Source organism: Phascolarctos cinereus, unplaced genomic scaffold, assembly GCF_003287225.1.
Source record: "Phascolarctos cinereus isolate Bilbo 61053 unplaced genomic scaffold, phaCin_HiC Scaffold_2;HRSCAF=192, whole genome shotgun sequence".
NCBI classification, from domain to species: Eukaryota; Metazoa; Chordata; class Mammalia; order Diprotodontia; family Phascolarctidae; genus Phascolarctos; species Phascolarctos cinereus.
The window spans coordinates 119,776,221-119,920,399 of NW_027555625.1; the positions used below are offsets into that span (position 1 = coordinate 119,776,221).

General features: G+C 38.7%; 2 protein-coding genes, 1 long non-coding RNA gene and 1 pseudogene across 4 annotated transcripts in view; all 4 read right to left on the reverse strand.

The window, feature by feature from the left end:
* Nucleotides 1-1,112: 1,112 nt before the first annotated feature.
* Nucleotides 1,113-31,273, reverse strand: GMCL1 (germ cell-less 1, spermatogenesis associated). Of its 2 annotated transcripts, none has more exons than XM_020985392.2 (14): nucleotides 30,921-31,273; nucleotides 27,656-27,779; nucleotides 24,825-24,921; nucleotides 23,591-23,688; nucleotides 21,895-22,007; nucleotides 21,120-21,185; nucleotides 18,818-18,902; nucleotides 15,964-16,054; nucleotides 12,316-12,453; nucleotides 7,862-7,931; nucleotides 7,039-7,114; nucleotides 5,972-6,117; nucleotides 5,011-5,098; nucleotides 1,113-2,827 (listed from the first exon to the last, which is right to left on the reverse strand). In XM_020985392.2, exons 1-14 carry the CDS (start codon nucleotides 31,178-31,180, stop codon nucleotides 2,699-2,701), a joined length of 1,581 nt encoding a protein of 526 aa, XP_020841051.1. In that variant the 5' UTR covers nucleotides 31,181-31,273; the 3' UTR covers nucleotides 1,113-2,698. The 2 variants fall into 2 exon arrangements, with proteins under 2 accessions (XP_020841051.1, XP_078005680.1); XM_078149554.1 differs by lacking the exon at nucleotides 1,113-2,827 and adding an exon at nucleotides 2,859-4,610.
* Nucleotides 31,274-39,105: 7,832 nt separating this feature from the next.
* ANXA4 (annexin A4) lies at nucleotides 39,106-110,616 on the reverse strand. The gene is made up of 13 exons (XM_020985389.2): nucleotides 110,508-110,616; nucleotides 83,376-83,432; nucleotides 74,448-74,535; nucleotides 67,407-67,501; nucleotides 64,749-64,862; nucleotides 61,012-61,102; nucleotides 57,918-57,997; nucleotides 55,185-55,241; nucleotides 51,147-51,240; nucleotides 48,050-48,145; nucleotides 46,940-46,998; nucleotides 45,372-45,494; nucleotides 39,106-40,889 (listed from the first exon to the last, which is right to left on the reverse strand). The coding sequence occupies exons 2-13, from the start codon at nucleotides 83,376-83,378 to the stop codon at nucleotides 40,830-40,832; spliced, it is 960 nt and encodes a 319-aa protein (XP_020841048.1). The 5' UTR covers nucleotides 83,379-83,432; nucleotides 110,508-110,616; the 3' UTR covers nucleotides 39,106-40,829.
* Nucleotides 58,004-60,999, reverse strand: LOC110207530 (putative monooxygenase p33MONOX pseudogene; annotated as a pseudogene).
* Nucleotides 110,617-139,108: 28,492 nt separating the features above from the next.
* LOC110207652 (uncharacterized) overlaps nucleotides 139,109-144,179 on the reverse strand; it is a 13,601-nt gene continuing 8,530 nt past the window's right edge. Inside the window, exons 2-3 of the long non-coding RNA XR_002324262.2 lie at nucleotides 142,542-142,618; nucleotides 139,109-141,568 (exon numbers count right to left, since the gene is read on the reverse strand). This is a non-coding gene — a long non-coding RNA (uncharacterized LOC110207652). The remainder of the gene's footprint in view (nucleotides 141,569-142,541; nucleotides 142,619-144,179) is intronic.

Sequence of the window (144,179 nt, forward strand, 5' to 3'; positions counted from 1 at the left end):
GGCAACTTCAGGCTTGGTACTGGGAAAAAAAAAGTGAACAGGCTACCCTGGGAAGTAGTACAATCCTTTCTCAATGGAGGGCAAGCAAAAGCTGAGTGACCACTTGTGTATGTTATGGGGAAGATTCCTTTTCTGGGTATGAAACTGACTAGATGGCTGAGGTCCTGTCCAACAAATCGTGTAATGTTTTATCAACCACTTGTTAATGTACAAAATCCTATGCTAGGCATGAGGAGGGAAAACAGACAAAAATGAAATCATCCCTGTTCTCAAGGATCATACTTATACTGGAAGACACATACGCACGTAAATAATTTTTAAAAAATAAGGTACCTGGAAGGAGTAAACAAATAGAGGGTAGAGAAGACTTCACAGAGATTTTGTTATCTGAACTGAGCCTTAAAACAAGGGATTTTGAGAGGCAAAAATGAAAAAAGGATGCGAGATGGAGACGAGAAAAGTAACTGTCAAGTCTGGGTAGCAGTAATTCAGCTTAGCTAGAACACAATAAAAAGTTTTTCACAACTAGTAGGCTTCATTCACACAACAAATCGCCACTGAATATACAGTTATATATATTTATATATAGTTATATATATAGAGAGAATATATATAGTAGCAAACTTCAATACATTCATGACAATTCATAGGCTGGCACTTCTGCTGACTCTAGTAGCACCTTATTGAAAAATCTTTATTATAAAAAACAAAGTTGTATGGGGTGATAAAAACAAAATCATATCTTTACAGTCAATGTTCAGAATAAATTCTCAACCTCTCAAGAGAATCTATTCTTATTAGAAACTAGTCTAATTATATACATATATAATTTTATATCAAGAACAAATTTACTGGGAACCTATTCTATTAAATAAATACTATACACAATTCATATAATGAAATGGAATGTTAAAGAAGCTTATTCTTAATTCATTCCCTCCTCTAACCTTTTTTCATCCTAAGTTTAGTACTTTTTGCTTATTATTCAATAAACTAAATTAGGAAGTAGCTGGGAACTCACTGGATTTAACTGCACAAAATCAGAGGAATCTTGGAAATTAAATTAAAGTTATAGGAAGAGTAGGCAGAATCTCTTTTCAGACATCCTGTGATCAAGCTTGAAACTAGGAAACTTCTTAGTTTTATTTTATTAAACGAGAAGTATTAAACAATGAAAAAATAAAGAACTTTCAAAATGACTTAAGAAATTTACACCAAGTAAGAGAATATTTTAAGGGTAAAAATAAATTTCTAAACCTACCAAAGAACTGGCTAACAAATGTTAAGTTTTTTCCTGAAGAATGCCCAGATGGATCATCAAATTACTTCTAGCTGGAAGGGAAAAAAACTCTGGTTTCATTAAGTGAAACAATTTATTCCTTTGAAAGGATTTATCCACTGTGTCAGCTTGTTTAATTTCTTACTAAATAGGTATTTCTTATTTATACATCACACAGGATACAAATAAGCGTTTGCTAATTTATCAACATATTAAAAATATAGATTGATCAAAGTATTTGCTCTGCCTGAAAAAAAAAAACCAAAAATAAACCAGAATATTTTTCAAGATACCAATAAACACAGAAAACCAACATATACACTTATTGACAGTATACATCTTATTTTTGACTAAAAACAGTCTTCTATTTTTACAATGACCCTTAGTTAACAATTCTTATTTTGGATCCTGTGAATCCATCAGGATTTACTAACAAATTTGTATTCGAAAGTGTAACTCAAAGGCACTCAACTCAGTGGTCACAAGTTCCTGAGCTTAAGTAGGAAATAGGATCCTTTAAAAAACTGTTTAAAAAAAAATATAGATAGATGAGCACAGAATAAAAAAAATGCTTAATAAGTAATACTTAGTAGACAAATAACATGAATAATAATTTAAGACTATACAGGATACTAAAGAGAGACTATGGAAGGAAAAGGAACTGCCTTGTTGAAGCAAAATAAGATGCATAAAAATTCCTTTTCCTCCCAAAATAAGCTTCTTTGAAAGTGAGACTGATGATTTTAAATCCTAGACGAATTAAAAGGCAAAACAACATGAAAAAATGATTTTAAGCTGAAAAATATAAATACAGTCCTCAGGTTTGTCTTTCAACTCCCCAAAGCATATATGGGATGTGAAACCATTCAAATCAAGTATAAACTAAAGGGATACCGAATAAGAGGAGGAAAGCAAAATCATTAGAGAATGAGTGATAAAACTGAAGGGCAACTTTAAAGACACATCATCAAATCTATAGCCAGATGCTCGAATAACTTCCTAGCTATTTTTCATTCAAACAATAGAAAATTTGCAGATATGTAACCAAAGTTCACAAACATTAGGTTAGGGTCAAACTTTATCCAAAAAAGTATACATGTATTTAGTTTGATAGAAAAATGTGGAATGTCCTATTAATCTTCAATTCTTGTCTGCTAACACTAAACAGAAAACACAAATTGACATTTTCATAGCATAATTGGGTTTGGCAGGAATTTTCTTGGCTTCAAAATTCACTTTCTTCATATATGCATAGAATTATACTGAGGATAAAAAGTAAATTATATGTATCATCTGCTACAGTTCATAAGGCCTTTCTCATTATTAGTCACCTTATTTGTATATATCAGTAGGGCCATAACATTAAAGTAGAAACACAACATTTTCAAAGTGCAACTGTGTTCCATTTGACCAGACTGCTTAGTTTTCTGTATTTTCTAGTTGACCACCATTTTCAGTTTTTTTTTCTGGTGATATATACAGGAAGTTACAGCAGATAAACAAAGGAAAGATGAGAAGTCTGCTATCCAAATTCATCACCACTTGTTCCTATACAAAACAAGTTTGAAAACATGTTACAAAGTAAACTGGACAGAAAACAGTTTTAACATTTTTAAATTTTAAAGGTCAACAACAGAGTGAAGTTGGAGACACAGAGATGAAAATGCTAAATGTCTAGTCTTTGAAATGAAAAAGCAATAGGAAATAACTGGAATGTTAAAGCAGTATGATGGAGCTAATGTGATCTTGGGCTTTAATAGAGTTTAGTTGAGGTGGAGTGCTGGGGAAAGGTCAACAATTTCACTACATTCTGGGTTGGTGAGACTACATCTCAAATATCAGGTCTAGTTTCAAGAAACATGCTTTGAGATACGCAAGTAAAAATAGAGCTTCCAAAAGAGAATTTTTATGAAGAGGTTATCTGGCAATCATGTCAATATGAATGAAATTAAAACATTTATTAATCACCAAATACATGCAAGATACTGTACTAAAGCCATAAAGGAAAAAAAAGAGCTTCCTCAATGAGCTTAACATTATATTGAAGACACAACATGTACTCAGATTAGGTACAGTATTTTGGAGGAAAGAAAGAGAACTAAAAAATTATGAGAATGTGTATGTACATGTAAATACATCATGTACATACTCTGGGACTTATATTCACACACATGCAAATCCGGAAAAATTTCATAGGAATGGCCCCAGCGTTGAACCCTAAACAAAGAAGATTCCAAGAGTACATGCATTTCAGGCCCAGGGAAAGCAGCCATCATTGCGATGGGAGAAGGACTGCTGAGTTTAGATGTTAGGTCTGTGCATCTGAAAGGAAGAATGTATTCATGAAAAGCAGTATAAGATAAGATGGGAAGCACAGACTGTAAGTGCTGGGCTGTGAAATTTATACTTTCTCTCAAAGGTAGGAGGAAGTCCTGAAGGATTTCTGACTAGTGAAGTGATAAGGTCAGACCTGGGCCTTAGAAACATTATACCTAACTATATGGAAGATGGTTTTGAGAGGGGGAGACCTTAAAAGCAGAGAGATCAATTAGGAAGCTTCAACAGCCTTGGCCAAAGAGTTTATGAGGGCCTAAACTGGCGTGGCGGCAAGTGATAGTAATGAGTATGGAAGGTGAACAAGAGGCTGGAAAGATAGTGATGCTCTCCAAAGAAACACGGATAAATTTAAGGAGGAAGACAGCTTATGTTTTGGATTTGTTGAGTTTGAGAAGCTAATAGGACAACCAAGTGACAACACTCAGCAGGCAACTGGTGATACAAGAGAGTTCAGCAGAGAGTTTAGCGCTGGACATACAGATCTGGGAGTCATCTGTATAGACATAATAACTGAATTCGTGGGAGTAGATGAGCTCACTAAAGGGAAAGTCTAGAGACAGATGAGCAGAGGGCCCACTCAGAACAGCAGGGAGTCAACAACTGTAATACTTCTATTAAAACAGAAGTAGCCCCAGGGCTTTCCCATCCACCCTGCTACTGCTTCTGAGCTCTTCCAGACCTCACCATTACATTAGCCTGCTGGGACTTCTGGGACTTTCTATCTGTCCTAAAGCTGAGCCTTCCAATATATGTGGTCTCTTCAGATTAGAATGTGAACTCAAGAGCAATGGGACTGTCTTCACTCCAACACTTCAATATCTATCACTTAGAACACTGCAAGCACAAATGCTTTTTCATTCAATCTTTTATTTATTCATTCTAGTTGCTACATTTTAGGATAAATACTATTAAGCTGGAGTGTCTAAAGGAGGGCAAACCAGGGTGATGAAAATCTTCAAGATCGTGATATATGAGGAAACTTGGAATGTTTGGCCTGAAAGAGAAAAAAACTCAAGAAGAGACATGATAGCTGTGTTCAAGTATTTGAAGGACTGTCATAAGGAGTACTAGACTTTTCTCCTTCGTTTTAAAGAACAGAGCCTGGAAAAATTGGTAGAAGTTACAAAGACAAAGATTTAAGTTTGAGATAAGTAAAAATACCTAGAAATAATTTAATGATTTTGAGCTACCTTCCCCCTCCACAGACCTAGTTTTTAAAGTTCAGTTCCTATAGGACATATTTTAATTTCTAACTACCTTTTAAAACCTGCACATTGATCATGACAAAAAACAATACTTAAGTAATATACTTTCTGCACAACTGTAAGAACCAACTTTCTATTAATGTAAAGCATTAAACAGAAGATTTTCAAAAGGCTACGAAGTCAACCTACCTGATCCTTTTCAAGAGTAAGTATTTGGTATCCAGTTGTTCTACTACAAATCAATTTCCCGCTACTATCAAGAGAGGCCAGACGGAGTCTAGGATTATAAAGAAAACATCCTTATCAAACAGATTGAAAATTGAGTCCATTAATGAATTTTAATTTCATTCTTTTTGAAACCTCAATTTTACTGCTTTTACCTTTACATCTTTCAAACAATGATGCTATAAGCCTTCCCAATGAGACTTTACAGAACAAATATTAATCTGACTTCAAAGTACAATCTGTTTTTTTTAGCCTTATGAACCCTTGCTATCATACAATTCTTGAGATGTAAGCAAATAATTTGTGATGTCCATACATCTTACTTTTTAGAACTCACTTGGCAGACTGTCTCAGTTTGTCTACCTACATACTTCTTCATCAAATACATACTACAAGAAAAGACTAGTAATAAAAATTGGAATTAACAGCATTGTACAAAGTTGTGGACACAGCTTGCATATTTACTTGCTGTCATATTGCCATATTTATGACTCTCACACCTATGTATCATAAGTACAGAAGAAAGCCTAATATTAATGCTACTGATGATGAAACTACAATATCCTACAGCACTACTTTCTATTCATCCCTTAGATTCTGGATTATTCCTCACTAATGCTGAGGTCTCTAGCATATAATGGAAACACCAAACATCATTAACTAGTTCCACAGAAAATAATTTAGGCAAAACAATATTCCAAGAGGCAGTCAATTACACAGGGAAAAAGCTCAGCAGAGCTACAGCTTCTTGGGTGGACTACCTTCGGGGAAGCCCCTGGTAACTTGACAGCACAGCTGGGGAGCCTGTGGCCATTTGGCTGCACGTGATGCTCACTGGAGGAGTGCTACAAAGGGTGAACTTGTATTATGTCCCACTGGTGCTCTGTCAGTTCTAATGATCAGCCCCCTCTTCCTCTTATCCTACCTGAACGCTATATTTCTTCGAGGCTGTAAACTGACAGATCCACTGCACGGCTGATTCAGAGTGTTTCGTTTGAAAATAATATAGCGATTGGTGTAAGTTACAAGTAAGTCAAAGCCAAAGTTAAACCCTGTCCACCGCCAGCAGTACTAAAAAAATACAAAAAAGAAAAAAGGCTGTGATTTCAATTCAAGATATTGGTAAGTCAACAATAACTCAAAATGCAGTAAGACTGGGGTTGCTGCTATTCCTTTCCTATGTCTCTTATACTCCTCTTTTCTTTGTGCCACTGTTCATCACTGCCTTCCTATATACCCCACCTCCAAGTCTGTTACCTCAACATATCTATTAACTCTCCACAGATATTGGTGAGATTCATCTTTGCCAGGCTGCTGTAAAATCAAAAAGCGACTTCTAACCAGAATCCCAAGATATGACAGCTCAGGAAGTCAACAAGCTAGGAGGAAATAACCACCATAGCCATCAGATATTCCTTGACTGGTGTCTAAGCTCTTTGAACCTCAAATACCAGAAGACTGATTAATCAACAAGCACACAGGTGGATAAAGGTCTAGTGGGTCAAATAAATTAGAACATGTTACCATTAAATTCTGATGTCTCTTCTTGACATGTATGACAAGGTCCTATCAAGACTGAAATACTTCTAGTATAGACCCAGTGACATGTGTTTACTGTTCATGGTCTACCCCTTGCTAAATCTGGAAAGGCTCACTAACATAGGTTCTAACATAGAAACTTTCAAAGACCATTCACTAAGTTAATGAAATGAACAAACCAATGAAATGACAGATTCTTAATGTACATTCTATTCATTTGAGATCTCAAGTATAGAGGTAGGAAGCCTGAATTATGGTACAAATGCTCACAATTATAAATTTGAAAACAGTGTAAGTATCATCAAACATAGAGGACAATAGCTGTTCCATCTCCAAGTGCAGCAAGCGCTATGTGTCAGCAAAATTTTTTTGAAGTACAAGAAATATCATGTTTCCTATTTTACTGTTAAATAACTGGAATAAGAATGTAAACAAACCACAACTGGTACTTACTTCACCATCCTTGGCAAGTTTTCTACCACACCTCATGCTATTTCCTTCAAGTTCCTCTTTATTAATTTCCTGAGGTCTAGAAATATATATAACAAATGATTTTGATGATGACAGATAATAGCTCACTGTGAATTCTGAAGTAAAAGAACAGAGAAACATATGCTACTAGATTTAAAGTAGGAATTTTCTCACCGGTGGTACATAAGAGTGACAGGGATATTATGATTTAATTATCTGATTTGATATCTTTGTTAAATAAACAGCTTCAGATTTTACATTGTGTTTCTCACTGCCTCCGTTTCTATTCTGCACCTACTAGGACTTTTATAAATCAGAGAAGGTAAAAAACTTCAAACACAGAAATATTACTAACAACACTATCTTGCATTGATGAGATTAAGAAAACAAAAACGTAATTTTACTCTCAAATGACAGCAGTCCTTTTAAAATCTAGATCATTTAAAATATAATAATTATGATTGGCATTTATATAGCATCTGCTATGTGCCAAGCAGTGTACTAAGCACTTTACACACAATCTCATTTGATCAATAAAACTCTCACAAGTTTTGGTTCTGTTAATCTAGATCTACTTAAGGAAAGGAAGCATTAGTTTAATTTTCCAGCAAATTCGAAAATTATGCATTAGGGAAACAAAACAGTAACTCAAATTATTGTTACATTCAGAACTTACTACTGTGGCTTTAGCTTTATTATGTGTTTCAGTTTCATAATCTAGACTCTTTAGTGTAATCAGTGTAAATTACAATTTAAACAGCAAAGAAAGAGTAGATTAAAAAAAAGTCTAATAGCTTATACCTACCCTGTGTCACTATCTTGTTCTGCCCTGAGCATGGCAAACCACTGCTGTTTGTAAACAGAGGCCAACCATTCTAAAATTCAAAGATAAAAATGGATAAAGAAAAGTTTAGAGGATTTATACATTTTAAAAACATGAAAAAACCAAAGCACAATAATCAATAAATCATCCAGTAGGTTTGCTTCAGAGAAGCTTCTCATGAGCCATGGGAGAGAAGTCCCTCATAGTGAGCTATTCACATAAATGAAATAAAAAGCAGAGTCCAAATAAAAGGGCTATGACTTTGTTTCAATGTTTATTTTATTTAAATTATTACTCAGGAACAAATGACTTAATTACATTTTTTCGACAAAACACATACTCTTTACTGTTTGATTAGCCTTAATTCTTCAGACTTCAAAGGCAGGCTAGACTTCATTTTATTTAATTTATTTAAATATTTATTTTTAGTTTTCAATATTCACCTCCTCAAGATTTTGAGTTCCAAATTTTCTCCCCATCTCACCCCTCTCCCTACCCAAAACGGTATGTATTCTGAATATTCTTTCACCTAATATGCCTTCCCTTCTATCACCCCCCTCCCGCTTCTCTTATCCCCTTCCCCTTCTATTTTCCTGTAGGGCAGGACAGATTTCTATACCCCATTGCCTGTATTAGACCTCATTTTGGAAGACATATTATTCTAAAAGCAAGAAAGATTACATACACACATATAGCTATAATTCACATATTTTTTATCTTAGGTATCTTAGGATAACATCATTGAATAATGATTTGGTTACTTTATTTACCACATCTAGATGAAGACAACTGAGTAACCACTTGCTAAGATGAACCAGTTCCAATTCAGCAAGGTTATTCATGAATACTTGAGTGATAATTTTGTCATACTATATTAGGTAAAGCGAAAGCATCAAAAGAAAACACACTATATATTTTAATTAAACTAAATTTATGTTTTGGATGCTTTCCTTTAACAATATGAGCACAAAACTATCTAAATAAGCAAAAACCCTCTCTGCGCTTAAATCTTTAGTTAAAAACAAAATGCAGTTAGTTTGGTCTTTGTTTTCTTGATTCATTTTTTATTCATTGTCAGAAAACAATTTTCTGCTCTTTCATGGTCATATGATTTCTTTTAAAATAAATCAGTCCAAATAAAATATTCATTCTGTAACTTGAGAAAAAATATTATTTTGATTCTATATAATTTCAGGAATATCATATCAATCCTGGTGGTTGACTACTCCTTCTCTGAACTGATGATCAGACTTATCCAACTCTACTCATGTGCTCCTTTGATGCCTCAATGTGGCATGAAAATGACCTTGTTTTCTCAAAAGGCTAGGATAATGGAATGTACTATGCTTTCTCAGGTTGTAACAAGCTGAAAAAAATTTAAATATGGGCCTGTCACTGACTGGACTCTTATCTATTGTACAAGCCTGGTCTAGCTATATTCAGAGAGGTTCATCACCAGATTGCCTGTAGGATGTCGAATTTCTTAACCACAGCAACTGTTAAAAATCATCCACTAAGTATATGTAAGGTGGCAGAAAATAAAGAATTTTCAGAGTAAGATATGTTGAGACAGAATTTTTTAAAGTACATAGTTAAAATTATATAGAAGTATCTATCTCTCATTAAGTATAAGTGAAGTCTCCATAAATATTATTTGAAAAAATAATGTATTTAGACAGATTTACTAACTTGTAAAAAAAAAACTAAATTTTTCTTTAACCAATAAGAAATATTTATCTCTAGGTCAAAACAAGAGGGTCAATATTTCTCATACTGAAAATAATCTGGTTTCTCCTCAACGGGTCTTACCATTACACTTTAAACCTTCAGATCAAATGTTATTGAACTAAGCATATAATTTTCCATTGTGCTTAGTCACTACCATTAGGATCTTAACATGAGTTCTCAATAGCTAGACTAAGAGATAATCCAAAGTGAATGAAAAGGTCTTACAGATATTGCATCTAATATTAAGCCCTCAAGAGATCTATCTTAACTTTATATATTGTCTTTAGTGGAATAACTTTTAATAAATGATTCATAGCTATTATCAGGTTAAAATAGATTATTTATATGTACTTTGGATAATAATTTCAAATAAAATACTTTAATACTTAAAGTATAAGTCTAAATAATGTATTTAACTTGACAGATACAAATTTTTACTGTGAGTAAATGATTCATATTATGTTTAAATTTTTATGGCTTCTTTCCTTCAAAAAAAATTCCTTTAACATGTAACATGTATCATCTCATTTAAAATCACAGTAATTCTCAATATTACATCAATAGGGCTAGGGATTACAAAATAAATGATAAATCCAGATACGGTAAATGGTATATTTATTCATCATTTGGGGTACTTAAAAAAAAAAGTACAATGTGCCACATTGTGACTATTGCATGTCAGGTACAAAAAAATGGCAGCACATTCCATAACACTGAGCAGAAATTAAGTCACTGCTACATCTACAATTAAGTACACAAACACAGCTAAGCATATAAAATAATTTCCTTATAATGTTAGTGCTGAGGGTAGTAGTAATATTCAGCTTAACTGCAGTTTCAGGTTTCTCTTATTATAAAATTAATGTGCATCTGAAAAAAGAACTTGTGGTATATCTAAAATCATGTAACAATGAATTATGTTATAATGAAGTCTAGAATATTTTACACATACTAGAGAATCCCAGTACAGCAATGTATATTGTACAAAATTTAAGAATAAAACTTTGGATATGGGCTGAAATAGTATGTACAGGGGTGAGGGAAGACAGGGTAAGAAGTGGCAGTTAGGAATGGCAAAAGGGATAGGCTTAAATCCCCAAGCTGGTAGGTACATATACCCTCTAATGGGCCAGTAACACCTAAGTATTAAGTAATCATAATGACAAATGTTAGGTGAGTAACCAAAAACTTTTTTTTTCCTGGCTCATGATAGTGAAATCCTCTACTATGTATTAAGAATGTAAAGTAGGTTTTTGTTGGTTTGTGGGACTGGGGAGTATGACACAAGGGGTGGGAAATAATCTGCATCCATCCCTCCTGATTTGTGAAGAGATCCCATTGTATAGGGTGCCCTAAGCTCACATGCTAAGATGTGCAACTTTATTTTCCAGTTGAGAAAATAAAGCTGAAATATGGCCAGTTACTTTTCAACTTTTGTACCACCTTAATCCTTTTATCCATTCCTTTATCTTCCTGAATGTGGAAATCCCACAGACTAATGTGGATTGGTATCTATTCTGCAAGATAGTCTCAGAGAGTTGTCTGGGGCAGGGAGGGGTCTAAGAGACTTGCTCAAGGTCACAGACCCAGTATATGTCAGAGGTAGGACTTGAACCCAGATGTTTCTGATTCTGAGGCCTGCTATCTCCCCATCAAACAACACTGCATCCTTTATTATACTAAAAAATAAAAATCAAACTTTGGATTCAACATGATATAAACATTTACCATTTTCTAAAACATATGCATAAGATGGCATAATTTACATTTAAGAATATATTACAATTGTGACTTTCAAACTATGCATCATAAAAGACCTCTCAATGGTTCCTCAAAACAGGAAGGTCACATAATTAGCATCTGTTTATCATCTCCAACAGAACCATGGCCAAATGTCTAGATAGAGCACAATATTCTCCCCAACAATTGCACAACCCATGAACCAAAAGCAATACTTTCTTCTCAGTTCTTTTGAGAACTTACTCAATAAACAAAAGCAAAATCTTACAATAATATAGGCACCACTCTATTCTCTGAAGATGTCTCCAAATGGGTCCTATTAGAAACTCTTAACATTTTAAAAAATTTACAAATTAAACATTTTCTAAAAGAATGTTCAAAGAAATCTTCTAAACAGGATTCTTTTCAAATATTAAAATTATTTTTCCACGCTATATTTCTATAAATATCATTCTAGAAGACTATTTATGTCTTAGATATAGATAAATGGATCTTCAAAAAAAAATCTGGAGTGCCAAAATTAGATATTTTTAGATCTACAATTTCAAACATTTTGTCTTTTTTTACATAAATTTGAGCACTTTAGATCATAAGTCTACTTTGTGTATATATATATATATATATATATATATATATATATATGACTTATATACATATATATACACCATAAGTCTACTTCATATATATATATGACTTAATATTGAATAGAATTTTAGATCAAAAGATATGACCCAGAAAAGTAATTTTAAAATTTCAAAATATTTAAAATTCTAATTTCCAAAGACAATATATATATTTTTTATATGAAGTTTTACAATGTTCAAAAAGAAAGAAAAAAGGTTCTTTCATGAAACAACTTTTTAGGACAATCAATTTTAAAGAATTTAAGGTACTCTATAAATTAGCTAGCACACTGAAACAATGCTGAATTCAATGTTGCTTAAAATAATTATTTTGTATTCTCTTACCTGAAGGTATTAGAGCATCTCGTTCAATGATTCTTGCAGAAGCTAAATCACTGATAATATACTGCAACCTCAAGTGTCTGAATACTGGTATAAAAGCTTTTCCCTGATCAATTTCAAGGAAGGCAATATCTTCGAAATCTGCACAAATAGAAAATAAATGTTTTTTTGCTTTCTCCCAAATGTTAATTTGGTTTTCTAAGAAGCAGTATATATCCCATGTATGACTACATATAGATATAGAGCTCCTCTAGAAGGCTCTACTCCAATGTGTCATCAAGACATAGAAATGACCTTGGACTCTCAATGGCCACGCCAATGGCGCACAAGCTCTGGCTAGTTCTACTGAAACATAAAAGCATGAGTGCAGGTACAACAAACAAGTCTGTAACCAAAGATCAAGCGAAATTTAGACTGCTGTCATCAGAAGGTTGCCAGGTGATTCATTTTAAGGCCAGAGCAACTCAACTATGATGAGGGGAAGGATGTGATCTGCATAGACATAGGTACTACCAAAGCTGAAGAAATCACATTTTTTTGGAAACAGATGATATATTGCATAAGCATACAAGTTATATGTTACTTCTGTACCAGGGGTGGGAAACCTGTGGCCTTGAGGATACATGTGGCCCTCTAGGTCCTCAAGTGTAGCCCTTTGACTGAATCCAAACTTCACAGAACAAATCCCTTTAATAAAAAGAATTTGTTCTGTAAAACTTGGACTCAATCAAAAGGACAGAAAACCACATGTGGCCTTGAGGCCTTAGGTTCCCCACCCCTGTTCTAGAGCTTTCAAAGACCCCAATACATCACAAATAAAGAAAATCTGAAGAGGCCCTAGAAGACAATTCAGTTCTAGAGCTTTTCTGGGTTTGGGCCCATTTGCATGAGTCTGAAAGGCAGGGAATAATTACTTGTTTCTGACCAGTTCTGTTTGACCAGATCAAACAGAAGTCCACAGGGACTCAGAAACCAACCATACCTCTAAACAAACTCAGATGAAAAATGTTATCTAACTTCAGAGAGAGAAATGATGAAGTCTGAGTGCAGACTGAAGTATAATTTTTTCACTTTATTTTTCCTGCCTTTTTTTTGCAACATGGTTAATATAGAAACATGTTTTGCATAATTTCACACATATAATAGATATCATATTGCTTGGCTTCTCAATAGATGGGTAAAAGACAGGATTCGGAACTCAAAATTTAAAAAAAAAAATGAATGTAAAAACACATAATTTTAAAAAGAGTCCTCCAGACCCTGTAGGCTGGTCTTCTAAAGGAGGATGGCTGGACCTGAATGACACACTGATGGCTTGGCTCTATTTCCATATGATTGGGTCAAGTCAATGTTTCAACTTTAAACCAAATGCATTCAAATGTTTTGAGAAAAATCTGGTAATTTACTGAGTGAAGTGAGCAGAACCAAGAGAACATTGTACACAATAACAGCCACACTGTGTGATGACTAATATTGATAAACTTAACCCTTCTCAGCAATACAAGGATCTGACACATCCCCAGAGGTCTCGTGATGGAAAATGCTATCCACATCCAAAGAAAGAACTATAGAAGTTGAATCGCTATCATTTTTTTTCCTCTTCTGTTGAGTTTTGTTACCTCTTTCTAATGGTTCCTCCTATTGGTTTTAATTTTTACTTACAACTTCACTAATGTGAAAATATGTTTAATAAGAATGTAAATGCACAGCCTATATGAGATTGTGTGCTGTCTTGGGGAGGGTGGTAGGGAGGAAGGGGGAGAAAAATTTTAAACTCAAAAGCATATGGAAGTGATTGCTGATGAATCAAAATAAATTAATAAAAAAAATCTAGTAATGGCAGTTCTATCCTAATAAGAACAGGAAATAAAATGTTATTAAAGAAAAATAAAGTTAATAAAAGACAACTTTCAATAGCTTTAGATTTATCATGTAACATGTATCAGTATAAGAAAAAAATTCTAGTGATATACAATTTAGTTGAATAAATATTTACCCCCTGCTGCCTATAAATCATTGTACTGAGCATTGGGAGAAATACAGAGCTTAGAAAAGTTAGGATTCACCATCCTTATAGAGCATATTCAATTCAGCCAACATTTACTAAAAGTTGGTAAGCTTACAATTTAGTAGGCAGACAAGACAAACCAAGAGTTAACTATAAAACATAATAATACATAAATGCATTAAAGAGATGCAGAATAAACTATAATGTGAGGTCTGAATGGGAAAAAGTCCTGTGGTCCTAAGGGCTGGGGAAATGCCTCCCTCCTATTTTCTCATCTTAACTCCCAAACTTCCAATATTTCACCTAGTTGGCTACTCTGATATAAATGATTTTGATATTATAATGTTCTAGATCAGGGTGAATTCTTAACCATTTTTGTGTCATAGACCCCTACTATAGAAGTCTATGGACTCCTTCTAAGAATAATGTTTTCAAGTGCATGAAATAAATACACACAGTGACAAAGGAAAGTAATCCTACTGAAACAGTTATTAAAATATTTTTAAAAGCAAGTTTATAGATCCCAGGTTAGGAATCTTCTTTCTAGATTGTCACAAGGTAAACAGTAATTCCATCATGGTTGCCATTTTTCCTATCACCAAAAACAGGTTCTTATAATTTTGCAAGAATTTGTTTATTTTTATTTATCATTTTTTAAAAAGAATTTAAAGATTCCAAAAAACCTAAATTTTACCCTGTGGTAAAAGTGGTGATGTTTGAAACTGTGACAGCCAAGTTCAATATCTATAAAACTGGCCTTAAATCTGACAGATAGTTGACTTCACTGCTACATTTAATCATTTAGAAAAAGCCAAAATCTCAATTGTACAAAATACAATGGGTCACTGATTGGGAATAGTAACATTAAATAAAGACACTGAAGAAGCACTAACATTTGCTTTACTGTTGCACCCTAAGGACCATGGGACTTTTTCAACTGATTTGCAGGTGAAACCTTCCATATGTTCTTTCTCATCCCAGCAGAATGAGGGCAAGAACTCTTACTTCTCTGTGTGTATTCCTGGCACTTAGCACATTGCTTTGCACACAGTAAGCACTTAATAAATGCTTGCTTGATTCATTTACATTTGGAGAAACAAATATGGAAATTAAGAGGATGTATCAATACACCTTGCTTTATAAGATCTTTTTTTTTTTTTTGCTTTTTGGTGAGGCAATCAGGGTTAAGTGACTTGCCCAGGGTCACACAGCTAGTAACCGTCAAGTATCTGAGGCCAGATTTGAACTCAGGTCCTCCTGACTCCAACACCGGAGCTCTATGCCCTGCATCACCTAGCTACCTCACTTTATAAGATTCTTAAAAAGCAGTGTGTAAATTGCATCATATCTTAAAAATATTATTTGCCCTGTAAAATAATTCTAGAGTCAATCTTTCTATAAAAATGATTAACATTTCTGTAAATTTGAACTTTCATACTGTTTTTGCTCAAAGCAAGCTGATCCTTGTTTTCTCCTCCTATCATCACACCTCAGCTACGTAGAGCTTATTTTGGAGAAAAATTAAAATGGTTAAGTAATAAAAGGAAAAAGATATTGTCTTGTTCTAAAAATGAATGTACTGTTTTATCTTCAGTCTGGTATGCATGATAAAAGTAAATTCACACAAAACAGGATAAGCATACCTTTCCTACGCTTGGAAAACCAGGTATCTGCTTCAGATAAAAGTTGTTTTAACGATCCATTCCAAGAAGGCACTAACTGAAGAAACATCCACTAGATAAAAGAAAAATCACATGACAAACTCAGTCATAAGAATTCAACATATTTAGTGTTTTTATATTTCAAAGAGTACTTACCAATCATTAAACTAGTCAACAAAGTTAAAAGGAAGGCAAGACAAATTCTTGTTCCCCAATTCCATTCATTTTGTGATATGACTAGAAATTTCTAAAAAGATTTGACCTCATTAAGGTTATTCTGCATGTCTGCTAATGCACATGGGGGGGAGGGCATGTTGGAGATAATGTTAGGGCTTTGAGAAATAAGCCTTATTTCAAAATGGGAAAACAGGTAATGGATACCTAATTGGTAGAGTGGCTTCAGGTTAGACACAGAGATCACATTCACAAAGGCAAAACTTCGAGTGAGGTGTTCTAATTCATGGGAAAGACCTTGAATAATGGAGAGGGAGAAGGGAAAAATTGTGCAAGATATATTGAGCATGTGTATCCCAGAGATAAGGGCATGTAGTAAAGTTGTCACCCCAGGGAAATCCTGATTTGCTGTAACAGTTGTTGGGAAAGACTGAACTATTCAAAGCTACACAGTGTTTGGAAAATCAACATTAAAATCAGAAGTCACTGATTCTTAACCCTGCACTTCATCCAACAGAATTTATGATTTCCTAAAAGTTTTTGATTCTGGCATAAGTTTTTTAAAATTTTATAAATGATTTTAAAATTGGAAATCTCATTCATTTTAACAACTTCTTGTGGAGCCATTTCAGTCATGTCCAACTCTCTGTGACCCCATTTGGGATTTTTCTTGGCAAAGACACTGGAGTGGTTTGCCACTTCCTTTTCCAGATGAGGAAACAGGCAAACAGGGCTAAGAGACTTGCCCAGAGTCACACAGTTAGTAAGTGTCTGGGGCCAGATTTGAACTCAGGTCCTCCTGACTCCAGGCCCAGTGCCCCATCCACTGCTTTTTCATTTTTAACTACTCACCAATTAATTCAATTAGTGTTCTCTATACTGCATGAGAAATATTTGGACATGAGGGGAAAAAACCATGGGACTCTGGTCTGATGCCATTCTTAAAGCAGTCTTCTCTTTCATCACAGCACAGAAGTCTTCAATATTGACAGAAGATCTGATATAACTATTGTAGCAAGAGACCCAAGAACTCACTCCTCCTTAGATGAAAGATAGTAACAGAACCTTTCAAGAGCAGTAAAAACAATGCCAGTAATCTCCAAAGGATCTATATTTCACTCTTAGTGCATTTTGTAACATTTTAAATGCACTACACCTCCTTTCCAAGGGAAAGGTCCTGAAGAAAACCTGAAAGAAGAAAACTTGGGTTCTTATCGGAGTGCTACTGCTCAGTGGCCAAGTAGACACTTAAATTGATGGAATCTAAGCTCCCAGGGGCAGGGACACACAATACCTGACACAGTTGTTGTTCAGTCATATCTAACTCTTTATGACCGCATTTTGGGTTTTCATGGAAAAGATACTGGACTGGTTTACCATTTCCTTCTCCAGATCATTTTACAGATGAGGAAACTGAGGCAAAGAGAGTAATGTGACTTGCCCAGGGACAGCTAGTAAGTTTCTGAGGCCACTTGGAACTCAGGTCCTCCTGACCCCTGGACCAGCACTCTTATCTACTGCACCAACTTACCTGCCTGACACAGACTAGGTGCTTAATATATTCTTGCTGACTATTTTAGTTCTTAAACTAATTTCCGCATCAGTAAAATGAAAGTAATATACACCTTATATACCTCACAGGGTTAGTGTGAAGATAAAATGCATGCCAAGAGGAAAGTACTTTTCAAATTAATACAGCATACAAATGTAAGATGGTGATCACTATCAAGACATGCCTACAATTCAAAAAAGCACTTCATAGAAAATTACAATGAAGTTCTTAAAAGTTACATACACTATTTTAATGCTAGAATTACATAAAACATTGCACCCTACCTTTTAAGTACATATTATGTTGCACATATACAACCCATATCTGATTGCTTACCATCTCACGGACGGAGGAAGAGAGAAAGGAATAGAATTTGGAACTCAAAAATTTTAAATAAAAATGTTAAAAAATTGGAAAAAATAAATAAATACTAGTCTTACACTAAAGGTCCCCCTTTAAATGCTTCAATATGTCATGGAAATAACCCCAAACTCTCAAGAATGATGCCGGTGAAGCACCAGCACTATTACACTAAAAAGGCTTCAAATGTAAAACTGGTGATAGACTGTATATCTGATGTCTAAATTAGGCTCATCACCATGTTGGATAAAGGGTGATCAATTTTTCGGGCACAGTAACTTGAGAGAGGCAGTGTAGTGGATAAAGAGCCAGTCTCATAGTCAGGAAAGCCTAAATTCAAATCTTGCTCCTGACACATGCTGTCTATATGATCTGGGCAAATCATTCAACCTTTCACTACCAAAGGCAACTCTGTAAGATGCAGAGCAGGTACTGACCTCCAAGAGCAGAAGAAATCACCCCTCCAACTCCCCACTCTACCCTCAGAAGTTCCTTATACCTGTGAGATAAAATCACAGAGCAGGTCCAAAAGAAAAATAACTCTTTAATGCCATTTAGATCATTATAACAATAGCTCATATTTAATAACAATTAATAATAGTTCATATTTATATAGCGCCTTAGGGTTTCCAAAGCACTTTACAAACATTACCTCAGTTTGATCTAAGTCATTTAAGGGGTTGTAATGTGTGGAGAAAGTACCTAAACTGACAAATTACAAATCCTTGAAATACTTAATTAGGCCAGTACCTTCTTGAGAGCAGTATATACATCCATTTCCACTTGCATTACAAATAGATTAGAAGAACAGATCAGCTGTTTCATGAGGCTTATACTGGAAAAGATAAAATACTGTATCAAACCACTCAAAAAATAAAGAGTTGCAAAAACAAGGTACATAAAAAGATAAGGAAAACTTTTTTCTATTTTTACTTCACAATAATGAAGTAATCAATGTAATAAAACCAATTTTCAACTAGCATTTAATATTATGATAGCTCTGACAGAACTGCTCTCCCACCAAATCTGAGGAAGAAGTTCTGATAGCATAGAATACCAGAGAGAGTGCTGGACTTGGAGTTAGGAAACTTGGGTTCAAATCTCAGCCTATTTAGAAACTTAGGCACAGTGAGAACTAGAGAAAGTCACTCCCTTCCCCCAAATGCAAGCTCCTAGAGGCCAAGACCAGTTTCATTTTTTCTTTGTGTTGCCTTGCACACAGCTGAGAAGCATTTCCCTGGGGCTCAGCTTCCTCATCTGTAAGACGAGGGGGCTGACGGTGACCTCCAAGCTCTTTTCACAGAATCACAACATGGGAAGGAACCTCAGAGACCATTCAGCATGACTCAAACCTGAATAATCTGCTCTTTTCCATATATGAGGAAAGGGGTCACTGCGCTTTTGCTAGAGGGCCTAAATCATGAGATGATATGTGTATAAAACACTTCGCAAGCCATAAATGCTATATGCAAATGCTAGCTAGATTATTATTAAAACTGGAATTACCTCAGAGTCTATCTATTCCAACTCTTTTATTTTACAGATTAGGAAACTGAGGCTCAGGGACATTAAATAACTTGCCCAAAGTCACTTAAATGGTGAGACTCAGGTGAGAATTGAATAAAGGTCTTCTGACACCAGAGCCAGTGCTCTTTCCACTGTATTATGCTACTTCCTGAGATACATCATTCAATTTCTGAACAGTTCTAATTGCTGGGAAATTTTCTTTATTCACCTCTATTCCACTTCCAATTTCTTACTTCAGGTTCTGCCTTCTAGTATAGGTGAGACAAATTTAATTCTTCTACCCTGTGATGGGCCTTGAAATACTTAACAACAAGATGTCCCCCAACTCTTCTCTCCTCCAAGCTGAACATTCTCAGTTCCTTTAATCAGCCCTCATGTGACATGATCTCCAGGCCCTTCACCATCCTGATCTTACTCCTCTAGATTAGGGATGAGGAACCTACAGCCTCGAGGCCACATGTGGCCCTCTAGGTCCTCAAGTGTGGCTCTTTGACTGAATCCAAACTTTACAGAAGAAATTCTTTTATTAAGGGAATTTGTCTGGAGTCTAGACCAGGACTGCACAACCTGTGGCCAGCCAAAGGATTTCCTTTACATTTTTTGTGGGCCACCCAAAATTCTTTGGTGTATTACAAGCAGCTCAAGGGCTGCAGGCTGTACAGGCCTCATCTAGACCCATCCTAGCTTATCAATGCTCTTTTTAGAATATGGCATGCAGAAGTAAACACAATTCTCTAGAAGTGGTCTCATTAGGGTACAGTACAGTAGTATTATCATAACTCCCTAATACTAGACATTATACCTCTTTTAATGCAGGCTAAGACTTCAATAGCTTTCTTAACAGACATCAACATGTACTGATGCATCTTAAGCTTCCAGTTTACTAAAATCCCAAATCTTCAAAATGCTACTTTGCTTCTCTTCTTCAATACATCTTGTATTTGTGAAGTTGATTTTTTTTTAACCAAAGTTAAAATTTTTACATTTATCTCTTTAGATTCAAACCAATATTCTTCTTTGTTGAAATCTTTTGAACGTTGTGATTCAGGTTATTATGTCATCCTTACCAGCTTTTAAAAACTGTTATGAATCTAAATCTTAAATTTTCCAATGTTTTTAATTTAGAAATTGTTCCATAGACACTAAAATAAATATAAAGTATTAAATTAAGCCCTCAAACTCTAACCTGTTAAAGAGTTTAACAAAAGTTTGCAGGTCATTCAACAAAACTTTCAATGGGAAAAGTTTCAAGAGATAGACTGAAAATACATACCAGAGCTGGGCAATGGAGGGGCGGGGATGAAGCATCCCTAAAGTTCTTTTGCAGCTTAGTGGGCTTACAAAGGTGAAAAAAGAATTTTCATGCCAATTACATGATTCAAGAAGGAAGTCAAGATTTGTTCCCTTAAAATATTATATTTGTTCACAAACAACATGTCTTTATGCCTAAATAAAAAAGCCTATATATTAATTTAAATTCATGCTTTAGGATCCTTAATCTTTAAGTTAATTAAAATTCAAATACCTGAGTTCTTTGAACAGATCAACACTCTGATGGGTCATCAAGTTATTTAGAAGCCATTCAAGGCACCTGAAATTATTTAAAATCTGTAATCAGTACACTGCTACATATTTCTTTTTATAGTAAATATCTCATCAAAGGCTATCAGTTTTGATAAGTATAATCTAAAGTTACACAACAGAAAATACTATTTTTTTATAATACATGATGCTATCATTTAGTCTAACAACTAGAAATTTAGTACTGTTACTCTCAGAAGTTTTTAAGGGAGTTTTCCTTAACTCAATTAATGGTAGCATTTTTCATTGAGTGAGAAAATTCCATTCCTAGCATTTTTTCTTTAGTTAAATTACTTAAAAGTAGATCAGTTATGACTCACACATTTCCACTGCTTCCATTAAAAACTGAATGTGAATATAGTATTTCAATTTTGAAGGGTTAAAAAGCACGGACTGTGAAAAGTTTCACAATGTACATTAGCTCCTTTATCTCATCATTTACAATTTTAGTAACTGTGTTTTAAAGAGCAACCATAACTTTGAACACACACAAATATTTTTACAAAAAGTAGGTCACTTTATTTCAAACTAAGAAAAATAAAAAGATGACACTTTTGAGGAGCATGTATTAAGCATCACTTTCTTAGGTATGATGCAATTCTATATTCCTGTCGTTTTGTCAATTCCTCATTCTTTTTCCAACTAAGCATCCTTTTAAGAGATCAAAGCAGCTGATATCCCAAAGGGGGTGGGGGATTGGAGGAGAGAAGACAACTCACTTTTTCTTTACAGAATCTAATCCATAGGTCCCTGCTGATGTGTAATAGCCACATACAGTTTTCACATTAATTGTTTCCTTCATTGTCTCACCACACTGTTGTATTAAACCATCCTGCAAATATAAATAAGCACTGGAAATGCCCATTTCACATGGGAAAACAAGCTTAAATATGTGCTGCTCTTAAATGTTAGCACACTTAAGCCACTAAAAGGAAAAAATCTATTATGAGCAACAGTAGGCATAAGATTAATGCAAATACTTCGTTATGCTACTTTTGAGCTACCTAAAATATCCAGCAAATATTCCTTTTAATACTTCAAGTATTAGAAGGGAAGCAAGGGAGGAAGGGAGAAGCAATAAGCATGAGATGACCACAGCGACTCTTAACTTTCACCTTTCTAAGTCTTCCAACTCCACAAATCTATTATCATAACTGTTCCCCATGTGACAGCTGATAATGTGGCAGGCTAGAGGCTGAAATTTAAAATTCTTATCAACATTTGAAAGACGTATGTTTATAAAGCCCCTAATACTAAAGTCCTCCTCTGATGCCTTAACTGGCATGAAAATAACTGATTCCTTGAAGCTATTCTAGCAAGGTGCAAGCTTGGCAAGTCTTAGAGCAGGCTGTCTCATGCTAAGAGTCGAATATGTTTTGCTGTATCAAGACAAACCTAAGAACCAGCTTAGTCAAGAAGTTTGGGAGAAGCTAATTTCAACAGCACTGGCTATTAAGTAATTTTTTTTTTTTTGCTTCACATAACCCATGAAATCCATCTACTAGGTTATAAAACATTTTTAATCCATGTTGATGGAAAGAGTGTGTACACTGACCTATCTTTTGAAGTATTTAAAGCCAGAGTGTTACTGTTTTAAGTAGTTTAAATATATTCTTTCTCAGCTAAAAATTAACATAAAAGTTTAAAATGAACTGCTTATTAACTTTCTTCAATATATCAAAATACTACTGTCACTTTTCACTCAAATTAAAAACTTCTGAAATAACCTTAAATGCATAGTGTAAGTAGTTAACAAATAATATTTTTTAAATGTAGAAAGCAAATTTAGAACAGATATAGCAGAAGGCCAGAAGCACAAAAAGTATACTTTTCTCTGAAATAAAGATCTGGATTACTAGGTACAAAACTTTTTTTCTAATGAAAGAACCTTTGTGTAAAGTACATTTTGAAAACAACTAATATTGAAGATAAGCTAACTGAATGTAAAAATTAATGTCATTTAAAACAATAACCTAAGACATTAAAGTTAAAAAACAAAATGCAGTACTAGAATTTCAAATTCAGTAGTAATTGTACAACTATCAGATGTGAAATATACATATAAAATTTTGATATAAATGATATATCAGCAGTTAAAAAAAGGTTTAGAATGAATAAATGACTTGTGGTTCTAAGTAGGTAACCACAAGTTTATGTGTTAGTCATCAGACAAACCAGGAATAAAAAATCTTTTGAATCTAGATAAACAAATTTTTCCACACTACAACTACCTATAGCTAGTGTTCATGCCAAACAAGCAATATGCTCGCTTCTGATATGAACAAGCTATTATTTATTTTTACTTGAACCACAAGAAAATTTAGACAGTGCATTCACACATTTTTATGTTAGAACATATATACTGAACCACAGAAGGATATTGTAACTGATCCTTCATTGGGGCAGGCCACTTACCAGCTGCAGCATACAGGCTGCTGCCAAAATGGCAATAACTCGGCTCGGCTTTATTAAGACATCATCTCGATACAAAGAGCCAAAAGCCACCTGCAGTGCTGAAAGTAAATGTACATATTAAAAACGCCAAAGAGCAACTATAAATTCTACAATCTGTTTTATAACATTGAAAACAACCAAAGACTAACTGTCACAAGCAAAGTCAAGACTTGAGAGTTAATCTTGACACGAGAGGATAGAATACTAGATTGGAACTAAGGAAGACCTGGATTCAAACTCCACTTCAGACACCTACTTGCTGTGTGACCCTGGGCAAGTAACTTAAACCCTCTCAGCTACAGTTTCCTTATCTGTAAAATACGGATAAAAATAGCATCTTCCTCTCAGGTTGGACAAGATCAAATGAAAACATACCAAAGCGGCTTTGTAAACTTTAAAATGTCAGCTATCATTATTCTACTAAAACAAAGCATCTAAAACAAGTGTAACTATCCAAAGTGCTAATAATTTGTCATCTTTAATGGTGATAATTTAAAAACAGAACAAACAAATTTGCAAGTTACTATCTGGCACAGATTAGCATAACCTCTCCAGCATAGGTCAAACTCAACCAGCTAAGATTAACTTATTAAGGAGTCTGGATTTAAGACATCCACAAAGAGCTAATGACACCTTGTCCGGACTCCTTTCACCAGTGAATAACTGGATTAGATGGTAGCAAGCAAGTGAGAGGGTAAGACAGAAGTGGATCGGGAGAAGACAGGGACCTAAACATAACAATCTGGAAAGGGTAAATAAGCATATAATTAAAGGATAAAAAGGAGGCAAACCAGCAAAGTAGCCATATAGTATTAATGTAATTATAATTCATCATAATAGATTTATTTTAAATTCTCTGTCCTTATGAGCTCTTTTATATCAATAAGATTGTCACAGACAGATGTAAGAAGTCAAACTGCCGACCTGTTCTCTTGGCATTGAGGAGAGAGAATCTGACAAGAAGTAGGAGAAAGATATAAGTTGGGGCATACCTTACACTAAGAAGATATGTTTGGGTTAATAAGCATCCCTTTTAAAATGGAAATATTCTTGCACAATGCTCAGATTTTAACAGAAGTTATTAAAACATTTATTAAATGCTTACCATGAGCTAGGCATACAAGAAAAAAGGTGTTAAAAACTACTTACTGGCTTCAAATAAATTGATCATATTGAGGGGAAAAAATTTCCTTACCTTCTACATCAATATTTTGGTCAGGAATCTCCAGTTCAATAGTGTTCATGCTTGATTCTTTCCAAGACCCACTAAACATACTGGAAAAGTAGCCAGACTAGAAAATATAAAGTGTTCAAATTAGATCTCAATGATAAACAAGGCACAGCTAGGTACAGGTATAAATAAACAAGGTATAGCATACTGAAAGAACACTGGACCAGCAACTGAATTCTGGGTTATAGTCCTAGCTCTCTATGACCTAGGGCAAATCATGTTATTTCTCTTGACTCTTAATTTCCTTATCTGCAAAAAAGGGTAGATAAATAATGCATCCAAATATGGAATGCATTTCACCCTTCAAATCTGGCTTATATGGAACTTAAATGCAACTTATAAGCACATTATCTTGTAGTACAAATTTTTCTTTTCATAAGATATCTCATTTTGGGGGCACCAGGTTCATATAATCCCTATAAACCTACAGCCATCGTTGAAGGGAGTGGGGGAGGGGAGAAGGCAAGGGAATGAGTATTTTTAAGTGCCTACTATGTGCCAGGCTGCTAAGTGCTTTCTAAATATTATCTCATTTAATCTTCACAACTATCCTAGGAGGGAGGTGCTGTTAACATCCTCGTTTTATAGTTGAGGAAACTGAGGTAGACAGAGGTTAAGAGACTTGCCCAGAATCACAGAACTCCTAAGTGTCTCAGGCTGAGTTTGAGTCAGGTCTTTCTGACCCTAGCTATCACTGGAGAGCTCGGTAACCCTAGATGCCCAGAGGGAGAGGTCACCATGGAAACAGGGTCCACTCCTTGTCACTAACACCACCATCAATTGCTAACTAACTGCCACCAATAGGCAGATAGACACAAGAGCTCTGAGAGTGGCATAACACCTCTTCCCTCCCCACCTACCGCCATATCACTGGGTCCTGCTTTCAGACCAATGCTTCCAGCTATCATTCGAGAAAGTAGCTCCTGTGTGGAAGGAACCAGCTATTCCTACCAACTGCCACCCACACAGCAAGCGAACATTCTAGTTCAATTAGCAAGGTGGCCTGAGGGATAGACGGGGGCACCATGTCCCAAACAAGTCAAACCACCATCACCCCCATCTTCCCTCAGACCCTGATGGAAACAGCCCAGAACTCTGAACCCTGGAAAGATCAATGCTTCCAGCCCAGTGCCCTCAGCCATTATCCTGCACAGTAACCCTCTGTGGAAATACAGTCTAGTGACTGCTCCTCCAGGTGCTACAGCCATAGCTACTTAAGACCCAGAAAAGAACAATTTTTGCCAGCAAAGTCCTTGGCACTGTCAAATTGCTCAACATCAGAAATGGACATGATTTTATCAGGGGAATGGTATTAAAGAAGAAACATCTGCTGTTGCATTCTAAGGCCCACGAGACCCTCCCATCTGACTGTCTTCTCTCTTCCATTAGATCATGGGCTTCTCCAGAGCTGGGACTATCTTTTCTATTTGTATCTGCAGCACTTAGCATGGAGCTTAAGAAATACTTTTTTCATTCATTCACTCATTCATTCAGGCTAATATGGTATTTTCATGCAGAACTGCTGTGAAGAGCACAGAATCAAAGGATTTGAAGACTGGAGGGAACCTCAAGGCCCATCTAGCACAACTCATACACAGAAAGAATCCCCTTTATAACATACTTGAGAAGTGACCATCCAACCTCTGCTTGAAGACCTGCAAAGAGGGGAAAGTAGCACCTCCTAGGGTGGCCCCAAGGCACTTCTGTATAGTTCTAATAGTTGGGAAATTTTTCCTAGTCTAAATTTGCCTCCTTGCATCCACTGTTTTTGCCTCTGGAGCCAAAAAGAACAAATCTAATTCCTTCTTCATGCAAGACCACTTCTAATATTCAAACCTCAGCTACTGGGTCCCACCTCCCGGGTCATCTCTGCTGCAAGTAAACATGGCCAGTTTCCCAAATCATTTTCACATATCAAGCACTTAAGGCAACCTTTACCATCCTAGCTGTTCTTTTCTCTGGATACTCTTCGGGATAAAGTGATCCATGAAAAGTACTATATAAATGTAAACTACTATCATGTAAAGCTAAGTAACTTAGATTATTAAAATGCCATGCACAAGCGCAGCTTGACTTAATGTAAATAATGTGTGGATTGAGAGTTGGGGAAGACTTGGGTTCAAATGTTTGCTCTGAACACTTAATGCTTATGGGAACCCTGGGCAAGCAATTTAACTTAAAGTTTGGTTTACTCACCTGTAAAATAGGGATAAGATTATTTACCTCACCACATTATTTTAAGAAGAGTACTTTGCTAACATTATTGCATTATATAAATTGAATATTATTGGTGTAGCTTCCTATATTTTATAATAAATTTACACTACAATACATTTTGGGAGGGAGGTAATATGCTGAGTCAACAATAATTCTAACAAACCAAATATACACATATTCAGCAACCCTAACTTTAGCTAGTTTTAACACTTTTCTTCCTACTCCTCTAATTCTAAACTTTCCCCTTCTTATTGAAGGAACTTCTAATAAATAAATTGTTGAGATAGCAATAGAGGCAGCACTAGTTTAACAATGAAGAAAATGTCCAAATCTTTTTTAGCTTATGAGTTAAGCTAAAACACATATTTTTTTTAAGGCTCTGAGTAAGTAACTAAATTACTGGAAGAACTATCTTTTTAATCACACAGCTTTTCAACCAGACTACTGGATTCGATGAATAATTATTATCCATGAAAAAAGATAATTACTATAAGGATCATTACAATGAGAAGTAACACCTTTAAAATAAAAACTAAATTTGATCAACTCTAGATCATTTGGATAAACAGAATACTTACCTGACATAGGTATATTTTGTGTAAGCTCCATTCTTCTCCTAGAGCACAAATCTTAATGTCACTATTTTCCCCGTTCAAAAATAAAGTCTGATAAATATACTTGGATGTGCTTTTTAATTTTTTCCTGGGGAGGCAAAAAAAAGAAAACACAACAAAGTTATAGATAGGCATAACACTTGAGTGCAAACTTTGAAACTGTTTTTGTGCATCTGATAACCTCAAAAAGTTATCTAGCCTTCTACAATAAGAGCCTACTTTATGCCCTATGCCCAACAAGTGGTCATTGAGCCTTTCCTTAAAGACCTCCAAGTAAGATAAAATCCAAGAATTACTGAAGAAGCTCACTCCTTTTTTGAACAGTTCTGAAATTCTGGGAGTAAGAGAATAAAGTGTACAAAAAGATGTCTCAACAACTTTAATTCACTTGGGGACCACCACTTAAGAATTCTTTCAATATGGCTTATGATGATTTATATCCCCAGTGCTTAGTACATTGCAGGCATGCTGATTGATATTTATGCTGCATTTTACTTTTGCAAAAAAAAGGAGATACTAATTAAAATTAATTTTAGTAAAAAAATGTTCCTTTGTTGAAGAAAAAAAGGTCAAAGGGCCATAGAGGTTGCTGCCTCAAAATGCAAGCAATATACCCATCGAAAATGAGCATGATCTTTCAGAGGAGGAGATGGATATTCAACAAAATAGGGGACTTCCAAACCTTCCTGATAAAAAGACCAGAGCTCAACAGAAAATCTGATCTTCAAATACATGACTCAAAAGAGACGTAAAAAGGTAACCGTGACAAAAAGAAACTATTTACATCCCTAAAAGGGAAGATGACACTTGTAACCCTTGAGAATTGTATTGTTACTACCATGTTAAAGGGGTATACATAACAGGGGTAGGTATAAGTTGACTTTGATGTAATGATAAAAAATAAATCTAATCAAGTGGGTTAAATGGATCCAAGTAAGTGGATTAATCTGATCTAAGAAAATGTACTGAGAGAAAAGGAAAGCAGGAGGCAAATAAGGATAAATTACATTATAGGAAAAGGCACAAAACCTATTACAGCAGAGGGAAAGAAGGGAGGGAGATGAGCATTGTTCGAATCTTACTCTCATCAGATTTGACTCAAGAAGGGAATAATATAATCAGTTAGGTACTAATATTGATAAACTCAATCCTTCTCAGCAATACAAGGATCTAAGACATCTCCAAAGGCCTCATGATGGAAAATGCTATTCACATCCAAAGAAAGAACTATGGAGTTTGAATGCAGATGGAAGCATACCATTTGCTATTTTTTTTCTTCTGTTGTGTTTTGTTTCCTCTTTCTGCTGGTTCCTTCTATTGGTTCTAATTCTTACTCAAAACATCACTAATGTGAAAATATGTTTAATAGGAATGTATATGTATAGCCTATATCAGATTGTGCGCCATCTTGGGGAGGGAGGGAGGGAGGAGGAAAAGAAAAATTTTAAACTCAAACGCTTATGCAAGTGACTGTTGAGAAATCAAAATAAATTAATTAAAAACACACACACAAAGATACAATAGGTGAGAGGCCTACTTTCTGATCACTCATGTTATGTGGTATTTCCTTTCCTATTTGAGCAGTTATAACAAAAAACCAAAATTAAACCAGAAGAGTGTAATTTTAAAAAACAAAACAAAACACGTTGTGACAAGGTGGCCTCATCAGTTCTGCCACTAACTAGCTTTAGGACTTCTTTGAGTTTTGGCTATAAAGAGGTTGGGTTACATAGCCTCCATAATCTCTTCCAGTTCTAAAACTTGGATGAGCCTATACCCTTCCATTTGTTTTACATTATATTCTTTGTCAGCAACCAATCATTCAATGAACTCAGAAGCCTCTGGTACCTTAAGCTGTTGACAATAAATATATTTGTTTCCAAAATAAGTAAGCAGGAAGTAAACATACACAACACCTATATGCAGTCAACAATTTAAAAGTAGCAGAGGCTTTGAAATAAACTAATATTTCAGAGACTTCACTAACAAACTGTTGCACCATAAGCACAGTAAAGGATATCAGTAAAGGATAATTGTTCCAGATTTTCCTCTTCCAGTGAGGGCGCAACAGGGTTGCATGGCTAGATATCTAAAATTATATTTTTGAACTATTAAAGGCAACCGGATGAACAGCTGGTTATTCTACAGACACCCACTCCAGGAAGACAAAACACATTGCATGGTGATTAAACAAGGTTGGTGTTAAAATGTTTTACAAAGAGATTCACGCGTTGACTTGGCGTTTCCCTCAGCTTGGGGCAATTACTAGCACACTATAATAACAGCCTGGCAGTTCTTTACTCTATAATACACAAACACAATCAGGTTCATGAAATTATAGGATTCGGAGCAGAAAGGGGCCTGAATGACTTTTTAGCCCAACCCCCTCATTTTACAGAAGAGGAAATTGAGGCCCCGAGAAGAGAAGTCAGTGACCTTGTCCAAGTTAGTAACTAGCCAGGATTTAAGCCCTGGTCTTCTGACTCAAAACTCTGCTATTTTTTTCCCCTACTGCAATCCTCCCCTTAGTCCTTCCTTTCTCCAGAAAGAAAAGGCACTATCTTTGAGTCAGGAGATTTGGGTTCAAATTCTTGATACCAGGGTGAACTTAAGAAAGTCATTTTCCCTCCAGAGGTCTCAATTTTTCATCTGTAAAATGAGAACAAGATAACTTACATTAGGGCTTTAAGACTTACAAAGCGCTTTCCTCAAAACAACTCTTTGAGGTAAGGAGTTCAGGTATTATCACCCTCTTTTTGCAAGTAAGTCAACTGAGGCCCAGAGAAAGTTAATGACTTGTCTACGGTGACAAAACTGGCACCCATAATGTCCTGATTCCAAGTCTGCTCTTTCACCAAACGATGACAGATGGCACTGACCCGTGTGATCTTAAGCAAGTCATTTCCTCTCCGGGCCTCAGTTTCTGTGAAATGAGGAAGTTGGAAGTTCTGGTACGCTGGGGGGACGGGGAATCATAAAGACCTTGGGCCCCTAGGCGGAAGCCTCCGGACCCCTCCTCCCAATAATGGTGGTAAACCAGTGAAGTTAAATACACCGGGTTACAAAAGAAACCGGTTCTCCTCAAATAAAGGTATCAACACGTTTCACAAAGTCGCGTCCTCGGACCCGGGGAAGTCTGGGAGCAACGCCCGAGCTCCGAGCTCCCGCGGCGCCGTGGGCTCTGCCCCCGGGGAGGGAGGGGAGGTGGGAGGGAAGGGGCGCAGCGCACCTGCGGGGGGTGTTGAGGAGCCGCTCCTGCTGGTCTCCCTCGTCTTCGTCCTCGTCCTCGTCCTCGTCCTCCGAGTCGGGCTCGCAGTAGCAGAAGGAGCTGCTGCTGCGCTTGCGCTTGCGGCCGCCCCGGCAGAAGCAGGCGCTCCCCCGGGGGGCGCCCCCACCGCCCGGCCCCGCTGCGCTCCCCGCCTCGGAGCCCCGCTCCTGGACGGCCCGGCTCCCGCCTCGGCGCAGCACCCGGCTGCTCAGCGAGCCCATGGGCGGCCGGGAGAATCGGCCGGCTCCAGCGCCGGCACCCTGCTTCAGGGAGCGCGGCCCAGCGGCGCCCCCGACATAGTCCGGCCCCGGCCCCCGCGCTTTCACGGAGACTCCGCCTCCGCCACAACCGCCGCGTCCATTGTCGCCCCGCAGCACTCGCCTCGGCCCGCCCCTCACAACCGGCCCCCGCGCATGCGTGCGCTGCCCTGCCCCTGCCCACAGCTACCGGCTCGGGCGTGCCTGGGCTAGTAGAGTAGTTGGAGAGGTTGGGCGGGGAGGGGTGTGCCCTGGGCGTGGAGGGGGAGGGGAGGAGGGAGCAAGAGGAAGGAGGGAAAAGGGGAGGAGCAAGAGGGAGAAAGAGACGGACGAGACGGAGGAAGAGAGATAGGGAGGGAGGAGCGAGGGGGAGGGAGACAGGAAGGGGAGGGGCGAGATGGAGGGTAAGGCGTGAGAAGGGGAGGGGCGGGGGGGAGAAAGAAAGGAGAGAAGGGATGAGAGAGTGGGGCTGGAGGAGGAAGAGAGCGACTAGGAGGGAGGAAAAGAGAGGGGGTAGAGAGTGAGGGAAAGAGGGAAGGGGTAAGGAAGGAGGGCAGGCAGGAGGAGTTCCTGCGTCCTAGCTGCCCTGAGCCTCGGGTAGGGGACCTGTGGTGCATTCTGGAGCCTCTGCGAATTGACTTTTTTGCTCTTTGCATGGAGCTGGATGTCGAGGCCAAAGTCATAATTTGCTTGTATTTCCCTCTGAAGAGGAGCCTTAGAGTCATCAGGCCCAGCCTTCTCATTTTGCAGAGGGAGAAACTGAGTCTCATAGAGAAGTTCGGGCCTAGAACCTCTCGGATGACTTGCCCAGAATCACACAGCTGGTGACAAGGCTTGAGCCCAGGACTCCTAACTCAGTGGTCTGCCCAGCATGCCAGCCTCCTCTGCAGACAAACTCAAAATCCTTAGGATGATGCATTATAGGACACAGAGCTGGACAGGACCTTGGAGAAGATCTAATCCAGCCTCTTCATTTTACAGGTGAAGAAAATAAGGCCTCATGAGATGAACTAAGGAGATCATGGGATTTAGAGGCTAGAAGGTTACAGTCGTCAACTTATTATAGTTGTGGCTTTTAAACTTGGAAAGCAATTTAAAGACGATGTACATCTAACTTGCCTTATTTTAAGAGAAAACAGGTAAGGTCAGGATTTGATTTTTGTTACCAAAAAGTAACAGTGCAGGTAAGCAGTGGAATCAGATTTGAATCCATATCCTCCACCCTCCAAAATCACCATGCTTTTTTTCTGTTGAAGACCTCTTCATTTCACAGACAGGGAAATTAAGACCCAAAAAGGGAAAGAGACTTGAGATCATGGGATTTCAAGCTGGAAAGGATCTTAAATATTATCCAGTCCAACCTCTTCATTTTACCTAGTGTCCTAGAGACATGCCAGCAATCCTATGATGTGACTTGTCTAAAGTCATTTTGTTGTTTTTGTTCAGTCCTATCCATGGTGTCCAATTCTTTGAGACCCCATTTGGGGTTTTCTTGACTATCAGGTGACAAAACCTTTCACTTGTATCCAGGTTTCATAACTCTTCTTTTTCTAATAAACACAGTTCGTCTCTTGACAAGCCCTATGTGTTGGGATCATAGACTTTAGAGTGAATAGGAACCTTAGTGATAATTTAATCCAATTACATCATTTAATGAAAAAGGAAACCAAAGCCCAGAGAGGTTCAATGACTTAGATCCAGTGCACATTGCCTGGCGTGTATTTAGTAAGTCCTTGTTGATTGAGTAAAATGTTATATGTCTACCAGGACTGGGGAACCTGCAGTCTCGAGGCCACATGTGGCCCTCTAGGTCCTCAGATTTGGCCCTTTGACTGAATCCAAACTTCACAAAGGATGTGTGTGAAGTTCTGTGAAGTTTGGATTCAGTCAAAGGGCTGCCCTTGAGGACCTAGAGGGCCCCATGCCACCGCAGGTTCCTCACCCCTGGCCTAGACCTTTACATAAATAAAGGATACATAATCTTTCTCAGTGTGAATGCTCCTCTCAAGAGTATTGGTCACAATTCTTTAGTAAATCAGGTTTTGGTAAATTGGTTCATGAATTGCTATAGTCCCCCAGATTTCATGCCCTGGAGGCCAACCCTCTTGTGAAGGGCCTTTCCTAGGTTGGCTGGGTTTATCCTCAGAGACAGAGACACAAGTCTACTCTGCAAGCCCTCAGTGACAGGCAGTGTGATGTTGTAGAAAGAACACCAGGTTGGCATCAGGAGACTAGGGTTGAATCTGACTCCTGCCGCTAACTAGCTATGTTATGAACTATTTCCTGTCTAGTCTACAGTGACTTTTTCTGTAACATGGAGAAGTTAGAAGAGGTGATGTCTGAGGTTTCTTCTAGCTGTAATATTCTGTAACTATATAGTGGAAACCTTTTGTGTTTCCTTTCCACTCTCTCAAAATGATATCCCCGAGGCAATACATACTTAGTCCTTAGAGGAAATTCTGCTTCCCTTCCCACTTCTCTTTCCTACCCCCACCCTGAGGGTGATCTGAATAATCACTTCCAGTTGCCTAAGAGAGCTGTTTAACTATTTAAGAGACTGCCTTGGGGATGAGAGGACCAGACAAAACCCCCCCAGACTTCAGCTTCCTCTTCGGTGAAATGCAGGGTTGAATCATGGATTTAGAGCTGATTGCCATCTTAGAAGTCGCTGAGTCCAACCCTCTTTACTGAGAAGGAGCTGAGGCCCAGAGAAATCAGGTGACATGCCTAGGCTCACAGAGCAACCAAGTGCCTCAGGGGGGAGTCCAGTCCTGTCTCTTTTCAGTCCAAGGGCAGCACTCTGTCCAGTCTTGTGGCCTTGGAGACTCCTTCCAGCTCTAGATCTGTGATGCTAAGTTGGAATGCTTTCTCAAGTCTAAACACATGGAGAGACACCCCTCCCAGACACCAGAGGAAGGAGGCCCAGAGGGGTCATGAGGCTCAACCTTAAAAGAGCTATATACATGTCAGTTATTATCAGTCTCCTATCTGGTGATGTCTTTGTTCCCTGGGCCTCCTACTATACTCCTGCTGAGCTCAAGCAGTGTTTATAGAGCAGTATAGAGATGTGATGTGACTGAACCTGGGCTCTTAGGGGTGAGAGAATCAGCTGTGCACACATACTTTTAAGTTTAATCTTCATTATTAACACTTAAATCCTAAATAATCATCAAAACAAATCAATCCCAGATTTGTTGTTGTTGTTCAGTCTTTTCAGTTGTGTCTGACTCTTTATGACCCTGTTTGGGGCTTTTGAGGTTTGTCATTTCCTTCTCTAGCTCATTTTACAGATGAGGAAATTGAGCCAAACAGGGTTAAGTGCCTTGCCCAGGATCACATAGCTAGGAAGTATCAGAGGCCAGATTTGAACTCGGGAAGATAAATAAGACTTCCTGACTCCAGGCCTGGCACTCTGTCTGATGGGGTGCTTGGGTGGTTGTACTGAGACCCCAATTCCTTGACCATGTTTCTCCCTAGCCTCAGAAACACTATCCCTGGCAGTTTCTCCCCAGCCCAAGGACGCTGTGCCTAGCAATTACTCATGAGTGGGCCCCAGCAAGACCCTTATCTCTTTCCCTGATGCAGTTACAAACAGCACCTGCAGGAATTATTAGTTTGAATTGGTTTTGCACTAGGTCATAAAGATATTCCTACCCACTGGACTATCTATACTACCACCCTACCTCATTATCTACATCTTGGACTCCTCATTATCTGTGTTCTAGACCTAAGACATATGTATACTTCCTACATCTATCTTGTCAAACGACATTGACTGGTGGCAGACTGGACAAGTCTCAGTTATCCCTGAACTCTAGTTAACTTAGTGACATAGTAGGCCTAAAACCACACCTCCATGTGGCGCCCTTGTGGGCTTTTTCTAGTGAACTCTGGGTAAAACGCCTTCATAGTAGGTACAAGAAGTGCATGTACCTTTAAGAACTGACTACTCCTTAACCATTCCTTGATCCCACCCTGAATCACCTAGTTAGCATATTTGACACATGTTTTATTATATTTTATCCTATATAAACTTTAACTGTACCCCTCTAAGGTCACAAGTTCCTTAGGAATCCCTGACCACTGAAAAGTGTAATAATAAATCTTTGCCAACCTGACTTAAAGAATGCTTGAGTCTGTGAATTCATTCCAGACAACCCTGTCCTGTCCTCCAGTCTCTGAGGGGTCTCAACCTCTCAGACTGCAACATATCCACAGCACCACCTAGCAGATTTGTAGTGATTACCAATTTCTGAGATTCTAACCTTAACACTGAAATTTTAACAACCCAGCAGGTTAGAGCTGGCTCTGGCATATCCTTGTACCTGGTATTAGTTGGGAAAGCAACAAGATTCTCCTCCCTGGACAAGGTTTTGTGAGTCCAGGAGTGGGGAAAAAAATGAAATGGTCTTAGGGAAGGGAAGTCTCTAATCTGGTACTATATCATTTGCATTTTGATTCTGGGAAAACTTATCTTTTTGCCAGATAAGAGAACTCTTGGAGGCCTTTCCCATTGTGATGGCAACAACCTGCACCCAACAACACAGAAAGATCTGCATAGAATTCTGCCATTGTCTAAAAGCAATACCTGGCATAGGAGTCATACAGAATTGTCAGAGAAGGCTAGTGAAGGGAGACAGGAGAAAGGAGAGCCCAGTGAACAATTTGCCTGTTATAAAATGTAAATGACTGTGAATTTATAGAGTTTAGAAGAGGCTGCTCACTGGATGGCGTCTATGGTCTTAAGGGGTCTGTATTGGGCTCTAATTTTAATTTTTATAATTTTCCAATAATTTCATGAAATGTGTTAGTAAAGAAGGTTGGTTTCCATTAACCAACAAGCATTTATTAGGTAAGCAACTGAGAGAAATGATTATTAATAATCAATGATTTGAAGAGATCCAGAGTTCACCCATTCTCTAAAGTCTTTATTTCAAAAAGTTCAATCTCTGGAAGACATTGCTGATAATGCCATTGGATTAACTTTCTTAATAATTTTGTTCGGACCCCACCCAGGTGGGGAAGCTATTGTGCTTTACCCAGGTTTGGGTGGGGATAAATTCTTTGAATAGATAGTCCAAGACTGGGGGTAACTAAGAAGTAAATTACATAATCAAAGTTCATTAGGTCCAGCCCCTTGTCATAATATTCATTCTCTCGTTAATTGTTAACCAATCAAAGTTGCTTACCATCCAGAGGAACACCCTTCTTCCAAGGGCACATAAGCCATGAGCTCACAGCCATGATTATCTTTGGCATTAGAGAGTGCCACTGACCTTTTATTAAATTGCTAGCATTATTAATAAAATGACTAATTACCCAGAAATTATCTCTCTTGAACTTTTTATATGCCATAGCATTTACTGTGTACCTTGTGAGGGAATTGGGGGGATTAGGACAGCAAATGGTTAATTGTGGGAATTGAGTGAACCACGGTGACCCGATCTATCTTGTGACTCAATTCTGGAGCTAGCTCTGTTTTCTTTCTATTCAGTTTTGGGTTTAATCCTGATTCTATCTTGTGAGAAAATTTTATTCAATTGTGGGAACTGAGAGAAAAACCTTGTTTTATTGTTTGAACCTAGCCTGTGTGGCTGGGAAGCTCGACCACCTCTCCCTGCTGCTTAGAGAACCTTAACCAAGGATTCAAACTCAGTCAGATCCAAAGAGTTTGCTCACAGTTATAGATCTCAGGCAACCCATATGTCTTATCTGAAAACTGGCTCAGTACAGATCAATCAGTTATTGTTTGTGTTTCTTTGATTGTTCACCTACGCTTAGGGGGAGTGGGAAATCACTTTTTCTGAATTCAGTGAATTGTACCTGTTCACTCTCCCTCTCCCAACATGGAAAATCTCTAATCTTTCATACAATTAGAAATCAGATTACCTAATATTACATAGTTTCCTTTCAATTAATTGGCTTTATTTGATTGTTTTTAATGTATGAGTCTGTCTCCTCTTGTATTCTCTTCTTGTATACCAAAGCTGAGGAAGGCAACTGGTCCTGATTTGTTGGGCAATTGCCATGCATTGCTTAATAAATTGATATGCTCAGAAGATGGAACCTTTGTTTCCTCAACTCATTTCATCTTTACCTGCCACACTGGCACTATGTTAAGCCCTGAAACAAAGACAAAAGTGAAAAGTGTCTTTCCTCCAGGAGCTTGCATTCTAATGGAGGAGACAATATATACTCCTATGAGAATATAAAGAATATGCACCAAATACAAGGTATTGGAGAGAGGGTGGGGGAAAGTAGAGATGAGGTATGGGCTGTGATCCAAGGTGGTGCTTGAACTGAGTCTTAAAGGAAATCCGGGACTCCACGAAAGGGAAGTGAGGAGGAAGAGTATTCTGGGCATGAGGGACAGTCATCAAAAGCACAGATATTGGGAGTTATGGAGTGTTGTTTTAGGAGCAGCCAGCAGTCCCATTTGGCGAGATGACCAAGTGCAAGGAAGAGTAAAGTAGAAAAAGACTAGAAAGGGAGGAAGGGTCCAGCTGTGAAGAGATTTTTGCAATTGATCTCAGTGGTAATAGGGAATCACTGCAGTTTATTGAGCAAGAGAGTGACAATTTAGAAAAGTCTACCTAGTCACTATGTGGAGGGGCTTTAGGAAGATCAATAAGGAAGTTTTTGCAATAGCCCAGGTGAGAGGTGATGAGGGCCTAGAGAGGAGGGGACACCCATGAGAGATGTAGAAATAGGAGTATTGACCTTTTTTTTATTTTTATAGATGACAGCTGAAGCCCATAGAGGTTAAATGTATTTGCCCTAAGTCACACAGATACTGTCAGAAGTAGGATTTGAACCCAGATCCTTTGACTCTAGAATCCCTTCATTTTTAGCTGTACATATACTGCCCCTTTACTATTAGAGAGTGATTTTCCCAGTTGTTCTGAGAGGGGCTCTAAGCAAACATAGGGAAAAATACCCCAAAATGACCCCATCTGTTTCTTTTTGTGAGTGCCCCTGACAAAGGAGTAACATTTGAAAAATTGTGGCCAGGGAGGACTTGTCAATTTTTGTGGTGACTTAGGGCTCTGGGGCATTGTAGCCATCTTAGTCCTGCAGCCTTTGCTGCTCTAGGAGAGGTGTCACAGGCAGCCTGAGGCTAGAACCAAATTAAAATGTAATGGAGAAATATTTAACAGAATAAAAATATAGAGTAAAACATAGATAATATTACATTTTAAAACTAAGTCAGTATGCACTGAGCTTGACACGAATGCCCTCACGGACCCCTTTAGGCACCAGGCAGCTAACAAGCTTTGGAGGTTCCTGCCACCAACTCTGCCAATCCCCCTTACTCTTTTCCACCCTGGCAATAGGGATAGAAGGGAGAGCTTGCCACCTCTAGCTGTGTATGCCGCACCCACATATAACTGGCTTAGCAATTATATGTTCTTTTGGAATTTCTGTACCATTAGTCTCTGTTATTAGCAGAAATGATTAACAATTTACTATAAATACATCAGTAGCTTAGTCACTTTTAATAAACTTCTATCACCAAATTATAAAAATCATTAGTTTCCACCTATCCAAAGCATAATAGGTGTTGTAGAGGAGACAAAAAAAGCAAATGTGATTGATTAATAGATTCTCCGATACATAATTATTGTCCAGAGTAAATTAAGTGCTTTAGTGGATATGTCATTTCTTTCAGATCACTTGGGGATTATTTGATGCCCCTGAGAAATTGTTTTCATGTTAGTGGACATCTAAAAAAATTTATCTGATTCTAAGTAGCTATCTACTATGCTGTCACTCTTAATAGTAGTTAAACACAGCGCAGGAACTCCAAAAACTTTTTTTTTTTGCGGTGATCAATACACATAATTCAGACCCAGAAAACTGTAACCCAGGAAGAAAAAGATTACTCTCAGTTATAAAGGTACCATGTTTTATTAAATTTACATAGGAAAGCCATAAACTACATTTAAATGAAAGTAATTTCTATATTAAAATATCAAAGCATAAATGTATTACTAAGCTAGACATCTGCACTTTTCTAGAGTCCAAAGGCACCATGTAAAAGAGAATTAGTGTAGATCATGAAAAGAGAGAATAAGGCAGCTCTATCAACAGAATTTAGCTCATTAGTCAGGTGTAGGACCATCTCTGCACATCTTGTTTGATGGGAGTTACAACAGTGTGAGGAAAATAGGGTTTGGCCCCAGGACACTAATATCTAGGGGAGCATGCCTCTTCCCCAGTAGAGACTATGGTCCCTGTGTTGCACCTCATGGTCTGCTATAGTACTACTACCTTATGGTTCCCTTACTGTGGTGGCTGTCTCCCAGGCCCATTTTCCTCCCCAACCCTTGAGGGAAAAAGGTGCAGATTGCATTTGTGGTTAGATGGTCCCAAATCTTTACATTTCAGGAAAAAGAAATCACGAGTTATGGCTCTGAGGCTGACGTTTGCAAAATGTCTTCATTCCTTGTTGGGTTAGGCAAGGCATGAAACAATTACCATCATCCTGCAGAACATTAGTCATTTGTTTCTAATTCCAGAATGAAGTGATAGAAGCACACTCAGATTTTGGGTTATTCAGAGACAAGCAGCTTTTTTTTTTTAAATTGTGGACAAGTCTAGAAGTGAATGATTTTTATTTGTGATGCTATTGTTGGTGGATTGAAAGTTTCCCAAACTAAATACATTTGAAATGGAGCTTTTGAAACCAAACACAATAGATCAGATCTCTCTCTTTTTTAAATCTATCTTTTCCTATCTTGCCCAGGTTGGAAGTACAATGGCCACTCATGGGTCCAGCCCCACTGCTGATGGGCAGGGAAGCTTTGACCTAATGTTTCTGATCTGGGCTGGTTTGACCTTTTTTCCCTACCTTCCATACTGTTGCCAGACTTAGCACAGGCACTTAATCAACATTAGCTCTACCGTAGCTCAAAACTCCCTAGCCCAAGGGATTCATAAGCCTCAGCCTACCCTAGTATCAGGGATTACAGGTGGGACCCACCATTCCTGGCCCTCAGATCTGTTATTGCTAGATCCAACCCCACCATAAAAACAGGATGTTTTCTTTCTATAGTTATGTGAAGAGATAAAATGGTGGGTTTTCTTGCCAAGAGGATAGTTCGACCGTAAAATCTGTCAAATCAAAGCTGTTAGCTAGGCAAAGCCGTAGGGTTTAGGGATGGGGCTGAGAGTTGTGAGTGGGAGGTGATGTGAAGTTGCAGAAGAACTGTCTATCAAGCCCCCAATCTTCTTTTGCATGGACAACCACCACCCACAGGAAAATTTCAAACAATATTGAATGGTGATGTAAAAAACAAAGTCGTCAATGAAACATTTTTTAATAAAAGTAATATTGAATGTTCTCATTTCTCTAGAAATAGCATTAAGAAAAAAAATCTTTTGAAAGTTTTTTCTGAGTTAATGATTATAAAAATAGGAAAATCTAGCTCTAAATGCATGAAAAACACTGAGCAATAGCTGATAATTCATATTAAAAGGTAACCACAGTGTTTTTAATTGACAATAAGCATTTTAAGTGAATCCAGCCTTATAGAAAAATGAAGCCAAATAATAATAAAACCAGCCCAAATCTTAGGCTCTTGACTCATTTCAATCCAGTGTAAACTGAATATTAATCATCGCCTCCACAGAGTATGAGCAGAACTTTCCTGTAATCTCCTGATGTGTCATCCTGGAAGAAATAATGCCATAGTCAGAAAAATCTATCTTCTTGAAGTATTTTGATGGTTCCTGACTTAAATATGAGGCTTACATATAACAGCCACCAGAAAAGCCACCCCGGTCTGGTAGCCCAATCAATGGCCAGAAACTCGTCACCCTTCTTCACTACCTCTCATTGGGATTTTCTTATTACTATTTCTCTTGGGCTGCTGTTCCCTGTATGTTCTCCCCACCGCTTCTCCTCCCAGGCTAGGTGGTGGTTTTAAGAGAGAAGGTAATGAAAATGGAGACAGGAAGACCAATTAGGAGTCCATGGAGAGAGGAGTGGTATTGAATGAGTGAAGAAAAGGGAGTAGATGCAAGAGATGTGGAGATAGAATTAAGACTTAGCCACCACTTGGATACGGGGGAGGAAAGCGAACAGAAAGTCAAAGAAGGAAAGAACAAAGGATCATCTATTTAGATTTGAAAGAATCCTCAGAGGTCTTGAAGCCAATCTCATTTTGTAGATGAGAAAACTGAGACCTAGGAAGGCTATGTGACCAGCCCAGGGTCTCATAGACAGTAAGTGACAGACCTGGAATTTTTACCTAGGATTTCTGATATCAAAACCATTAGTCTTTCCATTATAATAATATTGACAATAATAGCTATCATTTATATAGCATTTACTGTGTGTCAGGTGCTCTGCTAAGTGTTTTACAATTATTATCTTATTTGATCCTCACAAGGACCCTGGGAAGTAGGTATTGTTTTACAGATGAGGAAACTGAGGCAAACAGTGGTTAAGTGGCTTGCCCAGGCTCACACAGCTAGGAAATGTCTGAGGCTAGATTTGAATTCAGGCCTGGTGCTGTGCCACCTAGCTACCTAAACTGAGGAACTTTTGAGACTGCAAATCTGGGTGACTAGAAGGATAGTGGTCACTTTAGGGAAGAATTAGGGAAGTTTAGAGGAAGTCTGAATTTAGGATATCCAGGAGATATCTAGCATGCAACTGGAAATTGAATCCTATCTCCCCAAACAAATATTGTATGCCGTTTCGATGGGGGTATGTGTTCCAAGTATCAAATAGCCACTTTCCATAACAGCCTTTGGAACACACCCTGTTTATAAGTTGGGTACTGCCTGTACAAGACAGGATATCATGTAAAATTTCAATTTCCTACTCTATGAAGGAAGAGGTTGAATTTGATGATCTCTAAGCTGCAGTTCTGTATCTTGATATCATCACCTTCATTTCTCAATATATCTTTCTTCCCTCACTTACTTAGCCATCTCTTATCATAAAGAATTTTTAAAAAGGCAATTCAGCAAAACTAACCAATAGAATCAACCAAACTTAACGGCACATTCAGAGTTCCACATCCATAGAACCTCATGTGTCCAAAGACTAGAGGGACATTCCTTTTCTCATTTCTTCTTCAGGACCTAGTTTGGTCATAATTATACAGGGCTAAATTGAGGGTTTTTTGTCCTTTCTAATGACATTGTTGGTAAGTTGGGGGTATGCTGGTAGATGTTTAACAACTGGCTCTCTGCAGTTTAACTTGCATTATTAACATTTTCTCCAACATTTCCCTACGTCTAGGCAGTCAACAAAACAATAAATCAAACCCCAGTTTGAAGTTTGCTGTAAATACAATGAAAATTTAACAAATGGCCCTGGAGAGCCAGTAAGAGCTGGCTCCAGCACACCCCATATTGGAGTCACTGTGTTCTCTTTATTGCCATTTCTGTCTCCAGAATCATATCCACAACTGATGGATTTTAGGCTTTCAAAGTGGTGGTTCCACCATTGTTAGCAAAAACAGATTATTACAATATTATAAGATTTTCCTAATGAGTTAATAGTCCAGCTTGGGTTACCCCTGGCAGCCACCTCTCTTCATTTGTCAATGAAGTCAGATGTTTGCTGACCAAGGCACTTCCTGAACTCTCTTTGTCTCCTCTGTTGGGATAATTCATTTACATTGCTTCTACTCCTCATTAAAGAACTGTATGATAAAAAGAGCAGATGAGCTGGTCACGTGGTAAGGAACAGGGATGACAGGTGGACAGCCAGAACATTTCACAAGTCCCCTTGAGATGTCAGGAGAAAGTAAGGAAGGACTCCATCACATTGGATGGATTTTCTGTAGTGAACCTTTGTGAGGACATAGGCAAGATGGATAGATAGACATGTATGGTTTGAGCTCTATGTTGTTGGAAGAGGCTTCCAAATTGAAGAGATAACAGATCTGGCCATGTGAGTATTTGAGTGAGTCACTGTGTATATTGTTTTTCTTGGTTTTGCCTACTTCAATCTACCTCAACTCATTTACGTATTTCCACGCTTTGCTGAATTCTGCCTATTCACTGTTTCTTATGGCAATAATATTTCATTATGTTCATGTACCACAATTTGTTTAAACATTCTCCATTTGATGAGCATCTACTACTTTGTTTCTCTTTTGCATCTACTTTCCTTTTTGCTACCAAAAAAAGCATTGCAATGAATATTTTAATGTAGATAGAACCTTTCTTTCTCTGACTTCCTTAGAATTTATGCCTGTCAGCGAGGTCTTTGTGTCAAAAAGTATGGATATTTGATCACCTTTTAAAAAATCTTAATTCCAAATGACTTTCCAAAATAGTTGGGCCAATTCACAACTATATACATTGTATTACCGTGCCTTTAATTCTACAGCCCCCTGACTATTTCCATCTTTTGTCATATCTGCCAACGTGATAGTTGTAAGGTTTAACCTCAGAGTTGAAATCTTTCATTCTTAAAAGCATCTTACTAAAAGATATTTTCTACCTGAACAAATAAGGCAAGAAATCTATTTCACTGGTTGCACAGAAAGAGCTGCAGATTTAGGAATGACATGCAAGTTTACTAACTCAACAAAGATCTAGTTTTAAAACTCCCCCTCTTGCTGCCTCTCCAAATTGCCAGTCACACTCAGAAGGCTTACTGAAGTCATCAGAGTCATTTGCCCTAACCTGAAGCTGAGGCCTCAACAATAAGTGGCTCAAATTGAGGGATAAGGTTCATCTTGAAGTCCCCCTTTGGCTTCTCAGATCCACCAGATCAAAGGATTTAGAGCTGAAGAGACCCTAGAGATCATCTCAGTTTTTCAGATAAGGAAACGGAGACCCAGCTACATTAAGTTACTTTCCCAAGGCCACACAGGTAGCAGAACCAGAATTTCAACCCAGGTCCTCTGACTCCAAATCTAGTGCTCTCTTCCCATTCCACCATACTGCCTTTCAAGTAGGTGGCCAGGTGGGAAATAAGGATCCCATATGACCAAGAAGCTATTCCATATCCCTAGTAATCTTTTAGTTCCCTTTCTGCCCTTCCCTGTAAGGTTATAGCCTGAACAGGGTAATTATGTAAGGCATCAGCACTACCAGATCTTCTCCCAATGATCTTTACCTAATTCACATTCCTCTCTATTTTAATACCTTTATCTTCAAATAACCAATCAGATTTTCAGTCTACAAAAATTGACAGTAGGTAAATATGGGCCTAACTTATGCCATCCTACTTTCCCCTCCTCCAAAGACACTAAAGTATGAATTTTACTTGGCCTTCATACACACAACAGTCATTATGCAGACAAGTTAAACATTCTGTGAACTCTTCCACTTCCAGCTTCTAACCTTGACAAGTCCTAAGAATCAGGGGGAAAGGAGAGGAATGAGAAATTCTTGATAATTTCTCTTTGTGGATAGAGGTGATAATACTGCTATACCCAGCCTGTCCTGGTCAGACCACATCTAAAATATTGTGTTCATTTCTAGGCACCACAGTTTATGAGAGTCAGTCAACAAGCATTTATTAAGCACCTACTATGTTCCAGACACTGAACTAAGCACTGGGGACACAAAGAATGGCAAAAGACAGTCCCTGCTTTCAAGGAGCTCACAGGCTAATGGGGAAGACAAATAGCAAATAAGATAGTCATACCTATCTATCTATGATAAATTGGAGATAATCAACAAGAGGCATTACAAGTTGGAATATGTCCAAAGAAGGGCTAAGAATATGGTGGATTGGAGACAATGCCAAATGTGGATCAGTTTAAAGAACTTTGGCTACTTATCCTGAAGAAAAGAAAACTTGGTGGGGAACATGAAATACCCAAAAGGCTATCATGTCCAAGAAGAATTAGACTTGTTCTGTTTGACCCCAGAGAGAAGACCAAAGACCAATGAGTGTAAACTGCAAGAAGCAGATTTCAGGTTCATGTGATGAACATTTTCCTAACAATGGGTTGCCTTCCTAACAGGTCTTCAAGCAGAAATGTTTTCAAAGAGATGCATGGGCAGGTATGAGTTTGGACTATATGGCTTCTGAGGTCCCTTCCAACTCAACTTTCAGAGACAAGGGAACAAGAAGTTGGCTTGCGTCCTCATTAGCATCTAATGAATTTGATTAGGAAGCTATCTTCCTATCAGTGTTTTTTCCCTTTTGGGCAAAGCCGAGACTTTTCTGACTTACCTTGATGAAAGAATATAGAGACTTCCCATAGAGCCTCTGGAAATGCGCCCTTATGTCCAACATGTCGATCTCTGAACGAGAAACCATCACTCTGATGAGAGTGTCATCATCAGTACCTAAGCCCTAGGAAAGACAAAGGCAGCAATATTCAAAACCACAGCCAAACTAGAAATGATGGCTACTGATGCATGCTGGAGTAAGGAGAATACCAAACTTCCTCTTTAATTCATTAACCCAGGATTGTGTGACTTTCCATATTTTATACAACAATATATGCATCTAATTAGCATGTGGTTAACAATAACCATTCCAAACTCTCCCCAAAAAAGCAGCTGTTGTGTAGTAGTAAAACATAGGATGTAGTCACAAGTTCTAGATTCAAGTTCCACCCAGGCTACTTACTAGCTTTGCGACTCTAAGCAAGCCAGTTTCCCTTCCTCGAGTTCTTCATTTCACTAATGCTTAAGCTACCTGGGTTACAGGAGTGTTGTGAGGATACAATGAATGATGTGCTTTACGAAGTACAAAAAACCCTTTAGAAATGCCAGTTGTTAAGTAAAAATGATACCAGTCTTGACCTTCTAATTCTTCACGTGCCTCACCCCTCTTCCACATGCCTCTTCTGCCTTCGGTGCACCCTTTGATTATTCCACCCAGCCTGCTTCCTGAGGCCTTCCCTTTAGCTCTGGCTTCAATATCCTCCCTTCGAAATCTAAACCTTTTAGTTAACAAATTTAACTTTACATTTCCCTCAGCCCTGGAATTCCTTGCCCCATTGTTCTATAAACATGCATTCCTTCCCAGGACCCATCCCTAGATCATTTCCATTATCTATCTTCTCTGTTCTATCTATGTGATGCTGTCCTCTTTACTTGAGTATAAACCAGCGTCCTGTCCTGAGACTTCTTCCTGTCTCTTTTTACACTTTTTCTTTTGGTGATCTCATCAACTATCATAGATTCAACTATCATTTCTGTATAGATGAGGAATCTGAGGCTCAGTCCCCAACTCCATTTAAGGGTCAGCTGGCCTCCTTCAGGAAGTCATTCATAATTCCTTCCATTGTTAGACACCCCCTGCTCCCCCCCAAACTGTAATTTAAAAAATATATATTCCGTATTTGTACGTGTGTATGGTGTATTCCTCCAGTAAAATGAAACCTCTTTGAGGGCAGCAACCATTTCATCTTTGTATCTTCCAATGCCTAGCATAGTACCTGACATGTTCATGTGTTTAGTCATGTCCGACTCTTCATGACCCCATTTGGGGTTTTCTTGGCAGAGACACTAAAGTGGTTTCCCATTTCCTTCTCCAGCTCTTTTTCCAGATGAGGAAACTCAGGCAAATAGAGTAAAGTGACTTGCCCAGGGTCACACAGGTTTCAGAACAGGACCCTCGTTCATATCAAAGCAAAGAAGGCAGGACATGGATACTAGACTGAGGCCAGATTTGAACTCATGAAGATGAGTTTTCCTGATTCCAAGCTCAGTGCTCTATCTACTGAACCACCTAAATGCCACCTGACATATAATAGGTTTTTAATAAACATTTGTTGACTGATTTATTACCTTCATTGACTTGTACAGCCTTTCAGCAAAATATGCAGATTTATTCCTCATGCATTTTACTGTGGAGGGAAAAAAAGGCAGTAGAAAGAGATCATGGATAAAATATAGTGAAAATAACACTAATGATAGTAATAACTGGCATTTATATAGCACTTTAAGGTTTGTGAGGATGAAAAATGTTCTCTAGGACAAAATGTTCTATGACAAGCTATGAAGTAGCATCTTTTGATCCCCTTAAAAAAGAAACTTTAACCATACAATGTTCTTTGGGAATGAATAGGTCAACAGGACAGGTCATGTTAAAGGACTTTTCAGGGAGAGGTCATCCTCTTGGGGAATAAGTTGGGGATCATAGGTGTGGAATGAGGAATCTGCTGTTAGATATGGTCAGTGTATTAGTTTGTTTTTGTGTAACTATGCTTCTTTGTTATAAAGGATGGAGTTTTTTTAGGGAGAGGACATTAGGAAAATGACAGGAATGTTTTTCTTTAAAAGCAATTTAATTTTTAAAATGTCTAGGGAGAGGAAAATTGGCCTCAATATTGTTACTAGTACAGTGGAAAGAATAGTGGCTCTGAAATTAGGGGTTCAATCCTGCCTTTCATGTTCACTCCCCTTTATGACCTAAAGCAAACCACTTAACCTTCCCAGGCCTCAGCTTGCTAATCTGTAAGATGATGAGCTTATGCTAGATGGCCTCTGAGGTCCCTTTCATTTCTAGATCTAGGATCTTATGATCCTTGGCAAAAAGAGGCATTAAAGTCATTAAAAAACAGGGGTGAACATAATTTCAAAATGACAGGTTAGTAAGCTCCAAAATTCTCTCATGTCCTCTCTGACCTGTGGAGAAAGAAGATGCAGACAGAAACCAAGTCAACAGATGATGACTTTAAGCTAAGTAATACTCAAAAAAAATAATCAGAGGCTAAAAAAAAAAAATCTCCTTGCTTAAAATCTGGATGGGAGCCAATGGTGGTTTAAACAACCTAGAAAGAAGAAACAAACATGTATTTCCACACCATAAAGACTACTAGAAATATGGACAAGGACATGAAAAGATCAGTCATTATTTTTTCCCCTTAAGAATTGTCAAAAAAAGTAGATTCTCACCTATTGCCAGTAAAGCATCTTCGAAGTGTCCCGATGCCTCGGATTTAATGCTGTGCTCAATATCCTTTTGGGAAATCCTCTTGTATTCATCAAACACTACATTTGGGAACAAACATCATTAACAATGAGACACATTTTTGTACATAGCCAGTGTGGGGACTTATTTTGCTTGACTGTTTATTTGTTACAAAGGTTTTTGTTTTTTGGTTTTGTGGGGTTTTTTTTCAGGAGGGGGGGTCTGGGAGGGATAAAAATAAATTCTTGATAACTGGGAGAAAATTAGTTACACTTAAAAAATAGTAACAAGAAAAATATGAGAATGGGCAATTTTTTTTTTTTAGCCAGGAACTTAAACTAGTAAATCTTCAGTTCTTTCGGAAGAAGGAAACATTTCACCACTGAGTAGGTGGTTGCTTTGCTGGCTCAGTGCTTCCTTGGTCAGCTTAATGTTCATGTGCTTGAATTCCTAGCTTGGGCATTAACTTCTGGCCTCATTTTTTTTCTCTTAGCAAGTCAAAACTGAAGCCATCCAGTCCCTTCACTGATTAGTGTTTCAGTAAGAACTGGCTGTCTCAACTCTTTTTAATAGACCAAGACATAATTAGATTTTCCTCAACTATTTGCCAAGTGTATCCAGCTGTCACTAGTGTGTTCCTGCTGGTGCCTCTCTCCTCCCTCTGGATCCAACCACATCAAGAATCTGGAAACAAATGGTTGTGTTCCACTTCCCAAATGCTTTTCACAGCATCTGCTTCCCAGTCCTCAAACGCAGAAGTTCCCTGACTCCCCAGTCCCCAGGCTTATGGGGCCTGCCACAGTTGTTTCCAAGACATTCCTTCTAAAGGCATTCCTAGGGCATCACCACCAGGGGGAGATTTATGCTACTGAAAAAACACACTAGGGAACAAATGAGAACTCACAATCTCAAAGTTGAGAAGCCTGTAAATATTTGTTTGCAGCAGTAATTATCTGTTGATAGCACCCAAGTGTGCCCAATAATTTGAAACTTTAAAATGTTCCTATTCAACTTTTTAGTTTGTGTGTGTGTAGTTTGCCAAACTTACTCACTTAATGTTTAATGTTTCCCATGAGCTATGTAAAATATATAATTGGAAGACCATGGAGTTGTGCTTCCAAAGTTTGCCACAGGCTAATGCCTGAAATGACCTAAGTGAAAGATAAAATACCTCATTACATTTTTTTTTTGCCTCTCAGAATAGGAAAACAGTGATTACAGTCATTCTTTGTGATCACATAGCACATTTCCTACAAACTACTCAAAGGCACACTGCAAAAATCAGACAGGAATCTGCACAAGACAGCTGAATGGGAGATTGAGAAATACACATTAAATAAAATTTACAATTACTCACCTGTTCATCAGTACACCCCCTAAAGAAGCTGCCTCAATTACTTTAAATAAGTACTATTTAAGAATAAGTACCACTAACATTTATAGTTTCCTTCCTGTATACTAAAGAATACTTAAAAAAAAATAACTGAAGTAGAATACTAAGTCTTGAGATTGCTATTAAGTTAGAGACTGACTATAAAAATTGTTTCCTCGAAACACAAACACCAAAGAGGCCCTGAGTACATTATTCATGCTGTTAATGATTAATAATAAATGTGTCATTATTCTGATTGATTCTTGCTACATGCAATATGTGGTAGAATACATTCCTTCCCAAAACCCTGGAGTTAGGGAGTGCAAGGAAATTAGGTGGCTCACCCCTGGTCTCGCAGGGAGTCAATGGTAGACACCAGACTTAACTCCAGGGCTTCTAACTCTAGGTCTAATTTGGTTTCCATATTTCCAGACTGCTTCATGACTTCCTTGGTGTGGGTCCTGCCTCTAATGCAGGTGGCAACCTCTCTAGAACTTGATGGACCTTCTCTGAGAGTTGCTGTGGCCAAAGGATTCAGCATCCTGAATTCAGCCAGCCTGGTGATGAGCTTCCCCATACATAGCAAGGCTGATGTTCATATAACATACATTCAGTCCATTGCTGAAGCCCCAAGGTGAAGTTTTGGTAGGGTTTGCTAGATTTTGTACTCTAGTGTACTCTATGGAGGCATGTAGTTTAATCCCCTCATATTATAGATGGGGAAATTGAGGCCTAGGGAGATTAAGTGAATAGCCTAAGATCATATAAGTAGTAAAGTAAGCAGCAGAACTAACATTTGAGCCCAGTTTGTCTGACTCCAAATATGATATTCTTTCTTCTGTACCATGGGTGTATAGTATACATATAGTAGTAATATACATATAGTAGTAGTCATTCCAAAGTTTTCATACCAAGACATGTACTTAATGTGAAACTATTCAGTATGGTATAGTTGTCTGTACTGAATAAAGTAGGAAAAATATTTATAATTAATACATGTAAAGCTGAATTCACCTTTCAGGGCAATTATATGGAAAATATAAAACTCTTGAAAATTGCCAATCCTTACTAATAATCAAAAAGATAAAATAACTTTGCCCACCTCACACCCATCTGGCTGATAAAAAATAAAAACAGTGAAACTCAATGCTGTCAGGGTTGTACAGAAACAAGTATACTCATTTCACTGATGGTAGAGTTCAAAACTTGTGGAATCACTTTGGAAAACAATCTGCAATATATGATAAATGTTACAAAAAGAACCATACCGTATGTCCCAACAATTCCATCATTAGGAATATAGCCTAAAAGATTTATCAAAAACAATATTTAAAGAAAGGTTCTGATCAAAGATTTTCATAGAAGCTTTATTTGTAGCTGCAAAAAAGAAAGAATATACTATAACGTCCTTAAGACCAACAAGTGTGAGGAGTATAAAGAAATCTAGAAAAGCCTTTATGAAATAATGCAAATTAAAAAACCACCACAGCCAGAAGCACAGCGTATACATTAACTATAATCATAAGAGAGTGAGAATGAACAAAGAATCCTGATGGAAACTTAGTGGGAGTAACTAAAGAACTACGCACTGTCAGTGTTGAAATTAATATAAGTGTAAATAGTCACTAAGTTTAATTATTTGTTGATGCACAGGACTAAATTTTTAATAAGTCATTTAATGAAAAAAAATATGTAACCAAGAGACTTACCATGAAGTAGGTGATTTCGGTTCCGAGAACATAGAATAGAAAGGAATTTCACTTCATCAGTCCCCCATCTCTGCTCACCAGCCTCATACAGGGCCTAATGTGAGTTAAAACACATGAAAGGTCAAGATTCTTCTAGCTCTAAGGGGTTACTTGACATATTTTCACAAATCCAAATAGAGTTGGAAGCCCTACACTTGGCACATAGGAGTTGTTCATTGCTTCTACAACAAAATATAAGCTCCGCTATTTAAGTTTTAAAGCCCTTCACAAAATGGCCTCAACTTCACTTTCTAGCCTTATATGACTCTCCCTTGGCCTTTTCTCTGGTCCTCACACATTGGCACTTCATCTCCTACCTTTATACTGGTTTTTCCACATGCCTGGAATGTACTTTCTCCTTGATTCTGCCTCAAAAATAAAAACCAAAAACCCACCTTTTCCATCAAGACCCACTTCAAGCATCCCCTTCTATATGAAACCTTTCATGATCTCCCAGTTGCTAGTGACCTCCGCAACTACCTTGTATTAATTTGTATTTATTATTTATTTATGCTGTGTATACTTATAAATGTCCTTGTCTCTTCCATTAGAATGTTAGCTCATTGAGATTGTTTCACTTTTTGCTTTCTGACCTTAAGCCTCCAGCACCTTGGCACATAATAGGCAATTAATAAATGTTTATGGATTGAGTCATTAATTGCCTCCAAGGTCTAGGAAAGGTTCAGTGAAGAGGGGCTATGGGCAAACACAAAGACAGCACCTAATGAACTCTTTGGTTGGGTGAGGTTCTCCACCCATTTGGTATCCTCATTCTAATGCCATCACAATTTCCATTCTACAAAGTAACACTGTCTTTCTACTTAGGGGCTGCTTAGATGATTCCTTGGGGGCAGGGGAGAGAGGTGTCCAGAACTGTAATTTCAACCATGTGAGGCCTTTTTGGAGTGGAAACTCCCTCCACTGATGCTGACCAGTAGCTTCTCTGTTTTGGAGGGTTGCCTGGGGCACTGAGAGGTTAAGTCACTTAGCACTGCCACACAGCCATTAATGTTTCACAGATAGGATTTGAACCCAATTCTTCCCAACACCAAGGCTTGTTTTCTATCCATTATATTATGCTCTTTTCACATGATGCAATGGTCGTCAAAGAATAATGTCAAATACTTATATGGTTACATCTTTAAAGCATTTTAATTCTTTGAACTCATTGATCTTTAAAAAAGCAAACAAAAACTGACTAACCAAAACTCTGAAAAGTTAGATTTGCCAGAGATTTGCAATAAAGTCCAGCTTCAGGATTTAGGCCCACACTTTGAATGTATTGTCCACAAACCCAGTGGAAATACTGATCACTGATTTTAGGAGCCTTAACTGTAATATGCTCTTCATCAACTTGTATCCTTATTAGGAGTAGAAGTGATTGCTCTTTTCTCTTTTTCTTCCCTTTTCTACGTATTTGGCTATCTAGCTGCTTCTCTGATCAGTGAAAGTCACATTTTAGAAATCCAAAGGATTTTTAGAGTTTGACAGTCTTTAAAATGTTCCAGTCCAGTTCCCACATTCCGTACTCATAGGTCAGGGAGTCAGTGATCATCTAATCCAAAGCCTCATTTTACAGGAGGTAACCGAAACTTATAAGTGTAATGTAACTTGTCCAAAGTCAATGAGCTATTATGTTCTCTTGCCTCCCAATCTAGGGTTCTTTCCACAGCACCATATTGCCTCCCATGAAAAGTATTCAATGTCTAGTTGAAGGACAACTGAGGATTTTTTTTTCTTCTCTCATCATCCACCAAAAAAAAATGGCCAGTCAAGTCACCTAGATCAATGTCTACCAACTGACAGCAGCACATTTTTAGTCTATAAAATCTTACTATTAAAGGCACTTAAATATAAAAACTGGCTCCTCTTTCTCCCTATATCTTGCTTTTCCCTGCTCCCCCAATTCCTATCTCCTGAGTTACAAAGCTAAGGCTATGAAGGAGTCTACAGTTGAGAATTTAGATATTTTACTACCCTGCAGTTATAGCTTGGGCTAGGAAATACCACCTTGTCTGTTCCTTTTGCTCAAGATGATTGCCAGCTGGGTTTGCAACCATCCATCCTAAGTTGCTAAACTAGACTTTTCTTCTTCTTTACTCATTGGCTTTTTCCTTTTTAAGTTTTTTGAGTTTTATTGTTAATGATTTTTTTCAGAGGTCACAATTTTTTTTCCAGTAAGACTACATTTGTATTGAGATATAACTAGCTACTCTCTTGTTCAAGGATAATCCTAAGAATTACAAATTGAGTAAGGACTTAGGAGTTCAGTGACTTGTAAATTATTGCTAGGAGACTCTCACAGAGATCCCATCTGCTTCTGATTGGTCCTCTTCCCTCTAGTTCCACCCACCTTTCCTGGACTTAAATGACTACATTAAATTCCTAATTCTACAGGTGACCATCAACTGTGGCACTCACTCTTCCCAAGGGGTGAAGAAGGTCTGGCCCTTATCTCTTACACTGGCACAAATCAAATCTGGTCAATTTATGATTTCATGCTGGTGAAACTTAGAAGAACCAGAGAGACATTCTTCCTACCACCTTTTAAACCTAGGCTCATAAACATACAGTCATATATTAGAGTAATACAATTTTAAAAATTGAAGAGACTTTAAAAGTCATCCACTGCAACTAATTACCTGATGCAAGAATCCCCTTTGCATAGTTTCTATTAAGTTGGCAGTCCCCTAACTTCTGTCTGAACACTTCCAATGAGATTCTCACTACCTTCTAAGGCATCACTATCTATTTTGAAGCAGCTTGGGAGGTAGTGTGGTACAGAAGATGGAGAACTGGGATTTGGAGGAAGGAAGACCTGGGTTCAAGCCCTACCTTTGACACCTCATAGCTGTGTGATACTAGGCAAGACAATTAGCCTCTTAGTGCAACTGTCTTAAGACCATAAGTCAGTAGAGAAGGTACAGACCCACCTTGGGAGAAGGAATTTCCTCATTCAAGTATTCTCTATACTAATGAAATCACAATTCCAGTCCCTATTCCCTATGAAATACTTTAAGAAGTTCTTCCTTATAATAAGCCAAAATTTGTCTTCCTTTAACTTTTCCACAGTAGTTCTAACTCTGTCCTTTAGTACTGAGAGAATCACTCAAACACTTTCAACCACCACCGTTGCATTCAAGACCTCCAGATTCTCTTTTAGCTTGAAAATTTATCAATTAAAAATACATTTGTAGCACCAGCCCAGGAGTCAGAAGGACCTGAGTTCAAATCTGGTCTCAGATACATAACACTCACTAGCTGTGTGACTCTGGGCAAGTCACTTTACCCCAATTGCCTCACCACTGAAAAGAAACAAAAAAAACCAAAACATAAAAAAAAATACATTCGTTCATTGCCTTTCATAAATAGTCAACCAAATGCCAGAGGACTATGCTAGCAGGCAAAACTGTCAGCAGCTTTGAAGAAGCACAAATTCACATCTGAATTTGAGAAATTTGTTTAATCAGGGGGAAGGGAAAGGGAATAAGCATTAGTACCTACTTAGTGCCAACCACTATGCTAACCATTTCACAAATATTATCTCACTTGATCTTTATAATAATCCTAGGAAGTGGGTGCTGTTATAATTACCATTTCATAGTTGAGGAAACTGAGGCAAATTGAGGTTAAGTGATTTGCCCAGGGTCACACAGTTAATGAGTGAGCCAGCTTTGAACATGAGGCTCAGGTCTTCCTGACTCCGGGCACAGTGCTCTATCCACTGTGACATCTAGCAGTTTAAATACCTTTCCCTTCCTTCATGTTTTTGGTCTGAAGGCAACTTCCCATATCACAGCTTCTCACTGAAGTAAGTAAAAATTACCCATCAATCAATTAACCAATAAGATTTATCTATCCTAGACCTTAATATGTGCCAAGCACTATGCTAAACACTGGACAAAAAACTGTCTGTTTCATAGAGGGTAAAAAAAGAAGCAAACAAAATTATTCATGCCACCAGGCACACATATGAAGAAAAGGCAGAGAGTTACCAACCTGAGCATCCTGCTTCACAAGGTCATCATCTAGGTAATTTCCTTCATCTCTCCCTGCCTGAAAACAAAAGAAAACAACAATTATTATTGAAGCAGATTTTCACAAAAGCCTGCAGACTGGATCATCTTATACTGATCTGTCCTCTTGGATTCTCAGAGTCATTTATCATAGCAATGAAAGCTAGAAGGGACCCTGGAAATCATCCAACCCACCACCTTTTCTTAGATGTGAAGTTAAGTTGTCCAAATATCTGAGAAGTATTTATGGAATAGATATGTGTGTAAAGCAGTGTCAAGCACTCCTGGGGATTTTGTTTTAAACGCAAGCGGTAGTCCTTTACTTCAAGGACCTGACTAGGGGAGATGACATATGAGAAGATAATTAATGACCCAAGTAAGTGAGGAATACCAAATGAGCAACCTGAAGAGTAGAAGAGAAGGAAGGGAAGCTTCGAAGATCAGAGGCTCAGAGAAACAAAGCTGGAAGGGTTCTCAGAAGTTATCTAGTCCAGCCTCCTTATTTTACAGATGAGGACACTCAGGCCGGGAAAGGTTGATTTGGAGTCGGAGGATCCAAGTTAAAGTCCTGTCTTGGTTACTTACTGTTCTGTTGCCTAGGGTAGTTACTTCCTCCTAACTGGGCCCCAGTTTCTTCAACTGTAAAATGAGGGAAATTGGACTAAATGTCTTTTAAGATCCTTGTTGGATCTAGAATGGCGATCCTCTGAACAAAGAGATAAGATTTCAGCTGGACTGAGAAAGACCGGTAGGCCAGAAATGGGGGAGAGCATTCTAAAATGGGGAAATGGTATGAACAAAATGGCAGTCAGAAAAGTATAAATTACACTTCGAAAATAAGGACACTAGTTCATGGATGTGGGTAAAAGGAGAGAAGGATGGGAAGGCAAATTACAGTCAAATGTTAGACCAAGGAGTTTACATTCTGTCCTGAAGGCAATGAGGAGCCATTAAAGGCTTTCAGGAGTAGGAAAATGACCTGAAGCAATGAGTTTCAGGAAGATTAACTAGTGTACAGATAGATTAAGGTTAAAGAGGAACTAAAAGGAGGCTAACAGTAGGCTTTACCAGGAATGGAGAAGAGATAGATATGAGAGATATTTTTGAAAAAATTAATGAATAGAACTTGTTGATTGGTTGGGCAAAGGAGAAAGAAAAGTCAAAGAAGATGCCAAAGTTTCCACTTTGGGTTTTGAGAAGAATGATGGCATTAAGAACAGAGATAGGGAAATCAAAACAACTGTTTAAAGTGGAAAGATGGTAAGTTCAACCTTGGGAGGTTAAGTTTTAGTTGCTAGTAAAACATCAAGGTCCATCAGAGAGTTATCAATAACAGGTCTAAAAATCCAGAGAGAGGTCATAGCGAAATATATGGCTATGGGAGTTATCAGCTATCAGAGGTGATAGCTGAAGCTAAGAGAATGAATGAGATCTCTAAGCCAGTTTGTAGAAAGATTAACAGAGGGCTGACCTGTAGTTTAATTTTATTTGTTGAGACTGGGTCTTCCTATCTCACTCAAGCTAGAAGCACAGTAGCCAGTACTCATTGGCACAGGAGCTTTGACCTGCTCCATTTTCTAGCTGGGCCAGTTTACCCCTCCTCAGGCAGCCTGGTGGCCCCCTGTTTCCAGGAGCTCACCACAGTGGTACCAGATTTAGAGCAGACACCTAAGCTGCTTCATCCCTGCTGCAGTTCAGAACTCATGAGCTCAAGCGAGCCACTAGGCCCAGCCTCTTACAGGAATGCATCAACAAATCTAGCATGAATGGCAACTTAAGTCTAACCTCTCTTTCTTATCTACAGAAAGATTCTATCATTCTGTGAATACCAGGCAGCTCCTCAAAAGTAAGGATAGTTTAACCCAGAGGTGGGAAACATCATTGCCCTGTAGGAATCCTCCATTTTACAGATGATGAAACTGAAGCATAAGAAGATGTAAGGTCACATAGGCTAAGTAATGGAAAAGGCAAGACAAACTCAGCTCTCTTTAGTAGATTCTGCCATGACTTGCTTGTTGTTAAAAAGAAAGCTAGAAGGCCAATGAAGGGTTAGAGTTTGTTGTCTACTGATACATCTCTGTCTCTTCAAATGGTAATTAATTCAATTCATAAAGAAGCCATGATTTATTCAGATTTATCCAGTATAGGCACTCTCTTATCTGACCCATGCAACCCTTTATAGGATAATATGATTTAGAGCTTGAAAGAATCTTAGTGGTCTTCTACTCTAACTCTCTCCTTTTATAGGGTAGAAACCTGAGGCCCACAGAGATGAAAGGATTGCCAGTGAATGCACAGGTAATAAGTAGTGGGGCCATCACTGACTGACCTCCGGTCCTTTGACTCTAAAGCTAGTATCCCTCCCAGTACGTTGATTTTGTCAGTAGCTAGAGCCAGAAAAAAATAATATCCTGATAAATAGCTCTTTGGTAACAGGATTCTCTGGACGCAGTTAGGCTAATCTGTGGATGAATCAATGTTACTAAGTTGCCAGGTTCTGGGACCAATAAGGACAAAAATGAAAACAATCCCTGCCCTCATGTAGCTTACATTCTATTAGAGAATCCAGAGTTACTTCCATGGCATAATTAGTCATCAGGATAACTTTTAAGTATTATTAATATTTCACACTTGGCTCACCCATTTGGGAAGAGTATCTCTATAGAAATGTATCCTTTCCAATCAAAATTTACCAAATTTCAAGTATTTGACTTACTGCTGAAAGAGAAACAAGTACTCTCTGGAACATGAAAGAAGTATCCGAACAAATGTCTTCTTCAAGAGTTCTACCATATTCTACCAAAAAAAAATTATTATTAGCCACATACTAGAAATGTGGAAAAACAACAACAACAACAACTACCCCTACTGAAACAGGTTCTTTGCCATCCCAGGGATATCTATCGTCTTCATGCCCAACCTATCTTCTGAAATAGTGTAATTATCATAACAATTTAAAAAACCCACAGTATTAATTTTTGGCCAAGTAATACAGATCAACTTGATTCACTGGTTTCTAGTGTAAATGAGAAGATGTTTCAATTCATAATGGGGGAGGGAGGGAGGAGGAGGGGAATTCCCCCAGGTCCTATTGAGAAGGTAGGAGTGTCTATTCTCTCGTGGAGCCTCGCTGTGGGGGATGGTTCAGGCACTCAGTGAATCTGATCCTGGGAATTACTTTTTCACCATTTTGGCTTCAGTGCTGACTCTAGCCCATTATCTGTTGAGTAAATCAACAGAATTAAGTCATCAGAGAGTTTTCTTACAGGCAGTACTGAGGGGCATTGCAGGAGGCAACTCCCAAAGGATATTTCTTTTTTTTTTTTTATCTTGGATAAAATATGCAGAACAAAGTCTACTAGATTTTAATTGTTTCCTTCACCCCCTGCAATCTAGTTGTATAGATCAGTAACTGGCTGTGATCAAGTGTACTTTGAGAAGTTATTCAGACCAACTTTGGGACATTACAGAATAGGTTTTTCTGCATTAGAAAGATTCAAGCTTTCCTACAAATATTTAAAGAAACAATCACTACTTCCCCAGGAATATTATCTTCAGCAGAATTGTAAATGGATGACATCATTCATATGTCAAGTGCAAGATGGATGGGAAGAAAAGAAAAGTCTAAGATTCTCTCTACATAACAGTGGTTCAGCAGGGAAAGCAACTTTGCTCATATGAAAAGGGGGGCTTTAGAATCCTGTAGGAGTCAACACATTCATGTCCCTTGGTTTGATGTTATGGGTTCGTGGAGGTGGTTTCTTTCCTTCCATCATGGGAAGGTCCATCTTAGGTGGCTTGAACGCTGCTGGGTCTTCTGCAATTCTAGTAGCCTGAACCTGAATGATCTCCATTGGTGATGGCTTCTGAGTACCTCTGTAGGACTGGCCACTGAAAGCCGAGTCGGATTTCTGAAGGGTTCTTGCTCTAGATCCAGAAAGGCTCCATTTTTCAGATGAGAGTTTGTCTCTATCTCCATTCTCAGAGTCCATGCTGCAGATATCTAGGCCAGGTAAGGAAGTAGAAGATCCATGAGTAAACCGGCCTCTAGGCTTTTGCTTGGGAGAAGAATGGGATGTACTACTTGGAGAAGATTGTGTTGAAGCAGTCAATCTTCTTTTGTCATTTCTCCATTTTGTAACTTCAATTTATGGACTGCTTCTGCCACACGGTGGTACTTGGTTTCTTCTGTGGTGAGGCCTTTATGGGGAGTGTATCCTGCATCCGTCAACCCTGCCTGCTGTTCAACGCGGTGGATGCTCTCTTGTGTCTGTTTTGTATTCAGAGAATTCAGGATGACTTGCGTAGCTTTGGCCTTCACCACTGGGGCCTTGTTCATTTGGTCACTGGAAGCTGAGGGATTAATGGAGAGACTATTTTCTCCTTCCTCAACCAGCTGGGTTTCTGTGAGGAGGGGGGTGGGATAGAGGAAAGGGGGGTGGGAAGAGACCGTCCGCAGCCCAAGGCTCTGAGGCTCCGCCAGGGACAGCAACCTGAGCCTAACAAGGCTCCAGGCCCCCATCGTCACTCCCTAAGTGCCGAAGCATGGGGGCGAACTGAGGCCATCACGCAAGCAGCGGACCCAAACGGACCTCAGCTAGGAGAAGTACGGTCAAGTCCCAAAGGATATTTCCAAGAATCCTACTGTGTTTTTTGGCTGGGCTTATTCAGAAAGTTCTGAAAGCTTTCTTCAGATCAACTTAACAAACCTTTGTTTGTTTTTTGGTTTGTTTGTTTGTTTTAAAATACATCACACATAAAGCTCTCTGTTGAGAGTTAGGGATACAAAGATGAAAAACAAAACAGTTCCTGTCAGCATCTCAAATTCATCATTTCTAAAACTGAACTTACCATCTTTTCCTCAAAACCTATCCCCCAATTCAACTCAGTGAGCATTTATTAAGCAATTATTTGTAATATTGTTTCTACCCAACTTCCCTTAGTCTATTGATAGTATCACAATATCTAACAATAACTTATATAGTGCCTATTAAATGCCAGGCACTATACTAAGCATTTTACAAATACTATCTCCTTTGATCTTCACAACAACCCAGTGAGACTCCATTTCACAGATGAAGAAACCAAGGGAAACAGAGGTTCAGTGACTTGCCCAGGGTCACACAGCTAGTAAATGTCTGAGGCCAGATTTGAACACCGGTCTTCCTGACTCCAGGCCCAGGACTCTATTTACTGTGCTACCTGGCCATCTCTATGGCTGACTCCATTAAGGGCATCTTTCTTCCCCTTTGTCTTCTATAGCCAATCAGTTGCCAAAACCTGTTCATTTCATATCTGCCATCTTTTCCTTCCCCCTTCCCACTTCTGCTATAGCCATCCTAGTTCAGTCCCTTTTTACAGAGACATTCCAGAGCTGGAAAGGATCTTGGTAGTCATTTGGTACAACCTCTACTCCAAAGAGAATCTCTTCAACAGTATACCTGGTCATGTTAATAACCATCACCTCCTAAAGTAGCACTTGGCACAATGCCTTACACAGAGTAGGCACTTAAGTGTTTCTTGAATTAATTTTAGCTTTCACTTTGAAATAAGGAATAACTTCTCAACTTTTGGTGGGATATAAACCTTAAATAAGCTGAGTAGATTTATGAGTCTTCACCTAAGGACAGTATTCAGTTCTGGACAGCTTTTTTAAACACTAAATTGCCTGGGAAAAAAGGATGAGACCAGATGATCCCTCAAGGTCACTTCCAGCTCTGTGATTCTATGAAGAAAGGCTCATAGTGTACAAGTCTCTACAGCTAGTCCCTATTCTCAGATTATAGCAAAACCTTAATTGAGCTACGTACGTTGTTTGTAAGTCGTATTGATCTGTCGGATTTCCTCTGGGGTCCGGGAAGCCAAAATTTCAATTAAGCAGCCTTCATCCGTGCCAGCACCCTAAATCAACAATCCAGAGAAAAGGTAAGCTGTAAGACAGTTAAGAAACCTGAAGAACATAAGAGATGCTGATATTCTAGTAATTGACTAATCAAACAAAAATAGAAGGAAGAATTGTCAGTGGGGCTCTCTAACTCTGAATGGAGTCATCCAAAATTGAAATGCACCTCTGATCCTCAATCATCTCATCGGGTCATAGAACGTAAAGCTGGAAGAGACAGCAGAAATGCATCTGACCCAACTCCCTCATTTTACTGAAGAAGAAACTGAACATAGAATCTTAAAATGTTGGAGTTAAAGAGATCATATCATGGTATAATGCCCAGGTGTCAAATTCATGGCCACCAGCCAACTCCTGAGTACAACATGAGCCTGATTAAAATGTAATTAGGAAATGTTTAACAAAATAAATAAAAATACATGGATAATGTCAATTTGTGGTTTTCTAAGTCAATATGTGGTCCAAGGGATCCATTTCTATTTAAGTTTGACATCAACATCATAATGGATAGGGCTTGAACTCAGGGAGACCTGGGTTCAAACCTCCCCTTAGGATTTCACTATGTGACCCTGGGTAAGTCTTTTAACCTCTCTGCCTCAGTTTTATTACCTGTAAAATGAGGGACTACAAGTTCATTCTTAAGGCTCCTTCTAGCCATCAATCTATGATCCCATGACCTTAGAACATAGAACCATACATACAGTATTAGAGCTAAAGGAAATTTAAAGACTATTGAGTCAGACCCTCTTCAATTTACAGATGAAGAAATGGAACATAAAATCACAGGTCTAGAACTGATATGGACCTTTGAAACCATCTAATTCAACCGCATCATTTTATAAAGGAGCTATATCTACTGTAATAGCCAACAGATATATTGTGCTTTACATACTTTATCTCATTTGGTTCTCACAATAACCCTGTAAGGTAGATGCTATTAGTATCCCCATTTTACAGATGAAGTAACTGGAGATAAAAGAGGTTAAGTGATTTGTTCAGGGGAATACAACAAGGAAGTGAGTCTGGAGTGGGGATTTGAACCCACATGTTTCTGACTCCATCTAGTGTTCTGTGGAAACAAAGGCATATGAGGCCCAGCCTCTGTTCTTGAGGACTCTCCTGTTAGCTTGGCTTCTAACCATTCTCCAAGTTTCTTCCTAAGCTTTTTGAGAGCAGAATCTGAATATCATACCACTTTTTATTCCTAGTGCCTAGTACAGTGTCTTATACATGGCAGACACAAAATAATTGTTTAATTAGATGATAGATTTATGTGGATGAAGGGGAACTTAGAGAATAAGCTGCTTTGGGTGGGGGGAGGGGGGAGAACTGAGGCTTAGGAAAGTAAAGTGATTTACCCATGGCTACATAACTAGAACCTGTGAGTTCTGAAAGCCACCTGAGGATAGCAGCTGGGAGAAAGATAATAATGATAAATGTATTTGAATTATAGACTAGGTCATTAAAATTAGCTTACCAGAAATGCAATATAGGATAGTAGATAGAGAGCCAGCTTTGGTGTCCAGAAGACCTGGGTTCCAGTCCTAACCTGGACACATATTGGCTGTGTGACTCTGGGGAACTTACTTCACTTCTCAGAGACCCCAGGCAACCCTCTAAGACTATGTTAGTTATCAAGCAGGTACTGGTCCACATTGATAGAGAGAGCCTTCTATATCAGGCACAAGCTACATTATTGAAATGACAGTTTGGGATTTAGATATAAAGGCTGATACTATAAGTAAACTGGGAGAGCAAGGAATAGTTTAACCTGTCAGATTTATGGAGAACAGAAGAATTTATGACCAAACAAGAGACAGAGAACATTATAAAATGCAAAATGTATCATTTTGATTACATTAAATTGAAAAGTTTTTACATAAACAAAGCCAATGCAACCAAGATTAGGAGGGAAGCAGAAAACAGGGAAAAAAATCTTTACTACCAGTGTCTCTGATAAGGGCCTCATTTTTAAAATATATAGAGAACTAAGTCAAATTTATAAGAATACAAGTCATTCCCCAGTTGATAAAAGGTCAAAGGATATAAGCAGGCAGTTTTCAGATGAAGAAATTAAAGCTATCTATAGTCATATGAAAAAATGCACTAAATCATTATTGATTAGGGAAATGCAAATCAAAACAACTTTGAGGTACCACATCACACCTATCAGGTTGGCTAACATGACAAAACAGGAAAATGATAAATGCTGGAGAAGGTGTGGGAAAATTGGAACATTAATACATTATTGGTGGAGTTGTGAACTGATCCAGCAATTCTGGAGAGCAATTTGGCGCTATGCCCAAAGGGCTATAAAAATGGGCATACCCTTTGACCCAGCAATAGCACTTCTAGGCTGTATCCCAAAGAGATCATACAAATGGGAAAAGGACCCATGTGTACAAAAATATTTATAGCATCTCTTTCTGTGGTAGCAAAGAATTGGAAATTGAGGGGATGTCCATCAATTGGGGAATGGCTGAACAAGTTGTGGTATATGAATGTAATGGAATACTATTGTGCTATAAGAAATGATGAGCAGGCAGACTTCAGAAAAACCTGGAAAGACTTGGATGGACTGATGCTGAGTGAAATGAGCAGAACCAGGAGAACATTGTACACAGTAACAGCCACCTTGTGCAATGACTAACTTTGATAGACTTAGGTCTTCTCTCAATGCAAGGATCTAAAACATCTCCAAAAGTCTCATATTGGAAAATGCTAACCACATCCAGAGAAAGAACTATAGAGTTTGAATGCAGATCGAAGCATAGTATATGCTCTTTTTTTCTTGTTTTGTTTTGTTTCTTCTTTCTTGTGGTTCCTCCTATTGGTTCTAAGTCTTCTTTACAACATGACTAATGTGAAAATATGTTTAATAGGAATGAATATGTATAGCCTATATCAGATTGCACACCCTCTTGGGGAGGGGGGAGAAGGATGGGGAGAAAATTTAAAACTGAAAAGCTTATGGAAGTGAATGTTAAAAACTAAAAATAAATTAATAAAAAAAAAGAAATAATGGTTTGGGTTAAAAAAAAAAAGGGGGGCGCCTCCTGGGCTAGAACTCAGCAAGTTCATTCTTCTCTATACATGATATTTGTATCATGCTGAGGACAAGTGAGAATCTTTTTCTACCAGTTCCATACTTGCAAGTATTGCTACACAATCACAAAATGACAGGCTTTAAATGAGATTGGAACAAAGCTAAAATAACCAAAATATTTCCAGAAATATGCCAAAGGCAGAAACAGACCCTGTCACTGTCACTACTGAATTATAAGGATGACTCCATTGCTTTCATCAGGGGATCCCTGCAGTGCCTGATTAAAACAAATGAAATGTTTTTAAAAAAAGAAAAGAAGAACATTCTCATGAAAGGATCCCTAACAACAGGAGGTTAGACTAAATAATTTCTATGTCTCTTCTAATCCATAACTTTTTAGAAAAAAGTAATTTTTTTTTACTGATTTGCTAATATATTTTACAGCTGTCAAAAGTTAGAAGACTAACCACTCTCACACTAGAGCTTTCTCCTCGAATATATTTGAAGGCTTTTATTAGTAAGCATTATGAATAAAATGCCCACATGGCCTTCCTGAAGGTAGGAAACAAAAGTTGCTCACTGCAGGAATGAATGCAAACCTTCATGGCTCTTCTCAGCTCAGTCACGTCATACATCACAGTGGGCGTCATCATTCCCACAATCACTTTCTCGAAGTTCCCACTCAGTTCCGACTTCAAGTCATCGATCAAATCCTGCAGGGGCACAGAGAGTGGGGCAAAATTTAATTCAACAACCCCTCCAGGTTGCAGCTAGGCTGCCTCTCAATAACAGATCTGTGGAGAGAAATCAATGGAAAAAGCAGGGAGCACAAATTCTTTTCAAGAACACTCAGAACTTTCACTGCAATAGCTCATATGCCTAGTTGTAGAAATGGCCCTTGTAAATGTGAAAAGGCCAAAATTATGCATAGTATATTTATAGATTGTAATGAAACAAAATTATAAGTAACAATAACATGAATAAAAGATATAAGGCTACATGGAAAATGGGGGGAGGGACTCCAAAATTTAATAAACTTAAAGACATTTAACAAATAATGAAACATTTAAATATAATTTAATTTAATTTAAATAAGACAATGATATATTTATTAATACTAGCTATTGTTCTCATCAAAAGATAATTATGAAAGAATAAACACACAGAGTTGGATACACAAATCCATTTCATTTAATAGGAAAATAGAAGGGAAAGTGGAGAAAGGAAAGGGGCAATTAGAGTGTGGTGAATTTGAGGGGACAGGGATGAGTCCTAAGTAAAACAAACTCCAAGGACATACAAAAATATTTCAGGCTCTTTTTGAGGTAGCAAAGGATGGGAATCTGAGGAAGTGCCAATAGAGGGAGGAATGGCTGAGCAAGTTATAACATATAAATATGATGGTGCTGAACTCTTATCAGAGTAATGACCAACCAGGATTCCAGAGGAATATTGATGGAACACGCTACCCACCTCCTGAAAGAAAGGTAAAAGATTCAGGATGCAAAGTGAGAAAATTTATTTTTTTGACACCCCTAATGTAGAAATTTGTTTTGATTGACTGTATGTGTGTGTAATGGGTTTTGTTTTTCCCCTCTTCTCAATGCGGGGAGAGATGGGGTGGGAGAGTCAGAAGGCAGATGTTGGCTGATTAAAACAAAATGTTTTTTTAAAAAGATGATCCTAATCACATATCAAAATCTATGGAATATAGGCAAAACAATTCTTATGGGCAAATTTATAGTGCTGAGTGTAACTAATAAGGAAAAAGAATGGCTAATTGAATTATTTATCACCAAAAGCATTAGAGAAGGAACAAAGGTGTAACACAAGGGAAGACAGAAAAAGGAGAAATAATAAAGACTAGTATAGAAATAAATATAAAGCAAGCCAACAGTGATTATTCTGTTAAAAAAAAAACCCATAAATCAACACATTTATCACATCCAGATGGAATTACAGGTAAATTTCTCCAAATTTTCAAAGATACAATCCTAAACTAATATAGATTATTCCTAAAGATAGAAAGAAATCAAAGGCTTTGTTAAAAGTTGACATTTTCAATAAAGTAAATATGGTCATAATTTTAAAACCTGGCAAATATAGTATCCATAGAAAATTAATTTGGATCCTCACTTCATATCTTATCTTTTATTCAAGACCATTCAGATTATACTATACTTATGAGACAAGGAACTTATGTTAAAAAGGGGGGAGGGGCATAAAATATTAACCTTTGAATGCTTAGGACCTATTCAAAATATAATGAAATATTTGTAATTTAAGAAAAAAACAGATTCTGCACATTCTGGGCAAATTAAAGGATTTCGAGCTAGAAGGAACCTTAGAGCTCACCTACTTTGATGTGATCATTTCAGTTATGAGGAAACTGAGGCCCAGACAGATCAAGTATGATAAAGTTGGAAAAGCATTGGATTTGGAATTAGAAGGCTTAGGTTCAAATCTTGGTTCTACAATTTGCCACCTGTGTGACCTGGGGCAAGTCACTTCATCTCCCCAGCCCTAAATTCCTCATCTATAAAACGAAGAAATTAGATTAGATTCACTCTGAGGTCCTTTCCAGCTATAAATCTATGAAGTAACTTATCCAAGAAGACAAATAACAGAGCCAGGCTTTAAGCCTTAAGTCTGAAACAAGATGTACGGAGGATTTGAAAGGCTGGGAACAATGGTTAATACTCTGGGTGTCACTAAAGGGAAGGACACTACAATGTATGAGTCAGAATGATGTCCCTAAATAATAGTTTTTAAATGCCCATTTAAAACAAAGCATTTTAAAAATTATTTTAGCCTCAACAATTAAATCAACTCCAGAAAAATCAAATTGACAGTAGCAGGAGAATAAGACGCCATCTCCCATACTTAGCCACCATAGGAACCATGCTCAGAAAGCCCAGATTGCTCAGAGAGGGCACTTCCCTGGGGCAGTGTATGTGGTGAGGATGGTAAAGCTGAGGATACATAAGTCAGTACTAGCCTTAAGACATGAGAACCAAGCAGCCCTTAGAGCAGGGGAGACGTTGTAGAGAAAGAATACTAGTGGACAGAAACAGTCCATCAAAACCAGCATCTTAAACTGGCAAGGGGAAATAAGCTCATTCATTCATCCTTTTGTTTATTCATTCATTCATTTGTTCATTTAAAGTAAAGCAGCCCTAGTGGTGTGGTCCAGACAAACCCCTGGTCTCTAGTGGTTCCATTAACAGCCTAGCATGGCAAACTCAACTGTGACTTACCCTGCCAATGGTTGATTTATAAGCTATTTTTATTTCCTGGCGCTGTGACACACTACGGTAGGCAAGAACATTAATGATGGCATCTTCATCTGTACCTGAAGGAAAAAAGAACAGAGAGATTGTTGGCAGATATAGAAGATACGGTAAGTACAAAACCCTGGCTCCTTCTAGGGTCACTAAAGTTATAAAATTAAGTTTAGTGAGGCAAGTGGGGAAGTTGTATTTTTTGTATAATAATAAATAAAATTATTGCTGGTCATTCTCCTTGCCTCCAAGGCATGTCATCCTTCTTGTCTCTTTCCAGATCAAAATGATCTTGTGAGGAAAAAATTTTAAAATGTGGAAAAAAGCTCTCCTGTTGTAGTATCACCTTGTATTTCCCTGATTTTCTCTTTTGAAAGGACATCACCCATTGTCACTGAAATTGTACTCTACTCTTGTCAAACTGGCAAAACTCATTAAAAGTGGCAAAACTCACTGTTTGAAGGGGAAAACATGTACACCACACACTGCTAGGGAAACTGTAGTACAGTGCAATGTTTTTGGAGTACAATAAGACAACATACCATAAAAATAAAAGAACCTAGCCCTACCTTTTGACCTAGCAATCCATTCATGGGAATATATGCTAAGAATGTAATTAAAAAGAAAAAAAACCAATGACATAAATATATTCCTACCTCCATTATCTGTAACAACAAAGATTTTTATTTTGATTTAGACCTATGATTTGATGGTATAGGAAACTCCGGATGAGTAAGTTCACTCAAATGCAGAATAAAAACTTCTCTGCAACTTACATAGTTCTAAAGATTGGTAGGGGAACTGAGAGGTTATGTGTCAATAGCAAAGATAGCTAGAAATAACCTAGAAGTCCAGCATTTGGGGAAGAATGGAATGATCCCCAATAGAATATAATCCTTGAATCCTTGAGACCAAGGACTATTTCTTTTTTTTTTTCTGTTGTATCCCCAGTTCCTGGCATGAAATGAGTTATATAAAGAAATACGGAGGGGCAGCTAGGTAGCGCAGTGGATAGAGCATCAGACCTAGAGTCAGGAGGACCTGAGTTTAAATGCAGCCTCAGATACATAACACTCACTAGCTGTGTGACCCTGGGCAAGTCACCTAACCCCAATTGCCTCACCAGAAAAGAAGTGTATGTGTGAAAAAAAAGAAAGAAATATGGGAGGATAGAAGTAGCATGTCATCACACATAGAAGATCGGTCTCAAAAGTCAGAGAGACTTTGGCTCAAGGCCTGTCTCAAGGTACCACCTAGGTGATGCAGCAGATAGAGCACAGAGCCTGGAGTCAGGAAGATCTGAGTCTAAAGTGCCTTGGGCACTTATTAGCTACATGAACCTGGACAAGTCCCTTAATCTCTGTCTGCCTCAGTTTCCTCAACTGAAAAAATGACGATAATAATAGTACCTACCTCACAGGGTTATTGTGAGGATCAAATGAGATATTGGTAAAGCAATAAGCATAATACCTGGCACATAGTAGGCATTTAATAAATGTTTATTCACCCCTTACCTTCCCTCAAAAAATAAACAAACTAGCCATGTAACCCTGGGCAAATTATTTATTTAAATAGTTCCAAATATATTTTCATGCTAATCATTTTTAAATGTTCTGGTAAGTTCCTTTTTTTTTTTTTAACACTTCAAGTGTCTGTAGCATCTAGTGTGTGGGCATTCCTTTCAGTGATGCACATTGCAGTCTCTTAGAAGATGTCTTCATGAACTGCCAGGTCCCAAAACCTATTCTTCACTCAATGATGTGCCCTGTGGGGAAGAACCTTTACAAACTTAGCTAGGCTGCCCCTGTGGACAGCAGGTGCCTATTAACCTACATACCTACGAACTGGGGAGAAGCTTATTTTCCGCATGCATAGTCTTCAAGTGCCCTGGTCACCTCCATGATATGAGTTAAGTTCATATGAAAGAAAGCATACGTATGCCGCTGGAAGCAGTTTCCCTAAGTTTAAATTGTCTCTGCCAGGGCAGAAATTCAAAGAGTGGAAAGAGTTAGTTCTATACTTCCACTCTTCTCCCTGGACCCCAATTCCCACCAACTCTCTTGTGTCTCCCTTCTCTCCCTTTTTATCTTAATTGACTTTTTATCTCCCCTACACTGGAGGTTCAGGGCTATTAAGCCTCCAATACACCAGGAACCCTGTAGGGGAAGCACCTGAGCAGAAGTGTGTTACAACGGAAAAACTTCTGGATTTGCAAGCAGAGGCCATGGTTTCAGATTTAAGTTTGAGTATTCACTACTTGGCTGCCAAAGGAATTTTGTAAACAGCCCCTCTGATCATGTCACTACTTCTCTCCAGCTACCACTCAGTAAACAACGGCTCCCTATCACCTCCAGGATCATATAAAAATCCTCAGGATTTTAAAACCTTTCAACAACCTGATCCCTTCCTGCCTTTCCACCTCTCTTTGATTTTACTTCCTTCCATCGATTTCTAAAATCCACCTACACAGGCATTTCTACTGTTGACACTCCATCTCCCATCTAGGTCCCCCAGCTCCTGGTGCCTTCCCCTTTCAGGTAACTTTCTAGCTACCCTATATACCTTATATGTATATATTTACTATCATTATTATCATACCCATTATGGGAGCTCCTTGAGGGCAGGGGCTATTTTTTTTGTTTGTTTTGTTTTGTTTTGACCTTTCTTTGTATCCTCGCTGCTTAGCACAGTTCCTGGAACATGGTAACAACTTAATGAATTGTTATTGCCTGACTGACTCTAGAGCCTGGCACATAATCGCCACTTAATAGATACTCATTGAATGAAACCACAACCTTTCTCTGGGTCTCAGTTTCCCTACCTGTAAAATGAGTGTGCCAGACTAAAAAGTGATCTGGAAGGTTTCCTTTAGCTCTAAATCAAATGATTTGAGATTTGGGACTATAGCGTGTGTGTATATGTACACACACATACATATGTACATACATATGTACATACATACACACATGCACACATATATACTATGTGATCCTTCTTCCCTGGAAACCAAAAAAGGAAAGGAAACACCGAAGGAAAACCTTACAATCCCAGAAGCATTCAAGGTAAGCTCCATGGGGGTAGGAATTGTTTTTGCTTTTTTCCTTTGTATCCCTAACCCTTAGCAAGGTTTCTGGCACACAGCAAGTATTTAATAAATGCTTGTTGATTGAGTGATTGATTGCAAGTCATTTTCCTTTACTCACTGTCTTTAACAAAGCCACACATAACTTCTTTTCACATTGATATTTCAATATCTTTAGTAAGGAATTACTTGACAGAAGGAAGAAATGTGAAGAGAACTAGATTTAAGCTCTCACTAATAATTATGAGTGGCATAGCTAGGTGGAGCAGTGGATATAGCACCAAGTCAGCACCAAGTCATTGGAGTCAGGAAGACCTGAGTTCAAATCTGACCTCAGAAACTTACTAGCTGTGTGACCAGGGCAAGTCATTTAACCCTGTTTGCCTCGGTTTTCTCCTCCATAAAATGACCTGGAGAAGGAAATGGCAAATTACTTCAGTATCTTTGCCAAGAAAACCCCAAATGGGATCATGAAGAGTAGGACACAAATGAACAATGAAATAATTATGAATCTTGAGCTAGTCACTAGATTTAGTTTTTAGTTATTAGGAGTGAAAATCTTAGGGATTATTGATGATTGATTTCACATAAGGGTTCCATATGTTTTCATAATTACCCACCCCTCCATCTACCAAAACCCCCAGTTTTAGAATGAAATTATCAGGGGAAGAGGGAGCGAGATCGTGTAGAAAAGAAACAGGATAACTAAATTACAACCTATGTGACCTTGGGCATTTATCCTCCAGGGGCATTGGTTCCTTATCTTTCAAACTAGGAGGCTGACTCAATGGCTTCTAGGGTCCTTTTCAGTTCCAAAAATATGTTCCTATGAATTTCTACAGGATATATGTCACATTAAACCATCAAACCAAAATGCTGTTTGTGAAGATGAAGAAGTAACTGGGGATGTTTAGCCTGGAGAAGACAAGATTTAGCAGGGACCTAATACGCAGCTTCAAGAACCTGAAGGGCTGTCAATCAGATGTGAGATCAGACTGGATCTGTTTGGCCTCAGATAACAGAACCTGGGGCAATGTGTGGAGATTGCAAAGAGCCAAAGTTAGTCTTGATTTCAGTAAAAAGTTGCCAACAATCAGAGCATGCTGAAGTAGAACTGGTTGCCTCACGAGGTAGCAGGCTCCCTTTCATTAGATGTCTTCAAGGCAAAGTTGGATGACTAACAACATCTTGGGATGTCATAGACAGAATGAGGTTCAGAGTGATAGATCACAGATTGAGAACTAGAAGGGAAGCTTCATATGTAAAATCAAGGGGTTGGCCCACATGGCCTTGGGGTCCCCTCCAGCTCTACACCTGTGATTCTATGATTTAGTCTAACTCTGCTTATCTTAGAATTGAAGAAAGGAAGGCCCGTGGCACTTAAATATTTGGCTCAGGATCATACAAGAAGTAAGTGGCAGCTATGACAAAGACAGATCCTCTGACCAAATACAAATCCAATTTTCTTTCCTCTGGACAGCCTTCCAAGTCTTGAGGCTCTGTAAATTTTGTATGTATTTTGTTTAAATGTGCATTTGCACCTGCTTTCATGAAAAGAATCACCCACCTAGCTGGCACACCTCTCAGTTCTTTCTCTCTATGGCTGTGATATGGCTGGCCTATCGTCCAGTTTCTGAAGGTTGGCATTTGTGCTGCACTCATAAATTCAGATGAATCTGATTCAGATCCATTGCTGAGCACAGCAAATCTTTTATTCCATATAAGTTAAAGGAAAAAAGAAGGAAAAGTGGTGTAGATACAGATTAAATAGAATGCTCTATTCAAAAATGAGTATTTGCTCATTTTTAATAATAATAACATTTAAATAGCACTTTGTCTTTTAGTATTATAGGAGTTGAAGGCAGCTGGGTGGCACACTGGATAGAGTGCCAGGCCTGGAGTCAGGAAGACTCATCTTCCTGAGTTCAAACCTGGCCTCAGATACTTGTTAGCTGTATAACCCTGGGCAAGTCACTTAACCTTGCTTGCCTCAATTTCCTCATCTGTAAAATGGGCTGGAAAACGAAATGGCCAACCACTCTAGTATTTTTGCCAAGATAACCCCAAATGGGGTTATTAAAAGTCAGACATGACTGAAAAACAACTGAACAACAACAGCACTATGGGATTTAGATCTAAAAGGGAGTTTAGACATCACTTAATCCAATTCCTTCATTGTACAGGAGAGGACTAAGGCTCAGAAGAAAAGTGACTTACTCAAGGTCACACAGGATATGTAAGTGACAGGTAAAATTTAAAACCTGGTCTTCCAATTCTAAGCCCAGAGAGAGCTCTTTACACTGTACTACACTTCCTCTCAGGTCTCCTCTGGCTAAAACTCTATTCTAAGATGATCACAGAGAATCTCTAGAGGCTCCCTGAAGTGCAGGGACGCAGACCTATGCCCTCCTGGGCTGGACATGAGGCAGTGAGCGAGGTGGCACAGCAGATGGAGTGGTGGGGTTGAAGTCAGAAGACCCGAGTTTAAATTATACCTCAGACACTAAATAGGTGACCCTAAGCAAATCACTCAATCCTGCTAGTCTCAGTTTCTGCAATTGTAGAATTGGGATGATAATAACACCTACTTACTGGGGTTGTTGTGAGGATAAAATGAGACACTATTTGAAAAGCTTTGCACATTTTTAAATGTGATGTAAATGCTATCATCATCATCATCATCCCACCGACTCTGCATACCTTGCATATGACACATCTACCTCTCCAAGGTTCCCAATAGGAGAGCCATGTGCCATTTTCCATCTTCACTGACACATAATCTAATACTCTGAAAACTATCCATCCCAAACTGATTCTCTGCATGTGTCTTACACAAACTTTGCAACTAACTGCATATTTTTACATAATATTTCATACAAAATTCTAATAAGCCCCACAATGGTGTAATTGGTCCTTTCAGTCTACCACCAAAAAGGGAACGACACAGAAATTACATCCTACAAATCATATATATCAATGAAAAGTTGTAATAGAAATTTTTTGTAATTATAATCAGATTTTGAAGGACAGTAGGGTAGAGGATACCGAGCTGACCTTAGGAGTCACAAAGACCAGGGTTCAAGTCTGATATACACTGACTATGAGACATGGGCCATGTGACAATATCTCACTTCCTAGAGGAATCCCTTAAAGACACAGTTTCTCAAGGGTTTTTTTATATCCCAGACCCATTTGGCAGTCTGGTGAAATCTATGAATCTCTTCTCAGAATAATGGTTTTTTTAAAATTCATAATTAAAAGAAATGTTAAATGTTATAGGTTTGTGAAAATAAAGACGTATTTTTTTACCCAAAGTTATGTGGACCCCTGAAATCAATCTATCCACTGACCTGCCAAAGAGTTCTGAGGATTCAAGGTTAAGAACCTTGTACAGTAGGTTTTGTGATCTGTGTTGGGAGGGGACATTCCTCCCAAAGTGCTCCCTACAAGGATGAAATCACAGTTCTAGTACCCTCCAGTCTACCAAAAAAAATCTTAAAATCATTAAAAAAAATTTTTTTGGGGGGGAACCAGGCAGGAGTAGTGGTTGTTATTTTGAAAAGAATCTTTTTAGGGCAGCTAGGTGACACAGGGGATAGAGCTGTGGCCCTGGAGTCAGGAGGACTTGAGTTCAAATCTGGTCTAAGACACTTGATACTTACTAGCTGTGTGACCCTGAGCAAGTCACTTAACCCTATTGCCTAGCCAAAAAAAAAAAAAAGAATCTTTTCCTAAAGCAATTATTCCTGACCCTTTTTGTTTTACAAAGTCTAACTTTTTATATACTAATCCATCTTAAGGCTTACCTGGGTTGTCAAAAGAGACACAACTTCCATTTTAAAAGCATTAACTCACCATAGGAGTTAGGTTGTTTGCAGAACATAAATTTATATAAATCTTTACTATGCCATGCATTAGGTAGGCTATCTACTTACCAAATCCTTTCATGGCCTTCCTCAGTTTCTGGGCATCTTCAGCTGCATTAAAATCTGAGGCAGCCTTCACTGAACCTCCTTTTCTTTCCTAAATACACACAAAGTCAAGTGACTTAGAGAGAACAATGTCTGAACAACAATGTTTTTTTAGGGGCAGAGCCAAGATGGTGAAGAGCTTGAGTTCTCCCCCAAACCTCTCCAAATACCTGTAAAAAATGCCTGTCAACAAATTCTAAAGCAGCAGAACCCACAAAAAGATAGAGTGAAACAATTTCTAGCCCAAGACAAAGTGGATGGTTGATTGGAAAGCTCTCTTGCGCTGGGCTGAGAGAGAAGTGCAGTTCAGCATGGGATGGCACAGGCAAAGACCAGGTCTCAGCAAACCTGGAGCAGGCCTCAGGGGACTGAATCATAGGCAGCTGTGGTAGTTTCCAGACTTCTCAATCCATAAACACCAAAGACAACTTAGAAGGTTAGTAGGAAAGGTCTGTGACCATAGTGAAAGAGAAGTTTGGTCCCAGACCTAGTCCCAGCACAGCCCCAGGGCGGCAGCTGCTTCCAGAGCTCCTTGGCCCACAGATGGAGGGAAAAGAGTGGCTGATCAGAGGGGGATTGCAGGGATCTCTTTGCTGGTGCTGAGGCAGGATTCTCTTGCTTTGCCACTTCTTGGATCTGGGTCACAGTTCTGGGTGGCGGTCCTGGGGTGAGAAGGAGTGCTGGTGTGGTGGATGGTAGTGGTAAGAGAGAATTCTCCTCACAGTTCCAAGGCAGAAAAGAGTGCTTGTGGTCACTCATAAACCAGAGCACAGGCCAGGAAAGGAGTAAACACCGTGCCCTTGATAGTACCATCTTGAAGAACTGAAAACTTACAGGTCCTTAGAAGTACCTCTGAAAACAGCTGCACAAAACTCCCGAAGCTTGGGACAGTACGTTCTCTACACTGGAAGCAGACCCCTACCTTAATAGAGTTTAAAACTCAAGTAATTGGCTGGGAACATGAACCAACTGCTCAAAAAAAGTCAGACCACAGAATCTTTCTTTGGTGACAAAGAAGAACAAAACATACAACCAGAAGAAGACAGCAAAGTCAAAGCTCCTACATCCAAAGCCTGCAAGAAAAATATGAATTGGTCCCAGGCCATGAAAGAACTCAAAAAAGATTTTGAGAAGCAAGTAAGAGAAGTAGAGGAAAAACTGGGAAGAGAAATGAGAGTGATGCAAGAAAATCATGAAAAACAAGTCAACAGCTTGCTAAAGGAGACCCAAAAAAATATTGAAGAAAATAACACCTGAAAAAATAAAATAGACCAAATGGCAAAAGAGGTCCAAAAAGCCAATGAGGAGAAGAATGCCTCAAAAAGCAGAATTGGCCAAGTGGAAAAGGAGGTCCAAAAGCTCACTTAAGAAAATAATACCTTAAAAATTAGAATGGAGCAAATGGAAGTCAATGACTCTATAAGAAATCAAGAAATTATAAAACAAAACCGAAAGAATGAAAAAATAGAAGACAATGTGAAATATCTCATTGTAAAAACAACTGACCTGGAAAACAGATCCAGGAGAGATAATTTAAAAATTATTAGACTATCTGAAAGCCATGATCAAACAAAGAGCCTAGACATCATCTTTCAAGAAATTATCAAGGAAAACTGCCCTGATATTCTAGAACCAGAGGGTAAAATAGAAATGGAAGGAATCCACCAATCACCTCCTGAAAGAGATCCCCAAAGGAAAACTCCAAGGAACATTGTTGCCATATTCCAGAGTTCTCAGGTCAAGGAGAAAATATTGCAAGCAGCCAGAAAGAAACAATTCAAATATTGTGGAAACATAATCAAGATAACACAAGATTTAGCAGCTTCTACATTAAGGGACTGGAAGACTTAGAAGACAATATTCCAGAGGTCAAAGGAGATACGATTACATCCAAGAATCACCTACCTAGCAAAACTGAGTATAATCCTTCAGGGGGGGAAAAAAATGGACATTCAGTGAAATAGAGGACTTTCAAGCATTCTTGATGAAAAGACCAGAGCTGAATAGAATATTTGACTTTCAAATACAAGACTCAAGACAATTATGAAGAGGTAAACAGGAAAGAGAAACCATAAGGGACTTATTAAGGTTGAACTGTTTACATTCCTGCATGGAAAGATGATATTTGTAACTCATGAGACTGTTGTCAGTATTAGGGTAGTTAGAGGGGGAAAATTATAGATAGGTAGAGAGATAGATAGATAGATAGATAGATAGATAGATAGATAGATAGATAAATAGATAGATAGAGGGCACAGGGTGAGTTGAAGATGAAGGGGTGATATCTGGAGAACAAAATTAAGTGGTGAGAGAGGATTATACTAGAAGAATAAGAAAGGGAGAGGTAGAATGGGGTAAATTATCTCACATAAAACAGACAAGATAAGGCTTTTATAGTGGAGGGGAAGTGGAAGAAGGTGAGAGGAAATGAGTGAATCTTATTCTCATTGCATTTGGTTTAAGAGGGAATAACATACATAATCACTTGGGTATAGAAATCTGTCTTACCCTACAGGAAAATAGGGGAGAAGGGGATAAGGAAGGAGATAATGATGGAAGAGAGGGCAGATTGAGGGAGGGGGTAATCAGAAGCAAACACTTCTGAGGAGGGACAGGGTCAAAAGAGAGAATAGAATAAACAGGGGGTGGGATGGGATGAAGGGAAATATCATTAGTTTTTCACAACATGACTACTATGGAAGGGTTTTACATGATTATACATGTATAACCTGTATTGAGATGCTTGCCTTTTCAATGAGGGTGGGTGGGGAGGGAGGAAGGGAGAAAATTGGGAACCCAAAGTTTTAAAAACAAATGTTAAAAATTGTTTTCACATGCAACTGGGCAATAAGATATATGGGCAATGGGGTATAGAAATCTATCCTGCCCTACAAGAAAATAGAAGGGGAAGGGGATAAAAGGAGGAGGGGAGATAGAAGGGAGGGCAGTTTAGGTGAAGGGGTATGCAGAATGCACACTGTCTTGGGGTTGGGGGGAGGGACAAGATGGGGGGGAAAATTTGAAACTCAAAATCTTATGGAAGTGAATATTGAAAACTAAAAATAAATTAATGAAACACAAAAAACAAACAACAAAAAAAACCCCAATTTTTTTTACACATAGTGGGTAAAGTAAGAGTGCCCCAAAGTAAGCTAATATAATCAAGTGCTATCTGTCCTGACTGAAGTTCATAAAAATTCTCATGTATTTGTGAAAATAAAGATTAACCATTTGTAGGAGTAGTTCTTCAATTAATCCATTCTTTCCTGCAATTTAAGAAATTACATTGGGGCAGCCAGGTGGTGCAGTACATAGAACACCAGCCCTGAATTTAGGAGGACCTGAGTTCAAATCCGGCATCAGACACTTGACACTTACTAGCTGTGTGATCCTGGGCAAGTCACTTAACCCCATTGCCTAGTGCCACCCCCCCAAAAAAAGAAATTATATTTCACTTGCTGATGATAGTAAGGCATTGAGAGTTCTTCATTTGGAGTCAGGAAAGATAGAGTCAAATTGCACCTCAGATATTTACTAGCTACGTGACTTTGGGCAAGTCACTTAAACTGAGCCTCACTTTCCACCATCTGTAAAATGGGGAGAAACTAATAGTACCTACTTCATAGCATTGTTGTAAAGATTAAATGACAGAATGGCCACAATGTGTTCTGTAAACCTTTAAAAGTTACTTAACATGAGTAATTGTTGTTATTATTATTACTACAAGGAAACGTGGATAAAGCACCAGCCATTAAGTCAGGAGAACCCGAATTCAAATCCGGCCTCAGATAATTACTAGCTGTGTGACCCTGGGCAAGTCATTTAACCCCAACTGCCTCACAAAAACAAACAAACAAGGAAATGGACATCTTAGGATGTAATTCATATAAAATCATAATCTTTGAAATCGTATCATAATGCTACATTATAATGGTAAACAGAAGAGGAGAATGGACAGACTATGTGGTCAATTTGAATTGAAGAACAGCACAACAATTTAATGAGCATTTATCCCAGACCAACTATGTGCAAAGAACAGTGGTAGGCCCATTAATAAGGAAAAACTAAGACATAATTCTGTGAAGATTAGGTATCCCTTTCTTTATACACTTCAAGATGGCTTAATGAGTTTTTGAGTGGATGGAAAAACTATCTTTAAAAACTTTATTTCCTGGTAAATGTTTGAGAAGTTGTGGGAAAACTGGGACACTAACGCATTGTTGGTAGAGTTGTGAACTGATCCAAGCATTCTGCAGAACAATTGAAATTATGCACACAAGGCAATCAAACTGTGTAGATCCTTTGATCCAGCAATACCACTACTAGGTCTGTATCTCAAATAAAAAGGGAAAGGACCTTCACATACAAAAATATTTATAGCAGCTCTTTTTGTGGTGGCAAAGAATTGGAAATTTAGGGGGTGCCCATCAATTGGGGGATGGCTGAATGAGCTGTGGTATATGAATGTAATGGAATACTACTTGCTGTAAGAAATGATGAGTAGATAGATTCCAGAAAAACCTGGAAAGACTTACATGAAATGATACTGAGTGGAACAAGCAGAACCAGAACATTGTACACAGTAACAGCAACATTGTGCAATGATCAATTATGATAGACTTAGCTCTTCTCAGCAATATAATGACCCAAGACAATTCCAAAAGACTAATGATGGAAAATGCTATCCACACCCAGAGAAAGAACTATGGAGTCTAAATGCAGATCAAAACATACTATTTTCACTTTTTTTTTCCATTCTCATGGTTTTCCCCTTTTGTTATGATTCTTCTTTCACACCATGACTAATATGGAAATATGTTTAACATGATTGCACATGTATAACCTATATAAGATTGCTTACTGTCTTGGGGAAGGGAAGGAAGGAGGGAAGGAGAAAAACTTGAAACTCAAAATCTTATAAAAAATGAATGTTGAAAACTATCTTTACATGTAATTAGAAAAAATAAAATACTATTTACAAAAACAACAACAACAAACCTTTATTTCTGTGATGCAGGGCCCCTTCCCTTTCATTCCTTTGGCTAGGGGACCAGAGTTGGTTACTTACAAGGTAATGACTACTTTAAAAAGTTTGGTTGCTTTTTTTTAAACCTGACGTTGAAGACTTCTTCCTTCAAATCTGAGACTATGAATTAGGGCTCACAAAACTACCTTTTGAACTCAAGTAACTCTCCAAAATAAACATTAGAAGGATTAATGGCTGATGGAAGCACTCCAATGTTCTTTGGAGTCTGGGGAGAAGACAGGGCTAGACCAGGAATACCTTGTACAGGTGAACTAGGAGTCAATCTATCTGGCCTTAAAAATAAAAACCTGTCAGGGGAAAAACCATGAAGGTCACTTGGCCTTGAGATTCCAGTCGTTTCCTGAAATGGGCAAGTCTTTACCTAGAAAGCAATCACTTTTCAGTACAGCCTCTCAGAATCCTTACCTTTCTTCAAGGCACAATTCGGTGTCACTTGCTACTGAAAGCTTTTGCTCTCTCTCTAGGCTCTCTCCTCAAATTTTACTTTGTATTTACTTGTTTGTTCACATGTTTTCTCCCGAAAGAATGAAAGCTCTATGAGGACAGAGACGATTTCCTTTTTTTCTTTCTAACTTGTGCGCTTAGCGCCCTACTTGGCCCAGAGGAAGTGCTTGAAGAATGTTTGTTGAATTGCTAATTTGATAACTGGAGATGGGAGGAAAAGGCAACATGAAGATTCCATGTTCCCAGCCAACTCTATCCGATTATCCTACAAGACTACTCAGGAGCATCCACTAGACACTGTGGATAATAACTCAAAAATGCAGAGTAAATTCAGATGGCTCTTAAGGAGCAGAGAAGTGGCATGGTGGAGAGAGCAATAGATCTTTAATCAGGAAGAGCTCAGCCTCAGATAATTACTAGCTATGTGACCCAGGCCAAGTTAGCCTCTGTCTGCCTCAATGTCCTCATCTGTAAAAGGGAAGTAATAATAACACCTACCTCTTGGGTTGTTGTGAGGATCAAATGAGATAATATTTGGAAAGTGTTCTGCAAACCTTAAAGTACTGCATAAATGCTAGTACTGAAAGTTATGCTGACTCAGTGATCCATTGTTCGAAGACCTGCTTATCAATCAGTGTTGGGGGGAGATGTCACCCAGTTCCCTGATATTTGTCCCAGAGTCAAGTTACCCGCTACCTGTAGTATGTACCTTTAAATTGTCACATACTTGCTACCTTGGGGAGGCACTGAGAGGCAAAGACCCAACCTCTTTTGCTGACTTGGACTTATTTGAATTGTCTTTATCTCTTTGCCAATAAAAGCTGGTCCCACCTTGAAGCCACTGCTGATCTCCAGTGATCAAACCATCAAATTGACATACTTATAATAAACTCATTTTAATTCTCTTTGTCTTGAATTTTGCCTCATTAAACAGAGTGACAGCCAAAAAAGAATGTTCCTTTCAACATGTGAACATTTGGTGGGTTCTCTAAATTTGTGCATCTCACATTTCTTTTGAGCTACTTCAATTCTGCTTTGCTCATAGAGCATAGCACCTTCTCTGATGAGAGCATACCATGCTAGGTTGTCCTGTGCCAGTGTCTCCCATGTGACACAATTCCAAAGTTCTTAAAAGAGAGCTTGAGAGTGTCCTTGTATCACTTCTTCTGTGTGAGTTCTCCATAAAATAATCTTTTTGGCAAGCATATGTTTGGCATTCAAACAATGTGGCAAGCTTATCAGAGTTGTCCTCTCTGCAGCAGAGTTTGAATGCTTGCCAGGTTAGTTCAATACAGGACCTTAGTGTCTTATCTTCCAGGTGAGCTTCAGAATCTTCCTAAGACAATATACATAATTATATACCTTTAACCATATGCATTGTTTCTGAGACTTCAGTTCATAAGATCTAGTGCTGGGACGAGCCTTTGAAGTCAGCTGGTCCAACTCCTTTATTGGACAGATGAGAAAAAGGACAGTCAGAGAGGGTTCAAGACTTGGTCAAGGTAACACAGGTAAGAAGTCATAGAGATGGGATTCAAACTAAGGTCCTGTCACTACAGGATCATCACTCTGTCCCCTGTGCCATTCTGTTTCCTTCATTAATATATGGTCTTGCTTCAATTCAAGGCAGTTGGGATATGGTAAGAGAAGAAAGTGGGCTTCTGGAAGTTATCTGGAGCCCATGAAGGTGCTGTTTGGATAGCGGATGACCAACTCCTAGAAAGCAGAGTTAAGTGCCTCCAAGCACAAAATCCGTATCATTTAAAACTGCAAGGGCTTATAAAAGATCATCTAGTGCAACCTTCACATTTTGTAGGTGAAGAAACTGAGGCCCAGAGAGAATAAGGAATGTGCCCAAGACCACACAGGTGGTAAAGCAGCAGATCCAGTATTCAATTCAAGATCATCTGTTATTTCTCTATTTTCAAGGCCCACACTATTACTCTACTCTGAGAGGAGGTTGGGGAACTAAGTAGGGAAGACAAAAAAAAGTATATAGATTCTTCAGAGGTTCTAGCCCTCAAAGAGGCTACACTTTAATGGGAGATAAGACATAAATGACAATAATGAAAAATAATGAAAAGTGGAAGGATCTAAGTGCCTAGAGAGGCACAAGCAAGGGTAATTGAGGATCACATAAAGGAGAGAACCTGCCTGGGAGTGGGAGAGCTGAATTAGGGAAGGTTCAATGGATAGAAAAGGCAAAATTCAAGCCTAAACTTCCAAGGACAAAAAGGGTTTCAACAAATCGGGATTAGGGAAAAAGTGTTTCAAGAATAAGGAATGGAGGGGCAGGTAAGCGGAGTAGTGGATAGAGCTCTGGCCTTGGAGTCAAGAGTACCTGAGTTCAAATCCAGCCTCAGACACATAACACTCACTAGCTGTGTGACCCTGGGCAAGTCACTTAACCCCAATTGCCTCACCCCCCCCAAAAAAGAATAAGGAATGGCTTGAACAAAGGCATTTAAACGAATGACCATGCGGCAAGCAGTTAGTTCAGTATGACAAGAGCATACAGTGGATGAAGTAGAATAGAGTGAGATAGAAAGGTAAGCAGGGGCTAGGAAGAGTAATAATAACAATAATAAATTTTGTTATTAGTATTAAACCTAGAAAAGACCTTATAGGCTTTTTAGTCAAACTCCCTCATTTTACATACCTGGAAACTGATTCTCAGGGAAGTTTAAAAGATTAGCCCAGGGTCAAACTAGCATCAGAACTGGGAGTTGACGGGCAGTCCTCTCTCTAGAGCCAGTTAAGGCTCTATACCATATTTTTAAAGAGCTTTAGAGTCTACTGAATTCTTTGTATATCTTGGGGAGGGGGCAAACCAGCCCCCCAACGACCCTGTGCATAAGGTAATACAGGTATCATCAATCCTATTTGACAGATGAGGTAACAGGCTTAGGAATTAAGTGATTTGTCCCAGGACAAAGAGCTGATAATATCAGAGGCAGGATTGGAAACAAGGTCTTCTTGACTGAAGAATTTTGGGTTTTATTCAGTAGATAATAGGGAACCATTCTGAGCAAGATAATTGTGTGTTCTTCAAGACACATTCAAAAGATCACTGTGGATAATGAAGAATGAGGCTTGGTTGCTCACTTTGGGACATGTTGTACCTACACCTTCTACTCTGAGAACAGAACTTTTCAGAACCCCAAGGCGCTGACATCCTGCCCTGATAATCAGACTACAGAGCTAAGGGGATCTTTATGATGAACAGAAATTAAAGCAAGAGGTTATAATCCTGTATCTTTAAAAGACAGCCTTCCCAGTACCCCCCCCTGCTAGATAGCCCCTCGGAGAAAAATGCTTCTTTTAGACTAACTCCTCTCAGGTGATAACACATCCTGGATTTGCCAAGAACTGGGCAACAGCAGGGGTGACCTCTGACTTACCATGGCCAATGACTCTAGAGAAGGACCACTGTCGAATCTTTCCAAGTGGATGTTTCTCTGTAATAAATCAAACAGAAAATGACTGTGATAAGGGAAAATCATTCAGCAAAGATAATTCATAGACTGCATTTATAGACAAGGAAGACAGGTACCTCCTGACTCCACAAGGAAGTATGACAATCACTCCTGCCCACACCTTCATTTGAAGGGCCAGGTATTCGATAGCCATAGATTTGATACAACAGGCTGTTTTACAAGGCTAGTAACTAAACAAAGATTGTAACACAGTAGAACCATAGACTATCAAGTGATCTAGTCCATTTCCTCCATTTTAAAAAGCCCATAGAAGTAACTTCCCCAAGGCCATAAAGCTAGCATTTGAACCCAGTCTTCTCGTTTCCACACCTAGGCTCTCTGCATTACATGGAACTAGAGAAAGATATTCAATGTTCAGAAATATCAAGACTAGGAAGGGATTTTTAAAAATGTTTTTGAGAATGATGAACATTTCAGCTTCGTTTTTAAAAGTAAAACATTGAACAATATTTATTACTGTCATTTTGGTGATATGAATTCATCAGTTCTTTCTAAGCATTGATTTCTTCTCAAATCAAGCAAAACATGAGTCAGACCACAAAACATATATTAATTTAGGATGGCCCTTTGAATGCTGAGTTTGGAGTCACAGAAGCTGTGTTCAAATCCTGCCTGAGTGACCTTAGTCAAATTACTTCGCTTTCTCCTCCAGGCTGTACTATACTCTTCTCCCAGACTTTCTGTACAATGCTGCCCACATTAGGTAACTCCCCCCGCCACCTTTCCAGATTCCTTTTCATGTGTTGTCTCCCCCCATTAGAATATAAGCTCCTTGAGGGCAGGGACAGATTTTTTTTTCAGCTTATACATGTATGCCCAGGGCTTAGCACAGTGTCAAGTACATGTTGTTCAGTCATTTCAGTCCTGTCAAACTCTTTGTGGCCCCTTTGTGTGTGTGTGTGTGTGTGTGTGTGTATCTTCTTGGCAAGGATACTAAAGTGGTTTGCCATTTCCTTCTTCAATTGAGGCAACTGAGGCAAACAAAGTTAAGTGACTTGCCATGGCTCACATAGACAGTAAGTGTCTGAGGCCAGATTTGAACTCAGGAAGAAGGCTTCTTGGCCTAGCACTCCATCCACTGTGCCACCTTGCTCCCCTATTAGAACCTAAGCTCCTTGAAGGCAAGGACAGGTTTTCTTTCAGATTATACATATGTTCCCAGGGCTTAGCACAGTGTCAGGCACATAAGTGCTTAATAAATGCTTCTTCACTTGACTTCACTTCTCTGGGCTTCAGTTTCCTCATCTGTAAAATGACAGATGGACTTCTGCAATTCCTCCCAGCTCTATGTCCATATTCCTATAATTTATGATCCTATGATACTGATTACAAATCACATTTTGTTGTGGTTTTCAGTCACGTCTAACTCTTTGTGATCCGTTTTGGGGTTTTCTTGGCAGAGATATCAGAATGGTTTGCCATTTCTTTCTCCAACTTTTATTACAAATAAGGAAACTGAGGCAAATAGGGTTAAGTGACTTGTCCAGAGTCACACAGCTAGTAAATGTCTGAGACTAGATTTAAACTCAGGTCCTCCTGACTCCAAGGCCAGTGCTCTATCCACTGCTTCATCTTGCTAGCTGCTTTGACTTGAGTCTTAGCTTTGTCTATGTCACAAGACAACAGATCATAATAATAACTCATATTAATATGGGATTTTAAGTCAGTTGGTCAGTAATTATTTTTAAAGTACCTACTATGGGAGCAGCTAGGTGGCGTAGTGGATAGAGTACCGGCCCTTGAGTCAGGAGGACCTGATTTCACATCCAGCCTCAGACACTTGACACTTACTAGCTGTGTGACCCTGGGCAAGTCACTTAAATCCATTGCCTAAGCCCCTCCCCCCCCAAAAGTACCTACTCTGCTAAGGGTTGGGAATACAAAGATAACCCTTGATCTCAAAGAACTCAGTCTAATGGTGAAGACAACATGAAGACAACTATGCATGAACAAGCTAGCCACTGGGGAAATGGGAGACAATCGATGAAGGGAAGGCACCAGAATTAAGGGGGATCAGGAAAAGCTCCCATAGAAAGTGGGATTTTAGCTGGGACTTGAAAGAAGCCAGGAAGTCAGGAAGCAAAGATGAGGAGAGAGCACATTCCACATGTGGGGCGACAGCCTGTGAAAATGGCTGGAGTCAGAGATGGGGTACTTGTGCTAGGAACAATGTCACTAGATGAGACAGTACATGGGGTGGGGGGGCATGTAAAGGGTAAGAAGACTGGGAAGGTGATGAACACCAAATAGAAGATTTTATATTTAGTCCTAGAAGTGATAGGGAGCCACAGGAGTTTATTAAACAAGGGGGATGACATGGTCAGGTCTGCACTTTGGGAAGATCCTTTGGCAGATGAATGAAGGACGGACTGGAATGGGGAGAGACAAGTGCCAGGTAAACCAACCAACCAGGACTATTCTAATAGTCCAGGGCTAAGGTGATGAGAGTCCAGGACGGAGTGGTGGCAGTGTCAGAGGAGAGAAGGAGGCATAGTCGAGAGACATCCTGAAGGCAAAATCTAAAGCCACTGGCAACAAATTGGACATAGGGGATGTGGAATTGAGCATCATACTTCCTTCACTACCACCCTGTAAGGTCAGGAGTATATATCACTATCTCCATTTTACTGATGAAATAACTGAGGTACTAAAGCAAATGTGACCTGCCCACAGTCCTCAGGTTAATAAATGTCAGACCCCAGAACTTGAACCTTGATGATAAAACTCTCCACCCCCTGGGTTCCTGTGAGAGACAAAGGAGATCATGGTAAACAGTGAGGCATTAATCAAATGGAAGGTGTGGCTACTGTAGCATCTGTATTTGCCTAGCTCAACTGATAAGTCTGGTTTCTCTTCAGAGCCAAAGTGATTCACTGCCAGGCCAGCTAAGCTTCGTTCTTAGCCCAGGTCTCTGAAGACTAAGGGTCATGTACTTTGGTAAGAAAACTTAGTTTCAGGAAGGGAAGTTAGTTAGTATCACAGACTCATTAAAAAGTTATTAATTAGTAGTAGATGCCAGTAAAAGCATATGTTTTATGAGATCATTGTGTACAGTAACAGCAATATCATATGATAATCAGCTGTGAATGACTTACTATTCTCAGTAAAACAATGATCTAAGACAATTCCAAAAAATTTATGATTAAAAATGCTATCCACCTCCAGAGAAAGAAGTGATGGAATCTGAATGCAGCTCAAAGCATACTTTTTTACTTTCTTTTTCTTTTTCCTTTTTTTTGGGGTGGTGGTGGTGGTATCTGTGTTCTCTTTTGCAACATGGCTAATATGGAAATGTTTTGCATGACTGTGCATGTATAATCTATATCAAAATATGTGCCTTCTCAAGGAGGGGGGAAAGGAGGAAGAAAGGGAGGAAGGGAAGGAATTTAGAACAAATTTTAAAATGTTAAAAATGTTTACATGTAATTGAGAAAATAAAATAAAAATATTATTTAAGAAAAGGACAGGCTTAGATAAAATGGGAAGTAGAATAGTATAGCACATCAATAGTGCTTTAAGGTTTGTAAAGCATTTTGCAAATAGTATCTTACAACAACCTTGAGAGGTAGGTGCTATTGTTATTCCCATTTTACAGAAGGAGGAATTGAAACTAAGAGAGTTTAAGTGACTTACCCAAAGTCACACAGGTAATAAATATCTGAGGCTGGATTTTAACTCAGGTCTTCTTGACTCAAGGTCCAGTACTCTATCCACTTAGCCACCTAATAGGATTTATTACTGAGTAAATTCACAAACTAGGGGAAGGAAGCAAGGTAGAGAGCAAACAGGGCCAGAACAATGGGGAAACAGAAACAATATGGTGGTGAGAGGATATACTACAAACCACATGAACCACAGGAAAAAATAAATAATAAGTTTTGGAAACAGATCACAAAATTAACATTGAGACAAGCAATAGCAGTGATCTGGATTTCCAACTATTTGAACAAATGTTAGAGCTCTACAGCTACTAAAAGCAGAATAGCTGATAGGTTCTTAAGTTACCTTGATAATAATTCATTCTTCAAAATGTTGATGAGTCAAGGGACAAAGTAAACTGCTATTCAGGACCTGATTCTGACCAGTGATGAAGAAGTGGTTGCTAAAGTAGTAAGGATAAGAACTTTGGAAGCAAGTCAATACAACATCTGAGAGTTCTCTAGGTCCCGTTTCCTAAGTTTTGGAAAGCAAATTACAAAGGGTTCAAAGAAAGGATATGGAAGGATCCCATGGCCTAAAATACTATAAGGGAAGTAGGTTCAACAGAATGGGAATATTCTTTTTTTTTTTTAATTAAAAAAAAATTTTAGGCAATTGGGATTAAGTGACTTGCCCAGGGTCACACAGCTAGTAAGTGTCAAGTGTTTGGTTTGAGGTCGGATTGGAACTCAGGTCCTCCTGACTTCAGGGCCAGTGCTCTATCCACTATGCCACCTGGCTGCCCCTAGAATGGGGATATTCTTTTAAAAAAAATTCTGAGGACATAAAAACAAATGATTACAATAAGGAGGAAATAGAGGAACAATGAGACCATTGTGGATGTACAACCAGCTTGGATTTTTTTTCAGGACAGAAATGGGAATGAAAAGATTAAAAGACAACTAAATGCAGATAAAACACAATTACTGTCTCTGGGTCCCAGAGGACAAATGATGAAATATACTAAGGGAAGTCACTCAGTCAATCAGTCAGCAATTGTTCATGAAGTGCTTACTATGTACCAGTGGCTGTGCTGAGTACTAAGGATGTAAGCACTGGGCCTGGCTTCAGGAAGATTTGAGTTCAAATCTAGCCTCACCCTCTCACTAGCTTTATGTTCTTGGGTAAGTCACTTAACCTCGGTTTGCCTCAATTTCTTCAACTATAAAATGGGAATAATAATAGCACCTGCCTCCCAGGATTATCATGAAGTTTAAATCACATAATGATTGTAAAGCGCTTACTTAGCACAATGCCCAGCACACAGTAGGTGCTAAATAAATACTAGCTATGATTATTGTTATTATTCAAATACAATCCCTGCCCTTCAGGAGGATATATTCTAATAGGAAACATGTTGCATATATTGGCAGCAATCCCAGGGCTAACTGTTTTTCTTTGTTCTAAGGGACAGTTCTTTGAGATGAGAAAGATCTATTGAGAAATGACTACTATAAAAAGAACGTGACATCAATAAAACAAAAAAAAATAAAGTAAGACACATAGAAGATGAAAGCATAGGTAATGAGGGTCAATAAGTAGAGAGGAAAGAGCAATACATTTAGAGTCAGAAGCCCTGGCTTTCAATCATGGTTCTGGTTACTTATCTTCCCTGGGTCCCCAGGCTCCTCCTCTCTACAGTGAGAAGGTTGGACTAGGTAATTTCTAAGATCCTTTTGAGCTTCTAAATCCAACGATTCTCTGAGTAACAGAATAATCCTAACTTTAGGAATGATCAAGTCTAGAAAGAACTAAAGCCTTTGACAACAGCTAAGGTCAAAACTTTTCTCTTGGGTCGCCCCTAACAATCAAAGGTGCTGGCTTATATTCTCCTTGGTTCCCTCACCCCCAAATCCCTCTCACACCATAGTCTCTTTTTCTGGGCATCTTCCCCAAACTATTCTCTCCCCCTTGATTAACTCAACCTTTTCATTCTGTGCTTACAGGTCTTTCTTCATTTTCTTAACCAATCATTAGCTATTTAATTGCATATAATTCTCCTTCAATCTATTAAGGTATCCAAACTGTATTTCTAGATACATGATAGAGGAATCAGATTTGCTAGGATTGGGCCCACATTTCAGTTTTAACTAGTGGTGCTCCCCAGACACCCAGGTGATCGCTCTCATTTTGCTTCCATGGAACAATTGAGCTTTCATACAATTTATGCCTTAAAACTGATCTAGCAAATATAGCACCCTGTCTTGTAACTCACCAATGCACTCATTTAATTCCGCAAACATTAAATGCACACTCTGTACTGGGGAGACAAAGACTAAAAAAGGTAAACTAGTCCCCTGCCTTCAAGAAGCCTATATTCTATTAGGAAAGAGAGATTGGGCAGGAGTATGTTATTTATTAGGATTATCTGTATTATTCCCCTACTAGATTGTATGCTCCATGAAGGCAGGGATCATATCCAATCTACAATTTCTATTTCCTCCAATGCCAGCACAGTACATTCTGCTCATTGGGAGTAAATACAATAGGTATTTAATGTTTTTTGATTTAATTGCAAGCATAATTAATCCCTGTTGCTATCCCTTTAACTTGAATTACATTACTTGTCACGCAGATGACAAGAAAGCAATGCAAAGACACATGGTGGGCGTGTACAGGGTGCGGCATGTTTCCAATGATGACTTATACGCCATAGTGGTCTAAGGGATTCCCCAAGAAAAGGTCCAATCAGAATTGGGAGGTGGGCCAATCACAGAACAAGAGTAAGAGATGACAGATGGGCAGGCTGAGTGCTGCATAGGCCTCCTTGGAAACATACAAAGAGCCCAGAAAGGCCTCCAGTTAGGCAGATCCTCTGGGGGATGATGATGGATTAAAATGGCACGTGATGATACAAAGTTGTTGATAGGTTATAACCTATAATGATTGAGGAACTATTTGAATATTGATGAGATCACATCACAGATCTATTGACGTACTGAAGAACTATGTGAAGAGGCAGCACTGGCACAGGGAAAGCGGGCTGGTTTGGAGGACGTGGGTTTGAATTCTAGCTCTGCTACTTAGCTTTAGGCAAATAACTTAACATTCCTATGTCCCAATTTCTTCATACGTAAAATAAAAGTTGTACTAGATGGCATCTGAGGTCCTTTACATCTCTAACTCTGTGAGCCTAGAAATATTTTATCCAAGGGAAAAATGCCTCATATTTAGACACTGCTTCCTTCTAGCCAAGAAATTTACTTGGAAATTTGTGGAGAGAAATCCACCGAAAATTACAAGGGAAGAGTGCACACTACAAATCCATATACGAACAGCTAATGTCCTGGGATGAGAGGGTACAAGCTAATACCTTTAATGCCAGATTGGTATCTGAACAGACCACAGGACTCAAAACAGAGAAAAGATATCCTTTTCTTCTTTAATTGTCTAAATAACAGCTTCATGATGAGGGTCAACATGGCATAGCGAATGAAGTGCTAGACTTAAGAGTCAGGAGGATCTAGGTTCAGATTCTGCCTCAGATACTTACTAGGTGTGTGACCCTGGGCAAAACCCCAACCTCTCTCTGCCTCAATTTCCTCATAGGGAGTGGGAAGAGGTTGAACTCAGTGGCCTCTAAGGTCCTTTCCAGCCCTAAATTCACGATGCTATGACTATGACAAACCAATATTCTTGTTCTTGTCTTCTTGTACAACCTCCTCTGTTTGGTATTTAAAGCTCTTTCTAACTTGGCTGCAACCTTTCCAAACTTACTATACAATATTTCCCTCCACTCACTCAACAATCCAGTTAAACTGGTTTTCTGGCTGTTCCTAATAAAGGATTCTCAATTTTTCCTTTCCCTGCCTTTGCCCAGACTGTATTCCCCATGCCTGGAACGCATTCCTCCCCTCTGCCTCTTATAATTATGCCTAATTTCCTTCAAGTTCAGCCCAAGTACCACCCTCCACATGAGTACCTTTCTGATTCTCTCTGAAGTAGATAGTGCCTTCCTCACCTTTCAGAATTACCTTTAGTTTACTTACTGTATGTGTGCATACATGTTATCTATCCCGATAAAATATAAGATCCTTGAAGTCTATTTCATTTTTCTGTTGATCCCTAGAACATAACAGAGTCTCTGGCACAGTGTAGGCATTTTATAAATGCTTACTCACTGTCAAACTGAGCCTAGCATAATAAGTAGATAATAAATATTTCTTGAATTAAATCTGTTTTTTGTTTTTGCTTTGTATTCCCAAAGCCTCACACAGTCAATATGTGTGAAAGGCACAGTACAATGGGTCAGTCGCCTCTCATTCTGAACTTGGAGTCAGGAGATGAGAAAATCAAATTAATTCCATTTTGTAATTGATTCTATTCTGTACCAACCACTGACATTTTGTATAATTGCTGAAGTCCTATTTCTTTATCTTTGAGTTAAGTTCAGAACTTCATAGGTTCAGTCTTCCTCACTGAGTTAAATTCTGTTTCCCTGTAAATCACTTTAATTAAAAGAAACCTGGGGGACAGCCACATAGCACAGTGGATAGAGCACTGGCCCTGGAGTTAGGAGGACCTGAGTTCAAATCTAGCCTCACACATATAACACTCACTAGCTGTGTGACTCTTGGCAAATCACTTAACCCCAATTACCTCACCTAAGTAAATAAAAGAAGCCTGTTATCGCTATGCCACTAGTTGTCCTTCAAGGAAGTTTGGTTTATTACCCTTGTACCACACTAACCTTAAAAGTAGACACATGAATTAGCAACAAGATGAAAGGAGGGGTGGTTTGCTAGCCCCACATACCTAATTTCAAGACTATTTTATTGTCCCCTACTTCTACCATGCTTCAGACTTTGTAAGCAATCACATTGTTTTCCCCATCTCTGATGATGTCTTCTAGTTTTTGGATGCTATTCCTTTCATCCACAAAAATAATCTGTTAACCCTCATTCAGGGTCTTTTGGCTTGCGGAGGAACCAAAGACCCCTTTTATTGGTAACTGCTAGCCTTACCAATAAACTGAACTTTGCTCAGAACTTTATGCCTCAGTTTACCATAATTTCAATCATAACAGAGACCTGGTTTCAGATTCCAGCTCTGATGTCAACTCTGGAACCATGGGTCTCTCCAGCCCATCCCTTTGCTAAGGGTGCAAAGAAAAATAAAATGGACCTGGACCTCAAGGACTTCATATTCTATCGAGGTAGATAACATGTACACACACATATAGTAATATACAAATTAAATCAGGTCTTTCCTAACTACAACTTAGCACTCTTTCTTCTAACCCACAGGTCTTCTCGCTTATGAGTGGGAAAGATTCCTAGATGCTATTCTAAAAGCTTTGGAACAACACCATAAAGTCATTTGATAAGACAGCATAGTATGATGGAGTGGGTACCAATTTGTCTTAGAGTCATAAGATTTGAGCGTGAGACCCAGCTCTACCTTCCACATAGCTTGTAAGCTCAAGAAAGTCATTTAACCCCCATGAGCTTCAGTTTCCTCATTTATAATGTGAAGACATCAATATGGGCCCTGGCTGCCTTACCAGGTTGTTGTGAGGATCCAGCGAGATAATGGATATACTGACCGATGCTTTTGAAACTGTACTGCCACAACTGCTAAAAATATCATGGAAATAATTTGTTTTAAGTAGGGTGACAAAGAGGAGGCAGATTAAGTTCTGGCTTTATGTTGGGTTCTTAATCACTAAGACTTTGCCAATTTGCCACTCTGTCACTCACACGCTGTTTGAGATGAGTCACAACCATGTTCCAGTTTCTTCATCTGTAAAACACAGTCAGCAAAAAAAAAAAAAATTCCATGGAAGTTGTGGGCAACTAGGATCATAAATTTAGAGCTGGAAGGGACCTCAAAGGTCATCTAGTCTAACCTCCTCATTGTACAGATAAGGAAACTTAGGCACAGAGAGAGGCTCAGTAATTTACCCAAGGACATACAGGGAGTCCAAAAGAGCTGGGATTCAAAGCACAGAATCACAGAATATTAGCTGAAAGGCACCTCATCAGCCATCTCAACCCACCTACACATGAAAAAAACTCTCTTCTACAACATGCTCAACAATAGATTATAATAAAAATAATAATCAATAATGATGATGATGGTGGTGATGGTGGTAGTGGTGGTGGTGATGGTAATGATAAGAGTTAGATGATGGTGGTGGTGATGGTAATGATAATGATAAGCTTTTATGCAGTACTTTAATGTTTGCAAAAAGATACACATATGTTATCTATTTAGGTCCTCACAACAATTCTGGGAGGTAGATCTATTATTATCCCCATTTTACAGATAAGAAAATGGAGGCTAGGGAGAGGTTAAGTGAACTCCTTAGGTAGGCAGGATCTGAACTCTGGTCTTCTTGACCCCAAGTCTATCCACTGGCCCCAGCACTGACAAGCTGTGTAACCTTAGGCAAGTCACTTCATCCTGTTTGCCTCAGTTCCCCATTGGTAAATTGAGCTGGAGAAAGAAATGGCAAATCACTCCAGTATCTTTGCCAAGAGAACCCCAAATGGGGTCATGAAGAGTTGGAGTGGACAACAACAAGGCAGTACAATGGATAGCACAGTGGATAGACTTGGGGTCAAGAAGACCAGAGTTCAGAACAATAAATGATGCCTTGATTTGTGGGATTTCTAAAGTGTAAATGCTCCTACTGAAAATTTAACAGTCCTTGGAGAGATATGAACTGATTCTATCACGTCCCTGGAATAGCAAGTCTCTAGATCCTGTTTTAATATCTTGTGATCCTGAGCTTGTGACTATGGGTACCCTGATTTTTATTTATTTAATTTTAATTTTTTAAATTTTAATTTTTCCCTCAATTTTATTAATTTATTGATTTATTAACAATCACTTCCATATGCTTTTGAGTTGAAAATTTTTCTCCCCCTTCCTCCTCCCCACCCTCCCCAAGACAGCGCACAAATCTGATATAGGTTTTACATTTACATTCCTATTAAACATATTTTCACATTAGTGAACTTGTAAGTAAAAATTAAAACCAATAGGAGGAAGCATCAGAAAGATGAAACAGTACTCAACAGAAGGTAACAATAAGTGATAGCGATTCGACTTCCATAGTTCTTTCTTTGGATGTGGATAGCATTTTCCATCCCGAGGCCTCTGGAGATGTCTTAGATCCTTGTAATGCTGAGAAGGGTTCAGTTTAACAATATTAGTCATCGCATAATGTGGCTGTTATTGTGTACAAAGTCCTCTTGGTTCTGCTCACTTCACTCAGCATCAGACTATATAGGCCTTTCCAGGTTTTTCTGAAGTCAGCCTGTTCATCATTTTTTATAGCACAGTAGTATTCCATTACATTCATATACCACAACTTGCTCAGCCATTCCCCAATTGATGGGCATCCTCTCAATTTCCAATTCTTTGCCACCACAAAAAGAGCTGCTATGAATATTTTTGTCCATGTGGGTCCTTTTCCCATTTGTTTGATCTCTTTGGGATATAGCCCTAGAAGTGCTATTGCTGAATCAAAGGGTATGTACATTTTTGTAGCCCTCTGGGCATAGTTCCAAATTGTTCTCCAAAATGGTTGGATCATTTCACAACTCCACCAACAATGCATTAGTATTCCAATTTTCCCACATCCTCTCCAACATTTATCATTTTCCTGTTTTGTCATGTTGGCCAATCTGATAGGTATGATGTGGGTACCCTGATGAGGTGTCTTATATTAAGCAATATTCCACTCAACAACCTATGCTAACAGTCAAGTGACAACCATCAAACAGGAATTTCACCCATTGCTAATATCTTTAAAAAATAAATGCAAGATTATTTGAAAATTTCAAATTCCATGTAAATAATAAAACAAATGTTTTTTTTAAAAAAGTACATGAAAGTTTGAATATGTTCTACTGTAGTCTGTTTTCCAATGAGTGAGTCATCTTTCTTCACTTTACTTTGGCAGATGGCTTCATTTTACATCCCACAAGTAAGAAGAACTTGGGCTTTTTAGTTTGTGGAAATATAGGAGGTCTGACTCACCCTTATACAAAACAGCCTCCACCCATGCATGCATTCATGAGCAGAAGTCTGTGAAAGGGGGAAGTGGGAGACAGCGAGCACTTAACACAGTCATCATATCTTATGCTTGTACTGTGTTTTCAGGTTTATCTCAAAGTACTTTCACATGTTATCTCACTTGATCCTTACAATAATCCTATGATGATATGGATTTGGGGAAACTTTGGCCTCTAAAAGTTAAGCCTGATGTTGTACAGGTGGCAAAAAGTAGAGCCAAGGCAAGAACCCAGGTCTTTGATTCCAAGTTCCACTCTGTTATCTGACCAACCCAAGAGGCCTAAGAACCGGGGTGGGCTGTAGGGACCTACAAATGGTTGTCATTTGTGTTCACCCAGTCTACACTCCAACTGTATTGTCTACATTGTTGCTTTCATTTTCTTTAACCAATCTTTTGTTAATACATTGTTGACATTGCAATTACTTTCCAATAAATATTTGTTGTTGTCAGTCATGTCTGACTCTTTATGATCCCATGGACCATACTCTGTCCATGGGGTTTTCTTGGCAAAGATTCCTTCTCTACTCAATAAACAACTTCCACATAATACTTTCCCACAAAAAAAAAAGCAAAACCATCTAGTGATTGGGCCCAAGAGCAAAAGTAACTTCCCACTCCATAGTTTACCACTTTTAGTGAAGAATGTGTTTTAACCTCAGGTCATTTGGAGCCAACATTTCTGCCTTCACTTTCTTTACCACCCAGGTCACTGCTCAGCCCTCTGCAATCTGGCTTCTGTCACCACTCTTCCACAGAAATAGCTCCCTCTAAGCTCACCAGCAACCTCTGAATCACTAAATTCAATAGCCCCAATCTTTATGTAGCACTGCACATTGCTGCCCACCCTCTCTTGGTTATTCTTTCTCCCCTAGCTTGTCAGACTGTCCTCTTACTTCTGTTAACTCTTCCTGTGTTACTCCTTCCTCTTCTTCCTTCTGCTTCTTTAACATAAGGCTCTGTCCCAGGTCCTTTGCTCTGTTCACTTCTATATCTGCTTTTTATATCAGACCATCCACCTCATCTATTGTCACTATGCTGAGGTTTGGCACATCTGTGTCTCTAGAGCTGAACTGTTTTCCAAGTTCTCAATGCTAAAGGCTTAAGAGACTGCCCCATTTCAAGCTCTTAAAACTGACTTCAACAACCAGTGTCTCTAATAAGGGACTCATTTCTAAAATATAAAAAGAACTGAGTCAAATTTATAAGAATACAAGTCATTGGGGCAGCTAAGTGGTGCAATGGATAGAGTACCAGCCCTGAAGTCAGGAGGACCTGAGTTCAAATCCGGCCAGAGACCAAACACTTGACATTTACTAGCTGTGTGACCCTAGGCAAGTCACTTAACCCCAACTGCAAAAAAAAAATACAAGTCATTCTCCAATTGATAAATGGTCAAAGGATATGAACAGGCAATTCTCAGAAGAAATTAAAGCCATCTATAGTCATATGAAAAAATGCTCTAAATCACTATTGATTAAAGAAATGCAAATCAAAACAACTCTGAGGTACTACATCACACCTATCAGATTGGCCAACATGATAAAACAGGAAAATGATAAATGTTGGAGAAGATGTGGAAAAATTAGAACTCTAATACTTTGTTGGTGGAGTTGTGAAATGGTCCAACCATTTTGGAGAGCAATATGGAACTATGCCCAAAGGGCTATAAAACTGTGCATACCCTTTGATCCAACAATACCACTTTTAGGTCGTATCCCAAAGAAATCATAAAAAAGGGAAAAGGACTCACAGGTACAAAGGTATTTATAACAGCTCTTTTTGTGGTGGCAAAGAATTGGAATATTCCCATCCATTGGGGAATGGCTGAGCAAGTTGTGGTATATGAATGTAATGGAATACTATTGTGCTATAAGAAAAGATGAGCATGCAGACTTCAGAAAAACCTGAAAAGACTTGGATGGACTGATGCTGAGTGAAGTGAGCAGAACCAGGAGAATATTGTACACAGTAACAGCCATGTTGTGCGATGATTAGTTTGATAGACTTAGCCCTTCTCAGCAATGCAAGGATCTAAGATATCTCCAAAAGTTTCATGATGGAAAATGCTATCCACATCCAGGGAAAGAACTATGGAATTTGAATGCAGATCAAAGCATACTATTTGCTTTTTTTTCCCTTCTGTTTTGTTTCCGCTTTCTTGTGGTTCCTTATATTGGTTCTAATTCTTCCTTACAACATGACTAATGTGAAAACATGTTTGATAGGAATGTATAGCCTATATCAGATTGTGGAGGAGGGAGACGGGGAGAGAGTGGGGGAGGGAGGGTAAGAAAAATTTAAAACTCAAAAGCTTATGGAAGTGATTGCTGGTAAATCAAAATAAATTAATTTTTTAAAACTGACTTCTTTTTTCCCCATGAAATCTGTGCTTCTTCCTAACAACCAAACCATCAACAGCACAATCAACCTCCCAATCATCCATAACTGGTTAACTTCACTATTGTCTTCAGCTCTTAGGCAGTGTGGCAATGTGGATAGCTACTGGTCTTGTAGTCAGAAAGACCTGGGTTCAAATTCTGACTCTGATAATTCCTTAGCTATGTGATCCTAGGCAAGCAACAACCTCTATGAGCTTCAGTTCCTCATTAACAAAATGAAAATAATGCCTCACAGGGCTATTGTAAAGAACTTGGTCAACTTTAAAGTCTGTATTAAGCGCTGGCTATTGTCATTCCCTTTCCTTTGTCCTACACATCAAATCAATCACCAAGGCCCATCAATTCCATCTCTACCATGTCTCTTATACTCATTCCCTCTTTATGAGTCCCATGATGCTCTAGTTCAGACTCTCATTATTGCTCAACCTCATTTTCATTTACCACGACCATTGTAATACTGTCCTAACTCAAGTTCACATCTCCAGCCTACCTTCTCTAATATATAATACATATGACTGCAAAACTAATTTTCTTAATTCACAGATCCAATCAAGTTATTCCATTGTCCAAAAACCTTCAATTACTCCCTGCTACCAATCAAAGTACAAGCAATAGGCTGGGTTTGTTTTGAAGAGAATCAAAGTGTCCTAATATGGAAAACTCATGATAGCTTGCTGTTATCCATTCCTAAGGCTATGACCACCTTAAAGAAGACCTTTAACCAAATTACTCCAACTAGATGCATGACAGTCTCTCTACTTATCAAACAGGTTGGAGGCATAAATAAGAGACTACCATTAATGTGAATGACTGTTCATCCCAGATTATGCCGGTGAATTTCTAGTCACTTTGTCTTTGCATGATGCTTTAGAGAGTTAACGTGATATAATGGGGATGCAGCATAATGCACCAAGAGTCAGAAAACCTGTGTTCAGTTCTAACTGTACTGTTTATGAGTCTTAGGATGATGTAGGGTAAGTCATATGGCCTCTCTCACTCTCAATTCCACCATCTGTAAAATAGGGATAGTAATATATACCCTATCCAATTTCAGTAGGCTGTGTGAGGATTAAATGATGTATAATATATGTACTACTCCTTTGTAAACTATAAAGTACTGTTTTATAAGGCATTGTTAAATTCTTCCTCAAGTCCAACTCAAATACCACCTCCTCCATGAAACTTTCCTTACTAACAATTGGTAAAGACCTTCCCTTCTGTTAGCATACTCAAAGCTCTTTATTTTGTACTGCTCTAATTTACCTAAATATTTCAATATCTTGATGGATCTGTGATCTCATTGGTTAAGATAAATGCCTTCTCATCCAATAGGATTCTTGTTAATATCCTTCCATAAGTCTTCCGTAGAGGACCTATCCAACACACTGGAAGCCTTTCTAGGCATCTTTCACTATTTTGTGGAAACCAGTGTAACACCAGCTTCAACAATCTCTTTCATAGAAACTATAGATACTTTTACTTTATCTTTAAGGGGCATTGGAATAGTAAAGTGATCGTTTAACTGTCATTCTATGAAGAATCTATGAGAAGACTAAGAGTTGAATTATCTTTTGGGAGAGAGTTACCTGTCATGATTGAAGAGAAAATGAGTGAGGTACAAAGAGAAAAAAGAAGAAAAGAACTTCATTCCTTGGAGAACTGTTTTAACTCTTATTTTGTGAAGAAACAAGAAACTAATTCTTAAATAGAAGTAATTAGTACTCTGAGAGAAATGAATGGCAGAAATGTGTTTCCAGAATTGAAAAGTACAACAGTGATGACTAGAGATTGTTAATAAATTGTATAGCCTACAACCTTAATATTGAGTTAAGCCTAGGAAATGAGGAGGTTTGAGGGGTGTGTGTGTGTGTGTGTGTGTGTGAAGAAAGAAAGAGAGAAAAAGAGAGAGAGGGAGGGAGGGAGAGAGGGAGAGCAGGAGAGAGAGAGAGAGGAAGGGGGGAGAGATAGAGAAAGGGAGAGAGAGAGAGGAAACACTTATAAGAAAAGTAGTTTCATTAGTTTATTAAACAAATAATTACCTAACTTTTTAAGTAATGAAAAAGAAGTTGCAATTGTAGTAATTAATAAGGAAACGTCTGAACAAATCCCTGGATGAGAAAAATGGGCTAGTCACAGGAAGAGATAGGAATGATCATTCCACATAGGCTACACATGAAGGTAGTTGACTCTAAACCCCACTACGTTAGTAAAACACCTTGTCTCTTCTATGTTATCCCTTGCTCTGGTTACATTACCAGCCTGCCTCCTTTTCTAGTCACCATTTTTTTGTTGTTTATCATAAGAAAGCATCTGATGATCATATAAGATTCCTTGCTAGATGAGGCCACAGAAATTAGGATGGTCAAAGATCCTCTAGTTATCAAGTGAGACATAAAATGAGGAAACATGCTTAATAAAGTTATTTGTCAGTGTCATGGGACATAATCTGAGTAATCAAGGGTTCTTAACCTTGGGTCCATGAACTTATGGGATTTTTAAAATATTTTGATAATTGTATTTCAATATAATTGGTTTCCTTTGCAGTCCTATATATTTTATTTTGTGCATTTAAAACCATTATTTTGATAAAAGAGTATGGTTTTCACCAGACTGCCATAGGGGTTCATGAAACAAAAAAAAAGTTAAGAACTCCTGCTACAAATGGTAAGGACCTACAAATGGGCCTCTTTGTGGACATTATGCTAATTTTATTGAGCCCTGAAACATTATGTCTCCTTGTTAATGGGAGCTATGATCACTGAAGAAAGTCTGTGTCAGTAATCCATTAAGTTAATCCAAGTCAGAATCACATTAAAATAAGGGACTAGACCAGTTTGCATTTGGGAAACTATGCAGCCTTTAAAAAAAAACCCAACTCTTTTTCAGCCACATTTACTAAAGTTTACTAGATCACATCAATATTGGCATGCAAACAGATCCCTCTTTACTTCTATATCTTTATCTTTACCACCATATATTTCAGTTTTTATAGTTAAAAAAGGGAAAATATTTCCAGGTTAAAAGAATGAACTTTTAAATATGGAACATAGATCAATGAAAATTAAATAAAAGAAGTAAATATTAAAAGCTCTATAGCTTTTTTTTAAAAACATTGACTGAGACACTGATAGCAACTTTTAAAAATAAATTTTACCTATAAAACAAGATAATTTTCAACTGGATTTCTATTCAAGTTTTTTAAATTACAACTGCATTTTGGCATAAGTTTCAAATTTTAAACTCTTAAGAATAAACAAAACATTTAGATAATCTGAAACATTATCAAAAGTTCTAGCCTGCAAGGCAGCTAGGTAGTATAGTTAGTGGATAGGGCACCAGCCCTAGAATCAGGAGGACCTGAGTTCAAATCCAGACTCAGACATATAATACTCACTAGCTGTGTGACTCTGGGTAAGTCACTTAACCCCAATTGCCTCACCCCCCCCAAAAAAAAAAGTTCTAGCTTGCAAAGGAGAATTAAATACTTATGTTAGTTCTGAAGTCCAGAATATTTTTTCTTTTAAAAAAAAAGATTCTGGTGATCTTCTAATGTATATTAGCATTAAGTCTCTTTAGGATGAAGACAATTATAGACAGACAGACAGATTTCTGATATCTGGATAAAGTTGAATGTGATAAAACAAGGAAAACACATTAGTTTTCCTTGTCTTGAAATAGAAATATGTAGGGGCAACTAGGTGGTACAGTGGACACAGCACTCGCCCTGAAGTCAGGAGGATCTGAGTTCAAATCCGGCCTCAGACACTTGACACTTACTAGTTGTGTGACCCTGGGCAAGTCACTTAATCCCATTGCCTAGCAAAAACAAACAAAAAAAATATGTGGGGCCAAGAAATGAAGACAATAACTCCAACAACTAGGATACTAATCCACACAGAATGAACCAGCAATGGATCAGGGTTGGGTAAACTGAACAGACGACCTGATTTGTTCTGATCCAGGGCAGAACACAAAAAGACAGTCACTTCCTTCAATCTGTACACAATATTTCTGTTAATGACTAGCTTTTTTAAGGAAAAAAAACCCTCCAACACTGTATTGTAGTTTTTACTCCAATATCACCTTATATTATTTCATAGTCCACAAAAGTCTCAGGTCTCTTTTACATAAATTTCTGTCTACCCACATTTCCCCCAGCCTCTTCTTATGCAGTTGAGTTTTTGAAATGAAGTGCAGGATTTTACATGGATCCTTGTTAATTATCAGCATTGGGGATACAAAGAAAGGCAAAAACAGTCCCTTGCTTTCATGAAACTCAGTCCAGTGGGGGAGAGAATATGCAAACAATCACATACAAACAAAATGTATACAGGATAAACTGGGAATAGTCTCGGAGGAAAGGCACTAAGATTAAGGAGGAAGGGAAAAAGGCTTCTTGCAGAAGGCGAAACTTTAGATTGGACTTGAAGGAAACTGAGGAAAACCAGGAGGCAGAGATGAAGAGGGAGAGAATTCCAGGCATGGGACAGCTACTGAACATGCTCAGAAATGAGTCTTGTGCGAGGAACAGCAACGAGGTCAGGGTCACCAGATAACAGAGTTTGGGGTGTAGGGGTATAAATTATATGCCTTGAAAGGTAGGAGAGATCAGGTTATGAAGGGCTTTAAAAGCCAGAGATGTTTATAGTTAATCTTGGAGGGAAGAAGGACTCATTGGAATTTACTGAATGGGAGTGGGGAGGGGACAGCATGTATGACATGGTCAGATCTCTGCTTTACGAAGCTCACTCTGACAGCTGAGTGGAAGAGGACCTGGAGTGGGAACAGACTCAAGGCACAGAGACCAATCATGAGGATATTGCAGAAATCCAGGTATGAGGTGATAGGACCTGCACCAAGATGGTAGCAGTGTTAGAGGAGAGAAAAGCATATAAGAAAGATGTTCTGAAGGTAGAAATGACAGAATTGGATCTGAAGGATGAAAGAGAATTCAGAGACAAGGATGACAATGAGGTTAGGAGCTTGGGTGACTGAAAAGCAAGATACCCTTGATGACAACAGGGAAGTGAGAAGAGGGAGGGTTTGGAGGAAAGACAATGGATCCAGTTTGGATGCTCTGAGTTTGAGATGATGTCTAAGAGGCAGTTGGAGATGTGAGGCTGTAGGGCAGGAAAGAGCTTGGAGTTGGACAAATAGATCTGAGAATCACCTGCAAGTTAGACATCTGCTTCTCCTTAGAGGGTAGAAGTAGGAAAAATGAATGGAAGTTTGCAGAGAGACAGACTTTTTCATGGTCATTTGTGTCACTTACAATTTTAATTCTTCTAAGATCAAGGTGAGAATATCACTAACAGGTAAAAAGATTTTTTTTAAATTAAAAACCATAGGCAAGCATGCTCTAGGGTCAGATGGGTTATACTTGACTGACTCTCAGACTCTGGGTTGAATACCCAGAAACTAAGCTACCTTGAACCTCTTTCATTGTCCTTCTTCAAAAAAATGCCAAGGCCAGAAGTTGCAGAATTAGCTGCTTTTATCTTAGGTCACAGATATAGAGCTGGAAGAACTATCATAGGCTATCTATCTAGTTCAGACTCCTCTTTATTCACATGACAGAACTGAAGCCCAAGAGGAGGAAGAGATTTGCCCAAAGCAGTAAACATCAGAAGCAGTATTGGAAACCAGGTCCTGGGATTCTAGACCCAAGCAATCAATCAATAAGCATTTATTAAGCACTTACTATGTACTATGCACTGGAGACTAGGGCAAATTGCCTTAACTAGTCCTTGTTACAAGGTAAGGTTCAGTGGGGGAAAGAGGGAAAAGATTAATACTAAGAAGTGACTATGGAGTAACAAAAAAAACCATCAATAAAACTTCAAAATATTTTAGAATAACAAAGAGGACAAAATGAGACAGTGGGGCTTAGTAGATCAATTGCCGATCTTAAGGTCAGGAAGACCTAGGATTGAATATGGCCTTGGACATTTACTAGCTCTAATACATGCACAAGTCACTTTAAGTTCTCAGGGCCTGTTTCCTCATTTGTAAAATAAAGGGATTGGACTAGAATATATTCCAGTTCTAAATTAATGTTTTGTAGACACTCAGGATAGTATGCCTATGGCACACTAAACTATGAAAGTCAGCCTAGGTATTAACAACAATTCATGTTATTTGTTTTTACTTCTGCTTTATGAACTTCAGTCTACACATGCATATCCACTGTTGTTTGGTCATGTCTGACTTTTCATTACCCCATTCAGGGTTTTCTTGGCAAAGATACTGGAGTGGTTTGCCATTTCCCTCTCTAGCTCATTTTACAGATGAGGAAACTGAGGCAAAAAAGTTTAAATGACTTGCCCAGGGTCACACAACTAGTAAGTGACTGGGGCTATATTTGAGCTCGGGTCTTCTTGACTCCAGGCCTGGTGCTCTATGTACTGCACCACCTAGCTAGCTGCCATACATATACATAAATGTGTCTTAAAGTCACAAGGCAGTGGGGAAGCCTTGGAGGAATACTGATGAAAGAGCAGAAAGAGAAGATCTGGCTTCCAGAATTATCTCTCTGATCTTTGCCAAGTCATTTCCCCTTCTCAGTGACTTAATATGTAAAACAGGAAAAATCAAATCGCTTTGCAAGCAGTGTTGGAGGGTTGGCTGGGTTTATTCAGTTTAAACAACATTTATTCCACACCTGTACTGGAAAGAGGACAGATGACCTCTAAGTTCCTTCTTAGCTTTAAAGTTTTATGAGTCTCCAGAGAGGTCATGTGGTCTAAATTGCCCCTGGTCCCACACGGACGCTGGGGTCAGCTCAAAGAACTGTGTGAATACTTACATCTCAGAAACTGGTGAACACTACAGACTAGCGCTTGATTTATTGTTTTATTGATTTTGTCTAGACTTAAAGTGATGATGAAGAAGTTAATAATACAGATTAAACTTAAAAGGACATCATGGCCATTTTTTTTTTTAGAGAACTGATTGTTAAAAATTTACCAGCACACCACTGGTTTCACAAGTAGGAATCGTCAGAAGAAGGATTTGAACTCAGGTCTCTTCTGACTCTATTTCCTATTAGAATAGAAACAAGCTGGTATCATATCAAAACTTTACATCTTTCCAAGTATCCAGCACAATATTCTGCACACAAGTGACAGTGATAATTTGTTTTGCTGTTAAAAAAATTTGAGTATCTGAATCCAATATTACAAGAATCATCAAAAAGAAAATCACACCATTTCCCCAGCAGCACAAGGATCCCTCTTTAGTATTTACTTCTACTATAAATAGTAGAGTTTAACCTTTGAATCAACAAATGAATTCAGTCCAAGTTTGGGAGTGGCAGGTGGTATGGCTTTTCTTTGGGTAAGTAAACAGAATTCACGGAGGATGAATAGAAAAAAATAGGTCCTGAACCAAGAGGGTGTTTGCTACAGCATTACACAGTACATCAACTTGATGTCCTCTGGTGATACGTAGCCTCCAGTTGCTGCTGGGTCCGTTGTGGAAAATCTTGTTCTTTCCACCTCCACAACATCTCTTATATCCTATCCCTTCTCTCTGTTCATACAGTCACCACCCCAATTTAGGACCTCTTCACCTCTCACCTCAACTGTTGCAATTTCTCCTGACTTCCCTACCTCACCCCTCCCTACTCCAATCCATCCTCCATAGAGCAACCAAAGTATTTTTTCTAAAGTAGAAGTGTGACCATGTCACTTCTCTGCTAAGTTCTAGTGGCTCCCTACACATACACACACATGTATATAAAATATATGTGTATATATGTATGTACATATAAAATTATTCTACACATACTTCTATTTATTAGTTCTTTCTTTGGATGCAAATAGTGTCTTTCTTCATATGTGCTTTAGAGTTAATTTGGTCATTTATAATAGTCAAAATATCTTACCCGTTCAAAGTCATTCTTAAAACAATATTGCTGTTATTGTATACAATGTTGTCTTGGTTCTGCTCATTTCCCTCTTGCTTATTTTGTTTAAGTCTTTCCATGTTTTTCTAAAATCAACTGGCTCATTATTTCTTACAGCATAGTAATATTCCATCACAATCGCGCATCACAACTTGTTTAGCCATCTCCCAATTGATGGTTATCCCCTCAATTTCTAGTTCTTTGCCACCACAAAGAGAGCTGCTATAAATATTTTAGAATATGTAGGTTCTTTTCCTTTTTCCCTAACCATTTTTGGAAATAGATCTAGTAGAGGTATTAATGTGTGCTGATACAACCATTCTGGAAAACAATCCAGAGTTATGTAAAGAAAGTGACTAAAACTTTCATACTGTCTGACCACATATTCCACTTCTAGTAATACACCCCAAGGAGGTCAGTGACAAAAAAGAAAGGCCCCAAATATACCAAAATATATATAGCAGCACTTTTTGTGGTAGCAAAGAATTAGGCACTGAAAGATGCCCATCAATTAGGAAGTAGCTAAACAAATTATGGTACATAAATGTAATAAAATAATACTATGCCTTAAGAAAGGAAGAACAAGATGAATACAAGGAAGTATGGGAAAACATATGAATGAGTCCAAAGTGAAATAGGCAGAAACAAGAAAATATATACACAAGGACTATAGCTTTGTAAATGGCAAGTGTAACAACAAAGTAATCCAGACCAAACGTTGCATTATTATGACCAAGCTTAGTCACAAAGAAGAGCTATGAGAAGGCACTTTCCCCTACTCCTTGCCTATGTAGGAGGCCATGGGTGTGGAATATTGAATATAATATTTGAGCAAAAACATGGAGACAGGAAACAAGAGGAAAACCAGGGACTGAGAGTTTAAGACCTATCTCGGAGAGCTTTCCTGCCTCTAGCCCTTTCTGCGCTTCTCTTTGCTCTACTGTGAGTTTAACAAAGAGCCTACAGTTCTACTCTAGCCAGATTTGTATTTAAAGAATGTTTTCCTTTGGAAAATGAAATATTCTGTCCTCATCCTCGCAACTCTGAATGCTATAAAAACAGTTCCGACCACTTTCCAAAGGATGGAAGACTAGCCTAGGCAACCTACCACTCATTTCCCAACAAGTGCTAGAGGTCTGGAAATATAGCCGATGTATCCCTGCACGCTTCTCACTGAGTAAGCCCTGTTTATTTCAGCCTACATTTTCACAAGATGGTCGTACATGTCAGCAAAGCTGATTTAGACTTAGGCCTCCATTTCTGCCATTTCTCTCCTTCCTTCTCCATCTCCCTTGGGAATTGTGTGAAGTCAAAGATTTCCAACAAGGCTCAGGTAGCTCTGTCCCACCTCAATACTAAATAAGACCTGAAGCTCAAATACAAACTTAGCATTGCTGCCCCTCCCAACATACACAGTAACTACCACAATGTAAATGGAAAGAACAACTCGAGTGCTGGCCAGTGTGTGCGCGCGCACACACACACACACACACACACACACACACACACACAAGTAAATAACAAAAGTATAAAGATAGAGCAAGATTCAAATGAAGAGCTATTAGAAGACACTCCCAACCTACCCCACTGTGGAGGTGGGAGGTCCACAGGTGTTATACATTGCACATATTTGCAGACTTTTTCAACATATTGATCAAGTGTGCTGACATTTTTTTCCCCTCTAAAAAAATATTATGTGTACTATGGGATGGCTCTCTGGGACAGAGAGGAAGGAGGGTATATGGGATACTATGGTGATGTAAGAAACAGTACATATCAATAAAAACTTATTAAAGTATAAAAAAAACCAAAATAACAAAAAACCCCACAGTTTCTCCCCTCTCACTAGCCCGCCCTTCTCTCCTATCACACATCTTTCAGTTTCATAGCTAGAAGACTCAGATCTAACTTCCCTGTTTTACAGAGAAAAATGTAGGTTATAGTAGTCAAGTGACTTGCCCAAGGTCATAAAATAATATATCTAGAGAGGGCCTTAGGGATCATCTAGTCCAACTTCCTAGTTTTACAGATAAGAAAATTAAAGCCTCAAAAGGAGAAGTAATATATATCCAAAGTCACACCTATTAAATGGCAAAGTTGGGATTTGAACCTAAATTCTCTGACTCGAATCCTAGTAGAATATGATCCTTAAGGGCAGAGATTGTTTTTTGATGTGTCGCCTAACATAGGACCTTTCACATGCTTGCTATCTTTCCACCAGACTCTGATACCTCTTAGTTAGTTAGTGTTCAGCAGCGCTGCCCCTCCAAAGAGGCTGTCCTGCCTTCATCCAGTGAGGCTTTCGGTATACCAGGCTTGCCCTTTCGTGGCTTTTTTTTCCACTTTAAGGTTCCTCCTGAGGTTCACTTTAGTCCTATTCCATTGATATAAAAATGTCGGGTATGGGAGATGGGGAGTGTCTACAGTGTGCTTTGTCTCATAGCTTCTCCATTGCTAGAGAGGGTGTAGCCTGAAACTACCTCTTGATGATGGAAATGTGGAAGAGCTGGAGAGGGGGAAAAAACCCCAAGATTTGGTTAATAAATTATTCTGACACAAATTTAAAAGTAGAACTGGAAAGGTAGCCAAAAGCTGCTGCCACACCTACAAAGGCCTGAGGATCAGACTAGGCAACATTAGCAGGAAAACAAATGAGTGAGCGGATATAAGCAAATGAATTTGTTCTAAGAAAAGATGTGTGTGTGTGATTTGGAAAGGCGAAAAACTCTCACTCTTAGGCTTTCCCATCCCTTCAGATCCTCTAAGAAAACCATCCTAAACCAAACGCAAGGGAGGAGAAAATAAAAGGGAAAGTCATTGGCCTATGTTCTGTTGGATTGGGTTCTGTCCCCCTTCCTGAAACTATGTGTGGAAATGTATATCCACAAAAACTGGGTAGAATTCGGCTTGATTTGGCTCCAGCCTTCCTTTCCAACTAGTGGCAACGTAGATAGAGTGCCAGGCCTGAAGTCAAGAAAGACTCATCGAATCTGGCCTCATACACTTACTAGCTGTGTGACTCTGTGGGAAAGTCACTTAACCCTGTTTGCCTCAGTTTTCTCATCTGTAAAATGAGCTGGAGAAGGAAATGGCAAATCACTCCAGTGTCTTTGCCAAGAAAACCCCAAATGGAGTTACAAAGCCTCTGAAACAACTGCACAATAACAACAATCCTTTTCCAGACTTAGTTCAGTACTGAACTCTGGAAGACCTGGGTTCAAATCTTGTCTCTGACAACTCCTAGCTCAGGGACCAAAAGTAAGTTCTTTCTGAGCCTCAGTTTTCTCATCTGTAAAGTGGGGGAAATAATATGTATAGTGCCTACCTTACAGGGTTGTTATGTACCTCAAATGAAAAGATGTGTGTAAAGCATTTGGCTAACTTTTAAGTGCTCAGTAGTGTCAGTTGTTATTTCACATTATTCCCCTAGGTATACAGGCCTATTTGGTGCTGCCAGAACTCAGCATATTTTGCATAAATTGAAATCTACTTTGCCTAGAATGTATTCCATCCTCTTAGAATCTTTAGCTTCCTCCAAGAAGCAGCTTAAGGTACCACTTTCTATTGGAGGCTTTTTTTTTTGAGGCTGGCCCTGAGGTCACAATTTTTGTGACTTAAAAGTTCTATTTTTGGCAACTTCTTTTTCTCCCACCAGTCCCGATTTCTCTTCCGCATAATCCACTCTCTCTCTCTCTCTCTCCTTTCTCATTGTAGCTAACTTAGAATGGCTGCTAGGGTCTAATGGAAAGTTTTTTATTTAAAAAGTGAAAGTATTAATGACTGAAACTACTAGCTGGGCCATATTTAGGCAGAATAGTCCTGCCTACAGTACCAATGACAATCACAGGCACCTAACTCTTTCTGCCCTCATAGGATATAGAATTGAAGAGAACATACATTTCGTCTCCAGTCTTAGAGACTCTTGTAGCCCAGGAATTCTTGACCTGGGATCCCTGAATTTTATGTATGTATGTATGTATGTATGTATGTATGTATGTATGTGTACACACAGTTTTCAACCTATGTCATTAGTTTTCTTTGCAGTCCTCCTTATTTCATGCATTTAAAATCTCTATTCTGAGAAGGGGTCCATAGGCTTCACCAGACTGCCAAAGGGGTCCATGAGCCACATAAAAATTTAAGGACATCCTCCCCCATTAAGCTCAACCTTTTTATTCATTCATTGTGAATGGCAGCACCATGGCCAAACCCAGGTCCTCTGATTCCAAAATCAGGGTTCTTGATTCCCTCTATCTACTGTCTAATGGAAAACCCACATTTTTATAGCACTTTAAAGTTTACACACTTTCCTCACAGCAACCAAGTGAGATAGTAAATTAGCTGAAATAGTCAGCAGGGCTAGTATTTCGACAAAGGGCTCCTGACTTTCAGAACACGCTTAACACCCACACCCTGTGGAACTCCAACCAACCAAATCTAAAAACATGGCAAGTTTCCTGGATTGTGCAAGGAGCAGTAACAGTCTCTGGCACCAAAGAGCACCAGGGAGCACCCGCCCCCCCAGCTCCCTGCTCGGTCTCCCCAAAGGCTTAGTTGTCTGCTTCAAATCCCGGGGGAAGCAGCACAGCACCTCCCAGCCACCTCGCCTGCCCGGAGGCACCCGCTTCTGCCTGCTCCACCCACTCTGCGGGGAAGCACTCGAGGCCCGGCCCCAAAGAGCACCGCGGAGCGGCTCAAGAGCTCCGGAGGAGCCTCCCAGGTCCAGATTAAGATGAGATGGAGGGCGGAGCCTTGAACTGAGGGTGCGCAGCTCTCCCTCGGGATCCTCAGTTTCCCCGTTCCCCAGCCAGGAGGCTCTGCCTGGCCCCTGGGGGAGCGAGAAGCACTCCCCGAGAACACACTGACTGATCCCGAGGCCAAGTCCCCAAATACGGCTGAGGAAGCCACCCGAGAGGTGTCCAGGGAACAGGACAGAACACCAGGCGGCCACTCCCTGCTAGTCCTGCCCGCAGCTCATGATACCTCCCCAGGAGGGATTTCCTTACCGCAGCGACGGCGCAGCAGCCTCTCACCAGTCTGCCCTTCCTGAGCTCAGACCCACTCTGCGGACGGGGCAGTTGTCATATATTGACTGTACTGGGCAGGGCCAGGCTGGGCTGGGCTGGGTTGGGCTGGTCCGCCCAGCTTTGGGGTGGAGCCAGTGCCAGTTCCAAGCTATTCCTCCCTCCCTCCCCCACCAGCAAGGAAATTATATTCCCCTAGCTAGTAACACCTGGCAATGAGTTACTGGACACCCGATCTGCTCTCCTACTCCCCACCTCCAGCCCAGAGTAGCCTCTCCGGACTCAACTCTGAGGCTACTTGCTCAGAAACTCCTGCCCAGCCGCCCCAGAGGCCCGGTTATGTCTGATGTAGAGGAAAGGCGATGGGCTTGGAACCAAAAGGTGTGTATTCAAAGCTTGACAATGCGGTTTACTACCTGCTAGCCTTGGGTCTCTGCCTCCTCTGTAAAATAGAGGGGCTGTACTTAATGGTCTCTAAAGTTGGTTCTAAGGCTTGACGTTAGGATCTCCTAGCTAGGATTCGCTGGGGCTCACACGCCCCCTCAGCTAGTTTAGACGTTACACTCCGGCAGTATAAGATAGTTAGGGGCGTATTCATTTAGAGGAGCACCAGCTTCCGCTGCGTCCTCCAGCCAGGAAGCAAACCCCTTCCCACCTACGTTAGTAAGCCACATGGTTGGTTTGGGTTTCAAACTCAGTTTTATTCCGACTTGGAAAAACTGCCCTGTCACCCAAACTATTAATGAAAAGTCTTGGCATGTGTAGCAGCCAGACTAAAGGACTTGGACCCAACTAGAAAGATCAGAATTTGAATTCAGGTTCTGCAATTTACTGAGTGACTTTCAGCAATTCATTTTTAAAAATTTTTTTCTCTTTGCCTCAGTTTTGTCACCTGTAAAGTGAAGGAGGCAGATGAACTTGATCTCTAAAGTTCCGTCAAATTCTAAACATTTTATAAGTCTAAGTGAACACGTCAAAACTACCTTAATTTACAGGGAAGGAGAGAATTGTTGCCTCCTGCAGGATCAGGAGGTACCAACGAATCCTTGAGCTTCTTTGATAGCCTGTAAGTTCACTAGCTCGGGTTCGAATTCCTGTCTGTTACTAACTGTTACTTCTGTAACCTTGGTGCAAGTCACTTCACGTTTCCAGTCTTCAGCTTCCTCGTATGTAAAAGGAGGCCTTTGGACAAACGGATCTTCTAAATCTTCAGATCCTCTGAACGGCTGATTCAGGCTGGAGGGAAGAGCTTTGAGTGTGTTTTTCCTCCACTGGAAATTATAGTTTCTCTTCCAAGGGAGGCATAATTTCATTCATTCCGAGTCTGACATAAGATCTGAAAAGTGGAAGTGACAGCGAGAGAAAAGAACGAAACAAAGTGAGAACAGTAGCAAATTTCAAGCCTCTTTTTTTTTAAAACTACATTTAAAGCATTTCCATTAAACATTGACTCAGAAGTTAGAGTTCTCTCCTCCAGGGAAATGAAAACGCCAAAGGATGCATATGCCTTTGTAAATAGTACTGTCAGCTGATGACGACTTGGGAAGAGAACCCCAAAGTTCTCTCTAAAGACATTGTCTCTTTTGCTTAGTAAAAAGAACACTGAACTTGGAGCCAGGAGACCAAGGTTCATATTCTGGCTCTGACATTTACTATCTTTGTGACTCTGGGCAAGTCACTCCAACTCTGAATCCTTAATGTACTCATCTATCAAATTAGAACAATAATATTGGCACTATCACTGGTTGTCCAGGGGAAAGTTTTTTGTAAATCTAAAATACCATGGAAATGAAAGCTAAAATTAATAATAAAGGCATTCAGGTATGACTGTCCTTTGATTATATGGATTTCAAAGATCTGGAAAGGACTTTAGAGCCTCATTTCCCAAAGGAGGAAGCTGAGAGTCAATGGTTTATTTTATTTTGTTTTGCTTAGGCAGTTGGGGTTAAGTGACTTGCCCAAGGTCACATAGCTAGTAAATGTCAAGTGTTTGGTCTGAGGCCAGATTTGAACTCAGGTCCTCCTGACTTCAGGGTCCGTGCTCTATCCACTGCACCACCTAGCTGCCCTGACTCAATGATTTATGCAAAGCCATGTGGCTAATAAGTGGCAAAAGCTGGGACCATAAGCCAAATCTTTGCTTCCTTTCACTGAGCAAAATTCAAATACTTTGTGAATATTATCAAGTGACTTGCCCAGGGTCACACAACTAGTAAATCTCCAAAACTGGATTTGAACTTACGTGTTCTTGACTCCATGCCCAAAGTTCTATCGATTGCTTCTAAGTGATAGGATGCTACATTGACAGCTGAAGGGGCTGGAATGATTGTGTGCCCAAAGACAATGGTACTGGGGCCGCAGTGGTCAGCTGAGTGGTTGGCTGCACTAACCCTACCCAACCACTTCTAGTGCCTTCCCATTAAGATTACTAGCTAGTTACGGAAGTGGATAGAGTACCAGGTCTGCAGTCAGGAAGACTCATCTGAGTACAAGTCTGGTCTCAGACTGGCTGTGCAACCCTGGGCAAGTCACTTAACCCTGTTTGCCTCGGTTTCCTCATCTGTAAAATGAGCTGGAGAAGGAAATGGCAAACCACTCCAGTATCTTTGCCAAGAGAACCTCAAATAGGCTCGTAAAGAGCTAGGCTTGACTGAAAAGGACAGAACACCTATCTGTATCTAGTTGTTTACAAGTTGTCTCTCCCATTAGAATGTGATCTTTGTGAGGGCGGGGACCATGTTTTGCCTTTCTTTGTATCCCCAGAAATTTGTACTGTGTATGGCATATGATAAATGTTTAATAAGTACTTGCTGACTGACTGAAAGAGTCAGTTCACCTCAAAACATAGATATGTGTTACCTAAACATCGTAGAAAATGACTGTCTCTATGAGTCTGAACGATCTGTCTTGGCAGCCTAAAGAGGGTAATGTTCTACCTGAAGTGAATGGCCCAAGCTTTCAGCCCTGGCAGGAGCTTCCTCCCACCAGGGCAAGCAGTCTATTCTCCTTGTTTCCAGTCACTCATTACTCAGCTAGGCACAGTGGATAGAGTGTTGGACTCGGAAACAGGATAGACTTGAGTTCAAATCTAACCTCAGGCACTTACTGACTGTGTAACCCTAGCCAAGCCATTTAACTTCTGTCTGCATCAATATACTCCTGTGCAAAATGGGGGTAATAATAGCACCTACCTTCCAGGGTTTCTGAGAAGATAAAAAGGAGGTGATATCTGTAAAAGGCTTTTCAAACCTCAAAGTTCTATATAAATGCTAGCTAGTATTACTATTAGCCTGGGTCTGTTTTTTAAAAAATTTTTAAACTATATTTTGATATAATTATAACTGCATATTTTATTTTGTGCAAGCCTGGGTCAGTTCTGGGAACCCACAGTTTTGCTTTGAAATATCTCCAGAGAAGGCCATAGGAGCCACCATGGCATAGTGGGAAGAGCACTCAATTTGGAGTCAAAGGGTCCTTCATAGAATGCTGGTTTGGCTACATCTGATCCGTGTAATCCTTTGGCTCCTGAGCTACTGCCCGGTGAATATTGCCATAAACATATCAGACTTTGGAAAAGGTCTAACAGGCTCTATCCCAGGACTTTCCAGCTTGATGGCATGTTTTTAGCTTAATACTGAGACTCCTGGAAAGGAAAACCTGGAACAGATTCCATTCTACATGTTAGGCAGATAAAGGGAGGTGGGCAGGGCAAGCAGGTGCATTTGATTTCTAGATACATATTCATCTACCCCACCCCACCCCACCCAATTCCTCCTGGACCCTACTGGACAATCAGAAAGGATAGTATAGACAGAGACTACAGAAAGTTGACTGATGTGTTGGTGAGGTTTAACTACCTGGACACTGTGTATCTTCTTACCACCTGCTAAGGGGGGAGGGTGAAGGGGGCATGACTTTAGGCCCCACTAATTCCCACCTTAATAAGAGGGTGCTTGCCAGGATCATACAAATGGGAAAAGGACCCACATCTACAAAAATATTTATAGCAACTCTTTTCGTGGTGGCAAAGAATTGGAAATTGAGTGAATGCCCAGCTTGACCAGATGGTCTCTGAGGTACATTCCGTCTCTAGAACTATAATCCTATGAAGCTCAGAGAGGGTAAGTAATTTACCCGTGGTCACATAAGAGCCAAGTAGAGCCAAGTGAATGCCCATCAATTGGGGAATGGCTGAGCAAGTTGTGGCATATGAATGTAATGGAATACTATTGTGCTATAAGAAATGATGAACAGGCTGACTTGAGAAAAACCTGGAAAGATTTGTATCGACTGATGTTCAGTGAAGTGAGCAGAACCAAGAGAACGTTGTACACAATAACAGTCATGTTGTGCAATGGCTAATACTGATAGACTTAACCCTTCCCAGCAATACAAGGATCTAAGACGTCACTTGCTTGGTGGCTTGAGAGAATCTGAGAGGGTCACTTATTCCTTCTGAGGTATTTTTATCTTACTCCCAAACCAAAGAGCTCTGGTTTACTTTGGTGTATTCTGTTGTTTATCCTAATTTGGACAATCTCTCCAATTTCTCTACACTGATTACTTTTGATAAAGAGATTCAGTTGCTATTTATAATGTTCTTTTGTGTAACCATTATTTGGTGGGAAGGAGCTAAGTTATCAATAGTAAGTTAAATTGTTATCTTCAATTTGAGAGCTATCATAGAAAGCGCATTTATCCTAAGCCTCAGAGTTTGGTATGCCTAGACTACCAATATTTGATATTTGGTAGGTAGTTACATAATTCTTGCCCCATATCCCTCTTGGAGATAGGTGAAGGAAGGAACAAGGACCCAGCTATGACCCTCTTTCTCTTCCCCACAAAAGCAGAAATCTCAGGCTACTTCAGAGAGGAGAGGGCTAGATGCCAGATTAGACAGATTAGACATGCCATACTCAAGCTAAGCTGTCTTTATATTTAGACAACAACCATGTCTGGACATCTGCAAGCACACACATACATACATCTATATATAGATATCTGTCTTTAGTTTTTTCTCTCTCTCTTTGTAATGTATATATACACATACATAAATATGTTATATATACACACTTATATAAAATATACACATATATGTCTGTATCTATCAACATATCTATATAAATTTTTTGCACTGAGAAGGTATGAAAACTCTCTTAGAGATTTGGTTGGCTCACCAGGTTAAAGGCTCAGTCTGTTGATGTCACTCCTTGTTCACTTGAATACAAGTCATGAGGAACTCTGCCTGAGCCCTGGTGCTCTATAGGCAGACAGCCATGTCTTTGCCACACAAAGTCAGGGGACCTTTGTTCAGCTGAATCTAGGTAGTGTCCTTACTGAATACTATTGTGCTATGGCTAAGTGAACCTCATTTTGTTAACTATCACATTTATGATAGGTGTTTTATTTCATTCCTTTTTTAAAATTTTTATTTTTAATTTATGGAATAAAACAAGCATTTCCATAACATAGGACAATAAAAAAGTTGGTTGCATATGCAATTGTAGATCTACTATGTACAACTTGCTATTTCTTTCAAGTATGCGAGAAGATTATCATGTAAATTTCTTTTCTTTCTCCCCCCCACCCTAGAGATGGCTACCATTAGACACAAACAGGTATATACATGTAAAATTATTCTATACATACTTTTATTTATCAGTTCTTTCTTTGGTTATAATTAGTATCTTTCTTTATATGTCCTTTAGAGTTAATTTTATTTCATTCCAATATCAAACCTGAGACCAATGAAAAGCCTGACAGACAGAATTTCTGGGTAATTAATAATCAATTTATTAATTAGGCTGGCAAATAATCAATGCATTGATGGTCAGTGGTTTCTCTCAGTAATCAAAGACAAAGACCATGGAATTCATCAAATGCTTAAATACCTTTGGTAAAGTTGAATGTCCCTGACAGGTGGAGATCAACACTGATTGGTGATCAATCAGTGAGGACTGGACCTATTAATGAGGAGGTGGGCTAAAAGTCTTCAGCTCCTTCTGCTGAGAATGTGATTTGATCATGAGATTCGTCCACCTCCAGCACTCTGAACAAAGGAATCCATCTTCATTTAGACGATTTAAGTTGAACCATGGCCTGGGTGTGGGGGTAGGGTGGGGTTTAAGGGCTTGAGCCCAAAGCTTGTAGGGCTGGAATTCACCTAGATTAGATTCTATTTACACTTTAATTAGAAGTAAACTCTCACTAGGCATAGATCAACATTTTATACCATATACCAGGATAAAGTCAAATTGGGTACAGGATTTACATATAAAGGCTGATACTTTAAGCAAATTAGGAGAGCAAAGAACAGTTTACCCTTCAGCTTTATGGGGAACAGAAGGTTTTATGACCAAAGGCGAGGTAAAGAACATTCTAAAATGCAAAATGGATAATTTTGGTTACATGAAATTGAAAAGTTTTTGCACCAACAAAACCTAAACAAAGATTAGAAGGGAAGCAGAAAGCTGGGAAACAATTTTTACAACCATTGTCTCTGATAAGAGCCTCATTTCTAGAGAACTGAGTCAAATTTATAGGAATACAAGTCATTCCCCAGTTGATAAATGGTCAAAGGATACGAACAGATGGTTCTCAGATGAAGAAATTAAAGCTATCTATAGTCATATGAAAAAATGCTCTAAATCATTATTGATTAGAGAAATGCAAATCAAAACAGCTCTGAGGTACCACATCCCACCTATCAGATTAGCCAACATGACAAAACAGGACAATGATACATATGTTGGAGAAGATGCGGGGAAATTGGAACACTAATGCATTGTTGGTGGAATTTTTAACTGATCCAACCATTTCTGGAGAGCAATTTGGAACTATGCCCAAAGGCTATAAAACTTTATATACCCTTTGACCCGGCAATACCATTTCTAGGTCTGTATCCCAAAGAGATCATAAAAATGGGAAAAGGAGCCACATGTACAAAAATATTTATAGCAGCTGTTTTTGTGGTGGCAAAGAATTGGAAATTGAGGGGATGCCCATTAATTGGGGAATGGCTGAACAAGTTGTGGTATATGAATGTAATGGAATATTATTGCTCCATAAGAAATGATGAGCAGGCTGACTTCAGAAAAACCTGGAAAGACTTACATGAACTGATGCTGAGTGAAGTGAGCAGAACCAGGAGAACATTGTACACAGTAACAGTAACATTGTGTGAGGACTAACTTTGATACTTAGCTCATCTCAACAATGCAAGGTTCTAAGACAACTCCAAAACACTCAAGATGAAAATGCTATCCACATCCAGAAGAACTATGGAGTATGAATGCAGATCGAAGCATACTATTTGCTCTCTCTTTCTTTTTTCGCCTTCTTTTTTGTGGCTTCTCCCATTGGTTCTAATTCTTCTTTACAACATGACTAATGTGAAAATACGTTTAATATATTTAATATGATTTATACTTATAGCCTATATCAGATTCCACTCCATCTTGGGGACAGGGGAGGAGAAGGAGGGAGATAAAATTTAGAACTCAAAATCATATAGAAGTGAATGTTAAAAACTAAGAATAAATAAATATATAAACGGGAAAAAACAAAGAAACAAAACAAGAAGTAAGCTCTCCTAGTTGGATGGAGAACTGCTCAAGATTGAGGAGAATGTTCCTAGAGGATTAGGCCAATCTCATCATCAGCCCTGTCCAGTCAGAGATTGACTGATCTACAAGGACTGGTTCCTGAATGGGAAAATAGAAAGGAAAAAAAAAATCTATACTAAATAGATAATTGGTTACCAATAGAAAAATAATTTCTCTCAAACTCAAGGTACCAGTTTAGCCTGGTCAGCCTGGCCTATGACAAGGGACAGTTGGGTTTATTTGACCATTAGCAAAGAAGATGTGGGGTTGGAGGCAACACAATGGGGTAGACGCAATGACTATTTTCAGATACAGAAGAAAGCTTAGACTTGTTAGGCTTGCTACACTGGTCAATCAGGGTAATTGATTTAATGATAGCTGGCACACATAACATTTTAATATTTGCAAAGTGCTTTACAAATATTTTTTCATTTCATCCTTAGAACCATTCTGGGAGATAGGTGCTATTATTTTCTCCATTTTTACAGTTAAGGATACTGAGGCATATAGTAAACTGACTTGCCCAGGGCCACACTGTAAGTGTCTAAGGCAGGATTTGAACTCAAAAGTCCTCCTAACTCTAGATCCAGTACTCTATCCACAAGCTTGCTACCCAGCTGCCTTTATTCCTTTTCCTAAAAGATTTGCTTTAGGGATCCACCAGAAATAATTGAAAAGGAAAAATTTAAGAATGCTGCAAATGAAACACATTTTCAGATATTCCCTCAAACTACCAAGGTCATGTCTTAGAGCAGATATTCTCCAGCTGAAGTCTATGAACTTTTTTTAAAAATTACTGTATTTTGATATAATTGGTTTCCTTTGTCATCCTCTGTATGTTATGCATTTAAAATCATTATGCTAGGAAGGGGTCCTTAGGGTTTTATCAGACTGCCAAAGGGATCCATGACCCCCCCAAAATGTTAAGAAGTCCTATCTAAGAAAATAATCCAGAGGATGCAAGAAGTGCTGTTACTTCAGCTGAAGCAACTTTGCTCCTGGGTCATCACTAACTAGATGGTCATCACTAGATGATGAATGATTTCAGCCAAAACAACTGAGAAAAATATCTCCTAGAACATGAAAGTACTATGGCATGCATCGCTGGAGGCAACACCCACAGATATGTAATCAGAGATTTTTGAATTATTTAAATAAGAACCTTAAATCCATTTGCATGTATATATATATCTCTTTCAATAAAGTCCTATGCTAATGTCCTTATCAGGGCCTGGTATGGAGGTGACCCTGGGTTCATGAAGGCCATGCCTGGTGAGTGTAAATTCTGGCAGATTCTACTATGGCAGAAAAGGCTTTGAGTAGACTCCTCATAATAGAATATCTTTGCTTTTTGAGAATCTGCTTAGCTAAGTACAGAGAGGCACAGATTGGATATTTGCTGATGAACTCTTTGGCAATCCATGAAACGAAGGAAAATACAAGATTCACCTTAGTTCTGCTCTGCCCCCTTCTGTTACTACAGTGATGATAGCAAAGTGATGGGAAAGGGGTATGGGTGCTAAGAATCACACAGTTCTCTGGGGCAGCTAGGTGGCACAGTGGATAGAGCACCAACCCTGAAGTCAGGAGGGCCTTCGGTTCAAATCCGGCCTCAGACCAAACACTTGATACTTATTAGCTGTGTGACCCTGGGCAAGTCACTTAACCCCAATTTCCTTAAAAAAACCACACACACAGTTCTCAAAGTAGTTCTTACTATTACCTTAGCTCTTGGTATTCTAAATGTGAGATCTACAATGACTAAGTTATTCTGAGCATTACAAATACTCAACTACAAAGGACCTATGAAGGAAAATGCTATTCAGCTCCAGACAAAGAAGTGATAAATAGAAGTATGCATACTATGGTTTTACACACACATTTATATACATAGACATACATGTACATACATACATGTACACGCATATATGTATATGCATACATATATGTGTGTGTGTGTGTGTGTGTGTGTGTGTGTGTGTGTGTGTGTATGTCAAATGGTGGCCTTCTCCAGTGCAGGGTAGGAAGGTAGGGAGACAGTGTGGAACTTAAAATGTAATCAAGAAAAATTAAATGAAAATAAATGTGAGATGCATTTCTAGGGACTAGAGAGTGGTTTTAATATAAGAGGAATGGAATCATCTCCATCTTGACATTCTCAGCATAAATGAAAGTAAAAGACAAAAGGATATTGAAACTAATTGGAAGGGTGACTCAGAGGTTCTCCTGGGAGAAGAAAGTAAAGGAAATGCTGACATGCATTTTTACTTACATCCAATGGTAACAAGAAATGTTTTACAGGATACTTAGTCAATTTTGTATTGAATTGCAAAAAGTGCACCATGAAAATATTTGCAATATATGTGCCAATATCTGTTCTGGTAAGAAATAAAGAAATTCTCTAAAGAACTCTATGATCTTCCAAATTATTATCAACATGGTATCATAGGTCCTCAAGGATTGAGCAGTCCAATTCTCATTTTACAGATGAAGAAACTGAAGCCGAGAGAGGTTAAAGTGAGTAAGGACACCGAATGAGTAAGCATCTGAGGTGGGATTTGAATCCAGGTCCTCTAAATACAAATTCATGAGTCCTTCCATGTACCACGCTCGTTAAGTACTTGGTGACTTCCATGCAAAGGTAGGAATAGAGGAGGATGGTCAAAAATGTATTAGAAAATGTGTTTCAGTAAGAAGAAATAACAGAGACTCAAAGGCTTACAGACTGTACAGAAGCCACATATCTATCATTAGTTCTTAAAAAAAAATAGTCGCAGCAGCTGCTTAGAGGGAATGGGTGGAAAGGTGGGCTGGAGCAAGTAAGCTCAGAATTCCAAGAGCTAGCTGTTAAATTTTCAGTGTGAGCATTTACAGAACTGTGAAATGCTACAAATCAGGGCTTGATTTACTGTTTTACTAATTGTCTAGACTTAAGACAGTGAGAAAAGAAAGAGGAAATGTTAATTATGAAGATTAGATGTGTTTAAAATGATTTCTCCTGGTAATCTGAGCTCCACCCTACCAGCCTTCAGTCCAAATGATATTTCATTGAATCTTTTTATCTTGGTCAAACTCCAACCCAGGCCTGAATTGATTTTATTCTACCCAGATTTGGGTGCAGACAGACTTCCAAGACTGGAGATGGTATTTCCATTGATGGCCGGCAATATTGGCCCCTGTGGACTGAATGATCTAAGGAACCCACCCACCTCCAAATCCGAAACTGAGCCAGTTCTGAATTGGTCCCCTTGGGGGGCCCCAGTTTTGGACTGAACTCCCATGCAGTGCATGTCAAGCCACTTTGAGAAATTAAACCATGGACATATGTACCTAAATTTTGTTTATCTCTTTCTTAGAGCAGACTCTGTTTCAAATTGGGGTTAATGGGGTTTAGGGTTCACAGATGTAAAAGTGAAAAAAAGAGAGTCACAGGACTTATAGCCAAGATGGATGAGGAATAGGAGGCAGACCACCCAACTCCCACATATCAATTCCAGAAAAACCCTGAAGTTCATACCAGACCAAATTAGAAATCCAATAAGAAACTACAGTACCTGATTGCTTCCACCCCAGAACTGCACACAAAATTAGCCAGAAGCCCACAGGCAATAGGAAATGAAGCCTATCAGCAAAGCCTGTGTCAGTATAGGGTAGTTTCCCCTCTCAACAAGAGAGTAGTTAGAGACATTTGTAGCCTGCAGGGCTCTCTGTCCAGAGGCACCAAGAGGAAAGAGCTCCCAATAGAAAGCCCTAGGGTAGTCAGAAAACTTCAGAGTGGAGACCTTGGAATCCCATAGAACAGGAATGAATGGGTAGTGTGACCAGTACCATGCTGCTTTCCTCAGAACGGGACAGCCCAGGCCCAGGAAATCTGAGAGTATTCTCTGTTCTGAGACTACAAATGGAGATCTGAAGACCCAGAGCTCTAAAATGTAAAGATCCAGATGTGCCTAACCATGGGAGATAGAAGTCTACACAGAAACCTAGGAAACACAGAGTACTACAAAGCAGGATTGACCATCCCAACCAAAACAGCAACAGGGGGCAAAGCTTGCCCCTGGTATGAAGCCTTAATTTAGTACCTAAAACTGGAGATATGAGTAAATCTAAGAAGACCATGAATAGTTTAAAAAAAACATTGCAAATTCAACTATAAGTATGATTAGGGACTCAAAGGAAAAACTAGGTTTTTCCACAGGAACTACATGAATACCTAGAAGAAATGAACCAAGAGATTTTTTTAAAAATGCAATAAATGCACTTAAGGATAGAATTGTAAGGAAAATAAGTAACTTAGCAGAGAAAGTAGTAAACCTTAATCAAGAAATGTAATCCCTTGGCAAAGAATTGGAAATTGTGCGGATATCCATCAACCGGAGAATGGCTGAATGAGTTTTGGTAAATGAATGCAATGGAATACTGTTGTTCTGTAAGAAATGATGAATAGGCAGATTTCAGAAAAACCTGGGAAGACTTTCATGAACTGATGCTGAGTGAAGTGAACAGAACCAGGAAAACTTTGTATACAGTAACAGCAACATTGTGCGATGATCAACTGTGATAGACTTAGCTCTTCTCAAGAATATGATGATCCAACATAATTCCGAAAGACTCATGATGGAAAATGATATTCACATACAGACAAAGAACTATGAAGTCTGAATGCAGATCAAAGCATGCTATTTTCATTTTTTTTTGGTTTTTGTTTATTGTGGTTTTTCCCTTTTGTTCTGATTCTTCTTTCACAACATGACTAATGTGGAAATATGATTAACACGGCTGTACATGCATAACCTATATCAGATTGTTTGCTGTCTTGGGGAAGGGGGAGGGGAAGGAAGGAGGGAGAAAAAATTTGGAACTCAGAATCTTACAAAAATGAATGTTGAAATCTATCTTTACATGTAATTGGGGAAAATAAAGTACTATTAAGTGCGAAAAAAAGAGAAGGAAATGTAATTCCTGAAAACTAGAATAGACTGAACAAATCAATGACAGCAAGAAGCATTAGATCAGAATCAAAGATTGAAAACATTTTTTAAAAATCTAAGATATCAGATATAAAAGATAATTGGTCAAGAAGAAAATATTCAAAAATCACTGTATTCTCTGGTTTAAAAAAGCAAAGAAAAGGCCTAGACAGTATAGTTTAAGAAATCATAAGAGAAAATTGCCCAGATCTATTAGAACCAGATGGCAAAATAAAAATACAAATAGCCCACTGGTCCTCTCCTAAAAGGAATCCTCAAAAGAAAAAAATCCCAGAAATGTCATAGCCAAAATCCATAACTCCCATATCAGAGAAAAAATACTACAAATATCCAGAAAAAAAAGTTCAAGTACCAAGGAACTAGAGTCAGGATCGCACATAAGATGTAGCACCTTCTATGACAAACAAGAGGAAATCTTGTAATATAGTATTCCAAAAGGCAAAAGATAAAGGCTGACAACCGAGAATAACTTATCCTGCAAAGCTTGTAAACCTACAGGGGGAAAATGGGCCTTTAATGGAAGAAAGGACTTTCAAATATTTGTGAAAAGATGATAGCTGAGTGAGAGCTTTGACATAAAAACACAAGAGTCCAAAAGAACCTGGAAAAATTAAATTTATTTTTGAGAAACAGGAAGGAGCCTTTATAATGAAGGTGTGCTACCATTCTAATAGGAGACAAGGAAACAAGTGTCCTTCAGAACCTTAAAGTCTTCAAAGGGTATTTAGGAAATTAAATAAGAAAAATAGAAGTCCTGAGACCTATTGACTGTTTTGAGAGTCTGGAAGAAAGGAAAGAGAAGGGAGGGTGAAAGAAGGAATACACTTGTGTAAAAAAGAGGAAGGAAAGGGTAGAACTTGCTATCTCATAATTGGGATGGGTGCATGAGAAGAGTATACAAATATGGTGGAGGCTGTGGGCATCAAATGAACCTCACTCTTATCTGAAATGGACAGCAGAGAACAGAACATGAATGCAGAGTTTGAGGTAGAAATACCACAAACTCAATAGAGAATCAAGCAGAGGTAGGGATTGAGTGGTTAAGAAGGTAGATAATACTAGGAAGGGAATAGAGTTTGGCCGAAATTTATGCAAGTACAAATAATGTGAAATTCAATTTAGTGCAAATTATAAAGTGATACCAGCTTGTATTTAAAACGACTCAAATTCAATGAATGCAACAGGTTTGAGCTGGTGGAGAGTTTTAAAGTACAGACACTCATCAATCTGCACTTGTCTATTGTAGGGTGTAGATCTGATGTGATGCTACGAACCATATTACTGACAGCTGTGTTGATTTTTTTTAAAAGACCCATTAACACAATGGACAAAAGGAAAAATACTTCAGATGGGAACACTGCCAGCACAAAAAAGGAAGGATTGTTATTACATTAGAACAAATTTTATGTAATTGAACATCATGAACTTGGTCATAGTAACTCTAAAATAGAACATGATGTGAATCTATGGTACAGGATATTATAAAAACAAACAATTGAAATAAAAGAAAAACCAAAGTTGCATCAGCACTGTGTGGCTTACAATCAACTACTAGGAATAGAGTGGTTACAAAAGAATTAGAGTATCTTTTAGCTGTATGAATTGAAGATTTCAATAAAAAAATGCACTCCTACTCAAAATTTTTTAAAAATGTTAAAATTATTTTTACATGTAATTGGGAAAAATAAAATATTATTTTTAAAAAGTGTATTCCTCTTGACATAGCAGTCACTCAGACAAAAGCTGTGTTTAATTTCGGAAAAAATTACATTAAGTTCAACAAGGATCAGGTTGAAAAGGGAGAGGAGGTGAGAATTAAGAGGGAGAGTAGGAGGGTCCTGGGGGTGGGCTCCAAGAGCCAGAGACAGCCTTTTTGAATTATTGCTGTACAAGGTCTTGGAGTTTTTAGAGCTCTTGAAGCAGCTACAGTCTCCCAGGCCTGGCCTAGATGAAGCCCCGAGAACTAAACCAGAAGCATCCACGAAAGGCCAAGCAACAGTCCAGGGGGAGGTTGCCGAGTTGGCTCTGGAAGAGTTCCTTGACCACCTGCTGTAGGACTTGTAGATCATGTCTTCAAGTTACCACTGACCTGAAGGTCTCCCAGATGGTCTTGCTCCAAAACCAAGATAGGAAAGCCAGGGACCAGATGCATCGAGCAACAGAAGGAGAAATGCTAGGGCGTGGTGTTCACCAAAAACCTCCTGAAGTTACCAAAAGGAATATTCTGAGAGTCTTGGAGCCAAGTGAAGGAGAAGACAGCCCTGGGCAATGAGCTCTGCTCCATTCCCCTTTCTCGTGGAATGGAGAAGGATTTCTGCACCCATAGTATGGGCAGCACATAGGGCCTGAGAAGCAACAGCTTAGGGGCTATGCGGGGACAATCGACAAAACAGGTCAGCACTAAGAAGTGTTTTTCTTTTTATTTTTTTAAAACATATTTTCACATTAGTTGTAAGGAAGAATTAGAACCAATAGGAGGAACCACAAGAAAGAGGAAACAAAACAAAATAGAAGTAAAAAAAGAGCAAATTGTATGCTTCGATCTGCATTCAAACTCCATAGTTCCTTCTTCTTTGTGGATAGCATTTTCCATCATGAGACCTTTTGGAGATGTCTTAGATCCTTGCATTGCTGAGAAGAGTTAAGTCTATCAAAGTTAGTCTTCACACAACGTGGCTGTTACTATGTACAATGTTCTCTTGGTTCTGCTCACTTCCCTCAGCATCAGTCCATACAAGTCTTTCCAGGTTTTTCTGAAGTCTACCTGCTCATCATTTCTTATAATACAATAGTATTCCATTACATTCATATACCACCACTTGCTCAGCCATTCCCCAGTTGATGGGCATCCCCTCAATTTCCAATTCTTTGTCACCACAAAAAGAGCTGCTATAATATTTTGTACATGTGGGTTCTTTTCCCATTTTTATGATCTCTTTGGGATGCAGCCTTAGAAGTCTAAGCAGTGTTTTTCCACAAAGGACAGAAATGACTCATTTGGGGACTGACAAAATGAGAGCATCTCCTGGAAAGGCCCAAAGGATCTTAAGAGATGTACGGACTGATTTCTGCTATCTTTCCTTCCCTGCAACTTTGAAGGCTGCCCTTTAGACTCCTGCTTTTCCTCCACTGTGATCCTTAGGGGAACCAGACTGGTTGCTGTTTGAGAATCAGACAGCAAATGGTGCTCAAAGTATTCTAAGCTTGCCTTAGAATGAAAAAGCAGCAGGGGAGAAAGGAGTTCCTAGTGTCTGGAATCCCCTCTGAGACCATCAGTTTAGTTCTATCTTATAAATAAAAATGGAACGCCACCCCCACCCCTCCAAAAAAGGGAGGGTAGATTCTGGGAGAAATTAACCATAAGCAAAATAAACTCCATCTTTGGAAGGTGTAGCATGAAATGAGTAACAAAGGGTCCCAGGTGAAGGAAAAGAAGAAAAAGGAATACAGTTTAAATAAAATAAAGATCACTAGTGTTCCACATATTCCTCTCTCAACATATTTTCTTTATTTTTAAAGAGATCAGGAGGTCAAAGAGAGGAATAATTATAAGAGAAAAGGATAGAGGGAAACAATGATCAGAATTGTGAAAATGAATGGGATTAACTCAAACAAAACAGGGAAGGGTAGAAGAATGGATTAGAAAGCAGAATCCAACAATGTTGTTCACAGGAAACACATTTGGAACATGAGGATTCACACAATTCGAATAAAACTGGAGAAAAAGCTGTGCAATATCAGGTAAACTGAAAAAAGCAAAAGGTAGCAATCATGATTCTCAGACTAGACAAAAATAAAAATAGATACAATTAGAAGAGATAAATATGGACACTACATTATACTTAAAGGCATGTTAGGCAGTGAATTAATATCAGTACTATATGCATGTGTGTGTATGTGTATATTATATATGTAAAATAATATATATACTGAATTGCAGGTAATCTAAATATTTTGAGGAAAATCTAATCAATTTACAGGAAGAAATCAATAATAAAACTACAGTGGTTAAGGATCTCAACCTATACCTCTCAAACCTGGGCAAATCTAAACAAACCTTAAAGATGAAAGAAGTCAGGGACATAAATAGAATTTTAGGGGGAAAAAAGATATGCTAGGTCTCTGGTGATTACTGAATGGAAAGAGAGATCTCAGTTATGCATGGCATCTTAAAAAAAAAAAGACCATGTACCAGGGCATAAAAGCTTCACAAACAAATTCAGAAAAGCATAAATATTTAAAACATCCTTTACCAACTATAATGCAATAAAAATCAATATTCAATAAAGGGCCTTTGAAGAAAAGATTAAAAACTTATCTGTACACTGAATAACTTAATCTTAAAGAATATATAGATGAAAGAACAAATTGTTTAAACTATAGAAAAATTTTATCAAAGAAAATGACAGCATTGTGTCAACATACCAAAACCCTTGGGACACAGCCAAAATGGTTCTGAGAAGAAATGTTTATCTCTAATCAATTTTATCATCATCATCAACAACAACAACAAAGAACAACCCACAGAGAACATATCAATGAGTTATACATGAGCAAAAACCAGATCCATTCCATCAGTGCAACGACCAGCCAGTGGAGATGCCCTGTCCTACAGCAAAGAAATGAACCATCTAGCGGTCATCCTGTATTTTAATGTGAACTTGGTGGGGCAAATGTATTGTAACAACTGCTTTAAATTTGAGCCTACTCTCTCCAGGGACTGAGGTTTTAAATGGGAGAGAGTGCCTCCAGTTTTAGATATCCACTTTGAGACTTCTGTTCTTGCTCTATCTTCTCAGTAAATATCACTTTTAAATATCTCATTGATGCTAATTACCTCTTGATGAAATCAAACTGCTATCAACTAGTTACCTTGATAGTAGGGAAGGAAAGGGAATAAATATAGTGCCATATACTCAATTCTTAAGAAATGCCTATTGATTAGTCAATTAAGTATTTAAAGCAGTAGACTTTTATTGAGGTAGATTTTAATTCACACAAGGGAAACCTCAGGTATTAAAGAGACACATGAGTATTATATTGTTTTTCAAACAGTGTGAAATGTAAATTCATGGTGAATCCTCTTTTTAGGTTATGCTGTGTACATGGAAATGTTCTCTCTCTCTCTCTCTCTCTCTCTCTCTCTCTCTCTCTCTCTCTCTCTTTCTCTCTCTCTCTCTCTCTCTCTCTCTCTCTTTGTCTTTATATATTTAAGTTCAAAATGAATTTTAAAAAATATTTAAAAAAAGATACATGAGGTGGGAACATAAAGAGAGGGACAGTAAGGGAAGGACATAACTAAGGCAGTTTGATGACACCTTCACACCAGGGCCATAATCAACACTGCCAACCAAGAGCTCCAGTGGTGAAGCCAAGATGTCCAAACCAGGATGGCAACTATAACATCCAAACAAGGGCTGCCCACAAATTAAGGCAGCTATGTCTCTACATCAGGACCAGGGAAAAATGAGATGCAGGCAAGGACTATGAAGGGGTTTGGGGTGGGGTGGGGGGCTCCTCAGGAACTTCTGATTGTTTTTTCACCTCTGATGTCACCATGAGTAAACTACTAGAGCTTGGCTAGGGAGGTGCCTCTTCAGGCATAGGACCTGTATATTTCCAACATAGTCACCTCCCAGCATGGAAGATTACAGAAAAGGCAGCAAGAAGGGGATATATTCAGCACCCACAACATGCAGGGACAGACTGAGTAGTCTGCTTTTAGGGGGATTAGGTGTTGGTTTTTTCTTCTTTTTTTTTTTTTTACTACAACAGGTCCCAATAGAGTTTAAATATCCTAGTTGACAGAAAGGCTGCTATTTCCTCAGCTGATGAGCCACAGCACCCCATATTGTATCACTCTTAGAGATAAAAGAACAAAAGGCACATAAAGTTCCATCTGGGAGGTACTGGTTATGACCAGTACAGTACTGAGATTCTGCCTTGCTCCCCTCTAAAATGAAACCATTTTCATAGCCCATTTCTTAGTACTTATTATGAACCATACACTATTTCACTCTCCTAAATTCCTAGGCAATAAGAGCTCATCCATATGTAGTGCTTCATGGTTTACGGTGATTTTAGGTAAAAACAAAATAAAAATTTCAAAAAGTACCTTATTTGATTTGATTCCTGTGACGGTCTTTGGGATAAAAAATAGTTTATCCTCTCTTTACTGACAAGAAAACTGAAGCCCACTGAGGCTCATTAGGTAACTTATTCTCATATTTTATTAAGCTCTCCAGCCCCAAGTGTACAATACATTCCACAACACAGTTAGCTTCCAATTCCTGCTAGAGAAAAACAGTTGGTTTGGGAGTTAAAGGAAACTCCAAATAAATATAGGTAAGGGGATTACCATGAAAAGTATGGCTATTTGATAGCATGTCTCCAGAAGGTATAGGAGGAGATATTCTCCAAATTTGGAACCAAAGTCAGGAGTGTAGGGCTGACCCTTGTTGACAGAGGGTGAGGGTGCCTACTATACGAAATCTTCCACGGTTGAGGTCATGTAAAACAAAACTGTCATACTCCCTTGAGGTTATATCATCCTGTCTTACAAAGGGGAGGATTTTATTAAGCTCCTACTATGTGCTACTGTGTGCCAGGCACTATGATAAGTGCTTTACAAATATTATCTCATTTGATTCTCACAACCATCAGCAAATAGGTGCTATTATTATCCTTACTTTACAGTTGAGGGAACTGAGGCAAACAGAGGTTAATTGACTTGCCCAGAATCACACAGCTAGTAAGTATCTGAGGCTGGATTTGAACTCCAGTCATCTGGATTCCAGTCCCAGGACTATTCATTGTGCCACCTACCTGGCTCTGGGACAGAAAATCAGTCATTAGAGAGGGTTCTTGTTGAAATGCCAGGACCTTCAGAAAAATGATAGTCCAGCCAAAACTGGAGGGTGAAGGGATAGAACAGAGCCTCTGCCAACAGAGTAACTTTAGAGAGAGATGAGTGGGCAAGGAATAGACAGAACAAAACCCTGGGATTCAGATTTCTGGGCAACATTAGAGTTGCTGTCTTCCAGAAAGTGCCCTCTAAAGTCCAAGACAAAGTCAAAGTTAAACAGTTTTACTCATTCCAGACTTACACAGCAGGCTGGACTTAACTCAGGTTCCTTCCTTCTATCAGATCACTCCATAGCCAACTCAGAATAGTTTTGTCATTGGCCTTCAGTAGGCTCTTGAGAAGTTTCCTCTAGGTCAGGGCTTGGATTGTACTAGTTGAGCCTCCTGTGAACCCCAAGCCCCATGAACCCCAATTTGAAACAGTCTGCTCTAAGAAAGACAAACAAAATTGGGGTACATGTGTCCACAATTTAATTTCTCAAAGTGGCTTGACATGCGTTGCAATAGGGAGTTCAGTCCAAAACTGAGTTCCCCTAAGAGGGCCAGTTCAGAACTGGCTCAGTTTGGGATTTTGGGGTACAGTGTTATATGCCCTTTGAAGAGCAAGTGTTCCCAAGGTAGTGCCAATCAACCTTGTTTGGTTGACTACTAAGAGATGGGTCATATTAAAATGTTATCTTGAGTAGTGCTTTAGATCACGGTCCATGGGGGCCAATATCACCCACCATTAAAGGAAGTACCACCTCCAATCTTGGAAGTCTGTCTCCACCCAAACCTGAGTAGGATAAAGTCATTTCTGGCCTGGGTTGGAGTTGGACCAAAATAAGAAAATTCAAGGAAATCTCATTATCAGAAATGCTGTTCTGAAGAACTTTGAAGCAGAAAGCTGGCAGGGTGGAGCTCTGAGTCTCCAAGACACAGATTACCGAGAGGAATCTTTTTTAACACTCCAAAGTCTGATATTCCCTCCTGGCTTAGATACATGCCCTATACTGGGAAGGCGGTCAAGAATTTGATCAGTCTTCAGTGTTACTAATAAATAGTACTTTACAGTACACTAGTACTATATACACACACACACACACACACATACGTATATATGTGTGTATGTATGTATATGCACTATATATGCATATATATATGTGCATGTATTGTGTGTGTGTATATATATGTATGTATGTATGTATGTATGTATTACTTTGAAGTATTAATAATAGTACTTTAGGCATCCTTTATGAAGAAGCCTGTAACCTATGAAAATTCTGCCCTGGATTTACTGGGTGATAGAAGTTAGAGCTGGAAGAGATGTTCTTGTCCATCCACACTGCCCTGCTCTTCTCATTTTACAGAAGAAGAAACTGAGGCACAAAGGGGAAGGGGCTTGCTCAAGGTCATATAGCTAGTAAGTAGCGTAAGCAGAATTTGAACCCTATGTCATCCAATTTGAAATCCAGTGCTCTATGCATTGTACCCCACCACCTCAAACCACCTCACCACTGTACCCCACCCACCTCAAACACAGGTCTTCTATGCCTAAATCCAACATACTTTCCACTACCTAATGTTGTACTATAAATGTATAAATACAGAAATGAATACCCAAACCAAGAATAGAAGGGCTATAGAGGGACCTAGTCATAAGCTGTCATGGAAATGGTACACTTAAAAATTCATGTCTTAGTATAAACAAGTTGTAACTGTGTGTTTAATTTGGTTGGGGTGGTGGGGGTATGTGTTTTACTTTAAGTGCAGAATAATTTCTTTTTAAAAATGGGTAAAAATTTAAAATATCTTGTTGACAGAAACACCAGATCTGATCAGGAATCATGAATGGAGTTAAGAGAGCAGGGCATGAGAGAAAGTCCTTGAAGGGAAGGACATGTCATCACATACACTCAGCTAAAGGCAGTTTTAACAAAAGAATTTGTGAAACAGCAGCTATAACATTGAAAGGGGATGAGCAGGAGAGAGTCTCACGTTTGACTTCCGACATGGCCTCAGACTCACCACCAGACTTTTAGGTCATGTCATTTCAGCTCCTCAAGGCCTTTGTTTCTCTCATTTGTTAATGATGATCACCTGGCTGGCTGTCTATGTCAGATTCAGAGTTGAGTGATAAAAAAGTGGCGACCTTCAGGTGCCTGCCTCAGAAGCGTGGAATGAAATGATCTAAGAACAAAGATATTAGGAGATACCCTGTTTCCCAGAGCTAAGGCCCAGAAATCAAGCTGTGCCCTGAGCTTGGCATAATAACTTAATCCTTTGCACTCACCCTCTGGATGATCTCAGCAAAATCCCAGAATTGTTTCATATATGTTATTGCATAGCTTTGACCAGCACCAGGTGTTGTCTGAGTTTGGACAAGTACCTGCAGGATCCGTGTTCTGGTCCCGAAGTCTTGCTGTGAATCAAACTCACCTCCTTGTTGTTGTTACACCTCGTTGTTCACTGCATAGCCACTGGTATAAGTATTGAGATTTACTTACACTAAAGTGGGTCCACCCCACTAGGGGCAGGTCCCAGCACATGTGTCTAACTCCTCTCCTTGCTTGCAAGCCATTTCCCTCACTTTGAAATTAAACTTCTGTTTGGTTCCTGAGTTTCTGATCTCTAGGTGCTCTCTTCAGCTCTGGCCATCCACAGGTTAGAAGCCAGTTAGGTCTAGCTGACAATAATTAATAATTAACATAAGACTTCCTCTTCACTAGCTCAGACTCTCCACATCAAGGCTACCCTGCAGACCCGGGTTCAAATGTAAAACACAGTAAGCCATCTTTTCAAGGATGCCATTCTCTCCTTTTTTTTAAATGGACAAATTTCAGTAAATTCTCCATGCTTTCCTCAGAAGTTCAGGATTTTATAATTATGTTACAGTAGTCTCCTTTTTCCAAATGAAGTTCTCCCACTCCCACCCCCAACCCCACTACACTCAGTTTCAATGTGGGAAGAAGAAGAAATAATTCAGCTTGAGCCTCTATCCAGAGCAGACTCAATTCACAGAACAGGCAAATCATCAGAAATCAATAATAAAGCATTCAATTGAACCAGTGGCACAGTGGATAGAGTGTCAGGCCTGAAGTCAGGAAGACTCATCTTCCTGAGTTTAGATCTGGCCTCAGATACTTACTAGCTGGGCAAGTCACTTAACCCTGTTTGCCTCAGTTTCCTCATCTGTAAAATGAGCAGCAGAAGGAAATGGCAAAGGACTTCAGCATAATTGCCAAGAAAACTCCAAAGGAGTGAGATGCAGTTAATGCAGGCCTGCACAATCTGGGTCTGCAGGCTGCCAAAGGATTTCTGGTGGCAAAAAAATGTAGGGGGAAAACATCCTTTGTATGTAAAGGAAATCCAGGTTGTACAGGCCTGTTGTAATGTAAAATATTATTATTAGTATATGAACATTCTCATTTCCCGAAGTTTCTTTTAGCCACTGGAAGACACTAGTTCTCTTGGGGATGGAATGGGAAGGAAAAGGTGAACAACCAGAATCCCACCACCTGTATTCACACCATCATCACAAGCCTTTGTCCCTAGCCCCGCCCCTTCCCTCCCCTCCCCCCCCTCCAAAGAATTCAACAAATATCCTATTAAGTATCTACCTAATAAGTACTGTATTAGGCACTGTGTTCTGGCTGGAAAGACAAAAATGAAATAATTCCTGACCTTAAGGTACATACCGTGGGTGAAATTTAGTTCATGTTGTCTCTGAAGCTGACCTTGTCCCCATTCCCAAGAACTGACCCATGAATTGCCTGAGGCTCACCAGCCTCAGCCTCAGATTATTTTGTAAATACTTAACTCTCTCTTTCAGAGATTCCCAAACTTTCTTTATGGACATTCTGTTGTTATTCAAAACAACCTAAAGCCAAATAGCAAGATGTCCCAACCTCCTCTAACTGCAGCCTGGCCATTCTGAGATCTGTACTCTGTCTCTCTGCCCTAGTACTCTATAATGACCCCATGCCCAGCCCACTGTGTGTGTGTGTGTGTGTGTGTGTGTGTGTGTGTAGGGGGGTGTTCTCCAGCATTTGCTGGTCCTTTGTATCCCTGTTACAACTCCCTTGCTCTGACTAAAGATCGTAATTTTTGCTATATTGGCTGCCTTCTCTTTAATTCAGGTAGACAATATAAGGGATAATGCAAAGTAGGAATGAAGGAGCAAAGGAGAGACCAGGCTTAGGAATGTTTGAAGAGGAAAGGAGTCCCAATATTTACTGGGAAGAGCTGGCACCCGAGCTTTGAAGGAAGTTAAAGGAATCTGAAAAGTAGAGATGGTATTCCGATTGTCCACTTGCTAAATAGTCATTCAACTGGAGTACTGATAAGGCTCTCTAGAAAACAAAATTAATGCAAGATATACTTTAAAGTTTAACTACATTATTAACATTCCCCCTCCTCCTTTGTTAAGTCTAGGCAATCAATAAAAATGATAAATAAATCCTGGTTTGTAGCATTTATTAATTTCTGAGGTTTAAATGGTCACATTGAAAATTTTAAAATTGGCCCTGTGGAACCAGTCTGAGCTAGCCCCTGCCATAGCTATCTACTCTCATGATGCCTGCTCTGGATTCTGATAACCTGTGTTTAATCCTAGGGGAACCAGACTGACAAGAGAATGAAGCTGGGACTTTCTTGAAGCTTTTGGTTCATAATCTCAGTGCTGGAGGTCTGAGTAAAAGCTCTTAAAATTAACATCTAGGCTGTCCCCCAAATGGGATTAACAGCATCCCCTCTAGAAAATATACAATTTATATACAAAGTACATATCACTTGTATATATAGAGTAACTATTTTCCACACAACAAAATACATGCTTAAAATAAAACATTAACATACACTTATGTAACAGGGAGATGGGGAAAGGAATTGGCCAATGAGAGACCAGTCTTTAGAACATGTGTGATAGTGACATAGAGTGATCCTGCTTCTAGAAATGCATGATGGAGGGGCCTTTTGTCTCCCCACTTCAGAGCATAGCCAAACATTCTATTTTCTGATGGCTTATCTGCCATCCTACCTGCTGGCCTACTGGAGACAAAATCCATTTAATTGGCTCTGAGGCAGAACTAAGTGTGTATACAAAAGGTGCAGAGACCAATGCTCCCTCTTTTCTATCATGGCAAACAAAGCAGGGGCTACTCTGGGCCATTTATGAGGAGGGGCTCGTCTTTTTTTCCCATCCAGCCACTCTTACATGCATCTGTTAACTCACAGTGTCTCTGCTTCTTTTGTCTATGTTTATTTTTTTTTGATCTTTAGTTGAATGAGTATCAAAGATGGAATAGACTTTATGAGCTTCAGAAAATTCATAAAAAGTTCCCTCAGCAACAGAGCTGGCAATAGAAATAGCTGAGTCTAAGGCAGCTAGCTTGCTAACCTTTGCTGCTATCTGCAGCTAGAGAAAGAACTGATAAGTAGAAGTATGCGTGTTGCAATCTAGGGGTCTAGGGAACCCTGAAATGCAAGGGCAAAGGGCATGGGTTTGCCTCAAAAGAATTCAACCATTCAAGCCTTCTTTCAGTCAAAGTAGTTCATTAAAACACTGGTTGGTGTGGGAGAGATTCCTAGTGAGTCTGCACATTTGATAGGGACAAGATTGATGTTTTTATAGGGAAAAAGATTGTGGAAAGATTTGGATGGGATTGAAGAGTAACAAATAGCCTGGGGTGGGCCAGGTGCAGGCAGTGAGGGCCACAATGAAAAGGCAGTTAAAAGGATTATTGACTAAGATGGGCCAGATGCCTCAGGTGAACCGCCAGAGATCTGGGTTCAGGGGCTTTGGGGTCCAGGTGCCAAAGACGTGGTCAGTCTTTTTCTTTTTAGGGGTCCAGCATGAATCCCATCCCCCATCATAATACTGTGGTTTCACACACACACACGTATTTGTGTCAAATGTCAGCCTTCTCTAGTACAGGGTAGAGTGGGAAGGAGATAGTTTAGAACTTAAAATATAACCCCTCTCACCCAAAAAAAGAAAAGAAAAGAAAAGGAGAGTAAGCCCAGAGTCTGAGCTATACTTAAAATATGAAGTAGCCCATAATCCATTGTTTTCTCCTGGAAAGTAAAGATAACTTCATAAGATTGCTCAACAGATATTTCACAATCACCTCAAATATGTACTGTTCAAGCAAATGGCAAGGCCAGCTCTCCTGGCACAGGGTTGCTCCTAGGTGAGAGAAATGATTATTTCTTATATTAATAACCAATCAATATGAGGAGGGGATGTGCTGGCAGGGGAACCAAAGGTTGTTTTTTTTTTCTTTTTTATTTCCTCATTTAAAGTCCAGTCTCTCAAGGGCATTTCTGACTCTGCCCAAAGAATTCACCCTACCCAGACTATCTTATCTAAGTGGAATTCAATTGCTCATCATTCATTGACTAGGTGGAGGATAGGTCCTTTTATGTGGATTGCTGGACACAGGAGTGGTCTGACTTGAGATGAGTCTCTTTTTATCCATGAATGACAGCTATTAGCGTCATGTACCTAGCCTCTATTAGAATAGGTCCACCTCTCATTATGATATTAATTCTCTCATTAATTGTTAACCGATAAGAATTGATTCTTACCTGCTGGGAGCAACCACTCTTCCAGGAGTATATAAATCCATGATTTGTCTTTGGTTTATGAGAGAAAGCCAATGACCATTACTTTATTAATTATTTCCTAGCTATAATTAATAAATTAATATTAATTACCCAGAAACTATGTCTGTTGGACTTTTCATTCATCACATAAACTATATGTGATCCCTATCTATATAAAACATTTGACTAAAATTTTATTACAAAACTCATGGGCCCATGTGAGGTATACTGATTTATTGATAGAGATAAAGAATAATTATCCTGTAACATTCATAAGAAGTATTGTGATTTAAAACACTAAATTGTAGAGAGCTGAAAATGTCTAAAATTTAGATTACTGTTGTAGTCCATGCAGCCACATGAGTTACCATTCTGTCAGCATGCTCAACCACTGATAAACACTATTTATCAGAGATTCCAGGAAAATGGTTTCTACTATGATGGCTCACCTCTCTTCAGCACTTCCCTCAGTCCCTCAATATTCTACAAATTATCTAAAACTTCATTTTCTTTTTTTTTTTTTGGCTAGGCAATGGGGTTAAGTGACTTGCCCAGGTTCACACAGCTAGTATTATGTGTCTGAGGCTACATTTGAACTGAGGTCCTACTGACTTGAGGGTCAGTGCTCTATCCACTGTGCCATCTGGCTGCCCCAACAGCTTCATTTTCAAAGAGTGTTTTCAGCCTCATTGGATAGCTGATACCTGGAAATTAGAATATACTGAATGGCCTGCTATCACTCCCCAATAATTTACATTCCAACCCCCCCCCGAAAATACCCCTTTTTCCCTCCAACAATATGTGTCAAAAAATGTTGTTGTCCAGTCTTTTTCGGTCATGTCTGACTCTTTGTGACCCCCTTTGGGGTTTTCTTGGCAAAGTCACTGGTTTGTCATGTCCTTCTCCAGTGTCAAAGAATAAAACAACATAAATAAAAGGTATTTTAGATTGGAACTCTTTTTTGGTGCATTTTGCACGAAAAAAGTCATTTCAACAATGATGCTCATTTTCATGAAATAGATAATTCTAAAGATATTTTTTATTGCATCTCACACTAAAGTTTAAAATGTTGTTTTTAAATATTATTTGTTGTATTGGCAATACAAGTCAACCAGAGAATGGAATATTGATGCTATCTTTATATTTCATAGTACCTTTTTTGAAATGTCAAATATAATAACTATTTTTTAAAAACTAAAGTAATAACCATTTAGTATTAAACCTACAAAATACATAAAAATGATCATTTAAGAAAAGAAATCAAGTAGAACTTACATTTCAATTGTTGATACAAACTTATAACAGTATTTTCATATTAAAATTTTCACATCTTAGTTTTTTTTCCACTATTGTTCACAACAATTTAAATACATATAAAGACAACATTAAAATATTCTAGTCTGTACACATTCGGCTTTTAGGATAAAGTTACTTAACAGAAGACATCATCCTATAGAACATGAGTTAGTTCACCTGTACATTTTGATGGCAACTATCAATTTACCCCTTCATTAGAGCCTTTGTAAGTTTAAAACACTGAGAGTCATGATATTAATGATTATAATAGTTTTTCTTTTTTCCTCTTTTTTATCTTTTTAAATTTGTGGAATAAAACAAGCATTTCCATAACATAGTATAATAAAAAAGATGATTGCACATGAAACTGCAAATCTATTATGTACAATTTGCCATTCCTTTTAAACATACAACAAAGTTTTCATATACATTTCTTTTTTTCTTCCCTTCTCCTCTCACCCTAGAGATGGCTAGTATCAGATACAAATAAATATATGTATGTAAAATTATTCCATACATACTTCTATTTATCATTTATTTCTCTGGATACAGATAGGATCTTTTTCATTTTTTTTATAGTTAATTTGGATATTCATAATAGTCAAAATGACTTATTCACAAAAAGTGATTCTTAAAATAATATTGTTGTTACTGTAAACAGTGTCTCTTGGTTCTGCTCATTTCACTCTTCATTATTTCATGTTTTTCTAAGTTCATTGAGCTTATCATTTCTTATAGCGCAGTAGTATTCCATCACAATCATATACCACAACTTGTTTAGCCATTCCCCAACTGATGGGCATCCCTGCAATTTTCATTTCCTTGCAACCACAAAGAAAGTTGCTGTAAACATTTTAGAACATATAGGTTCTATTCCTTTTTCCCTAATCATATTTTAAATAGATCTATGATTATGATATATTTCAAAAATTATTTTGAAGAAATAGTTGCTTATTTTGTGAATTATTAAGAATTTAGGTAAAGCACCGAGAATTTTTGAGCAGCCAACATTGGTCATATTAAAAGTGTTAAGCATCATCAAAAGCAGTTAGCTGCTTAGAACATAAAGTGTACTTCAAATATCAACATTTAAATATATTAAAAATTAATATTTTGGTGAAAGAATTTTTACCATTAATAGAATGAAATATTTTTTGAAACTTTATTTTACCTTTATCTCCCTTTTAATGTTTATTTTTGTGTGTATTTCACAATATAACATATTAGTACAGGAGTATATGCATATAATTTAAAAATAAACGAAGCTAACATTTACTAAGCCAAACTGTGCCTCTTAACAGCTCATTACAGTGAGCTGAAATTCACCGTCTTGTAGCTTATACTTCTAGTTCCTGCCTCTCCATGATAGAGAATGAATTTCCAAATCCAAATTTATTATTTCTGAAGTTTTAAGGACTGTATTTGAAATATATGGTCTAGGTGGTACTCTGGAGAATGAATGGAGCTGAAGTCAGGAAGACTCCAAGGAAGTACGAATCTAGCCTCAGATACTAGCTGTGTGAACCTGGGCAAGTTATTTAATTTCTGTTTGCCTCAAGTTTCCTCATTTGTAAAATGGAGATAATAACAGCACCTACCTGCCAGAGTTGTTGGTGAGGATTAAACGAAAGAACATGTGTTGTAAGCCAAATCTAAAAGAGCTATGTAAATGTTAGATGTTGTGATTATTGGACAATGAGGTGACACAGTAGATAAAGACACAAAGACTGGAATCAGAAGACTCATCTTCCTAAGTTTAAATTTGCCCTCAGCACTGACTAGCTGTTTGACCCTGAGCAAGTAATTTAACCCTATTTGCCTCAGTTTTCTCATCTATAAAATGAGTTGGAGAAGAAAATGGCAGACCACTTAAGTACCTTTACCAGAAAACAAAACCAAACCCAAATGGGGTCATGAAGAGTCAGTCACAACTGAAAACAACTGAACAAATGTTGTATTATTGTGTCTCCACTATATACTTGGGCCTATCCCATGACATTGGGGAGTTGGGGGGAAAAATGAACTCTGAGCAGAGCATAACATTGACAGGCTACTCCTATACTTACTGACCTCAACCTGCTGTTGGAAAGAAGATACTAGAGGCCTTTGGCCTTTTGGGATGCCATGCAGGGGATTTTGCTAAACTCTTGGAAAGCCATCTCCATTTTAGCCTGGGACAGAAGCTGGCTCTGTAGCCTAGGCAGCTGTCTGGGCATATGCTAAGGCGGTGGCTGTGATTCAGTGCATCATCCTATTTTGGAGAACACTCTCAGGGACCTAAGTCTGGTCTATATGGAGTTTCCTCTGCCCACTTCTTACCTCTACCTCAGACTCTGGTATTGCCTGTGGAGGAAGTGAATGAAACTCATTAAATTCATTCAGTCAAGCCCCAATCACTCATCCTGAGCTCAAGAGTGGAGATTCCCACTGGGGAGTTGAGCTTGTCACACAGATGTGGTAAAGAGCCACCTCAGCTCCCAATTAGGAGCTTTTTCCAGAAAGTGTTCCATCAACACAGATTGTGCCATACTCCCACTGACTTCTCACCATCTTCAAACCACATAATTCAGGACAATTGGCTGGCTTCATTTAGGTATATTGACATTTTCATATCCCAAACAATATCTCATACAAATAAGGTCATATTTGCTTGGTTGTATATGTCATTCATGATTATTTTGTCTTATTCTGCATATTTTATTTTTAACTTAATAACTTTTCATGCCTATGATTGAGGGGAAGGACCAAAGCAAGTACCTCCCCCTCCTTTAAGTCTAAGGGTTGTGCTGTTCTGATAAGACAAAGCACAGTCTGGGCTTTTTTAATCCTTAGAGCTATAGCATCCTCCTGTCCAAGGTTGTCTTTTCCTGTAAGAAGTCATTATGAAATACACATGTTAGACAAGCAGCTACTGACCTCTGAGATTGACAAAGTTACTGACAGAACTGTGACCCTCCATTTCTCAGAATCCCTGTTCAATGATATGGATTCAGAAAAAGAAACACAAAAACAGAAAAGGCAGTCAGGGATTTAAAGTCCAGTCTCACACTTGTCTAGGCAAATACATGCTCTGGTTGCAATGTGTGTGAAATCCCCTCTCCCCAAGGAAAGTCCATGGGAGCGCAGGCATTGCCTGGGTCCCAAAAAAGCCAAAGGCAGTTTCTCCTCAATTCCTACAGCCCACAATGTGGGCACCTCTTCCTATCTCAGTTGCCATTCATCTTCAACACAGCCCCATCACAGGGACACACTGGGACCAATCAGTAGCTGCTGTTCACACATTTCCTTTAGCAGAAGGCTAGAACATCAGCCCATCTGGACAAATGTACCATAGGATGCCCCCCAACCCAAAGCTTCTACCTCACCTCCATCTTATATATGATTGCTTTCTACCTCTCATTCTCATGCATTCATCATACTTTATTGTTTACTATACTTATTTGTATATGTGTCATACACTTCTACCAGACTGTAGACTCTATGAGGGTAGGGACTGTGTTCTATCCAATGTTTGCATCTCACCCAACACCTACCATTGTCTGTTACACAACAGACCTTTAAATTAATCTCTACAGAAAGCAGAAACAAGATGGCACTTCACAAGATGACCACAATGGTGTACGAAGGAAAGCAACAGAAGACTTCAGAATGCTGATCAATGCAGTGCCCAACTGTGACTTCAGAGGAGTGATGCAAAGCATGACTGTGGGTGAAGAATACAATTATATATGTTTTAGATGTGGCCAGTATACTGATGTTTCACTTAACTATATTTATTTGTTACAAGGGATTGATATATTTGGAGGTGAGTTACTGCATAGGGAGAGTGAGGTGTTGGTTTTTTTTAAGAATCAATTTAAGAAGAAAATTTAAAGAAAATTTAAGAAGAAAAAAGTCTATTGAATTGAATTTAACCAAATGCCTTGATTCAGAAATACTCCAACCATTCTAAGATGGAAGCTTTTCTCATCAGTGTGAAGTTTCTATCCACTCATGCAGATTCCATCTCATACCCTTTTTTATCCTATATGCTTCTTATCCAGTTCTTCCCTAAATCATTAAGGACTTTCCTAATGTGAAGGCCTGTCTTCATCTTTTAATATTTTATGGTTACCAGTGCATCACTCAAGCTGCCCATTGATTCAGCTTTCATATCTGCCCCATGATTGGTCCATCTCCTCCTTGTTTTTAATGATATTTTCTTCCTTGGATTTTTTGTGATTTCATTGTTAGAAGGAGCTCCTAGGGAAGGACTCTTTCTTTGTTTTTCTCTTTGCCTTTTGAATAGTATTTTATTTTTTCCAACCACATGTAAAAACAAATTTAACATTATTTTTTATTAATTTATTTTCAGTTTTCAACATTTTGGTTCCAAATTTTTTCCCCATCTCTCCCCTCTCCCACCCCAAGATAGTGTGCATTCTGAATACCCCTTCCCCCTATCTGCCCTCTCTTCTATCACCCTACCTTCTCTAACATTCTTTTTTTATATAAAACTTTAAGTTGCAAATTTTCTCCCTCCCCCTTCCTTAAGATGGCAAGCAATTTGATATATTTTCAATCACATAAAACATATTTCTATACTGATACTCCCTCTTTGGATGCAGAACAACACCTCCTCTGCAAATTACAGTCTTAGAGAGTTGCCTAAAGCATCAACAGGTTAAGTGACTTACCAGGGGTCACATAGCTAGTGTGTGTATCCAAGGCAGGACTTGAATCAAGCTTGATCTTCCCAATCCTGAGATCATCTCTGTATCCAATACAACAGTGGTGTCACACTCAAATAGAAATGGGGGAAAAGGCATTTATTTGTACATAAGAATCCCTATGGACCACATATTGACTTAGCTTTAAAATATAATATCTAGGTGGCACAGTGGATAGAGCACTGGCTTTGGAGATAGAAGTACCTGAGTTGAAATCTGACTTACTAGCTGTGTGACCCTTGGCAAGTTGCTTAACCCTGATTACCTCCAAAAATTATAATAATAAAATGTAATATCTATGTCTTATTGTATTTTTACTATTTTGTTAAATATTTCCCAGTTGAGTTTTAATGTGGTTCAAGTTTCGCTCAGGAGTGTTGTGGGCTGCATGCAAGCCTATGACGCCATTGCACTAGGGCATACAGCTTCTCATTTCATATACAAGAAGTCAATCACATCAATCCAATAATAAAAAATGAATTAAGCATCAAGTGCCTATTATGAACAAAACAATGACATTTTTAAAAGTCTGATGTAAAATGGTTACAGAACAACAATAGCATTACAAGAGTCCTGTTCCTGTTCCTCAACAATAGCATTATAAGAGTCAGTCTTTGCACGTGCATCTCCCACCAAAACCTAAAATTTAACATGTCCAGATGGAATTCATCTCTTCTCAAAACTTCACTCTTTTCAGCTTTCCTGTTTTAGTTGATGGCACTATCACCATCTCAAGGTGGTGCACCTGGATTAGATTCTGTAGATCACTCTAAACAGAAGTTAGTTGGGTGGGGTCTACCCAAGATCATGGAGCATGTGCCCCAAGGATTAGGCCAATCTCATCATTTTTGGCTCTCCTTTGAACCCCTCAAGGGCTGGTCCTTGAATGAGGATACAGAAAGGAAAAACTTAAATCTTAATTTAGCAATTGGTTATTAAAATCATAGAAAAATAATAATTTCTGTCAATACAAAGAAATGAGTGAAATGAACAAAGGAAAGATCAAATTATTCTCGGAAAAACTGAGAAGACAAAAGGTACTAAAAATGGAGGGGACCAAGGACAGTGTTTCACAGAGGATGATGGCCCAAGCTCCTCTGTGAAGGTAAAGGAGTATGAAAGGTGGAAATGAAGGGGGACTGTACTTTAGGCATGGGGAAAACCTGTGCCAAGGCATAGAAGCAGGGGATAAGATGTCAAGGCCAAGAATGACCAAATAGTACCATTTCACTAAAAACTAGAATGGAACAGAAGAATGATATGAAACAAGGATAGAAAGGAAGGTTGGAGTGAGACTGTAGAGCATCTTCAATATCCTATTGTGGAATTTGTAGTTAATCTTAGACCATTAGGGAGTCAATGAAAGTTTCTAATCAAGGAGTGATAGGGACAGACTTGTGGCTTAGGAAGAATATTTTTGCAGCTTTGTGAAGGCTAGATTAAAAAGCAGGAAAATAAATGGCAGAGGTAGGGGTGGGGGAACAATTAAGAGACTTTAAATAGTTGAGGCATAAGGTGATATATATCTGAACCAGGATAGTAGTCTTGTCAATGGAGAGGAAGGAGCAGTTGGGAGAGATATTATGGAAGTAGAATGTATGTGGG

What these genes read in the sequence shown, in the direction of transcription:
- GMCL1 (XM_020985392.2), bottom strand. Translation starts at nt 31,180, where the DNA reads ATGGGCTCGCTGAGCAGCCGGGTGCTGCGCCGAGGCGGGAGCCGGGCC. An exon ending in CCAAAATATTGATGTAGAAG is followed by an intron (nt 23,689 to 24,824) that starts GTAAGGAAATTT and finishes ATTTACTTTCAG; the next exon opens with CACTGCAGGTGGCTTTTGGC. An exon ending in AGATGCTCTAATACCTTCAG is followed by an intron (nt 7,932 to 12,315) that starts GTAAGAGAATAC and finishes TTTGAATTTTAG; the next exon opens with AATGGTTGGCCTCTGTTTAC.
- ANXA4 (XM_020985389.2), bottom strand. An exon ending in GAAGGCCATGAAAGGATTTG is followed by an intron (nt 67,502 to 74,447) that starts GTAAGTAGATAG and finishes TTTTTCCTTCAG; the next exon opens with GTACAGATGAAGATGCCATC. An exon ending in CAATACGACTTACAAACAAC is followed by an intron (nt 57,998 to 61,011) that starts GTACGTAGCTCA and finishes TTTTTTTGGTAG; the next exon opens with AATATGGTAGAACTCTTGAA.